Source organism: Rhodamnia argentea, chromosome 5 (genome assembly GCF_020921035.1).
Source record: "Rhodamnia argentea isolate NSW1041297 chromosome 5, ASM2092103v1, whole genome shotgun sequence".
NCBI lineage: Eukaryota > Viridiplantae > Streptophyta > Magnoliopsida > Myrtales > Myrtaceae > Rhodamnia > Rhodamnia argentea.
In genome coordinates, this window is record NC_063154.1 from 28330211 (window position 1) to 28449468 (window position 119258).

The 119258-nt window shown below is 39.6% G+C and overlaps 9 protein-coding genes, 1 long non-coding RNA gene and 2 pseudogenes across 12 annotated transcripts; 4 read left to right on the forward strand and 8 right to left on the reverse strand.

Moving 5' to 3' along the window:
• Positions 1–17596: 17596 nt before the first annotated feature.
• On the reverse strand, positions 17597–18391 carry LOC115729327 (acetyl-CoA-benzylalcohol acetyltransferase-like). Its single transcript, XM_030659852.2, has one exon. It carries the CDS (start codon positions 18389–18391, stop codon positions 17597–17599), a length of 795 nt encoding a protein of 264 aa, XP_030515712.2.
• A 7823-nt stretch (positions 18392–26214) lies between these two features.
• Positions 26215–30766, reverse strand: LOC115729326 (annotated as a pseudogene).
• A 575-nt stretch (positions 30767–31341) lies between these two features.
• Positions 31342–35412, reverse strand: LOC125312576 (serine carboxypeptidase-like 20). The gene is made up of 14 exons (XM_048279323.1): positions 35258–35412; positions 35024–35172; positions 34858–34934; positions 34609–34731; positions 34388–34490; positions 34273–34310; positions 34059–34160; positions 33881–33961; positions 33514–33741; positions 33107–33172; positions 32888–33015; positions 32581–32694; positions 32274–32319; positions 31342–31747 (listed from the first exon to the last, which is right to left on the reverse strand). Exons 1-14 carry the CDS (start codon positions 35395–35397, stop codon positions 31664–31666), a joined length of 1479 nt encoding a protein of 492 aa, XP_048135280.1. The 5' UTR covers positions 35398–35412; the 3' UTR covers positions 31342–31663.
• Positions 35413–53639: 18227 nt separating this feature from the next.
• Positions 53640–56135, forward strand: LOC125315134 (protein FAR-RED ELONGATED HYPOCOTYL 3-like). 3 transcript variants are annotated; one of them, XR_007198494.1, is made up of 3 exons: positions 53640–53711; positions 55516–55572; positions 55659–55809. XR_007198494.1 is itself a non-coding variant. In XM_048279311.1 (3 exons), exons 1-3 carry the CDS (start codon positions 54377–54379, stop codon positions 56118–56120), a joined length of 531 nt encoding a protein of 176 aa, XP_048135268.1. In that variant the 5' UTR covers positions 54362–54376; the 3' UTR covers positions 56121–56135. The 3 variants fall into 3 exon arrangements, 2 of the variants coding, with proteins under 2 accessions (XP_048135268.1, XP_048135267.1); XM_048279311.1 differs by lacking the exon at positions 53640–53711 and adding an exon at positions 54362–54388 and having other exon boundaries at positions 55659–56135; XM_048279310.1 differs by lacking the exon at positions 53640–53711 and having other exon boundaries at positions 55166–55572; positions 55659–56135.
• A 1463-nt stretch (positions 56136–57598) lies between these two features.
• On the reverse strand, positions 57599–57790 carry LOC125315151. The gene is made up of 2 exons (XR_007198505.1): positions 57711–57790; positions 57599–57654 (listed from the first exon to the last, which is right to left on the reverse strand). It is a non-coding gene; the product is annotated as an uncharacterized LOC125315151 (long non-coding RNA).
• Positions 57791–60240: 2450 nt separating this feature from the next.
• On the reverse strand, positions 60241–61204 carry LOC115733475. The gene is made up of 4 exons (XM_030664131.2): positions 60907–61204; positions 60701–60812; positions 60573–60658; positions 60241–60252 (listed from the first exon to the last, which is right to left on the reverse strand). The coding sequence occupies exons 1-4, from the start codon at positions 61132–61134 to the stop codon at positions 60241–60243; spliced, it is 438 nt and encodes a 145-aa protein (XP_030519991.1). The 5' UTR covers positions 61135–61204.
• Positions 61205–67391: 6187 nt separating this feature from the next.
• Positions 67392–71462, reverse strand: LOC125315141 (serine carboxypeptidase-like 20). The gene is made up of 14 exons (XM_048279320.1): positions 71166–71462; positions 70931–71079; positions 70765–70841; positions 70516–70638; positions 70295–70397; positions 70180–70217; positions 69966–70067; positions 69785–69865; positions 69416–69643; positions 69008–69073; positions 68789–68916; positions 68481–68594; positions 68175–68220; positions 67392–67650 (listed from the first exon to the last, which is right to left on the reverse strand). Exons 1-14 carry the CDS (start codon positions 71303–71305, stop codon positions 67567–67569), a joined length of 1479 nt encoding a protein of 492 aa, XP_048135277.1. The 5' UTR covers positions 71306–71462; the 3' UTR covers positions 67392–67566.
• A 3425-nt stretch (positions 71463–74887) lies between these two features.
• On the reverse strand, positions 74888–76717 carry LOC115729404 (E3 ubiquitin-protein ligase RING1-like). Its single transcript, XM_030659975.2, has one exon. It carries the CDS (start codon positions 76415–76417, stop codon positions 75200–75202), a length of 1218 nt encoding a protein of 405 aa, XP_030515835.1. The 5' UTR covers positions 76418–76717; the 3' UTR covers positions 74888–75199.
• Positions 76718–85418: 8701 nt separating this feature from the next.
• On the forward strand, positions 85419–91589 carry LOC115729402 (kinetochore protein SPC24 homolog). The gene is made up of 5 exons (XM_030659974.2): positions 85419–85728; positions 87508–87649; positions 87769–87870; positions 91073–91146; positions 91252–91589. The coding sequence occupies exons 1-5, from the start codon at positions 85551–85553 to the stop codon at positions 91359–91361; spliced, it is 606 nt and encodes a 201-aa protein (XP_030515834.2). The 5' UTR covers positions 85419–85550; the 3' UTR covers positions 91362–91589.
• Positions 91590–92711: 1122 nt separating this feature from the next.
• LOC125315137 (classical arabinogalactan protein 1-like) lies at positions 92712–93441 on the reverse strand. The gene is made up of 2 exons (XM_048279316.1): positions 93206–93441; positions 92712–93148 (listed from the first exon to the last, which is right to left on the reverse strand). The coding sequence occupies exons 1-2, from the start codon at positions 93318–93320 to the stop codon at positions 92922–92924; spliced, it is 342 nt and encodes a 113-aa protein (XP_048135273.1). The 5' UTR covers positions 93321–93441; the 3' UTR covers positions 92712–92921.
• Positions 93442–103027: 9586 nt separating this feature from the next.
• On the forward strand, positions 103028–110490 carry LOC125315301 (putative B3 domain-containing protein REM15). The gene is made up of 10 exons (XM_048279752.1): positions 103028–103177; positions 103417–103819; positions 104174–104274; positions 104702–104945; positions 105496–105665; positions 107746–107989; positions 108569–108738; positions 109156–109399; positions 109944–110116; positions 110221–110490. The coding sequence occupies exons 1-10, from the start codon at positions 103028–103030 to the stop codon at positions 110488–110490; spliced, it is 2169 nt and encodes a 722-aa protein (XP_048135709.1).
• Positions 110491–111571: 1081 nt separating this feature from the next.
• Positions 111572–114582, forward strand: LOC115731310 (annotated as a pseudogene).
• The last annotated feature ends 4676 nt before the right edge of the window (positions 114583–119258 follow it).

Sequence of the window (119258 nt, forward strand, 5' to 3'; positions counted from 1 at the left end):
TTACTGTTATTCCTGTTTTAGAATTATGTTACTATCAGAATAGAATATGCATGTGAGCCATTTATGTGTTATCTTGAATGTTCAAAGTGTTAATAACCAAAATTGACCTAAATTTTATTAGATAAGAAATTGAAAATAATGCATAGTAGTACATAGTACTCTGTAACCTGTGGAGCTGACAAGTTCCAGATTCCAGGGTGATTCCAAAAGCCTACAGGCTTAGGTTCTAGATTTCAAGAATTGGAACCACTAACTATCGAAACTCCAAATACCCTACCCATACTGGATCTTCCTTTTTCTATATCTATTTTGAAATATATGAAAGACTGAGGCAGAAAAAAACTTCAAAGCCACATGTAAAGAATCATCATTTGTTCAAATTTGATAAGATCAATCTTTTACACGAGAAGCCAAAGCAACACTTTTTTGAGCTACAAAATTCTGTCTAAGTTAGATAAAAATAAATATCTTGAGTAGAAGAGTGGGGGTTTACCTAGTTGGATTTGAAACAAAATTTTATAGTCAAGTAAAGCAATATGAACCGAGAAAGAGAAGAAAGAGTCACCAAAATACGAAGGAGAAGGAAGATTGTATAGTTCACTAGTGAAAAAAGAGACCTTGGTGAGAGGATCATTGTTAGAAATTAAAGTAAATTCACTTTGAGGAAGCTGCCGATTGTGTTGAGCAAATTGTCAATTCAAGGTTTAAGTTGTCAATGTCAATAATTGACATCGATTGTCTATTCGGCTTCCAAGACTATACAATAATTAAGAGTATTTATTGTAATGTCATTTTCAAGAGTCTATTCGTATTTCTATATCTAGTTAATGCTTTTGTAAATGCATCATGACTGTTCATGTTTCTAAGAATCTATCTCCTTAGAATGTTATATAGATTTATAAATCGCTCAAGAGTAAAATCAATAGTCATGTAACAAGCCTTTATAGAGGCAATTGGTGAATCATTTAAAGTAAGGCAAAAAGAGCCTCAGGCCAAAAGTGTGTCAAGCCAGAGAAGGCCTCAAGCGACCATAGTAAAGGGGAGGTTCAAGGAAGCCACATGCAACTAGAGAGGCTAATAGCAAAGGTGTGAGCTTCAAAAAGTGTCACACCCCAATTCCTACGAGAATAGGGTAATGACACGGCCATCCTTTACCTCAAAGGATGCAGCCTCAAAATGTAACCTGTTTACCCTGATATATATATATACACACGTACGTTCGGATATATATAAAAAGGTCATTCGGTTATAGTAACAGAGCCTTCTATGAACCAACAAAAAGATACGCGTAGCCAACAAAGATTTTAGAAGCTCATCAGCTATACATACAACTTATACAAAAAAAAAATTCCCTATCAAAAATCCCCCCTACTAACAAAGCGCTCTCCTACTTGTGCAACACTGAAGAACCTGAAAAACAAGTAAGATGAAAGGAGTAAGCTAACACGGCTCGATGAGTAATACATTTCTTCTAAGCGGATCGAACAATCACTATGCACCTTTATAAGAATAATATACTTCCAGCAAATCATTTTACATATAACGTTAACAACACTAATAACTTACAATCATATATCAACAATCAATGGTCAATCCATTGAGTAATCCCAAATCAAGTATCAATGGTCTATCCACCGATTAATCTCAATCAAAACAAAAGACAATGATCCACTCCATCGACTACTAGAATGCTCTATATCAGACTATGGTCACATTTAGCGCCGTGACAAAGGCGGCCAAGTTTACCCCTCTTGGCTAGGTCTACCACCTATATCAGCCGGTGGTGCGGCCCGGAAGGACGTCCCGATAGTATGCATACCTCTCCCACTCAATGGGTTCTTAACATAGTGATATGAGCATGGCACATAAAGCACAACCTCCAATAATCCAACTAAAATCAAAACCATCTCATAACAGCTCAGACAAACTCCACAATAGCATTTATCGACAAAATGCATTTCATAAACCGTATATAGCTTTCAGATATTCCCTTCGCAAAACATTTATTCAGGGCATTTCGAATGATTTTCTTTCCAAAACTACTACAAACAATACCTTTCAAAGCTTTGTCGATCAACGACAAAAGGTAGTAAAGGTTCGATCCAATTATGCAAGAAATATGCTCTTTTCTTATTTCATAACATATCTAGTATTCTTTTCTTTTCTTTTTCAGTCTCGAAACATGAGTTTACAAACTCAAAGAAGAAAAGTACTACTCACCCGATAAAGCCAAAATCCAACTACGTTGGTCACTCGAACCGACTCATTCGAATCCTATCCAATATATAGAAAAACGGATCAAATTGAGTAACAAGTCATCCTAATGCACAACTTAGCTAAACTACACTTATTAGCGACAAAACAACGACTACGCGTCAACGGAAACATATCCCTAACAGAAAATCAATGCTGTCTGCTACAGTCAGCTCGCGCACCAAAACCGTTAAGGCCATAACTTCCTCCATCGAACTCCGTTTCAAGCCATCTTACTGTCCACGCGAAGCTTATTCAACGTACTACAAAAGTCTCAACATAGCCAACCTCAGCCGATAACTGGAAACTAACGAAATCATGCCTCGAAGTTTACTGTTCGCGCTGTACTGTAGCACATCAGAATTGAAAACCTTGTTCCGGGCAAACCGTAGTGTCAAATTAAGATCCGTCGAATCCTACGGGTCCCTAACATCCTAAAGTTTCTTTTTCAAGCAAAAACGCAGTCAATCGCCCATGAGATCATACACAGCAGCTCAGTTTCCCCAAAAATCCGAATTTTGCCCTAAATCCGAAAAATCACTTCAATAAGAGGGAAGAGAGGTGCGAGCCCTTACCTAGAGCTGCGACACGTAGTGGAATGAATTCGGCGAGAAGTTCGTGGCGGGTGGCGCGCGCACGTGACTTCTTTTCTTTCTTTTTCCCTTTCTCCTCTCTCCTTTCCCTTTCTCTTCTTTTCTTCCTTTCCTTTTTTTTTCTATTCTGCTCGTGTAGCTTAAAAGGGTGGCTGACTGCCCTCTTTAACCTTTTCTTTTTCTCTCTTTTTTTTTTTTAATGGTGGGTCTACCACCTTGGTTGACCTGGTCAAAAAGGGCCAAATATTACATTCTACCTTCCTTAAAAAAAAATTTCGTCCTCGAAATTTGGATAACTGAACTTACCTCAATTTTCGAATAAATGAGGATACTTGCGTCTTGTCTCCTCCTCGAGCTCCCAAGTGGCCTCCCTCTCCGTGTGATTTTGCCATTGAATTTTTACATAAGGGATCGTACGACGCCGTAACACTTGATCCTTCCCGTCCACGATGCGTAAAGGCTGCTCTTCATATGTTAAATCTTCCCTTAACCTCAAAGGAGTATAATCCAATATATGATCGGGACTTGGCACATATTTGCGCAATAGAGATACATGAAACACGTCATGCACTCCAGATAGTGCCGGCGGCAATGCCAATCTATAAGCAAGCTCACCAATCTTCTCCAATATCAAGAACGGTCCCACATATCTAGGACTCAGCTTGCCGCGCGTGCCAAATCTCATAACGCCCCGCATAGGAGAGACCTTCAGAAATACATGATCGCCCACATCGAATTCTAACTTACGCCGTTTGAGGTCTGCATAACTTTTCTCGCGGCTTTGTGCTATCCTCAAACGCTCTCGAACAAGTCCGACTTTCTCTTCTGATTGCTGTATAAACTCGGGACCGGTTAGTCTTTTCTCACCAACATCGTCCCAACAAACCGGTGTCCTGCACTTTCGACCATATAAAGCTTCAAAAGGGGCCATTTTGATGCTGGAATGGTAGCTGTTATTATAAGAGAATTCCGCCAAATGGGGGTGCTCGTCCCAAGATCCGCCAAAATCAATAGCACATGCTCTCAGCATATCCTCTAAAGTCTGAATGGTTCTCTCTGATCGACCGTCCGTCTGCGGATGAAATGCTGTACTGAAGTTGAGTCTAGTACCTAAAGCTCTTTGAAGACTTTTCCAAAAGTTGGATACAAACCTAGGATCTCTGTCGGAAACAATGCTTATCGGAACCCCATGCAGCTTGACTATTTCATTCATGTACCGCTTCGCCATGTCTTCCATTGAAAGGCCCAATCGATATGACAAGAAGTGGGCCGACTTAGTCAATCGATCGACAATTACCCATATAGCATTCTTACCACTAGGCGTCCTCGGTAAACCAACAATGAAGTCCATGGTGATATGCTCCCATTTCCATTTAGGTATCTCGAGTGGCTGTAGTTGACCACCTGGTTTCTGATGTTCAATCTTTACCTGGCGGCAAACAAGACACTGGTCGACAAATTTGACAATATCTTTCTTCATATTGACCCACCAATAATTTTCTCTCAAATCTCTATACATCTTAGTGCTTCCTGGATGAATCGAGTATTTAGTAGTGTGAGCCTCCCGCAACATCTCTTTTTTTAATCCCGCATCATCGGGAACACATAGCCGACCACGGAATCTCAATGATCCATCCACATGAATACTAAAATCTGGTTGTCCCCCAGCTTCTACGCCTTCTCTGATTTTCCCCAACCGAGGATCATCATTCTGTTTAGCCTTGATTATATCAATCAACGTTGACTGCACTTGAAGATTAGCCAACCGAGCACCAAGTTGATGCACCAACACCTCCAATTCTAGTTTCCTCATATCCTCGAGAATAGGCTATTGCGAAGTGAGTAATACTGCCATGTTCCCCGAAGGTTTACGACTCAAAGCATCAGCTACTACATTAGCCTTACCCGGATGGTAATTGATGGACAGGTCATAATCTTTCAAAAGCTCTAACCACCTCCTCTGCCTCATATTCAACTCTTTTTGAGTAAAGATATACTTCAAGCTTTTGTGATCTGTAAAAACTTCGCATTTTTCACCATATAAATAGTGACGTCATATTTTCAAGGCAAACACAACAGCCGCTAACTCCAAATCATGAGTGGGATAGTTCTTCTCATGTGCTTTTAACTGTCTAGAGGCATAAGCGATAACTTTACCATCTTGCATAAGAACGCAACCTAAACGTTCTTTAGACGCATCACAATAGATGGTGAAGCCATCAATTCTCGAAGGCAAGGTCAATATAGGAGCTGTCACTAACCGCCTCTTCAATTCTTGGAAACTACTCTCACACCGATCTGACCATACGAACTTGACGCCCTTCCGAGTTAGGCGAGTAAGTGGACTAGCCATTTTGGAAAACCCCTCCACAAATCGTCCGTAATAACCAGCTAACCCAAGAAAACTTCTCACTTCGATAACACTTGTAGGACGACTCCACCGAACAACCGCTTCAACTTTCTTTGGATCGACGGAGATACCTTCTTTCGAGATCACATGGCCTAAGAACTCTATATGATCAAGCCAAAAGTCGCATTTACTGAATTTAGCATATAACTTTTTCTCACGCAAGGTCTGCAGAACAATCCTCAAGTGTTGCTCGTGTTCCTCCAAATTCCTCGAATACACCAGAATATCATCAATGAATACTACAATAAATATGTCAAGGTATTGCCCGAACACCCTGTTCATCAAATCCATGAAAGCAGCTGGTGCATTTGTCAATCCAAAAGGCATAACAAAAAACTCATAGTGGCCATACCTTGTTCTCAAAGCCGTTTTAGGCACATCATCTGCTTTTATTTTTAGCCGATGATACCCGTAACGAAGATCAATCTTAGAAAACACCCGAGCTCCTTGAAGCTGATCAAATAGATCGTCAATCCGAGGCAAAGGATATTTATTCTTGACCGTTACCTTATTAAGTTCTCGGTAGTCTATGCAAAGCCGCATACTACCATCCTTCTTCTTCACAAATAGAACAGGAGCTCCCCAAGGTGAGGTACTGGGTCTAATGAAACCCTTATCCAAAAGCTCCTGTAGCTGCGTCTTCAACTCTTTTAGTTCAGCGGGTGCCATCCGATAAGGAGCCTTAGAGATAGGTGTAGTACCAGGCAGCAATTCAATGCAAAATTCAATCTCTCTATCAAGAGGTAAACCGGTTAAATCATCAGGGAACACATCTGAAAATTCTCTAACAATTGGAACATCTTCTAGCTTCACAACTTCCTTACTAGTGTCTTTTACATATGCCAGGTAGCCACAACAACCCTTCCTCAATAATTTCCTCGCTTGCAAGGTTGAAATCAACCTTGAAAAAGAACTTTTACAACTTCCCGAAAAAGAGAATTCTGGCTGATTTGGAAGTCGAAAGACAACTCTCTTGGAGTAGCAATCAACAGTAGCATGATAAGTCGACAACCGGTCCATCCCAAGAATAACATCGAAATCTCTTATATTTAACACCACCAGATCCACAGGCATTTCAACATTATCAATTTGGAGCATACATCTCTTGAACATACGATCCGCAATCAAGAAATCTCCAGTAGGAGTATCAACACGCAATTCACAAACAAGAGGCTCGGGCGGGATATCAATTTTATTTGCAAATTCAGCCGAAATAAAAGAATGAGTAGCACCAGGATCAAATAATGCATAAGCATATCGAGAGGCAATAGAAATATTACCAGCAACTACTTTGTTAGATGCCGCAGCATCATCTTTAGTCATAGCAAAAACTTTCCCAATCGTCCTTTGCCTTTGCTGATTATCCTGGGGCCTACCAATCGAGGGCGTATCCTTACGTATAGGACAAGCACGAGCCAAATGTCCAGGTTGTCCACATATGAAACACGATCGGCTATCCACTAAAGTATCCCTTTGCATAGGACAATTTTGCCGCAAATGTCCCATCTTGCCACATAGGAAGCAAACTCCTGTCTTCCAATAGCACTGACCACTATGATGCTTTCCGCATGTAGTGCAAGGGCCTTGAATAGTGATGTTTTTACCCTTTCCTGGTCGATGAATACCTCTTCGCTTTATGCTGCCACTTGTATAACTTTCTTGAGAATTAGTGAATTTGGGCCTCTTAGGTTGAGAACCGCCTTGTATCCCGCATTCCAAAGCACCTTGTTCAACCCTCATTGCACGTTCCAGTACATCTTTGTAAGTTGTGAGTGCAAGAGGCATAAGTGTGAAACGAATCTCGGGTCGGAGCCCTCTCTAAAAATGGTCAGCCTTATCCTCCTCACTAGCAACAAATTGCTCCGCAAATCTGCTCAACCGATTGAAGCGGCCTGCATACTCTAATACTGTAGAATCACCTTGAGATATGTGAACGAAATCACTCCTCATCTTCGCCTGGAATGACTTCGGAAAGAATTGAGCATCAAACGCCTCAACAAAGTCCTTCCAGGAAATAGTTGCATCCTTGCCTCCAAGAGCGGTTGCGGTGCCTTCCCACCAATATTCAGCTTCGCCTTCTAGATATTGAGTGGCAAAATCAACCTTCTTCTCCTCGGGAACCTCTTCAACTCTAAAGATTCCCTCTATCTTCCCGATCCAACGTTCAGCCAATAGAGGATCTGTTTTTCCATCATACGTTGGTGGTTTCGCTTTTCTGAATTGGGCAAAGGTGTAACCTCGATCACTCCTAGGTGCAATAACTCCGGATACATCATTTTGGGTCCTTTGCTGTTGGCTTTGTTCCATTGTCTCTTGTGAAGATGCCCTTGTATCATCCTGTCGTCCCGTAGAAAGCCTGCCTCTAAAGCCTCTAGGCACACCTCTTGAATCGAAGTCCATAGCTCTCTTGCCCCTATCTCTAAGAGAGACGAGCGGTGGATCCGAGTCGGAGCTCATAATTGCCCGATCCAAGAGCAAGAGTATACCTTAGTATCTCATAGCCTAATGGAACAAAATCTATTATACTATCTCACAACGTCCCATATATACCCATAAAGATCAAAACCTATGCTCTGATACCAACAAATGTCACACCCCAATTCCTACGAGAATAGGGTAATGACACGGCCATCCTTTACCTCAAAGGATGCAGCCTCAAAATCTAACCTGTTTACCACGATATATATATATACACACGTACGTTCGGATATATATAAAAAGGTCATTCGGTTATAGTAAGTGAGCCTTCTATGAACCAACAAAAAGATACGCGTAGCCAACAAAGATTTTAGAAGCTCATCAGCTATACATACAACTTATACAAAAAAAAAATTCCCTATCAAAAATCCCCCCTACTAACAAAGCGCTCTCCTACTGGTGCAACACTGAAGAACCTGAAAAACAAGTAAGATGAAAGGAGTAAGCTAACACGGCTCGATGAGTAATACATTTCTTCTAAGCGGATCGAACAATCACTATGCACCTTTATAAGAATAATATACTTCCAGCAAATCATTTTACATATAACGTTAACAACACTAATAACTTACAATCATATATCAACAATCAATGGTCAATCCATTGAGTAATCCCAAATCAAGTATCAATGGTCTATCCACCGATTAATCTCAATCAAAACAAAAGACAATGATCCACTCCATCGACTACTAGAATGCTCTATATCGGACTATGGTCACATTTAGCGCCGTGACAAAGGCGGCCAAGTTTACCCCTCTTGGCTAGGTCTACCACCTATATCAGCCGGTGGTGCGGCCCGGAAGGACGTCCCGATAGTATGCATACCTCTCCCACTCAATGGGTTCTTAACATAGTGATATGAGCATGGCACATAAAGCACAACCTCCAATAATCCAACTAAAATCAAAACCATCTCATAACAGCTCAGACAAACTCCACAATAGCATTTATCGACAAAATGCATTTCATAAACCGTATATAGCTTTCAGATATTCCCTTCGCAAAACATTTATTCAGGGCATTTCGAATGATTTTCTTTCCAAAACTACTACAAACAATACCTTTCAAAGCTTTGTCAGTCAACGACAAAAGGTAGTAAAGGTTCGATCCAATTATGCAAGAAATATGCTCTTTTCTTATTTCATAACATATCTAGTATTCTTTTCTTTTCTTTTTCAGTCTCGAAACATGAGTTTACAAACTCAAAGAAGAAAAGTACTACTCACCTGATAAAGCCAAAATCCAACTACGTTGGTCACTCGAACCGACTCATTCGAATCCTATCCAATATATAGAAAAACGGATCAAATTGAGTAACAAGTCATCCTAATGCACAACTTAGCTAAACTACACTTATTAGCGACAAAACAACGACTACGCGTCAACGGAAACATATCCCTAACAGAAAATCAATGCTGTCTGCTACAGTCAGCTCGCGCACCAAAACCGTTAAGGCCATAACTTCCTCCATCGAACTCCGTTTCAAGCCATCTTACTGTCCACGCGAAGCTTATTCAACGTACTACAAAAGTCTCAACATAGCCAACCTCAGCCGATAACTGGAAACTAACGAAATCATGCCTCGAAGTTTACTGTTCGCACTGTACTGTAGCACATCAGAATTGAAAACCTTGTTCCGGGCAAACCGTAGTGTCAAATTAAGATCCGTCGAATCCTACGGGTCCCTAACATCCTAAAGTTTCTTTTTCAAGCAAAAACGCAGCCAATCGCCCATGAGATCATACACAGCAGCTCAGTTTCCCCAAAAATCCGAATTTTGCCCTAAATCCGAAAAATCACTTCAATAAGAGGGAAGAGAGGTGCGAGCCCTTACCTAGAGTTGCGACACGTAGTGGAATGAATTCGGCGAGAAGTTCGTGGCGGGTGGCGCGCGCACGTGACTTCTTTTCTTTCTTTTTCCCTTTCTCCTCTCTCCTTTCCCTTTATCTTCTTTTCTTCCTTTCCTTTTTTTTTCTATTCTGCTCGTGTAGCTTAAAAGGGTGGCTGACTGCCCTCTTTAACCTTTTCTTTTTCTCTTTTTTTTTTTTTTAATGGTGGGTCTACCACCTTGGTTGACCTGGTCAAAAAGGGCCAAATATTACAAAAAGGATCCAATAGTGAGAGCTTCAGAATTGAGGAAGCCTTAAAAAGTGAGGAAATTCAGCCAAAGTAGACATGTAACAAAGATTATGTCTCTGTATAAGCAAGTATCGCTTTGAATGTTTTTTAGCTAGAGAAAAAATATTTTAATATATATGTCTCCTTCTTTTCTCTTAAGTTGCGTGAATTATGATTTTTCACCTTCAAATTGGTAGAGCAACTCCAAAGATTGTCAATCAAAGTTTCCTACAATAATTTGGCATCATAGCCAGGTTGCGCACTCTACAGGCTTTGTAAATTCTCATGTAAAGATAAAAGTTCAAAAGTCTGCTTGGAATGATTGATGAAAAAAAAAATTGTTTAAGGAAAGTGCTAGAAATTAAACCAAATCCACTTCGAGGAAGTTGTCGATTGTGCGGACAAGTTATCAATTCAAGGTTGAAGTTGTTGATGGCGATAATTGATATTGATTGTCTATTCAGCATCGAAGAATGGTGCAATAATTAAGAGTCTTTATTATAGTGTTGTTTTCAAGAGTCTGTTTGTAATTCTATATCTAGTTAATGCTTTGTAAACCCATCGTGACTATTCGTGTTTCTAGGAATCTATCTTCTTGGAATGCTAGATACATTTATAATTCATTTAAGAGTAAAATCAACAATCATGTAACAAGCCTAAATAAAGTCAATTAGTGAATCATTTGAAGTCAGGAAAATAAAACCTTAGGCCAAAAGTGCCTCAAAATAGAGAAGGCATCAAGCCACCATAGCAAGGGTGAACTTCAAGGAAAGCCACACGTAGCTAGAGACGCTGAGAGCAAAGGTGTGAGCTCAAGAAAGCCTCCAATAGTGAGAGCCTTAGAATAGATCAAGCCACAAAAGATGAGCTTCAAGGAGTGAGGCAATTCAGCGAAAGTAGACATAGCATAGAGAGTATGTTTCTGTATAAGTGTGAGAGAAAAAAATAATGTAATAGATGTGTCTCCTTCTCTTCTCTAGATTCATGTGAATTCTTAGTTTTCACCTTCAAAATTATCCCCATCAAATTGGAATTAGAGCAACTCCAAAAATTGCTGATCAAATTTCCTCCCAACGGATTGGCATCAGAGCCAAGTTGTGCTCTCTACTTTGTAAAGTTTCTCATGAGAAGACAAAAGTTCAAAAGCCTACTTGGAATGATTGGTGAAAGAGAATTTAGTTTAAGGAGGAGTGTTAGAAATTAAACTAAATAAACTTCGAGGAAGCTACCAATTATGTGGACAAGTTGTTGATTCAAGGTTGAAGTTGTTGATGTTGATAACTGATGTCGATTGTCTATTTGGCTGCCAAGAGTGATGCAATAATTAACAGTCTTTATTCTAGTGCTATTTCCAGGAGTCTGTTCGTACTTCTATGTCTTGATAATGCTTTGTAAATGCATTATGACTATTCGTGTTTCTAGAAGTCTATCTCCTTGAAATATAAGATACATTTATAATCCATTTAAGAGCAAGGTCAAGAGTCATGTAACAAGCTTATATAAAGGCAATTGGTGAATCATTTGAAGTCAGGCAAAAAGAACCTTGAGCCAAAAGTGCCTTGGACTAGAGAAGGCCTCAAGCTACCATAGCAAAGGTGAACTTCAAGGAAAGTCACACACAACTAGAGAGGCTGAGAGCAAAGCTGTGATCTTAGGAAAGCCTCCAACAATGAGAGCTTCAGAATAGAGGAAGCAACAAAAGGTGAGCTTCAAGAAGTGAGGTAATTCAGCCAAAGTAGACATAGAACATAGATAATGTCTCTGTATAAGCAAGTATTTCTTTGAATGTTTTTGAGTGTGAAACAAAAAAAAAATGTTGTAATAGAAGTGTTTCCTTCTCTTCTCTTGAGTAGTGGCAATTCTGAGTTTTCACATTCAAAATTAGCCCACATCAAATTGGTATTAGAGCAACTCCAAAGATTGTCGATCAAAGTTTCCCCTCAACAAATTGGCATCTGAGCTAGGTTGCGCACTATAAGGCTTTGTAAAGTTTCTCATGTGAAGATGGAAGTTCAAAAACCTACTTGAAATGATTGATAAAAGAGAACTTGGTTTAAGAGGAAGTATTAGAAATTAAACCAAATCCACTATGCGGAAGCCGTTGATTGTGCAGACAAGTTGTTTATTCAAGGTTGAAGTTGTCAATGTTGATAATTGATGTTGATTGTCTATTTGGCTTCCAAGACTAGTGCAATAATTAAGAGTCTTTTCGTTTTCAAGAGTCTGTTCGTATTTCTATGTCTAACTAATGCTTTGTAAATGCATCATGTCTGTTTATGTTTCTAGGAATCTATCTCTTTGGAATGCTAGATACATCTATAAGTCATTTAAGAGTAAGGTCAAGAGTCGTGTAACAATCCTATATAAAGGCAAATGCTGAAGCATTTGAAATCAGGCCAAAAGTGTCTCAAAGAAGGCCTCAAACCACCATAGCAAGGTGAGCTTCAAGGAAAGCCACATGCAACCAGAGAGGCCGAGAACAAAGGTGTGAGCTTGAGGAAATCGTCCAATAGGGAGAGCTTCGGAATAGAGGAAGCTACAAAAGGTGAGCTTTAGGGAGTGAGGCAATTCAGCCAAAGTAGACATATAACATAGAAAATGTTTCTGTATAAGCAAGTATTGCTTTGAATTTTTTGAATGTGAGAGAAAAAATATTATAATAGATGTGTCTCCTCGTCTCTTCGATCGTGTAAATTTTGAGTTTCACCTTCACAATTATCCCCGTCAAATTGATATCATAGCAACAACAAAGATTGTTGATCAAAGTTTCCCCCAACAAACATCATATGGTGATTTGCAGAACATTGCAACTCATTGTCGTGATCCATTTATGCTATGAACCTCTTAATCAATTGTCACGAACTAAAATTTCTTAGGATAATGTATTAGTAAGTTATTAACTTTGCTTGAGCTCTCACAAGCTCATACCAAATTGCAACTTAGGCTTTAATTCTTAACATGCAAATAATATAAATTTGGAGTATGGTAGGTTGATTAGACATCGAGAGAAATACTTTAGTTCTATGAACTAGAGATTAATGAGTTAGGGGACTTGATACGCTAATATTTCTATTAACACACTTTTGGTGCCTTTTTCATTTTAAAAAAAACATTTAATCAGGAAGCTTGATTAATTTTAATCTAAAGTCTCAACATGTGAGGTGACCATACAGGTGCACAAACATTATTAAAACATCGAATAATGAAAGCATTAGATAAATTGCGAGATTAGGAAGAAATGGAATGTATTTGGACGTTGTAGCCTAAACCCTAGCATTTTTCTTCCGAAACGCAAGACATAGTCTAATGCAATGTTTTTTTTAGGGTTTTAACTTATTTAAGTGATGAATGCAAATGCATGAAATGCAACTATGCACTTACACAAAAATGACATGGCATGTAAGACATTTATTTAAATGACCTAACTCTAATGACATGCAAAATAATTTAACTAGAATGACATGCAATTATTTGCATGCAAAATGATATGGATTTAACCTAAATGACACGCAACTTTAGGCTGAATGAGTTAAACCTGTAAACTAGATAAATTAACCTAAACATGCATATGAAATGAATGAACCTTGACATGATTATAGATGGCAAACTATATGTCATGGAAAGCATGCAATCTAAACTATGTGACATGCATATGAAGTGAAATGACTATATGCATGACATAAAATAACTTAGGCTATATGATATGCACATAGACAACATATGTTTGCTGTTTTCAATGAATTTCAAAATTACTAATTAATGTAATTGAAAATGCCCTAAATGAAGATTATCCTAAATCGTTTAGGAAATAATTTGAATTAAATCCTAATATTATTTAGAAAATCTTATCCCTAAATCAAAATGTTTCAAGAATGCAAATCCGATCAATATGCGGATGCAATCCTATTTTATATGCAAATTATTAAAAATGAAATCTTAATATATTTGGCAAGATTTCCTAGAAATCTTATTTTACTAATGCAATCTCATCTAGATGATCTTTTTGAGATTTTTAAGTTGAGGAAACAAATCAAGATAATATGCAATTAGAATATGCAAAAGATAATGCATGACTTTTGAGAAAATATCTAATCCAAATTGTCGGACTGTTCCATTTCCCATGCTATCGATAACCTTATCTCATGGTCGAGATCCGGCCTCCGACTTGTGCATGGTGTCGATACGGAAACACCCTAACCTGGATCAGTTTTCTAAATCTATGAAAATATGCCTAAGATTTTAAATATGTTCAAAATAGATAACATTATCTAGAAAATCGATCGGATAACCAAAATTACCTATTCCAAATATTGCACAAATATTCTGTTCCCGTTTGATCATAATGGATTGGGATCGGACCAACTGGCAGCGGCCATTCAGGAACGGTAGGAGACTCGCGGCTGGTCTTGGTCGACGGTGGCGACTGTCCGCAGCGGTTCGCTTGGTGGTTCGATCAGTTACAGGGCTCACGATTCGGTGGTGCTCTCGGTTCGTCAAGCAAGGCTCGCGGGAGGGCTCTCGTTAGGAATAGGATGCCACAACTCGGTGGTGATGATGAGGACCTCACGGCTGTATGGCTTGGAATGGACTTGCTGCAGTGAAGTCGTTGGCCGAGGAACTCTGCGGCAGATCTTTTTGGCGTTGGAGTGGACTCCCCTTTGTCTTCACTTGATTATTTTAATCACAGCGACTACTTCCCTTCTTTGCTTCGTGTGATAATGCAGAGAAGAAAGCAAGCCGGGTCTTTGTGAACGCCCAACGATGAATATCTCCCGTGCGTCTCGGTTGGAGCAGGATGGTGGATGTGTAGAGGCTGGCTTGTCGAGGCAAGGCAGCGGCAGATTCCGGTCGATAGGCAGTCAACCGCGCGAGTGCGGGGAGCCGCGGAGGGGAGTCGTACCCTCGAGTTTGGCCTGCGGTTTCTCAACTTGTATTCTAAATGATAATCGCCGACCTTAAATTATGAGGCTTAATTGAGCTTAAATAGACTTTCCTAGGTTTCGCGCTATTTTTAGTTGTTTACGAAATAGCTTCACAAGTTTGTGATATTTGCAATTTGGTCCATAAAGAAAAGATTTCTTTTCAATTTAGTTTCTATGTGGCCGTCCAGCCCATTGAATGGGCTCGGCTGGCCTATGGCGTCCTTTGTGAGCTTGTCTGCTCTTTCTGGTCTTAATTCTGTGCATTTTCCTATTAATAAAGCTTTAAGTAAAAGCCCTTTTAATTAATTAACTTTGATGGGCTGAATTAAGTCCAAAATTAGGCCTAAAGACCTTCTCATTTTTGGCACATGCTCCCCATGCCTTGCCGTATTTGCTGTTGTTGCTAACGTTATCAACTAGAGGGGGGTGAATAGGTGATCATAAAAACTTGTTAAAAAATATCGCAGAATTAAAACAAACAAGCTACAGAGTTCAGTTATGAATCTTGATCAAGGACAAGTTTTGAGATGACTTTGGAGTCTATCTGTGCACAATTCCACTATCACAAGTAAACAAACAAGCCTACATTTATTTATTTCACGTTGACAACCAATCAGCTGGATTTCACTAGTGAACAGCTCAAAAATTACAATTCAGTGATAATTCTCGAATCAATGGACCTACCATCTAACACTCACTCACTTAGATGAGAACCTCTAAGTATTACAGTGTTTGAATGAAGAATATATGAAAGACGTTGAAGCTTTATTGAACTTTGGAATTATAGGTTCTGGACTCTCGTTTTCTCTTTAGTCTTGAGGCCTCCTTTTATACTCGTCCACCTTTAAACTAGCTATTGCAAGGTCTTCCAAGGACCACTCTCCAAACTTACCATTTGGACGAGAATTTTATAACCGTTGAGATTACCAAAATTAGAATCTCTCATTTAATCAGATTGTCCATACAATCGTGATCGTGGTTTCCAAAGATAGAGTACTCTACTTGGTAAGTCATTCCCTTCTTCCTTAATCTAAGTCTTTGATAGATATTCAATAATCTACGTGATTGATGATCCTCAAGAACAAATCCAGCTTGATTTGATTGCCTTTGCGACAATATAATATGTCATATATATTATCCCGAAAATATCTTATAATGATCCGATCGTTGCATCCGAGAATACTCCCTTAGAGCTTGTGCTTTACGGCTGCGTCCGAGCTTCTTAAGATAGTGTCTGAGCCTCATCTACCAAATTTAATCATGTGAAACTATTCCTTAACAATTGAATGTACATAAGGACAATCTACAAAACAAGTATTTAAATGTATTAAATCAGATATTGGAGAATATATATCGTTTAGTCAACTTCAAAATCAATTATGGTTTTTCTCAACATTTGTATGATTTATTTTTATATGGATTGTTCAAACTAGGGGTGCACATCGGTTATGGTCCAACCCGAATACCGGACCAAACCGGTCGGTTTGGGTGATTCCCGAGGGGCTAGTTGAATATCTAGTTCCACATAAGGAACCAGATCGACAAACTAGCCAAGATTTCGTAGTTTCCATTTAGTTTTTATGCCGAAGCAAATCCAAATTAGTAAATTACTTTTTTTTCCTTTTAAGTCGGGAAACTCCCACTTGTAGGAAATAGAAGAAATAAAATGAAAAACAGTTCCAAGCAATTCTATAAATTGGGAAACGACCCTGCCCAATCCGATTCTATGTTTCAAAGTGGGAATCAACCCACCCTGTCACCTCTAGGCTCAGACTTCTAAGTGCGTGCATTTTCGGCCAGCAAAGCAATAATCACACCACACCACTGGGAGCCAAAGTAAAACGCGTTGATGTAATGTCCCAACTTATGTCCTTTTTTTTTTTTTCAGATGGGTAGTTATTTGTTAATATTGAGTCGCTATCTATAATGTTTTGTATCTGTTTGGTAAACCAAGTTAGGCATTTCATTTTTGAAAATAAATCCTGATCATTGGCACAATTCTTTTATCTAAAATTAAAGTGTTATCAATTCAATAACCAGTAAGTAGAAATTTCTTTTTCCTTTTTCCTATTTTGTAATTTTTAATTGGCTTTTTATTAAGTAGTATGTTTCGTCGGAAATTCTCCGCGACAAAATATCTTTTATTGAAATTCCTTTTCCGGCTTTTAATAGTGATAAAGGGTCCTATAGTGATTCCAAACGGGAGAAATCCAAATAGTCAGAAAATCCATGCACAAATAATGTGAAGATACTAATATAATTATATAACGTAAATCCAACCGGAGTTTCACTCAACGGGAAGGCTTAGCAAGTACAATTTCAGATAAATTGATACATAAAAACTTGAGAGAAACTACAAAAACATAGACCAAACTGGAGTTTGACTGGATAGAATGGCTTAAAGAGTACAATTTATTTTGCTACGATGATGCAAGGTGCCCCGTGTGCTATGCGCACCCGGTGCACTAGGCTGCCTCAAGAATGAAGGCGCTGATAACAAGTGAAAGCTAAGAATTGGAGAAAGTCCATATATTTCGATATATGATAATGAAGATTACATAAGCCTATTTATAAGCCTTATGAGATCACTATTTAAGAAAATAAAATAAACAGAAACATCAAATATAATCAATCAAGATCAATCAATGGTATGCAATATGAAAGGAGATATATGCATAATCCTGAGTAACAAGTGGAATCAAATGAAATATCCAAAATATCTCTAGAGTATATCTAGACATCCTTAACATGGACAACTATGCGATAATATCGTGCATTTCAATGCCTTCGAGATTTATGCAGTCAATTCGTATTCAAGCTTTCTACTTATGGCAAGCATCTTGTAAAATGTCATGTTGTTTACAGAAAAGATCCATGTCGTCTTCAGTCAAGCTCACCTGGGCCACAACTCCGCCATCATCATCGCCTTCCCTGTGATCCATCAATGTGACCGAGTCAAACGGACTGCATAAGCTACTCACAAACTCAGGCTCACCCCAACCCAAATCAACTCGGTGCAGCGGAAACCGACACCAGCTGGTGAACAGGAGTACGTCGGCGTCGCCTTGCCGCAGTTCCTCCTGAAACTCTCTCCCCGCGTTCATCACCATCTCGCCCAAATCCTCCTCGCCTATCACTTTCGCTAACTTGGCAAGCAAGGTTGTCATCACGTCTCGCATCAAACCCACCAAGCCATGTAACCCGGGCTTTTCCACCTCGACCGCGGACTTCCAGTGCACCGCCGTGTAGAGATTGCCACAGGGATTCTTGTGTGACAGGAGATCTGTCCTTCCACGCAGGTTCACCATGTGCGCAATTAGGAGCGGCTTGGATTGCCCATTTTTGAGCTTGGCACCGTCCAAGATAGCAATCGACACGAGCGCTGTGACTAGTTCCACGCGTGAGGGTTCCCTTTTGGAATCGAACCCTCCCCATTTCGCCACGGCTTTGAGCTTCATGATGGATTGGCTGTCGAACACGAATATCTTAATGACGTATTTTGCACCTATCATTAGTCCGACGGGAAGCTCGAGCTTAGGCAAGTCTCTTGGCGGGAAAATAGCTGATAGGTCGAAGCATGGATGGATCGCCTTGTGAATGCTTGCGCGACATGCCATCGCCCACGTGCTCATGAAGGACGATATAGTGTGCATGTCGGAAATCCGGTGCGAGACACACAAGGCCGACCGCCATGCCGCCACAAGTGAAAGTGGTCATTTGGACAACCACTAGAGGCGGCATCTGGTCCATCTGATGAGGTTGAGTGGCCAAATGACTGAGGACAGCATCGCTAAAAGGCACGAATGAAGGGTCATGTACATCATTTTTAGATGAGTAAAAGAAAACTACACCAACATAAACTGGAGGCTGAAGCTGATCAATAAGAGAGATTTTAAGCTTGCGAAGGTGTTCGACTGTTGGAGCTGAGGGTTTGATCAACTTCTTGCTCTTTATTTCAATCTTCATTTTTTCTCCTAAGTTGGCTTCACTATTGTGCTTTTCTACTCGTGATTATCACCCTATGTATAGAGTTCGATGTCTCAAACCCTTTCTAATAGAGTAAATTAACAATAAAGAAACTTACCAAGAAATGTTGGAGCTTTGAACTCACCTATGGTCGATTGCCAACCATTGCACAGCCGGCGATCGGCCGAAGAAGAAGAAAAATATATAATAAAACATTAAAAATCTGACTTTTACTGAAATAAGAAAATAAAAATGAAAAAAAAATATAAAGCAAAAATAAAAGTAGTTAAAAAGAGTGTGCGGAGGAGAACGTGATTGGTGTGTAGAAAGAGGATGGAAAATGATTTCCTCTTTTTGAGAAGAAATCATTTTTTCCACTTTTGAACGTATTTTTGTTATTGGTGTAAAATATTTTTCTTGAATAGTTTATTTTTCATGAATCGAATGCTAAAATATTCGAAAAATATTTCTCTAAAAATTATTTTTGGCAAAATAAACCAAGCCTAAATTTACAAAAATTGATGTACACTTGTAGAATTTCAAGACTGTTCTTCATCGATGGACATGACTAGAACGAAGACTAACGATAATGTCATGTCTAGATGTGACAATGTGCACTGACGGAAGCAAAAACTTTTTTAACGTTCTCTTGAATAATATAAATGATTGTCGAAGGGCACCGTCCCTCTCAGAGACGGTGCCTTCCGTGCGTTTCAACTTGCCAAAGAAATCGGTTAAATTATTTAGTTCAGGTCTTTTCTTTTTTTTAAAGCTGATATCTTAACAGTCTTGTCGGTTATTTCTGGCCACACGATCTCTCAATCAATGAGTGCTTTATACAAAACATTCAGTAATGGTGTGTGGATTTATGGTTGAAATTATACTGTCCTTAACAGTACTGTTAAGAATTTTTTTTTTTTTTTTGGAAATTGGAAGGAAGATATACCTTATTAGGATGCCGGTGAAATTCCTCATATGATAAAAAAAATAAAGAAAGTGATTAACGTGAAGAAAACCAACAAAATATTCACAACAATACAAAACTTATGATTCCGTAACTACTCACAAAATTACCAGTTGAGCCACCATGATTGAGAACTGAGATGAAGCAACCATGGCCTCGAGCTTCGTGGCATGAATCTCAAGTTGCCATGGCCAGTCCTTGAGCTTCATGGCTAGAAAAGATCTAATGGACATGACCATTGCGAGCTTTGCGACTCGAAAAATCTTGCGACCATGGGTGTCGTGAGCTCAAATTAAGTGGCCATGGCTGCGAGCTCGAGTTGTTATGGTATCCACGAACCTGAGCTTGATTATCCATGGTTGCTGGAAGCTAGAACTCGAGTCTGCGCTGTTGCTAGATGCTAGAACTTGAGCTGGAGCTACGGCAACTACAGTGGACCCCATCTCTCTCTCTCTCGTAATTCTATTTTCATTTATATTGTCTAATAGGTACTTGTTTGGCGTCATATAACATTAGTGAATAAATTGTAGCAAATACTTGTATTCTAGTATCCATGTCAGCAATTTTGCTAATTAGCAAAAAAAAAAAGTACAAGAAGACATTTTCTTAATTGTTGAAAGAGGCCTTTTAACATCAATAAATATAGAAGGAACTTCTAATTTTTGGACAAAGATAGAGGAACAAATTGTGTCATTATTCCTTTGATAAAATAAAAACACCAAAACCTTCAACATGCAAGAATTCAGCATGACCTTACCAAAAATTATGACTGCCCTCTATATTTATTTATGCTAAAAACCCTCTTTCAACCTTTAGGAAAATGCCTCGCTTTATTTATCTGTTTATTTATGTGCCTGCAAGATGGACAATCACTGTCAAATTATCATTATCATCACTATTATCAAAACCTGGCTGTTGGCATGAATATAACTAATTTGAAGGCGCCCTGCTTTGTCCCATTCAGAATACTGATGGGGTTGATTTGAGGATCTAGAGAGGTCCTGTCATGCCAACAAACTTTGCCACGACCCCATTCTTCATATAACACGATCCTACGAGTCCAACACCACTTGGAGTTCTCCGAAGGCACATTATGTTTCCTGGGGTGGCAACAAGTAATTGGCCGAAAATTTCCACAATACGTCATGTTATAAAATTATCATATTTGGACCCAAAAAAAAAAATTATCATATTTGATACAAGACATGTCATAAAGTCATGAGGTATTCTGGATGTACCTTAAAAGTGCCCAATGTCACATACCTTTAATGACCCTTTTTTATCGAGCATTTTGGGCGATAATAGAAGTATCTAAACGGATCATGATCCTATCCTTCTATTCGTATTTGTAAGTTTTATGTTTTTCATATGGGTTGTTTAAATGAGGGGTGTGCAAGGGTTCCAGTTCAACCCGAGCACCGGACCATATCAGCTAGTTTGGGTGGTTCTCGAGGTGACCAGTTCAATTCCTTGTTCCACATAAGGAACCGGACCAACAAACTTGCCAAGATTTAGTAATTTCCTTTTTAGTTTGTATCTTGAAGCAAACCCTAATTAGTAAATTACGTTTTCCTTTTAAATTTTGGAAACTCCCACTAGTAGAAAATAGAAAAAATCAAAAGAAAAAAAAGTGCCAAGCAGTTCTATAAATTGGGAGCCGAACCCACCCGATCCAATTTCATGTTTCAAGGTAGAAATCGATCCACCTTGAAACGAATCACCTCTAGGCTCAGAAGTCAAAATGCACGCATTTTCGACCGGCAAGGAAGTAATCACTCCACATCACGTGGAGCGAGAGAAGAAAGCTTTGATGTAATGTCCCAACCGATGTCCATTTTTTCGGACGGGTAGTTGTCGTGACCTGAAAATTAATTTAGGTTAATGGATTATTAGGTTAATTAAGTGAATTAACTAATCTAATACAAACTCTCCCAAGTCTTACCAATTCGCAACTTAGGTTTGATTTTTTTTTTTTAGGAGCCGCCACTAGTCTTTTTTTATTTTGTAGGTAGATTAGATACCTAAATAAAGTACGGGAGAATACTTTATTTTATGCTAAACAGAGATTTAAGGCTCGGGGATTTGATTATTTTTTTAATTAACATCCTTTCGGTACCCAATTCCATGAAACATGTCTTTTTGATTGACTTTCATGATTTAAATTTTTTTAAAAATTTTATTTAAATGTAAATTTGAACAAAATTAAATAAAAATACCCATAATATACCTTTATTTTTCGAATTTTCCGATGAATCTTCTCATTCCCGAAGATCCGGGCCAGAGCGAGATTCTATATGCTACATTCTCGGAGATTCGAGCTAATATGTGGATAATTGTATAAGATATCATCATCCCTTCTCGCCAAAGGGCAGAATACGAAATCTTATACTAAATTGTTGTCCCATCCTATAAGATCATGGTTAAAGCTGCAATTTAATATTCCGAGAGGTCAAGCACAAGGAAGCATATATTATGGGCTGTTTTATTTAAAAATGTTCAAACATTTATTGAATTTTCGAAAAAAAATCTCTAAAAGATTTCAAAATTTTCAAGGAGATAAGCTCCTATTCACCAAGGATTGACATCTTTTATAAATTGGAAAGATTATCGCTTAGGATTTTCAAGATAATTGAGATAACTTCCAAATCTTAAAGATTTCTTCTATATTTTCGAAAATTTTGATTAGGCCATGAGATATTGTTCTAATATTTCGAAAATATGTCGATATCTAACAAGATGTGATTGAAATTCAGATTACCTATAAAATCCATTCCCAGGAGATATGTAAAGGATCCAAAAAGATAAACATCATATCTCAATATTCACTCGGACATTTCGAACATGCAAGATTAGGCAACAAAATTGTTCAAGGATATGCTCATAGTGATCCGAAAATATATATTCTCAATTCGAGATTTCAAATTGAGTGACTATAATCTATCTGGAAAGCATGCAATATTCATCAAATATTCAATCACATAAATACCATTTAGAATATCACAAGATGGAAGAATTACCTAATTTGAACTTCGAATCAAAAAGAGGGATGAACGAGCAAGGTTACTTGGACAGCTAGTGGGATTTAGCACGCCCCGAAGAGTTTGGTGAAAAAAACAATTTTTGTAGCTCATCAAGGCTTAATTTGCAGCAATAATTCGAGCACCAATTGTTTGAAAAAATCAGCACCAAATAGAAAAGGAATCGCCCACAAAATAATAGGAAAATCGCCCTAAAAGTTGCTGCAAAAACTTGATTCGTAGCACAAAAATTTGACTGATTCGATGCGAAAACTCCTCTGCGTAGCGGCTCAACTACCTTCCGAACAGCGGCGAATTCTGTATTGAGTAATTTGCACACGAACAAAGCTGGAAACAGCTTGGACAGTAGCTCCAAACACGCTTGATTGGTAGCTTAGTTGGGATGCTCGATTAGTGACGGAAGAGAAAGGCGGCCGGTGACACAAATGGAGAAACCGTTCGATTTTGACGCCTTCGGTAACCTAGAAGACACCTCTGAATTTTCTGCTCTCAAAGCTCTGTCTTGACGCCAAAAATTTCCCTCTCTCGCTCTCTATTTCCTCACGAATATTTCTGTGTATAAGCAGAAAAAATTTTGCCGATCCTTTAACCCTAGGCATAAAGATGTATTTATAGAGAAAAGTGTTCCAAATCAAGTGCCTAAAGTTTCTTAATTTTTGTAAAATACACCCGGGCTCAAAATATAACTTGAATTAAGTCCCAAAGGGTGTAATTGCACAAATTGATCCTTGAATGAGCTGAAAATTTTGGCCTAGCCATATAGATGGGCTAGTCGAATTTTTCATGTCAATTGTGAGCTTAATTAGGCTTTTTCCAAATAATTGGCATTTTAGATAAAGCCTTTTTTCTAAAATAAAAGCTCCAAAATAGTTTTAAATTTTCGACACATATGTCCATGAATTGCTACAAAATTTGCCCATCGGTTTAAGTCCAAATCGCCCGACAAATTAAGCTCAATCTTGCACCGCCGATCCGGATAATTGGTAATGCAATGCATGAATGAAAAATGACTTAATTATTTTTGTCTAGAACTAAAAGATTAGCTCTAATTTTCTATGCAAAAATGATCGAAAAGGTTAGTCAAAATTTAGGTGTCAACAGTAGTTAGTTGTTAATATTGAGTTACATTCTACAATATTTAGTAACTGTTGGTAAAATAAATTAGGCATTTCATTTTTGACAATAAATCCTGATTATTGGCGCAATTCTTATATCTAAATTAAAACGCTCTCAATTCAATACCATGTAAATAGAAATTTCTCTTTTCTTAGTTACTATTTTGTCATTTTTAATTAGCTTTTTATTAAATGGCTCTTTTTATTCTATTTTCTGTATTTAAGGAGAAATTGCTAAGAATTGGACCATGGTTTGGATTGGGTTGGGTTGGGTATGGATTGATCAAGATCAAGTCGAGTATGGGTCGCTAAAATTGTATTACATGAAATTGAGTCCAAACAAATTAAATTGATCAATTTGGGTCGGACTACTTTCAATCTGATCCGACCTACTAGTTTGATGGGTTTAGGCAATAGTTTATTCAATTGAAAAGTAATGGACTTGGTTGAACTCCTAAAGATTGAATACAATATAGCGGTCCACAAGTCCACATTTACTCCTGTAATTTTGGTAATTTGAGCTGTTGGAACCTTATTTAATTATCCACACTCACGTTCTCTACCTCTTGATTTGTTGAATCAATTTTCTCCGCCATGGACCATCAGTAATACCATCAAATTCCCGTGATTGTGATAATTGTCGTAAAAAATAAACAGATTTCTTTCGGGGATAATGGAATAGTTGAACAAATTCTTCTTTCCCCCTTTCCCCTCTATTGCCACATGCCTGCAAATTTTGAACTTGAAATTCTCTTAAGCTCCGTTTGTTTGGCGGAAAATAAATAATTTGGAAAACATTTTTCAAAAATTGGTTACGTACATTGCTTACAAAAATAAATGAACGAAAAATATTTTCATCGCACATGAAATACTTATCCATAAATTGTTGTTGATAAGGGTAACATTTTTCATTGATTAATTATTTTAAGCAATAACATCAATTGTTATTAGGAAAATGTTTTCCAATTCATCCATTTTGTGCGAAACAAACGGAGCGAGTCAATTAACCTAGCCTGTGGTTGAAATAACGGTTTTAGTATCATCCGAAAACACACCTACAAATTTCGAACAAATTCTTCCATGTCATAATTACAAGCCATGTCATTAGCGAATCTCCGGCCCGCTTGTGCATCGGGCATTTCCTAAGCTCTTGGAAAGAGGTTCCGAACTTTCGATATTGCACGCTCGAGATTTTTTTCATCCTATCGGCCTTTGCACAGAAGCAAAAGCACTGAGTTATAAAATGTAAACCATATTGTTAATTGTTAGTGATAATTAATCATCTCTAACATTAACTATGGACAAAAAGATGGGCCAGAGTCCAAGATAGGCCCAAAAGATCTCAAGAAATATATGATCACCAAATGGATTTTAGGAAAGGCTTGAAATGTAAATTAGATAGACAAGGTTTGTGACTCTTCAAGCTTTGCTGATGAAGATGGTGGAGCAACAATTGTAACATGACCCTTCTCTAATGGAAGTGGTGGCAACTAAATATGTCTCTTATTGGATTTCTCAGGAGACATTATGTGTTTTGTAGTTACGATCATAAGCTAGTCAAGGAAATGAGCCTCCGATGAGATAGCAAGCTTTTTCCTTGAGCATCGTCAATTCTGAAACTCGATTTATTCAGGGCAAGTCGTGCACATGCCTCGCTGGAGGTTGCGGTGGATGCGATGAGCACTTGCAGTTTAATACTTTCAGAAAAAGTGCAATGTTTGGCGTTTAAGAACAACTGATCCTGACCAACCTGATGTTGCACAAGATGGGCTCACCGTTAGTGGTCTTTGGATGACTCTGAGTGTACAAGGAGCACAAGGAGTGTGCCATTAGTACCCCCAATTAAGTCGTATCCAGTCAATTATGTATGAAACCGGGGCATGCCGGGATCAAAATTTGGCAGGCATGAGCTCAAGTCGTAGTCGGCAGAAGCATTCATCATGATGAGATTTTGGTGTAGGGATTGATTGTAGATGTTTACTCGTTTTCGGCTATGATATAGTAGGAGCAAGAAAAATTGATTGGTTTAGCAGAAGCGCTAAATCTCAGATATCATGAAGGATAAAGTTTTTTGGGTTCTAAGGGATCTTCATCGTATCGCATTACAGGAATTGAGGCGTGATTTTCAAGTATGACGATACCAATCAGCCTAACACGGAGATCAGTAACAAGTACACAAAGTCACAGTATAGCTAGAATTAGTGATCGATTAATCGTTGTCAATGAGGATTACATCATTCGAGCTTTACCGGATGCAATACCAGAACTCATTTATTCTAGTCTCGTTGGAGACATTGAACGAAAGTTGGAATAGTGATCTCTCTCCATGTTGGAATGAAGAGTGGAGAAATCAAGATACCGGAAAGCCAAGATCTTATTGAAAACTTGATGAACTTTTGGAGTACGTAAGTTCTACTTGTCCTGCTCTTAGCCTAAATGGTAGAAGGATTCCGATTCCGTGAACCAGAGGCAATGCAGTAATGTCAGATTGGTTTTCCAGCTAACCAACGAGTATAGAAATCCAACGATTCCTGCGGCTTGTATTGAGGGACCGTAAGCCCCACTCACTGCACCGATGACTAGAAAGTCATTATTAGCATCAGACGAGGAGATGACTAGTACAACGAGCGGCGCATGTGCAACTTAAAAGCAAAACAAAGGTTATTATCTACGGTATCAACTATCAAAAGGTCAGGATTTGTGAATATGAACTTCAAACATCTCATTTCCAAGCATCGTACAAAATTAGGTCTTTAAGGATAAATAGAGCTTTTCTCTAGGATTCAGACACAGACAATTTTGTTTTTTGTCCTAGACATTGAGGTAGAACTTTTGACATTGCTGTGTATCCTGTCACATCTTTTATCCATGGAGATTAAGTAAATATTATCAGCATTACTCTATCACGTTGTGCAACATTCATGTTTGTTTTGATGGAGAAACCAAATTATGCAGAAAACGGCACACTCGTCGTGATCTTGTTCTATCATTGGTTCCTGACCTTGATAGTAAGTAATGTGAGGTTGTGGTCGTACCCTTGCAGATACCTGAAACTAGTTGGAAAAAGCTTGTATGCTTAGAGCGGCATAGCTTAATCACCAACAATGGCATTGTATTGTAATTTGAATTTGTGGATGCACTGAAGAAGCGACTGAAAATGGAAAAAGCAGAGGATTTATACATCACTCTGCCAATGAGAGAGCGATCTAGACATCTCTACTCTTTCGCCCTGAGTACTAGTTAGTAAGATCATACCTTGCAGGCGCGAAGTATTGCTGCAAAACATGAGATGAAGCAAGAACTCACCCGGCAACTTGCTCGTTGGAGATCCACAACCTCCATTCATCGACAATTTTGTATCCAAGTGACCTGGTCCACTCTTGACTGCCGGTGTAAGGTACGACTGAATCATGATCTCCACTGAGAGCAGACACGGAACGTCAATTAACGACGATTAAACAAAAAAGACGTGACCATTATCTAAAGAATGTGGTAAGGAATTTGTTGGACATCACCACACAACCGGTTATGCATCTAAACAGCATCAGATAGGTCAATTGACAAGTTAAAGTTGCATCAACCTTAAGATCTTAAGAAAGTTTAGGATGGCAAGAAAAAAGATGTCTCAGCAATGCAGAGGGCATGAATATCACATATCTCACCTGTACACGAGTGCCCCGTATCCCTCAGAAATCCAACTTTTGGGATACAGGATCATACTTCCGGTATTAATGTCATATTTTCTCCTCACTCTAGAGGCGCATATTGCCGAAGGACCCGCCATACTTGCCTATTACATATCAAATAACCAAATGCCGGATCGAATAACTAGAAGCTCGACATTTCAGTGGCAAACAAGAGCAAATAATTCTGAATATTACCGGTGCTGTGTGGATTGCTTCCCAAACTGCTTCGTCATTCAACCATAGTTGCGAAATCATCATTCTGCAAACTCACAAGTGAGAACATTATGGTATGTAATAGAATACTAATGCTTGACTAATCTCAATGAGAGAATGAGAAGTCCGAATGCCGCACAATGCGTGGGATGTGAAATGTGTTTCCTGCTTGCAGACTCGATGTGACTGTCTTCTCTTTTTCTGATAGCCAAAGAGGTGAATCGTAACCGAACATTCTTTTTCTAGTGGCAAGAGGCTTTTCAGTCACCCCCAACTGATGGAGGCCGAAAGGCAGACTCCTGACCTTGTCATCTGGGTAACGGTAGCACGGCTCGAGAATGTTGTGCCTATTTAAACCTGTCAGAACCTAGAAAGTGGTGGGAAAAAATTGTCAATTTACCGACCGAATCCCACTTGCAAATCTATTGGTGGGTAGTATCAGTTCTATTGCTTTTAAAGCTAATAACCATGATTAAAATTACTGGGAAAGGGACACTATCGCACCGCCAAGGCCTTGAGAATACTCTTGAGGCATCGATCATTTGGGGGGTCATAAAACTTCCCTTTACGTGTTGCCTGCCAATCCTGCAGAACCAAGTGCAAGCTCCTGCTAAATATAATTAGTGCTAGCTTCCTGGTTTAACCGACATCAAAGATGTCGCTTGAGATCAGGGCCATGCTGAAGAAGAAAGGCATAAGGCCGTTGCCATCGTGGTCATCATCTGCAATAGCATTTCCAATGAGGTAACCATGCAGCAAGGTACGTATAAAAAGTTCAGTTAGTCAGAGCCATCATCATGGAATTGGGTATTGCCCAAGTCTCGCAGCAGAGGATGAGAAGAGGAGATCCATATCTGAAATTGATAAGAGGCTTTTCGCCTTTTTTAATTCCTGAAAGAGAAGTTCATTGGCAATTACTGACAGAATTCGACAGATGAACCTGGAATTTTGTTGAGTCCACCACACCTTTTACTTCTTTGGAGGCAAGAGTTGGCACATAAACTCTGGCACACGATTCTCCTGATATATAGAATGGATTTGAGAGGTACTCTGGATAGAGCTCGAACCACTGAATCCAAGAAACAAATAATTCAGCGGCTTGATATTATGAGATTAAGATGGGTGCTTCTGTACAGTGGCTTATTAGCAGCTGCTCTACCACAATTCCACTTATTCCATTCCTGTTAAGGAGGGCCTTGGATGGTTACCTTGAGAAGAGAGACATGCGTATTGGAGGCAGTTTGAAGGTCTCCCGTCACATAATTCTGTGGATCGTCAGAGTAGATAAAACCACTCCACATGGAGAATCCAAACAGATGATGTTGGAGACCTGAAAAATGAGCAAGAGCACTTCATTGTAAACCTCACAAAACACTGAGTCATAAATTGTACTAGGCCAACATGCAATCCAGTAAATAAACAGAAAAGTTCACAGAACAGAACTGATTTTACAGACCTTTGACCAGCTGAAGGGATTTAGCTGAAGTATAGGCAAAGCTTCCTTTTGACTTTCCTGTTTGAAAATTGAATGGTCCTGCAAGTAGGTAATGGACATGAAAAATGGGACCTTACAACGCGTGTGCGTGTGAAAGTTCGGTGCTTAATTCTAATACCATGTTCATAAACAAAACCGTCAAAGCTCGAGCAACTGGGCCCTCCGTTAAGCCCCAGTACTACAGGGTCCTTGCTAGGATTCCTTTCTGATGCACCTGAAAATGCCGGACTTAGAAATCTCTTAGTCAATTAAGCGAGCCTGAGATCAAAATGACGGTTAGGACAATGGTGGATTATGTACCCTACATAGTGATTAGAGGTAGAGTGCCATCAAACCCCGGTACGTGAGTAATGAGGAATTCATCAGGAGCTGCTCCGACAGCTAAAACAGTCAAAGCCAGGCCTAGCATTACACCATAAGTGAACCTGAAGACCGTTATCATTCAGGAGAGATAATAGTTCTGTGACTTCAACCGTACCATATGTTGTTACTGATTAATGTAGATGAGACAGGGTGTCAAGGAGGTGATAAGATATATAATGTCGTTTGCGCTAGGAGGCAAGTGGAAGAGAATGACCGAAACACCGGGACATCCATTACGGTTCATAAGACATGTAGACAGGAAAATGGAAGGTGAAAGAGACAAACCGAAGAGACATATAAATGCTTTACGCCATCATTGACTAAAGGAATCCAATGATGTGGACGAGATAAACTGGTGAAAACAATGCGAGAAGAGACAGATATAAGAGTGGTTGGAGATGCTCCGCGCAATCATTGGCCTTAGTCCTAGAGAAAAGCTCAATTTATCCGCCCAATCATCTTGCTTGGTCGGTACCGGCAGATTGACTCTCCCACACAAGCTCATTGACTGGCAAACCACAAAGGACCTTAGCGGCTGTGTTTCGCTCGAATGGTTACAAACAGCTTACACAAGTGCGCATACAACCTCCACTCTCGATATCCGTGCATTTTTTTGCCTCAGCTAGTTTTAGCCGCGAGAGGGCCGCACCACTGAACACGAACCAATTCAGTGTGAAATTTACTCCATGATGGAGTGGAGGCCAATCAGTTAGCACCGGCCCCTTCACTGGGAATAGAGACGACAACTCGAAATATGGCAAGCCTACTTCACGGATTCTGCTCCAACATGCGGTAGACCACGAGGTCGTGAATGTCGCCATGGTGCACATGTCGCCTAACTTGTGAGTAAAGCGCAGGCCGATCACAAGTCCCCTGCACTTGAACATGTTCGCTTGAATCACCACTAGCGGATTGCCGGCCAGTCCCAGCGGGAACTCAAACAGACGGCCGAGCAGGTCCACATCCAACTCTCCCTGGAGGAGCTGGTCAAGATGACCATTCACTTCGGTGCGCACAAGTTCTACTCCTTGTCGTTACAGTCGATAAAGAGCCCTTCTTTGACGAACCAACCAGCTAGAGGGTAGAAGATTGCTAGGGCATCAGGAGGTGACCCTCAGATGAGATAGCAAGCTTTTCCTTGGGCATCGTCATTCCAGCACTGGATTTATTCGGGTAAAGTCGCGCACATGCCTCACTGGAGGTTACGCCAGATGTGATGAGCACTAGCAGTAAACTTCTTTCAGAAATAGAGCAATGTTGACGTTTAATGACAACTGATCCTGACCAATCTGACGTTGCACGAACTAGGGTCACTGCTCGTGGTATTTCCTTTGGATGACTGTGATTGTACAAGGAGCACAAAGGGAGTGTGCCATTAGCATACCCAATTAAGTGTCATATCCTATCGGCTAAGTATGAAACCGGGCATGCCAGGATTAGAATTCAGCAGGCATAAGCTCAAGTGTTAATTGAGCAGAAGCATTCAGCATGATCAGATTTTGGTGTAAGGCTTGATTATGGATGTTTACTTGTTTTCAGCCATGGTAGGAAGAAGAATTGATCGGTGTCGCGGAAGTACTACGCCTCAGATGCATAAAGGATAAAGGGTTTTGGATTCTAAGAGATCCTCATCGTATTGCGTTACAAGAATTGAGGCTTGATTTTGAACTATGACGATACCAATCAGCCTAACATGGAGATCAGAACAAGTGCAAGAAGTCACAGTATAGCTAGAAATCATGATTGGTTAGTCGTTGTTGATGAGGATTACATCAGTCGAACTTTACCGGATGCAATACCAGAACTCATTTCTTCTAGTCTCTTCGGAGACATTGACCAAAAGTTGGATTACTGATCTCTCCCCATGTTAGAATGTAGACCAAATTCAAGTTGGTTGTGTTAAGAACAGTGGAGAAATAAAGAAACCGTAAGGCCAGGATCTTATTGAAACTTGATGGACTTTTGGAGTACATAAGTTCTACTTGTCCTGCACTTAGCCTAAATGGTAGAAGGATTCCAATTCCGTGAACCAGAGGCAATGCAGTAATGTCAGATTGGTTTTTCATCTAACCAACGAGTATAGAAGTCCAACGATTCCTGCGGCTTGTATTGAGGGACCATATGCCCGGCTCCCTGCACCCATTGACAAGATGGTTATCGTTAGCATCAGACAAGGAGATGACTTGTGCAACGAGCAGCGCATGTGCAAGTAGAAATAGATCAGCTTGAGTGCATTCCAGTAAAACAAAGAGCAGAAATTGTTTCTGAGCGTTAAAAGAGAAAGGAACGTTATTATCTTCGGTATCAACTGTCAAAAGGTCAGGATTTGTGAATTCGAACTTCAAACATCTCATTTCCAAACATCAAATCAAATTAGTTCATTAAGGATAAATTGAGCTTTTCTCTAGGATTCAGACACAGACAACATTTTATTTTTTTTGTCCTAGACACTGGTGAAGTCACATCTTTTACCCATAGAGATTAAGTACATATTATTAGCATTACTCTATCGCGTTGTTCAACATTCCAGTTTGTTTTCAACGGAGCAACCAAAGTATGCAGAAAACAGCACACTTGCCATGACCTTGTTCCAGTCTTTTCGTGCAACGAATTGTCAATCTTAGCATATGATTGGTAAGAAAGTTTATTGGTTCCTGACCTTGATAGTTAGAAAGGTGAGGTTGTGGTCATACCCTTGCAGATACCTGAAACAAGTTGGCGCAGAATGTATGCTTAGAGCAGTATAGCGTAATGACCCGCAATGGCATTGCACAGCAATTTGAATTTGTCGATGCACTTAAAAGCGACTGAAAATGGAAAAAAAAAACAAAGGATTTGTATGTCACTCTGTCGATGAGAGAGCAATTTAGACATCTCTACTCTTTCACCATGAGTACTAGTCAGTAAGATCATACCTTGCAGGCGCTAAGTATTGCTGCAAAACATGAGATGAAGTAAGAACTCACCCGGCGACTTGCTCGTTGGAGATCCACGATCTCCATTCATCGACAATTTTGTATCCAAGTGACCTGGTCCACGCTTGAGTGCCGGTGTAAGGTACGACTGAATCATGATCTCCACTGAGAGCAGACAAAGAACATCAATTAACAACAATCAAACAAAAAAGACGGGACCATCATCTAAAGAATGTGGTAAGGAATTGTTGGACATCACTACACGACCTATTATGCATCTAAACAGCATCAGAATGTTTAGGATGGCAAGAAGAGATGTCTCAGGGATGCAGAGCCGCATGAATATCACATATCTCACCTGAATATGAGCGCCCTGTATCCCTCAGAAATCAAACTTTTATGATACGGGATCATACTTCCTGTATCAATGGTATAATTTAACCTCACTCTAGTGGCGCATATCTCCCAAGGACCCGCCACGCTCGCCTATCGCATATAAAATAAGCAAATGCCCGATTAAATAACTAGAAGCTCAACATTTCTGTGGCAGACAAGAGCAAATGATTCAACATATTACCGGTGCTGCGTGGATTGCTTCCCGAACTGCTTCGTCATTTAACCATGCGGTTGCAAAATCATCATTCTGCAAACACAACTGAGAACATTATGGAAGGAAGTATAATACTAATGTTTGACTTATGTCGAGAGGAGAATGAGGATGGCTTGGGTCTCCGCTGACGGGCATTCGGACTCGCACTATCAGTCTTGCTAACTTAATGTTTAATCCAAGCCTCCATTTTTCATCTTAAATATAACCAACAAGCATAGCGACTGAGATTGAAGATTCTAGCTTTCTCAGAAAGTACTAAAATAGTCACCCTGCTTACTTTTATGTTGTCCTGGAATTTTATTTGTCACCACAATGTGAGAATGGAAAGGCGATAGAAATCCGATCATGCACACTAAAAAGTCTGAATCACTCACAATGCATGGGATGTGAAATGCTTTCGCCTGTTGGAGACTCGATGTGACCGTGTTCTCTTGTTCTGATAGCCAAAGTTGTGAACCATAACCAAACATTCTTTTTCTTGTGTAGAGAGGCTTCTCAGTCACCCCCAACTGATGGAGGCCAAAAGGCAGACTCATTGCCTTGCCATCCGGGTAACGGTAGCACGGCTCGAGAATGTCGTACATATTTAAACCTGTCAGAGCCTGGAAAGTAGCGGGAAAAAAAACGTCAATTTACCCATGCGAATCCCACTTGCAAATCTATTTGCGGTTGGTATCAGTTCTATTGGTTTGAAAGCTGATAAACATGTTCCAAATTACTGAGAAAGGGACACCGTCGCACTGCGTACGCCTTGAGAATGTTCTTGCAGCATCGGTCATTTGGGGGGTCATAGAACTTCCCTTTACATGTAGCCTGACAATCCTGCAGAATCAATTGTAAGCTCCTGCTAAACATACTTGTGGGACTTTTATGATAGCACATGTCCCCTAGTTAGTGCTAGCTTTCCTGTTTAACTGACCTCAAAGATGTCCATCGAGATCAGCGCCATACCGAAGATGAAAGGCACGTAGCCATTTCCATCATATTCGTCATCTGCAATCCCATTACCAATGAGGTAACCCTGCAGTAAGGTACATTTTTTCCACAGTCAAAAAGTTCAGACAGTCAAAGCTATCACCATGGAATTGGGTATACCCCAAGTCTTTCAGCAGAGATGAGAAGAAGAGAGATACCTTGAAATTGATATGAGGCTTTTCACCTTGTTTAATTCCTGAAAGAAAATTTCATTTGCAATTACCAACAAAACATCGACAGATGAACCTGGAATTTTGTTTGAGTTCACCATACCTTTTACTACTTTGGAGGCAAGAGTCGGAATGTAAACTCCAGCATACGACTCTCCTGATATATAGAATGGATTCGAAAGGAATTCTGGATAGAGCTCGAACCACTGAATCCAAAAAACGAATAATTAGCAGCTGCTCTACCGCTATCCTGTTTATTCAGTTCCTGTAAATTAACCTGCTGGGTTAAGCCTAACATATTCATATTCGTGCAGGACCTGTTACCTCGAGAAGAAAGGCGTGCGTATCGGAGGCAGTTTGAAGGTCTCCCGTCACATAATTCTGTGGATCTTCAGAGTATGATAAACCCACTCCACATGGAGAATCCAAATAGATAGTGTTGGAGACCTGCAAAATGAGCAAGAGCACTTCATTGTAGTCCTCACAAAACAAGGAGTTAGAAATTATCCTACACCGACATTCAATCCAGCAAGTGAATGGAAAAGTTCACAGAACAGAAATGATTTTACAGACCTTAGACCAGCTGAAGGGATTGAGCTGAAGTATAGGCAAGCTTCCATTTGACTCTCCCGCTTGAAAATTAAATGGTCCTGCATATAGGCATGGGCATGAAAATGGGACCTCACAACATGTGACCATGAAAACATCATCATCTCGGTTCAGTGCTTAATTCGAATACCATGTTCATAAACAAAACCGTCGAAGCTGGAGCAACCGGGTCCTCCGTTAAGCCACAGTACTACAGGGTCCTTGCTAGGATTCCTTTCAGACACAATGAAATAGTAGAACAAATTCTTCTTTCCAGGATTCCCCTCTATGGCCACATACCTGCAGATACCGAACCAGAATTGTCTTAGTCAACTAAACAAGCCTGAGATCGAAACGACGGTTAGGAAAATGGTGGAATATGTACCCTGCATGATGATTAGAGGGTAAAGTGCCATCAAAGCCCGGTACATGAGTAATGAGGGATTCATCAGGAGCCGCTCCGACAGCTAAAACAGTCAAAACGAAGCCTAGTATTACACCAGAAGTGAAACCGAAGACCGTCATAATTCCGAACAGATCATCAAAAGTTCTCCGATTACGATCGTACCCTGTATTGTTACAAATCTTATATAGACGAGAAAGGGTGGCGAGGACGTGATATGGCATATAATGACGTTTGTGCTCCGAGGCGAGCGGACGAGAATGACAGAAACACAAGGACGTCCATTACAGCAACATAAGACATGCAGAAAGGAAAAATTGGAGGGGAAAGAGACAAACCAGAAGGGACATTCAAATGCCTTTATGCAATCATTGACTAAAGAAATCCAATGCTGTGGACGAGATGAAATGGTGAGAACAATGAGAGAAGATACCAGACACAAGCAGTAAGGAGAAGAGACAAATGTAAAGAGTGGTTGAAGATTCTCTGTGCAATCATTGGCATTCCTCCTAGAGGATTAATTCAAAGTGGCCATGCCTGAGTTTGCATTCTAATCCTATGACCCTTAGACATTTTAGTCAGGTCTGTTCCATCCAGCACTACCAGAGAAAGATTGATGTGAGACCTCAACTTACAAGCCGAGCTACTCGAGCTTAAGCCGCTAAACACTTGTAATGTGTATTGGAATATATAATTATTAAATCACGCCTTCTTTTATAAGCTTAAGCTTTTAGAACAGTTAGTTGTGATCCCATCAAATCTTTCATGGTATCAGAGCAAGAGATTCTGAGTTCAAATCTTTTCAGGCCTCTATTCGCCCCAATGAATATTTCCACGCTTAGTACTAGGCAAAAGACCGGACTAAGCGTGAGGGAGAGTATTGGAATATATAAATATTAAACCACGCCTTCTTTTATAAGCTTAAGCTTTTAGAGCAGTTGACTGTGGTCCCATAAAATCTTTCAATGTGATCGATTCAAATCTTAACGAGCTCGTGCGGACGTGAACATAACACCCATATGGCTCGATCTTCGCAACACTTCGCCTAATGCGAGAAACCCATAAATCCAATCGTTATAGGCTCACTTTCTATGTACATTCGAGATCAAATCGTCCTAAACGATATGTATAAAGAGTACTCTAACACGACATCGTTTCGCATGATATACCGACACCCCATATGTGTAACATCTGATGCGATTTGGAAACTGGATTTGCTGACAACCTGTGCCCCTAACGTAGGATAATCGAGCCGAATTGAGTTGAGCTATATCCAATCGGGCATATCGCGCAGTAAGGCTAGCTTGGAAGAATCCAAGCTCATCCGAGTTTGAGCATTAGACCGAGCAAAGCCTAACTGAGCTCGATGACACCAGTAGAGGATGATAAGGATTTCTAGACTTGGACCTTTCCACTCCAGAAAAGTCTTGTTTTTGAGTTTCCGCATGGAGACAGATGATTAGTTTCTTTACGGTCAATACGTGAATTTGAAAAGGAGGAGATCTAGAAGAATATGGTCCAGTTCCCCGTTTATGGTGAACCCACCCATCCGGACCGGATCGGATATCTTTTTTTTTATTTCATGTTTTTTTTTAAATTTCCAAATACTAATTCCAGTTCTTTTCTCGCTCAGACTCAATCATACTCGTCACTCACGCCTCTTGCTCTCGCTTCTACGGTTTCAGTCATGCAACGTTCATGTCCTTCACGCGGCTCGACGCCTCTCGCTCATTGTAGCTTTGTTCGTGGAGATGATCATCATGTTTAGCTTATCATGAGCTAGCTTGTTCTACTCGTGTAGTAATTTAGATCATATAATAGCACTTGCAGTTTTGCAGGGAAGACTTGGCATGATCATGAACCCACTTGGGAATCGGATCGGACCGGTTGGATTGGTTCCTGTGTAGGTCCAAGACTAGGTAAACTGGCTCACGACATGTTGCTTTTTATTTATTAAACAGATAAATAAAATCAAAAATTTTAACATCAAAGGAAAATGCTTTTCCGCCGAGAGAATGAAAGGCAAAGTAGACCTTCGGTCTACGATCAATCGCCCCTCTCCGATTCCATCTCCACCACGCATGCCCACCTTCGCAGTCTTCGCCGAGCTTAGTTCTAAAATCAGCAAACTGTCGCCGCCCCGAATCTGTTCCAAATAATCACCGGGCGACCTCAGGTCCAAGCCAGATTAGGTCTCATGGCCACGCACACGCATACTATTCAACGACTGGGCCTGAAAGTTGGGTTTTTTTCCAATTTAATTTTCAAAAAAAAATTACGAAATTATTTTTAAAAAAAATATTTACAAATTTCAACGACTCGACCCCCGATCCTCCTGAAAAATGTCAACGGAAAGGGAGTGAGAAAACTCAGCAAGTCAGAGTTCTAAGTCACCGACTAAATTATGTAATAAAGTGAATAGATAATGGTGAACAACCAAATAAATTACTTGGCGTATCCATCTCATTCATCTCGAGTAGCGTTCATGTACTCATATGTGGGTGATGTTAATGCATGTCATGTATTCGTACACTCATATTGATGTCTCGTTCCACCACAGAGATGGGTCCAGATCACACAGCAAGACCGCCCGGATCACACAGCAGAACCGCCCAAATCACACACCGGGGTCTTCTCATACACTCCATAGGATATCACCGGGCACAAGGCCCATTCATTTGAACCTCACTCAATTTACTCTCATGAAATGCATGCTCATATGATGCAAAGTTTGATTTCTCAAAAACAAGTTATGTAACAACAATCGATTCACATGTTCAATTCTGGTATCTTTCTAGTTTGACTCCACTAGCACAATTTACTGTTAACTGGACTACTTACAAGATGTTAATCCAAGGTTGTTCCAACATTTCAATTGTAAGGTTTCTACCTGCTAAACCTTACTAGAAGCTTCAATTCTTGTCATCCATCTACCGCTAGCTACACAAGTCCTATTGAAGTTTCCCTTTATTCATTCTCCGGCTTCACTGAAAGCTTAAGGAAACAAACTACCTGGAGTTACTCTCATTGATCATACGGTCGTCCCTTAGTCCAAAGCCCCCAACTCGGCTCCTCGGCAACACCTCAACCTCCCCTGCACACGGAGGCTGGGCCCGACATACACGCAACAACTCCACGACATTTCCCACAACCGTTGACATCTCAGCCCGACCAGCCTATCATCTATGCACCTCTACTTTATGGCAAAACAAAGTCAGTAACAACGATAGGACCCGATACGGAGTAATACCTCGTGCGACTCTACTGGAAGTTTCACCGAAATTACCCAACCTGCACACATCCACTCATCTTTCGGATGAGACCCGTAGGTCACCTCACCCACATTCAATTCACACATCCATTCAATCGTTTATTCCAGTTTCACTCCCCCTGATCTAGCACCGAAATCAGCTCAGATTTGGCCATCGTTCAATCTCGAAATCCAACACCCATTACACAATTTAGTAAATGGGTTAGGACTTGACTTGCCTTGGGTAAAACCAAACTGTTGCACTTGAACCGCTAGTGGCCGGAAAGCCGACGACACTGGGTCGGCGACACAAGCTACGGCAGAGAGAGGGACGTTGTTGCGGATTCGCCACAAGCTGGGGCTCACCCTCCTCAAGTTTCACTTCCTTGTTTGAAGCTCGATGAAGATGGAATCAAGATTGTCAATGAAGTGAGCCCCAGCCGCCTTCCATCACTCTTCGTGTTGCGGCCACCGAAAGCGCAAGAGGGCTAGTCAAGATTGAGGAAGCGAGAAGCCACAATCGAGGGCAGGCCTTGTGAATTCGCCGTCATCATATGGCGGTGTCGCCGATTCAAGAATGAGCGAAGGGACTGCTGGTTCAAGAACGAGCAGTTCCATGAGGTGTTGTCAAAGGAAGGGGATGAATTAGAGGAAAAGAAGTTAGTGAGAAATAGTCTCTGGAGTGTGGTGTGTCGTAAGAAGAAAATAAAAAGAGAAGAAGGTGGCAAAGGTATGGGAAATTGACAACACGTGGAGGACACGTAGGAGAAAAACGGAGTAGCGTGGGGGCTTAAATAAAAAGCCTTCACAATTCGGTTGCGAACCGAATTCGCACTAGGACCAGTTTGATAACTAAGTTCATAAAATAAACCAACACCACCAATCACGAACATTGCGTCCACTATTCTCATAGTCTCAAGATAATCCATCATGTCAAATATATAACCATTTTCCCAAAACTCATCCGTTTAATAATAATTGGAATCCAATAAATACCATTTCGCTTAATAAACCGGCCGCCAAAAATTCGGGACGTTACAGCTGGGCCCCGCCCCAACCGCCGAGCAAAGCGGGGCGGGGCCCGATCCACTCGCTCGGCGGTTCGGCAGTCGAGAGAGCTGGGCCATTTTAAAATATATATATATTTTTAAGTGTTTAATTATTTATACTTATAATATTTAGTTTATTTCGTATTTTTTTAACACATTTATATTTATTTTATTTATAATTTTTTTTGTGAAGCTTATCTTTATAACATAATTAGCAATAATTAATATAAAAATTTATTAAGATTTATAATTAATAAATAATGTTGTAATGATGTAATTAATTAAAAATATTCATAAAATAAAATTGGTAAGATATATGAAAAAAATGAGATTTTCATAATATATAACAATTGTCAACCGCAGTTACATCTACCGATGATGTCGTCCTCCTATATGACCTCATGTTCTGCAAGCATGTCGTCTCCGTTGTTCGGCAGGTCTAGTATTGTACCGAGGAGAAAGACGAGAATCCGAATGAGTAGGACGTGTATATGACGAAGGCATATCTTGTGAAAATATGCTGCGTCTAGACGCTACATATCCTACTGCAGGAGGGCATTGAAAAAAAGAAGAGAAATCAGATCAATATATATTAGCAGAATCGGTTGGAGTTTGCGGTAGTGGATTGTCGGGAAATTCAAAAGCGGATCTCCCGTGAGATGGACCGACAAACTATGCGAACCCCACATTGAAATCGGATCGGCCAAACCCTAGAGTGAACCCCGGGGTGAAATCTGTCGTATGATACTCCAAGGGGTAGGGGACGACATCACCATCCGAATGAGCTCGAGTAGTCCTCCGGGTCTATTGAACAGTCTCGGGTAGGTCATCATCATGCATCCCAACAGGTGCTACTATAGTTGCTAGTTGAGGCGGTGGCATCATTGTTAGTCGGCTCTCCTCATTCTAGGCGTATAGCATTGCCCTAGCTATATTCCTTACAACTGCCTAGAACTAATGAGATGGATTGAAGTTATCTATGACATATAAAATTTGTTCGACGCCATCACCCTAGTAATGATATCAAAATTAACACAAGTTATAAAATGACAATAAGTTATGTTACTATAAAATAATTAATGAATTAAATTGAAAGTGTTTGCATGAACCGTTACACTCATTGCGGCCCTCGGAATAGAAATTCACCTCCGAGTATATCTACGATACCACTCTATATATCTTGAATGATAGTAAAGTGCCTCCATTGCAGGATCATCATTGACTATATAATCGATACGACGGTCCCATATATCAATCCACCATCTATGCTTACCTACCCATTCCTTCCCAACCGACCTTAATTCAATATCATGCAAGGCCGTATGATCACACGGACAAATAGGTATTGGCTGCTGCACACCGAAATAACAAAGTACTCGGTCTGGATAATGTTACTCAACTATCCAAGAACAGATGAGTGGGACACGAGCCCTCCAACTGCCTTGTCTCTGCCGGCAGTAATATGGTAGAGCCTCCAGAATATCATCGAGGTAAGGCTCTCAAATAATCTGGTATCGTAATAAAGCATATCAAATTAAATCAAGAATTAATTTATAAACTAACATTATATTAAATTCGTTGGTTGCTATCATTACTTACATCTTTTGATCCAATTCTATCGAGTTGGTAGCCCAAATATGGCAACGTATATGTGGGGACCTCCGTTGTCGATGGGCCTTGACTCCAGCTGCATAAACAAAAAAAAATGAGATTTTCATATATTATACGCATTGGGAAGAATTAATGACTCACGAACTAAAAAAGAAATATATCACATACCGACTACCGAGAGGTACATCTTATAAAGGAAGACGGTCTACCGGGGATTGGGAGACACATCCCAAGCGCTCGCACGCTCAAATCTACAATACTTGTAGGGCACCCCTGATTTGATGCTTTGATGAATCGGTTGCACTGCATAGCTCCCGATACAACCACGCAAGCGCCTTTGAACCCCAACTCTACTGCGTAGGGTTGTTGAGATTCGCCGGCAATGGAAGAAACAGCAAACTAACCCGTGCCCCCGATTTGTTAGCAAAAAAACTTCCTCCAATCAGACGGAGAATGAATGCCCTAACATGTTGTACTATAGTAACATCATCGGCATCTAGAGGAAGATCATCAAAATGTTCTCTCAGCAACCCTAAGTTTATCTGCGTGCCATGCAAATTGGGTGGGCGAGCACCAAGTAAATCATCACAGAGAGTATCCCAATTGAAATTAGTAGGGCCAATAACTGCACGTCCATCAATAGGAAGCTCTGTTAGCACCGCTATATTCTCAAACGTGATCGTGCATTCACCTTCCAGCATATGGAATGTGTGAGTCTCGGGCCTCCAACACTCGACCAACGTAATAATCAAATGTCAATCTAGCTGGAAATATCTCATCATATAAACTCCGTAAAATCCCAAAGCTTAAAGATATGGGAGTATGTGTGGATCAAGCTCATCTTCGTGCAGCATCGATCGTTGACATCTAAAGAGTACATTCTGATCCGATTGTGAAATGTGATATGAGCTGTTAGTAGCAATTTTGATATTGCTATTACGAATGACAAATGAACTGCTAAATTTCTCAATTACCTCAGCATTCCATACGGTCTCTGATCTATGTCGGGCCTGCCGTGTAAGTAATGAATCATCCTAAGGTCCTGGCTGAATGTGAGTCCTCTGTGCCATATCTACAATTGTAATATTATCTCCGTCATTAAATTGACATATCTAATGTAGATATGGAACAGATGAGCGGAATAAATATCACGCAACCGTGATATTATAACATCACAACAAATTAATATATAAACGGTACACATTATTCGGAGGAACTGAATAAATATTGTACAAATTTGCATAATTAATAAAAAAAAATCAGTATAGGTAATTTACATAATTCACACAAGTTTGCCGATCTGTGATCTATTCTTGGGTTGATTTGTGTGTACAAGTACTCCTGTTGTGCCCCGATTTTCCACATATCGCGCAATGGATATGGGAAGTGCTCTTGCTCAGCATCCTCCAGTCCATCTCATTACATATCCGTAATGCACGAGACCTTCCTTTATGTCTAATGCGGCTCGGGTCCGGCATTAATGTCGGCGCGTCAAGTTCGAACTAGTACTCAACACGCCCCAACGGATAAAACATATACCGATAGCAATCAAGGGTTTTATCCAGTGTGTACCACTCATCTACGTACGCCTCATAATCAATTCTATATGCTTGACATGCTGCAATTACGTGGGAACATGAAATTTTAATGTCTTGAAATTTTTCACATGTGCACGCTCGCAGGTTTAGACGCACTATCTGTTTATGGCCCCTTGATCCTCCGTATTTGTCATGTCCAATTTTAACTTCGAACATCCCTCTATCAAAGTCGAAACATGTCACCTCAAACCTATTTGCACGTTGCCTGTTTTCCTTGAGCGTCCGACCCGCAAAATGTGTAAATACATGTTCTTGGTCCTTCTGCATCTTGTACATCGTTCTTCTCGTGTCAAAATAGTAGACCAACCGATAGAATATCTTATCCGCCATAATCGTTATTGGCATACCACGGTAATCCTTCAGCATGCCATTGATTGATTCAACTAAATTTATTGTCATCGATCCATATCTCATCGCTCCATCATAAGCATTCATCCATTTGTCCCTTAAAATCTGGTCACACCATGCAACCGTGCATGCATCCATACAACTAATTTCGTTCATGATGCGATCAAACTTTCGCAATTGATTCCCATAAGCTGTACATTACAAAAATAATCAATACTTCGTTCTCAAATTTATGAACACGTATTTTCCTCAAATTTTAAAATTTCAAAATTTACTTGCTGCCTCAATAAGGTCTTTACCTTCGGCATTTTTGAATTATTTATTATAGTTGCTTACAAGTGTCGCAACCTAAAATTTAGGCTAACGGATTATCGGGTTAATTAAATCAACTAACCTAATTCGGACTCTTCCAAGCCCTATTGAATCGCAACTTAGGTTTATTCATGAGAAAATATTTAATCGGAACCACCATTAATCGTTTATGGTAGGTTCATTAGAAACCTAGATTATTTCTACGAACCGGAGAAAATGAGTCCGATGACTTGGTTACACTAATTGAAAAATTAACACCCTTTCGGTACCAATTTCATGAAAAAACAATTCCGATTGATTGATGTGAATTTGATGACTAATTGAAAAAATGTGACATGAGGACCATATATTATGCACCCAAGAGGATGATTTTTTTGGTATTTTCGATAATAAAAGAAAACATTCAAAAGCAATCAAAAATCTAAACAAAAATGCCCATAATATACCTTTTAATTTTTGATTTTTTCGAAAATCCTCTCATTCCCAAATATCTGAGCTAGAGCGAGATTTTATCCGCTACATCCTCGAGGATTCGAGCCAAGATGCGGATATGTATATAGAAAAACAGCATCCCTTTCACCAAAGGGCGGAACACGAATTTCTATACTAAATCATCATTCCATTTCATAAGATCATGGACAAGGCGTGTGATTTATTTTTCCGACGGGTCTAAGTACATAGGGGAGCATATATTAGGGGCATGTTTGTTTAAAAATGTGCAAATTTTATAACAAATCAAAACAAGCAAGCAAAACAAAAATAAAATAAAGATGAGTCAATTGAATTTTGAAATTTCGAAAATCCAAGAGTGGTGGCCGAAAATCTGAGATTGGGAATCGACCGTTCCTCATCCAAAATTTGATTTTAAATTTTTGAGAAAATTATCCTTGATAATTTGTAAAATATTTCAGATAATTCTCAAAATTTTGGATAATCATCCAATTCGAATCGGACATTATCTATAAATCAAATATTAACGAGAAATCCACAAGATAAGTCCATTCAACCGGATAAAGAAATCCAACCAATTCAATGATCATGAGATAGCAGTTCAAATCAAAAATTATCCAAGATAAAATCGGTCCTTATCCAACGTAGCCAACCACAAAGATTAGATAAAATCCAGTTCAACAATCTTTATCCATAACATGAGATGGTCATTAGATAATCGAAAATGAGGGGACTTCAACCAACCAGCATAAAATCAAAGCAATGACCATCCATCCATAGAGCAATTCGGCCAAGAGAAACATGTGAGCCAAAAATTCAAATTTAATTCCCCCAAAAAATTTCATCTTTTCATTTAATTCGATTTGAACTTAGAAAATGGTCGAACAAATTTAATTTTTGAGGAAAGATATCATTCCAATTAAATTTCATCAACTTCTCAGGAGTATCACAAAACTCGACCGATTTCATGAACAAATTAAGGTTGATCAGAATTTTTTTCATCTCAATAATCCGATCCTTGGCTCTAGCACAAGAATTGGCAACAAAAAAAAAAGGTTTAACTTTCCATTTTTAATTGCGCATCAAATACGTTCATCAAATCATTAGAACGAATGTGCAAGTCTTCCAAGTAAAACAAGCACGAATCGCAATCAAAAGTAAAGGAATTTTACCTTTTCAATACCAAATTTCCAGCGCACACGCACTTGGTGAAAACTGCCCAAAAACGGTCCCGCTTTGAGCCGATTCATCACCAAAACAGCCCAAATGATCTAACACAAGTGATAGAAAGATTAGAGCTTTAAATAATTGCAAAACAAGGGTCAATTAACCTCAAACCAGGGCTGAACAGGAGCTCCAAATCGGTCGGATAGTAGCTGGATTCCTCGGGCTGATTGAGCAACGCCGGGGGAGGACAACCGTGTCGAGGCTAAGATGGATCACGTGGCTGAATGGCGGAAGTGGACGGTGTCGTGACGATTCAATAAGCTCGATAAAAGGGAATTCGTAGCAGCAAAATCGAACTTCAATCGGAACGAAACGACAAGTAATTCGTGCAGAAAAGTGTAGTAATCGACCCTCAAACGACAAACAAAAGCCTGCACTTGATAGTCCATAAAAACGAGCTGAATAGCTACCGTTTTAGACACCGAACAGCAGAGTTTTAATCCCCAAATAGCAGAATTTCTCAACGCCCAAACAGTGGCGAAAACAGCCCCGAGCAGTGAACAAAATCTGCACTGGATTGTTAGCAGAACAGTCCAAAAAATAATGTTGTTTTGGATTCAATCCGTGAAGAATTAATCCTCTTGAACAGCCCGAAACTTCAGCACAAAATTGCAGCAAGAACAGCCTGTAAATAGCTGCAAAAGAGCCTTGAACAACAGCTTCTAATTTGCCGTATGTTACTCTGACCATTGGCTATTCTATCTCTTATCTTTTATCTTTCAGGTGCTCACGTAGGTGTGATGGATGTCACCTGTGCATGAGGACAAAGAAAGACAAAGAAGCAAACTTTTTGTAAGGGATCAAAAGAAAACTCTGTGATGATTTATCTTCATCCACGCTTGATGATGGTCTCCCCTTCAATGTGTTGGACGTGTCTGAGTGCAGTGGAAGCAACGAACTCAAGTTGCAGGATTGGGAGCGAGTTCCCCAACGAAAACCACCATTATTTCTCTTCAAGTCCTCTCTCAAAAAATCTGTCGTGTATTATTTTTAATGCGGCCTCCTCAACCCTAAGCCACAACGAGGTATTTATAAACTAATATGACTCGTTAATGACTGTAGGATTAAATTTATGATCTTCAAGAGTCCGATCCCATTAAAATTTCTCACAAACCGGACTATCATGGGTTATCCGAATTTCATCCTCTTGCAAGCTTGATCATCTTTAACATTTAAATGAGCACAAATGGGCTGAATTAAATATGAAAATAAGTTCAAGCCCTCTTAGAATTTTTCGGTAATCTCCCCATGCTTTGCCGAATTTTCCATGTGATGCCTAATCTGTCCGCTTGTCAATTTAAGCTCAATTACTTTCTCCGGCCTGAATACAATGATACGCACGATTGACGAAAAGTAAATATGTAATGCATGAGAAATTTATTTTTGGTGAGAATTATGACTAGTTCTCATTTTATGCTTGAAATGAATGATTTTAGAAAAATCAAAATTTAGATATCAACAACAAGATGTCGAACGCAATATCTGTGGTGGCCATGTAGAGGACGCCACCCCGCTGTCTCCATTGTTTTTTTAATCCCGATATGCCTGTCCGATATTACACAAATATTATCCCTACTAATGATATATCTCCGCAACAGAGTCATAAACCAAGTCCAATTATCAATATCTTCCCGATCAATCACAGCAAATGCCAACGGGAATATATGATTGTTGTCATCAAGTGAGGCCACTACAAGGAGCGTACCTTGTTGTTTCCCGTACAAATGAGTACCATCAACAAATATCACAGGCCGACAACTTACGAAACCTTCAATCGTCCGCTTGAAAGTCCAAAACATCCAGTTGAAAATGGTGCAGCTCTAATCTAGGTTCATGTGATCATCAATCACAAAATGAGAACCTGGATTCCTTACCGTCATTTGTTCATGAACTTTCTCAACATACCGTACGACTCATCCCATCCACCAAAAGGTTCGGCAATCATCATTTGTCTAGCTGCCCAGGTTTTACGATAAATAGGTTTGAAGTGCAATTTATCATGAATCTCCGCTATCATTGCCTTGATTATAATATCTGGTTTGGCGGTAACCATTGCTTTTATTTGGCTGCATATAAATCTCTAATAAAGTTGCCGATGATCCCGTGACATTTGAGGATTACTACATGTGTGTGGCCTATTGTACTTAATTATTTTCCAAAATAGGGTACCTGCTTTATTAGACGCGCAAAGCCTCCAATCACACAGTCCATTTCGATTACCACACATTATCACATATTGTGACTTATTTGTGACATAACTGCGAAAGTGACGGTTTCTTATCAGAAAGTACTCTTTCGCACCCAACTACGCCCGAGCTTGGCTCTTGTATTGACTTACATCATATTAAAGTCGATTTTTGAATAGGGCGGCGGATGTACCAACGGCAAGATGGGATTTCTGCAATAGATCTTGTAGTAAACCTCCATTTTGTCACCTCCGACATCTTCCTCATCACTGTCATCAGCGTTCATCTAAGCATCATCTCCATCATTATCATCATTATGATAGGGGTCCATATACTAATTATGCACACCAACGTCATCTTCACCAACATTATAACCTTCTCCAGTTGAACGATTTATCACTTGGTGTTCAGCTACGGTTACAAAAAACTGTAAAAATCCCGTAGCACTAGTCCGAAGTGTAAATTGCTGGATCATCCTAACGGTACCATCATCATGCACCACCGTAATGTCATATATGACACAATCCCGTGTTAAAACCGAGAATCTATATATCAACTTATGAATATACTGGTTGGGTGTCACATTCAACGTGCTCTCTATCCTAGCACGTAACTAATTAAATGTCAATATGTTTGCAAACTCCAACATGGTAGATTGTCGACCTTTGTAATCATGTCCATATTCTTTTTGCATTATTCTACCTCCTCAGTATACAATCGCAAACAATGTAGATGACATTCTGCTAAACAAAGAAATTACAAATTATTTCGCACATACAATTTAGTAAACATTGTCCCGAACACATTAAAAAATTAATATTATAACAATTAATATATCAAATGAAATAAATGTATGGTATAGCCCTAAGGACTTAGAAAATATGTGATCAAAGTGCATGGACAAATCAGAAAAATTTGTGAGCCAATTTGTCGGAAGGGGAAAAATTATCATTTTCGAAAATATGGAAAGTCAAATTACCCAAATTAGGATTTAGCCAATTAACTGTGGCCATTTCCTATTTTTCAAGATTTTTCGAAATTTTTTCAATTTTTTTGGGAGAGATTTTGCCATAAGGGAAAATTTGTTATTTTTTTTTTTAAATCGGGGGCCAAATACCCACAATAATCCATGGCTAGTTGATTATGGTCATTTACTACTTTTTCAAATTTTGAATGAATTTTTTCGATTTTTTCTAATTTTCTATGATTTTAAAATATTTTTTAATCAGTTTTCTATTATTTGATTTTTTATTATTTGAATTTTGAAATTATTTTAAAAGACTATTTTTCGGACCGGGTCAAATTCAGCTTGCGATTCTCGGACCATCCGATCACCTAGAAATGAATATGGACATAATTGCGAAAATAAGTCCCAAAAAAATTTTAACGAGATTAGGGCGAATTTTTTTATTTACCATGTCTCCAAGTACGCCATCATGTTCTCCTTCATGGCTTTCTCTAGCGGTTCCAGTTGCTAACTTTTTTTTTTAAAATAGAGCCGCTAGAAAAATCCATGAAGGAGAACACGGTAGCGTACTTGGAGATAGGGTAAATAAAAAAATTTGCCATAATCTCATTAATTTTTTTAATCAAGTCAAATCTGGCCCACGCTTCTCATGCCGTGCCATCCGATAACCTTTTTTTTTTATTTTCCCAAAAAATCATTTTAAACTCCTAAAATGTAAACATTTTTAAATAATATCTAAATTCGTAAACATTGTAACAATTATCGAAACATTTGCAAAAATTTAAAACAAATTACTAACAACCTATAGGTAACATAGATTATTCAGATATAAATAATAACCACATAAATAAATCTACCCTTACGAAATGGCAAAAAATAATTACAACGAAATTTACCTCAAATTATTGAGGGAGCACACGCACCGAATCGGGAGCTCAAACTGTCAAGAGAAAGTATCGAATTAATTTAAATATTATGAAAACATTAACATAAAAACGTAGTACTAACAACATATAAATCATGTAAAAAAATTCATACTTAATTATAAAGAAATAGCATCTAAGGGAGAGTGTTTGAAGAGCAGCAAGAGCGTCTAAAGGAAAGCGTTTGAAGTATAGTAAGAGCGTCTAAGGGAGAGGGAGACCATCCGAAAGACAGAATAAGTGATAGAATGTTTTGAGGTGAAGGAAGAACGTCCGAAGGAGATGAAGAGCAAGAAAGCGTTCGGAAAAGAGAGAAAAATGAGGATGAAAGAATGAGAGAGATGAAATTTCAAAGAAGGAAAAGGGGGAAGAGGGGGGAAAAGACGCAGAGGCTACAGAGCCCATGAACCCGCAAATACTACAATGCGTGAGTTGAGCGAGGGGGGGCCCGCCCCAAAAATTAGGCTACCGAATCGTGGAGGGGGGGCCCCCTCGCTCGGCGCTTGGGTCGCCAAGCGAGAGCCGCTCGGTAGCCCAACCGCCGAGTGAGACCCAAATTTGTAGATAATTTTTTTTAAATAGTTTCATATTTTTTAAAAAATTAAATTGGAAAAAAAACCCCTGAAAGTTTCGGTAAGTTTCAGTCATTATCAATTTCTTTTTATTTATTCATTTCACGTTTTTGCAAATGTTTCGTCCATCAAATCTAGATTTGCTTCTTTTTTTTTTTTTTTTTTGTTGAACTAAATAATCATGGTTGATTGACCCCTCAATTTGGTCGACAAATCTCAGCCTGCAAAACGTTCGAATTGGGCGGGAATGCATTTGGGGAAAATGCACTATTCATCCGGGTCCGTGGGCCGGATGCGTTTCTCACCGATAGACTCGATCATCTTAATTTCTCGAAATTGACTTGCAATTCTTTGAAATTGATCAAATTAAATCACAAAATTGAAATTAAGAGCACCAATTCTATTAGGAAATGCCATTTTCCCCAAATTTTTGCAAGGGATTGTATAAAAACCCCAAATTGGTTATTGGATCCAAATATGAAAATCTGCAAATTGAAGCCATAAATGGCTAAATCAGACCAAAATAACCATGCCAATTGATTCAGGAGGGTGAAAAACATAGGTCAATGGTCTTATTTTTGCATGGCAATCCATAGATTTCAAGTAATTTCATTTTTACCAAGATCTAGGGACTAAGTTGAAAGGAAAGTATGCAATTTCGCCCAATCTATGCAATTGTGCAATTTTAGTGATCAATTGGATCAAATTGCAATACAGAGCAATTAAGTTGAATGTTAAGACTCTAAAATGAAAAGATTACAAATTAAAAGACTCAAATGCCATTTTTTAGGCAAATTCAACTCTAAGTGTAATGAAGGAACACATAAAATTGAACTTGATTTTTGAATTTTCAAAAGGTCAAAAAGATAAGTCAAAAAGATAAGGGGATTAAAATAAATATATATACTATTTTTATTTATTTTTACGACCTTGAATGCTATTTTTCGTATTTTTTCAAATATTTTCTTATTTTCGAAAAATATTAAAAAATACAAAAAATATGAACATTTATTTTTTGGTAAAAAAATGGTTCCTTAAGCTTGGCCAAGGCTACCAAAGTTGATTTTGCAATTTTTCAACTTTTTAAGAATTTTTTATGAATTTTCCAAAAATAAGTCGAAAAAAGACCGATCAAAAAAATCAGGTGTCAACAAGAATAAACACCATAAAAATCAGATGTCAACAAGAATAAACACCATATTCTTTGACATATTCACACTCGCAACCATTTTATTGTTCTGACCTCTAAACCCAAGGCTAAGATTTTTCATGTGGACAGTGTAGTCTTCTTTGGTTATGGTTTCAATTAACGTTGTGAACAACATCTCCTCTGCTTCGTCCAAGACCTCTTCCTTGAAAATGGCCTCGGTCTTGGCCTCGATCTTCATTTGCACCTCGAACTTGCGCAAGGACTCTACATTGGTCCGTCTTATCTCAAATAGTCAACCGAGTTTGGAGTACCGTGATAGCCTATTTGTCATCAATCGATTTAACGATTTATGTAATGAAGTTTATGCTGTGAATGTGAGATTATAAGAAGCTAAATGAAGTGCAGTTTGATATTCAGTGCAATGTTTTGAATTAGTGGTGTCGGTATAAAGTTTTGATCTGGTTGAGTTAGTCCCAGAATTTGAGCACGAAAGGAACAACCATCATCCCATGACCGACCCCCCTATGTAAACCCCACCTTTCTCTCTCTTCCTCTCATTTCCGGATTTGGATCCCCTGCCATAGAGGGTTAATGGCAGGGGTGACATAAAATAAAATCCAGCCGTTCGTTTGAATCCGAAGGCTGAGATTCAGCCACGTCATCCGAAGAGGGGGAGCTCAAATTTGAGCGCGCGAAACCAGCACTTCTAAATAAAAAATTAAAAAATCTAATTTCCTCTCTCCTCAAATCTTACATATCGACGCCGGCATCCTCTCTCGTTCCCTTTTACCTCTCTCAAACTTCCTCCATCGTCCTCCTCCTCCTTTTGCTCCGGTGACGCTTCTCTTCGACGCCGGCGTCCGCGGAACTCTCAAATTTGCTCCATCGTCCTCCTCCGTTTGCGCCGGTGGCGCTCCTCTTCGACGCCATCATCCGCGGAACCGCCGTCGACTTTCCCGACACCAAATCCAGGGGCGCGGCAGTGGCTTCGAAGCCGCGCACATATCCATCTCTCTAAAAAAGATTACGACTCCGTGCGCATCGGTGGCTTCGAACCCGAGCACATATCCATCTCTCTCTCCGCCGATTATGACTCCGTGTGGATCTCCTCGATTACGGGTTGGTGCTCGATCGATCTCCTCTTCTTTTCTTCGGATTTGGTTTCTATGATTCGGCATTCTTGAGAAGTTTTTAGGATTTTTTGGTTTAACTCATGTTGGTGAGTGTGGGACTTTGCTCTGCATCTAAATGTCCGCCGAACTCAAGGGTGGATTTTCGAGGATTGGCGCGGATGAGCTGTAGAAGCACCCGATTGGTGTGGCCTTTGTTGTTTTCCTTGGTGAAGAACAGAGAGGAGGAAAAAAATTATCTTAATCTTGTTTTGAGTCTTTAGTTGAATTATCGGGCCCCTTTTTTTTAGAGCCCTTTTATCATCGTTCTTATGAGGCGATTTTCGTTGTTGTGCTTATTTTGATTCATTCGAGAAGAAAGAAAAAAAAAAGATACTTCTATGGCGGTGTATTATAAATTTAAGAGTGCAAGAGATTTCGATTCAATTCCTATGGACGATCCATTTATATCAGTTGGTGTTTTGAAAGAAAAATTTATCTGACCGTAGCTCATTGCCTTTTGCCACATCGAAACTGCATAATCCCCCGCCATCACCTTCAGCTCCAGCAAGTTACGGTTGATGACCTTCTCATGGATGGCCAAGTATGGCCGAAAGAAGTAGCTGTAGATGTACTGTGTGCCCTGGAAATTTCAAACATGATTGAAGGGGGGCAAAAAGATCATGAACTCGAAAAGAAGTTCTCAAATTCTGCGTTGGATGAGACATGAAGTAGACATAAATCCTCAATGCATACCTTTGTCTGGGGATGCCATAAATAGACGAAGAGCTCTATGGAGAAGCTGAATCATAGAAACCAAATGCTAAATCAGCGGCTTAGAAACCAAATGCGGTGTATTTGAGATGTCTTTAAGGCAATGTATTTTTGGATGTTCAATATACATGTGAGTTATTTACTTGGAATTGTAGGTCTACATCATCATTGTAGGCCATGTCCTCATAGTTTTCTTGTTTTTTCCTGATGCGGTACTCTCTGCTATTGGTGGGTTAAAAGTTGGGGTGACTGCAATTGGGGCGGGTAATATAATGTTTAGTGATTAGTATTTGTTACTTATATGCTCCTCTTAAAACAAATTTTCTTTTGGTGAAAAGAAGACGTTTCATCTTTTTCTTTGTTTTGTTTTTATGTTAGTTTGTTTGAGAGAAGCATTTTAAGAATCCTCTCAGTAGTTGTTCGTTAAAATGTAAAAAATGTAAAAAATTATAACACCCTACCTCGGACAATGAACTGGTAGAATGTACCTTAAGGGTAGGCCTTCATTTCTTTTGATATATATAAATGACAATTGTAAAGGGAAGTTTAGCATGATAATGAATAATATTTTTTTTTCCCCTTGATAAGCATTACAGCTTTTTCCCGATATTAGATCAGCATACCTATAGCAGTGATGCTTTTAATAAGAAATGATGCTTTTCTCGGATAGCTTATTGGTTGGAATTTGTCTCTTGTGCTTTTCTCTCTCATTCTAGTAGCTTTGATAAATTAACTTCTAATGATAAGTGACGTTTTTCTTAGTTTGAAGATAAACTACCTTCATACACTGGCATTGAGAGACTCCCTCTCAAATGAATATGGAGGGAGTAGTAACTACCATGCTTAGTACTAGCAGCGAAATTATCCCTCAAATGGAGACTCCCTCTCAAATGGATGATGATGGCACAAGGTAAGTAATGTCTTCATGAAAGTATGTTAGTTTTTCTTCTGTTTTATTGTTTGTTATTCAAGTTTATCGTCTAATGACGTCACTTTGTCCACTATGTTTTTGTGTGATTTTATCAGCAGTAATGTTTGGACTCCACAAATGGGTATGGAATTTAATGATGTAGATGAGGCATGGGAGTTTTGGAAGATCTATGCATTAAAAATTGGTTTTGGTGTACGTAGGAGAGTTACTAACAAAGGGAAGGATGGTTCCATAACTTCTACACGTTTTTGTTGTGCAAAAGAGGGACATCGACAAAAGATAAACGGCTGGAATTAGTAAAAAAAGCCTAGGCCTGAAACGAGGATGGACTGTCATGCCCGAATGGGAATCAAATTAGTTCGAGAGAGCGGTAAATATTTTGTGTATGATTTTGAGCCAATGCATTCCCATCCACTCCACTTTGCAGAGTGTACTCACTTGATACGGTCACATAGGCAAATAAGCGACGTCCAAGCTCAGCCAAATTGTGTTGGGCGACAATGCGGGCCTCACCACGAGAGACAGCAGCATGACTTGTCTAGTGTACAATCTGGGGGAAGAGAAAACGTAGGTTACACGAGGGTTGATGTGAAAAACTATCTTCGCACTAAACGAGGGAGAGACATGGAGTTTGGGGACGCAGGATGTTTGTTAAAGTATTTCGAAAAACGCCAAATCTTAGACACATCTTTCTTTTATCTTTGTTCGAGCTTGATAGTAATGAGCAAATAACAAACATATTTTGGGCGAGACTCTAGAATGGTTATTGATTATGCCCTTTTTGGTGATGTTGTGACCTTTGACACAACATTTTCCACCAACAAAGAGTATAGGCCACTCGGTGTATTTATTGGATTCAATCACCATAGAGAGCTTGTGATTTTTGGGGCTGCACTTTTATATGATGAAACCGCAGATTCATTCAAATGGCTTTTCGAGACATTCTTGGGGGCACACAAATATAGGAGGCCTGCAACAATTTTTACTGATCAAGATGCAGCAATGTCGAAGGCATTAGAAGAGGTGATTCCTGAGACAAGACATGGATTGTGTACATGGCATCTAATGCAAAATGCTATGAAAAATGTTGGTCACTTAATGAGGAATGGATCTAATTTTTTGACTGATTTAAAGAAGCTTGTCTATGAATATGTAGAAGTGAAAAAAATTTGAGGAGGCTTGGGATTCATTACTTTCAACATATGAAGCTACCGATAATTCTTGGCTTCAAAATCTGTATAGGTTGAAAGAGAAGTGGGCTAGATGTTATATGAAATCTACAAGTGACTTTGGGGATACGTAGTACACAATTGAGTGAGAGTTTGAATGGAGATTTGAAGGATTATCTTGCGTGTAATGTAAATCTAAATGGATTTTTCAAGAGATTTGATAAGGTTGTGAGTGATAAGCGGTACAAAGAGTTACAAAGGCTGAGTTTAATGCTAGAGAGAAATTGCCCACAATTTTGTGTCGGACATCACCTATGTTGCAGCAAGCAAGCAAGGTCTATACACCTTCAATGTTTGAAAATTTTCAGACAGAATGGATGAAAACTTTATCCCTGGTTATCAAGGAACGTAATGAGATGGGTATCTTGCGGGAATATGTTGTTGGTTCATTTGGTACAAATGATGCAGAGTATAAGGTCACGGGCGGCCCAAGCAATGAAGTGGTAACTTGTGCTTGTAATCATTTTGAGACCGTTGGGATATTATGTTGCCATGCGTTGAAGGTGCTTGATAACTTGGACATAAAGTTAATTCCTAGTGCTTACCTTTTGAAGAGATGGACACGTGAAGCAAGAGATGGAATACTCGAGAAGCATGGTTTAGATACTCGGGTATAAATTATCGTTATATTCTTTTGTACTCAATTTAGTATTCTAATTTATTGGTAACTTCTAATAGATTCTATATATTTGTTTAGGGGAATGGTGACATGGATGTTACTGATAGATATAGAGAGGTGTGTCCCGAGTTTGTGAAGATAGCAGTCAAGGGCTCACAAACTATTCAGAGATATGAATTTATCAAGAAGATGATCTTGACCATTAACAAATCTCTCGATGAAATGCCACTTGGAGGCGAGTCTCGGAGAAATCTCGCAGGCTTAAGTGAAGATACGAGTCTCGTTGCAAAATGTACGGGCCTCAAGAAGAAAGATGGACGCAAAGGAGGAAAGCGACATAAGAGCTGTCTAGAGAAAAATAAAAGAAAAAGAAAGAAGCAAGGAGACGCACCTCAAGCTTCTTCGCAAGCTTCTTGTGCACCTCAAGTTCTTGGAAGTTACAATAACTCTCCGGGTTTTTATAGTAATCTACTCAGTACGTTTGAGGCACCACGAGACTTCAATATGACTTCCATGATAACATCGCTTGGTAACGGGTAATGCACTATTCTATTTGCAATAAGTTATGTTCATCTTATTATGTTCATTTTATCATGCATGCTAATTTCTGATTTGTTATGTCTATTTGCGAAAGTTTTGGATTTGTTGTCTGCATTAATGGTTTTCACTTTGTAAGGGTCAGATTTTTTCATATTTATTAACACTCGGGACATTTCATTGTGGATGTTTAGGCTTACGAGCTTGGTTATGCAACCCCACCAGCTCCCCCCGAACTTAGAACATACAGCCCCATCCGAAGTTCATCTATTTCAAAAAGATGCTGTGATTTCGGGTATTGTTGTTTGTCCTGTAGAGAGTTCATGTACTTCATAGATTCTAAGGAATGTTTGATGTCATATTATCATACCTTGCTAGAGAGGTTTCTTCCTAAAGTTTTGAGGGAAACGAAACTAAAAAATCTTCATCAGTTCAAAGTAACTTGGCTATTACTGCATAATGTTTTATTGGAGAAGGTGGCTGTAGCGATACTATTGGCATTGGCTTGCAAATAAATTGTTAATGCTTGAAAACGAAGTTTTCTATGTAGAGAAGTGAGATCAGATCCTTATCCGGCTACGCTATGTCGATATAGTTCAAGAATATATTGTCCTTCCTCTGTGAATACCATCAAAGCTCCTGTGTGAGCTTACTTGTATATCTTACAATATACGTGATCTAACCACTGCACGTAGAGATTGGCCATTACTTATAAATTGGATCTTGCATAATATTGTACATTTAGCTTTTTGAAAATTATTCGCTGCCTTAAGTAAACAACTTCTTGGAAAAAAAAAAAAGTAAACAACTTCGTGATTTTCTTGGTGGTTGAACTGCCAAAGAGAAACCAATATCAGGTCCCTATGATAGTTTAGGTCCATTTATCAACATAGATATTTAAGGTGTTCACTTTTTGCTGGACGAAGGCCTCTAAGTGAATTCACTTAGAGCTTATCTCGTTTTGAGTTAAATGACTTGATCGATTTGTGTTGAGCAAGCACTTGCTAGCCGAAAGCCCGTGAGTTACGGGGTTCTGAAAGAAACAAGTACATTCTGAGTCCTGTTTTCATGGACTTACATGCGGGCGGGATCTAAGGAAATTTACAATGGAGACGTTTCATCTTTATCTAAGGAAACAAGTACATTCTGAGTCCCGAAAGAAGCGAAAGGCTTCTTTCTCTTCATTGTCTTTGTTGATCATTATTTGGGTTATTAACAGAATCTTTGTTGTTACTTGATATCACTCAATCTGGTGCTTGCTGGAAAATGATTTAAAAAACAGATACTCTTTCGAAAATCTTTTTACAAAAATGTGATTTTCTTTTCCATATTAGTAGAAGGTGGGAAGTATGTTCATCATGTTGCTTCTCTGATTATGTAGGTGATGAAATTTGGAAATGAGAATCAAATAAATTTTATTGCTTCGGAGGATCGTGGATCATTTGCTGCAGCTTTGGTTGAAGCATAGATTGAGCTTTTCAACTCTTTGATTGATGGATGTAGAGAGGCTGTCAAAATGGGAAACGTTGATCCGAAGCTTGGTTTTGTGGTAGTCTTCCCCCAACCACATCCTTCCCTCCTGTTGATCCGAACCTTTTCAACTCTTCTAATGTTTTAAGTTGTGTATTGTTACTTCCTAATGTTTCATGCTTGACAAAATACTCGATGTTTTATTGTTAGTCAATGTTTTTTTTATGGGGGACCTGGTTGCGTTTTTTGTTTTCCATTCACTACCATTTGATCCCTTATTCTTTTTATGTTTTTGTTTCTCTTCTGCTTTTGTTGCTCATATGTTTCTTGTGTTTTGGATTTAAAGATGACTTTTTGTTCCGACTTTGTGTGAACCCATGTGGTTTATATAATTTGTATCGACCTCGGTTTTCATTCATGTTTCGCACTTTTCTAATGCGAAGCCCTTTTTTTCGTAGAATGGAAAACCTTTTTTTTTTTCATAAAAGAATAGAAAAAAAAATGGAAAGGGGGACATGAAAAGAAAAAGAAAAAAAAAGGTAACCCGCTTTGTGCGAACTCATGTGGTTTATATAATTTGTGTCTGACCTCGGTTTTCATTCATGTTTCGCACTTTTCTAATGCAAAGTCCTTTTTTTCGTAGAATGGCAAACCTTTTTTTTTTCATAAAAGAAAAGAAAAGAAAATGGAAAGGGGGACATGAAAAAGAAAAGTAAAAAAAAAAGGTAACCCGCTTTGTGCGAACTCATGTGATTTATATAATTTGTATCTGACCTCGGTTTTCATTCATGTTTTGCACTTTTCTAATGCGAAGCCCTTTTTAGTGTAGAATGGGCAACTTTTTTTTTTCATAAAAGATAAGTAAAAAAAAAAAATGGAAACGGGAACATGAAAAAGAAAAGAAAAAAAAAAATGTAACCCGCTTTGTGTGAACTCATATGATTTATATAATTTGTATCTGACCTCGGTTTTCATTCATGTTTTGCACTTTTCTAATGCGAAGCCCTTTTTAGTGTAGAATGGGAAACTTTTTTTTTCATAAAAGATAAGTAAAAAAAAAATGGAAACGGGAACATGAAAAAGAAAAGTAAAAAAAAAAGGTAATCCGCTTTGTGCAAACTTGCGTTGTTTATATAATTTGTGTCTGACCTCGGTTTTCATTCATGTTTCGCACTTTTCTAATGCAAAGTCCTTTTTAGTGTAGAATGGGAAACTTTTTTTTTTCATAAAAGATAAGTAAAAAAAAAAATGGAAACGGGAACATGAAAAAGAAAAGTAAAAAAAAAGGTAATCCGCTTTGTGCAAACTTGCGTTGTTTATATAATTTGTGTCTGACCTCGGTTTTCATTCATGTTTCGCACTTTTCTAATGCAAAGTCCTTTTTTTCGTAGAATGGCAAACCTTTTTTTTTCATAAAAGAAAAGAAAAGAAAATGGAAAGGGGGACATGAAAAAGAAAAGTAAAAAAAAAAGGTAACCCGCTTTGTGCGAACTCATGTGATTTATATAATTTGTATCTGACCTCGGTTTTCATTCATGTTTTGCACTTTTCTAATGCGAAGCCCTTTTTAGTGTAGAATGGGCAATTTTTTTTTTTTCATAAAAGATAAGTAAAAAAAAAATGGAAATGGAAACATGAAAAGAAAAGTAAAAAAAAAAGGTAATCCGCTTTGTGCAAACTTGCGTCGTTTATATAATTTGTGTCCGACCTCGGTTTTCATTCATGTTTCGCACTTTTCTAATGCGAAGGCCTTTTTTTCGTAGAATGGAAAACCTTTTTTTTTTCATAAAAGAAAAGAAAAAAAAAATGGAAAGGGGGACATGAAAAGAAAAGTAAAAAATAAAGGTAACCCGCTTTGTGCGAACTCATGTGGTTTATATAATTTGTATCCGACCTTGGTTTTTCATTCATGTTTCGCACTTTTCTAATGCGAAGCCCTTTTTAGTGTAGAATGGGAAACTTTTTTTTTTCATAAGAGAAAAGTAAAAAAAAAAAAGGAAACGGGAACATGAAAAGAAAAGTAAAAAAAAAAAGGTAATTCGCTTTGTGCAAACTCACGTCATTTATATAATTTGTGTCCGACCTTGGTTTTCATTCATGTTTCGCACTTTTCTAATGCGAAGCCCTTTTTTCGTAGAATCGAAAACCTTTTTTTTTTTTTTTAAAAGAGAAAGAAAAAAAAAGGAAAGGGGGACATGAAAAAGAAAAGTAAAAATAAAAGGTAACCCGCTTTGTGCAAACTCATGTGGTTTATATAATTTGTATCCGACCTCGGTTTTCATTCATGTTTCGCACTTTTCTAATGCGAAGCCCTTTTTTTCGTAGAATCGGAAACTTTTTTTTTTCATAAAAGATAAGTAAAAAAAAATGGAAAGGGGGACATGAAAAAGAAAAGTAAAAAAAAAAGGTAATCCGCTTTGTGCAAACTTGCGTCGTTTATATAATTTGTATCTGACCTCGGTTTTCATTCATGTTTCGCACTTTTCTAATGCGAAGCCCTTTTTTTCGTAGAATCGAAAACATTTTTTTTTTTTCACAAAAGAAAAGTAAAAAAAAAATAGAATGGGGGACATGAAAAAGAAAAACCTGTCTGCGACTTAGAGGGAAAAACTTCAACAAGGTAGGTTGTATTAAGAAAAAAAAAAACACTAACTCATTCTTTGCCCTGCAAAGAAAAACACAAACAATTCTCAGCAGCAAAAACATGAAAACCTATCTGCCACATTACCAGTCATCCTTCTTTATGAGCGTATAAGCCCTATGCAAAGAATCTTTACAGGAGAGAGGACCAAATATAAAAGGTAGTCACATTTACTTAGTAACATTCATTAAGAAGCTCTAAATCTCCGGAAACAAGGTAGCATGTACTTTTGAGTGATTACAAAGGCATAAATGCAAATACTAACATCTTTTTCACGTCCTACAAGTTCAAGCTACATCTTCCACAAAACAATAATGCAAGAAGCATTTCTAATCGATGTTAACGTTCCTGAAGCCACTAATCAATTCTCTGAAGTTGTCATTCACCTCCCTTGCATTCTGTAGCTCCCGTACAGTCAATTGAAGCGAACCTTGAGTATGTTCCAATTCTTGTATAGTCAATCGATGCGAACATTGGCTATGTTCCAGCTCCCTTCGAGTTTGTTCCAGCTCAAATCGGGTTTGTTCCAACTCCATTTCCAGATCTCTAATTATACGGCTACAACCACTGGGACAATCATCGTCCCGATTAGACATAACAAGAAACCATATAATTATTATATCCCTAAACCATTGGAAAATTAAAGTGTCTTATTACAAAAGTAAGGAACTAACATACCTGCTTCACATGTTCATTAGTGGGAGGAAATCGTGTAGGTAAATGAATTGTCGTTGGCAACTCCTTCATATTGAAAAATTTCAAGTACGCCTGTTTTGCGGCTTCCCAATTGTTATATCCTTTGTAATTAGCCTTACTAAAACCACTTACTTGAACTTCAGTTTGAGGCCAATTATTGTATATGCCGATATTACGGCCATTGAAAACAACATAGTATTCCTTCGGCATTTCAACAAACCTAAAATAGCATAGAGAAGTGACATACAACACCAAGGGGCATTAGCATTCAATTTACAAAGCATTCTTGTGAACATCAAAGTAATCACCTTGATGACAAACCTAAAAAATTATCCACTGAACAAAATCAAGTGAGATTAGCAAGTTCGTTGAACCATTTGAGAGGTTACAGAACCAATAAAATGCGACAACCAATAGATGAAGCAACAAATTTTCTAATGATTGGCAATCAACCAAGCTTTGAACTTATAAATCAGAGCATCTGCATTCCTAAAAGTATCAAAGTGCAACAGAGAGAATATATATGGATAAGTCCCTCCTCCATCATCAACTCCATTCCACACGTGTTTATATACGAGTATGTGAAGGTGATCTCGAATTCAAAAAACAACTCCTTAGGGGAATAAAATATGCGGGATGGAAAAGAAACATCAATGGAATGGAGTTGATGGTGGTATTGCTTCCCGAGGTTTGCACTTAAATTGCTTGCTAAGATAAGCATGAATGTTTCAAAAGCTTCTCCCTGGAGCTCTTTTCTGCTCAAATATCAAATTAGGTGATATTGACTGTGGAGAAAGTACCCTCCTCCTCCCTCGGCCAGCCTTAACTAATCATCGGGTCGGCCTCTAAAAGCTTCTCCAGAGAGCTCAATTTCCCCTCAAATGTCAAATTAGGTGATGTTAATCATGGAGAATGTACCCTACTCCTCCTCCCTCAACACCCCCCCCAAAAGAAAAAAAAAAAAAAAAAAAAATCACAACATGCAAATCACTTGCTAGGACTCACTACACAAACACTACCACGGTTCATTTGACAAAAAGACTCGGGATCAGCAGGTATTGCTACCTCAGGCCAAAACCCAGGCCCTAACGCTATGAATACCTCACTCACAATCATTTCAGCCTCGACAAGTTCAGCATAAACATCACCAATATTAGACTCAAAAGGCCACACATACAGCTCCCCACTAGACAGCTCTCTCCAAACTTGATAGCCTTAATTGTTAAAAATTTTTAATTGATTCATGAAGTAAGAAACCCACCTTCATTAGTTTGAGCATTAGTTACCACAAGGTCGAAATCGGTGCCCCTGCCCAAGTGCTTTGGTTCAAAAAATTTTTCTTTCAAAATACCAACCGATATAAATGGACGGTCCATAGGAATTGAATCGAAATCTCTTGCACTCTTAAATTTATAATACACCGCCATAGAAGTACCTTTTTTTTCCCTTCTTTCTGAATGAATCAAAATAAGCACAAGAACGAAAATCGCCTCGTAAGAACGATGATAAAAGGCCTCTAATTCAACTAAACATTCAAAACGGTACAGATTCTAACAACGATACGGATAATTTTTTTCCTCCTCTCTGTTCTTCACCAAGGAAAACAACAAAGACCGCACCAATCGGGTGCTTCTACAACTCATCCGCGCCAATCCTCGAAAATCCGGCCTCGACTTCGGCGGACATTTAGATGCGAGCAAAGCAAAGGCCGAGACTCACCAACATGAGCTAAACCGAAAAACCCTAAAAACTTCTCAAGAATGCCAAATCATAGAAACTAAATCCGAAGAAAAGAAGAGTCGATCGAGCACCAACCCTGTAATCGAGGAGATGCGCACGGAGTCGTAATCTTTTTTAGAGAGATGGATATGTGCGCGGCTTCGAAGCCACTTGCCGCGCCCTGGATTTGGTGTCGGGAAAGTCGACGGCGGTTCCGCGGATGATGGCGTCGAAGAGGAGCGCCACCGGCGCAAACGGAGGAGGACGATGGAGCAAATTTGAGAGTTCCGCGGACGCCGGCGTCGAAGAGAAGCGTCACCGGAGCAAAAGGAGGAGGAGGACGATGGAGGAAGTTTGAGAGAGGTAAAAGGGAACGAGAGAGGATGCCGGCGTCGATATGTAAGATTTGAGGAGAGAGGAAATTAGATTTTTTAATTTTTTATTTAGAAGTGCTGGTTTCGCGCGCTCAAATTTGAGCTCCCCCTCTTCAGATGACGTGGCTGAATCTCAGCCTTCGGATTCAAACGAACGGCTGGATTTTATTTTATGTCACCCCTGCCATTAACCCTCTATGGCAGGGGATCCAAATCCCTCATTTCCTCCCGACTCTCTTCTGCAACACCCCTCTTCCTCGTTCGGTCCACCCCGACCCATGCCGTGATGCCCTCCCGCTCACTCGAGCTTGCCTTGACGACGGCAGCGATGACCATCGCTCCTCAACCTCGGCCTCACTCTCGTCCCTCTCACTCGAAGCTCGTCGCTTCTCATCTCGGCCTCAGTGACCCGCACGACTCAAGGAAGGAGGAGAGGAACCCGAGCTCGTTTGACAGGAATTGACTCTTGTTTTCTTCGTACGTCGACTCTAAGGCAATTGAAGCCCTTAACTCTCTTGCTTGATTGTGATTCGTCGCCTGATTGGGTACGGCGCAATGTTTCGAAAATGGGTATTTAAAAACCGCGATTTGCCTTGCATGTAGGAGAAAATTTGATTTCATGAACGATCTATTGCTTTAATTACAGTCTGTGGATCTTGGGTAAGTCGTTTCTATGGGCCGATCGTGTTAATTTTCTTTAAAATGACGTGAATTGATGTCGCTTTACTTGTGGGTGTTCGGCATTGGATGGGCGTAAGAAGTGTGGTGTATTCGTGTCTCGTCTGCTCAATTTGATGGAGATTATGGGGTCTTGAGGTCTCGAAGCGTCCTATTGAGGTGTCGTATTGCATTGCATCTAAGTATTCAAGCACGAGTTGTGTCGGGATTGAGAAAGTGAATGGTCTGGTACGTATGACCAAATAGTCTTGTCTGACGCATGTGGGATTGAAAGTCGTATGAGTGGTGTCTCGTTTGCATCTGAGATTGAGAAAAAGGTAATGAACTGAGCATCCTGTTGGCCTGTGTCCTGACGAGGATGTTGGAAATTCGCCTGTGTCCAAATGATACCTCGTGGAAGCCGAAGGGAAATCGGGACATCCACGGCCTATGTCTCATTGGAATACTTGAGGCTTGTGTCCCTCGGATTCCCTTGAATAAGGGAGTTACCCATGGCCGATGTCCCATGGACGAAAAGCTGAGGTATTTATCCCTCAGAATTAAGGCATGTGTCCCTAGTAGACGAAATTGAGGCATGTGTCCCTAAAAAACCATTGCTTGTGTCCCATGGAAAATTGGTAATGAAGTGAAAATCGAAAAGTAAACATTGAGTTGATGCATGTTCATGTATGTGTGGTTCTTAACTTAATTAAGGGTCGCCTTACATGAATTGTGGAGTCGTCAATGGGTCTTCTACCTGCATGCCTGTGATGTCGAGTCCTGCTAGATTGAGTGATGAAGTGTCCCATGGAAAATTGGTAATGAAGTGAAAATCGAAAAGTAAACATTGAGTTGATGCATGTTCATGTATGTGTGGTTCTTAACTTAATTAAGGGTCGCATTACATGAATTGTGGAGTCGTCAATGGGTCTTGTACCTGCATGCCTGTGATGTCAAGTCTTGCTAGATTGAGTGATGAATTGGTAGTTAGCTGTTGAGTTAGTTGTTTTACAGCTGAGCTATTAGCTAACTCTTGTGGTTAAATTTTTTCAGACTAACTAGGTATGTCGATTCCTCCCGCCTTTCCTACCCTGTTATGGTGCTCTAGTCAAATTTATTCATTCGTGGGAGGATTATTTTGATCCTAAATTTCCTTCGAAGCAGTTTTGCTTATTGGTCTCAATCTTCTGGGTAGATGTAGGAATGCTGGAGATGTTGATTCCGCTATGTTTTGTGTCCTTGTTTTTGAGGGATTTGTCGAGCCACCTGACAGGTTCATTGCCTTATATGCCCTCTATTGACGACAACGATAACGACAATGGAGTGGAGTAGCGGTAGAGTACGTACACGGCAAATGGCTAGTATGTACAGGCAGGTTTTTTACAGTGATGACACAACAGACACTTTTTGGTTTGAGCCGTGGTGTGGTTACAACTCGGATGGGGGTGATGGCGAGGAGGATGTTGTTGCATGGTGGTTATGTTGAAGCCAAATACCAAAATTTTCTTTGGTAAGATGAGGATATTGAAAAGGAAACTAAGTGTTTGTTGAAGCCATGGTAACAAACAGTATGTTCTTATACCAATTTGATAGGATAAATCGAAGGTGGGGTTCTCAACAAATACTCACGAACGAGGAGAAGACGAAGATAGCTTCACAATATTTCTGTATTAACCTCTGATTCACCCATATTAGAATGGTTAAAAGACACGCCTATGTATAGGCTTATTACACAACTCTTGATCTACCTCTAGAAATATGAAAAGACGCGATGTACATACATAGTATTAACTAAACATCGGAATATGAACCGACTCTTGAAAGACTCAACTAACAATGACTCTTGAAAATTACAAAATAATAAAGACAAGTCTTGGGCATCGAACGGTCATGGGTCATGTATCGATGGTATTTATGAATTTGATTTAATTTTTAACAGTATTGTTACTGATTAATGTAGACGAGACAGGGTGGCAAGGAGGTGACAAGATATATAATGTCGTCTGTGCTAAGAGGCGAGAGGAAGAGAATGACCGAAACATAATGATATCCATTACGGTACATAAGACATGTAGATAGGAAAATGGAAGGCGAAAGAGACAAAAGAGACATATAAATGCTTTACGCCATCATTGACTAAAGGAATCCAACGATGTGGACGAGATAAACTGGTGAAAACAATGCTATAAGAGACAGATATAAGAGCGGTTGGAGATGCTCTGCGCAGTCATCAGCCTTAGCAAGGTGGCAATGCCTGAGTTGCATTCTAATTCTTTAACCCTTAGACATTTTAGTCTGGTCTGTTTCATCCATCACTAACACAGAAAGATTGCTGTGAGACCTTAAGTTTCACCAACTCCATCGATGTATACAAGCCGGCAGATTGACTCTCCCGCACAAGTTCATCAACTGGCAAACCACAAAGACCTCCACTCTCGATATCCGCACATTTTTGGCCGCACCTAGTTTTAGCCTCAAGAGGGCCGCACCGCTGAACACGAACCGATTCAGTGTGAATTTTACTCCGTGATGGAGTGGAGGCCAATGAGTTAGCACCGGCCCATTCACTGGGAACAGAGAGGACAACTCGAAATGTGGCGAGCCTACTTCATGGATTCTGCTCCAACATGTGGTCGACCATGAGGTCATGAATGTTGCCATAGTGCACATGTCGCCTAACTTGTGAGTAAAGCCCAGGCCGATCACGAGTCCCCCGCACTCGAACATGTTCACTTGAATCACCACTTGGGGATTGCCTGCCAGTACCAGCGGGAACTCAGACAAGCGGCCGAGCAGGTCCACATCGAACTCTCCCTGGAGGAGCTGGTCAATCTGACCAGTCACTTTGGCGCGCACAAGTTCTACTCCTTGGTCGTTACAGTCGATAAAGAGACCTTCCTTGACGTACCAACCAGCTAGAGGGTAGAAGATTGCTAGGGCATCGGGAAGTGACCCTCAGATGAGATAGCAAGCTTTTCCTTGAGCATCGTCATTCCAGCACTGGATTTATTCGGGTAAAGTCGCGCACATGCCTCACTGGAGGTTGCACCAGATGCGATGAGCACTAGCAGTAAAATACTTTCAGAAATAGAGCAATGTTGGCGTTTAATGACAACTGATCCCGACCAATCTGATGTTGCACGAGCTAGGCTCACTGCTCGTGGTATTTCCTTTTGATGACTGTGACTGTACAAGGAGCACAAAGGGAGTGTGCCATTAGCATGCCCAATTAAGTGTCATATCCAATCGACTAAGTATGAAACCGGGCATGCCGGGATTAGAATTCAGTAGGCATAAGCTCAAGTGTTAATTGAGATGAAGCATTCAGCATTGATCGGATTCTGGTGCAAGGCATGATTATGGATGTTTACCTGTTTTCAGCCATGGCAGGAACAAGAATTGATTGGTGTAGCGGAAGTACTACGCCTCAGATACATAAAGGATAAAGGGTTTTGGAGTCTAAGAGATCCTCATCGTATTGCATTACAAGAATTGAGGCTTGATTTTGAACTATGACAATACCGATCAGCCTAACATGGAGATCAGAACAAGTGCAAAAAGTCACAGTATAGCTAGAAATCATGATTGGTTAATCGTTGTCGAAGAGGATTACATCAGTCGAACTTTACAGGATGCAATACCAGAACTCATTTCTTCTCGTCTCGTCGGAGACGTTGACCGAAAGTTGGATTACTGGTCTCTCCCCATGTTAGAATATAGACCAAATTCAAGTTGGTTGTGTTAAGAACAGTGGAGAAATAAAGAAACCGCAAGGCCAGGATCTTATTGAAAACTTGATGGACTTTTGGAGTACATAAGTTCTATTTGTCCTGCACTTTGCCTAAATGGTAGAAGGATTCCGATTCCATGAACCAGAGGCAATGCAGTAATTTCAGATTGTTTTTTCATCTAACCAACGAGTATAGAAGTCCAACGATTCCTGCGGCTTGTATTGAGGGACCGTATGCCCTGCTCCCTGCACCCGTTGACAAGACGGTTATCATTAGCATCCGACAAGGAGATGACTTGTGCAACGAGAGGCGCATGTGCAAGTGGAAATAGATCAGCTTAAGTGCATTCCAGTAAAACAAAGAACAGAATTGTTTCTGAGCCTTAAAAGCGGAAGGAAGATTATTATCTTCGGTATCAACTGTCAAAACGTCAGGATTTGTGAATTCGAACTTCAAACATCTCATTTCCAAACATCAAACCAAATTAGTTCATTAAGGATAAATTGAGCTTTTCTCTAGGATTCAGACACAGACAACATTTTTTTTTTTTGTCCTAGACACTGATGAAGTCACATCTTTTATCCATAGAGATTAAGTACATATTATCAGCATTACTCTATCGCGTTGTTCAGCATTCCAGTTTGTTTTCGACAGAGCAACCAAAGTAAGCAGAAAACAGCACACTCGCCATGACCTTGTTCCAGTCTTTTCGTGCAACGAATTGTCAATCTTAGCATATGATTGGTAAGAAAGTTTATTGGTTCCTGACCTTGACTGTTAGAAAGGTGAGGTTGTGGTCATACCCTTGCAGATACCTGAAACAAGTTGGCGCAGAATGTATGCTTAGAGCAGTATAGCGTAATGACCCGCAATGGCATTGCCCAGCAATTTGAATTTGTCGATGCACTTAAAAGCGACTGAAAATGGACAAAAAAACAGAGGATTTGGACATCACTCTGCTGATGGGAGAGCGATTTAGACATCTCTACTCTTTCACCATGAGTACTGGTCAGTAAGATCATACCTTGCAGGCGCTAAGTATTGCTGCAAAACATGAGATGAAGTAAGAACTCACCCGGCGACTTGCTCGTTGGAGATCCACGACCTCCATTCATCGACAATTTTGTATCCAAGTGACCTGGTCCATGCTTGAGTGCCGGTGTAAGGTACGACTGAATCATGATCTCCACTGAGAGCAGACACAGAACATCAATTAACAACAATTAAATGAAAAAGACGCAACCATTATATAAAGAATGTGGTAAGGAACTTGTTGGACATCACTACACAACCTATTATGCATCTAAACAGCATCAGAATGTTTAGGATGGCAAGAAGGGATGTCTCAGTGATGCAGAGCCGCACAAATATCACATATCTCACCTGAATATGAGTGCCCTGTATCCCTCAGAAAGCAAACTTTTGTGATACGGGATCATACTTCCTGTATCGATGGTATAATTTAACCTCACTCTAGTGGCGCATATCTCCCAAGGACCCGCCACGCTCGCCTATCGCATATAAAATAAGCAAATGCCCGATTAAATAACTAGAAGCTCGACATTTCTGTGGCAAACAAGAGCAAATGATTCAGCATATCACCGGTGCTGCGTGGATTGCTTCCCGAACTGCTTCGTCGTTTAACCATGCGGTTGCAAAATCATCATTCTGCAAACACAACTGAGAACATTATGGAAGGAAATATAATACTAATGCTTGACTTATGTCGAGAGGAGGATGAGGATGGCTTGGGTCTCCGCCGACGGGCATTCGGACTCGCGCTATCAGTCTTGCTAACTTAATGTTTAATCCAAACCTCCATTTTTCATCTTAAATATAACCAATCAAGCATAGCGACCGAGATTGAAGATTCTAGCTTTCTCAGAAAGCACTAAAATAGTCGCCCTGCTTACTTTTATGTTGTCCTGGAATTTTATTTGTCACCACCGTGTGAGAATGGAAAGGCGATAGAAATCCGATCATGCATACTAAAAAGTCCGAATCACTCACAATGCATGGGATGTGAAATGCATTCGCCTGTTGGAGACTCGATGTGACTTTGTTCTCTTGTTCTGATAGCCAAAGAGGTGAACCATAACCAAACATTCTTTTTCTTGTGTAGAGAGGCTTCTCGTTCACCCCCAACTGATGGAGGCCAAAAGGCAGACTCATCGCCTTGCCGTCTGGGTAACGGTAGCACGGCTCGAGAATGTCGTACCTATTTAAACCTGTCAGAGCCTGGAAAGTAGCGGGAAAAAAAAAACGTCAATTTACCCAACCGAATCCCACTTGCAAATCTATTTGTGGTTGGTATCAGTTCTATTGGTTTGAAAGCTGATAAACATGTTCCAAATTACTGAGAAAGGGACACCGTCGTACCGCGTACGCCTTGAGAATGTTCTTGCGGCATTGGTCATTTGGGGGGTCATAGAACTTCCCTTCACATGTAGCCTGACAATCCTGCAGCAGAATCAATTGTAAGCTCCTGCTAAACATACTTGTGGGACATTTATGATAGCACAAGTCCCCTAATTAGTGCTAGCTTTCCTGTTTGACTGACCTCAAAGATGTCGATCGAGATCAGCGCCATACCGAAGAAGAAAGGCACGTGGCCGTTGCCATCGTATTCGTCATCTGCAATCCCATTACCAATGAGGTAACCCTGCAGTAAGGTACATTTTTTCCATAGTTAAAAAGCTCAAACAGTCAAAGCTATCACCATGGAATTGGGTATACCCCAAGTCTTTCAGCAGAGATGAGATGAGGAGAGATACCTTGAAATTGATATGAGGCTTTTCACCTTTTTTAATTCCTGAAAGAAAAGTTCATTTGCAATTACCAACAAAACCTCGACAGATGAACCTGGAATTTTGTTTGAGTTCACCATACCTTGTACTACTTGGGAGGCAAGAGTCAGCACGTAAACTCCAGCATACGACTCTCCTGATATATAGAATGGATTCGAAAGGAATTCTGGATAGAGCTCGAACCACTGAATCCGAAAAACGAATAATTAGCAGCTGCTCTACCGCTATCCTGTTTATTCAGTTCCTGTAAATTAACCTGCTGGGTTAAGCCTAACATATTCAGATTCGTGCAGGACCTGTTACCTCGAGAAGAAAGGCATGCGTATCGGAGGCAGTTTGAAGGTCTCCCGTCACATAATTCCGTGGATCTTCGGAGTATGATAAACCCACTCCACATGGAGAATCCAAATAGATAATGTTGGAGACCTGCAAAATGAGCAAGAGCACTTCATTTTAATCCTCACAAAACAAGGAGTTATAAATTACACTACTCCGACATTCAATCCAGCAAGTGAATGGAAAGGTTCACAGAACAGAAATGATTTTTCAGACCTTAGACCAGCTGAAGGGATTGAGCTGAAGTATAGGCAAGCTTCCGTTTGACTTTCCCGCTTGAAAGTTAAATGGTCCTGCATATAGGTATGGGCATGAAAATGGGACCTCACAACATGTGACCGTGGAAACATCAGCATCTCGGTTCGGTGCTTAATTCGAATACCATGTTCATAAACAAAACCGTCCAAGCTGGAGCAACCAGGTCCTCCGTTAAGCCACAGTACCACAGGATCCTTGCTAGGATTCCTTTCAGACACAATGAAATAGTAGAACAAATTCTTCTTTCCGGGATTCCCCTCTATGGCCACATACCTGCAGATACCGAACCCAGAATTCTCTTAGTCAACTAAACGAGCCTGAGATCAAAACGACGGTTAGGAAAATGGCGGAATATGTACCCTGCATGATGATTGGAGGGCAAAGTGCCATCAAAGCCTGGTACGTGAGTAATGAGGGATTCATCAGGAGCCGCTCCGACAGCTAAAACAGTCAAAACCAAGCCTAGTATTACACCAGAAGTGAAACTGAAGACCGTCATAATTCCGAACAGATCATCAAAAGTTCTCCAACTACGATCGTGCCCTGTATTACTACGAATTATATAAAGACAAGACAGGGTGGCGAGGAGGTGATAAGGTATATAATTGACGTTTGTGCTCGGAGGCGAGTGGAAGAGAATGACGGAAAAACAAGGACGTCCATTACAGCAACTAAGACATGCAGAAAGGAAAAATTGAAGGGGAAAGAGACAAACCAGAAAGGACATTCAAATGCCTTTATGCATGCCTTTATGCAATCATTGACTAAAGAAATCCAATGTTGTGGACGAGATGAACTGGTGAGAACATTGAGAGAAGATACCAGACACAAGCAGCAAGGAGAAGAGACAAATGTAAATAGTGGTTGAAGATTCTCTGTGCAATCATTGGCATTCCTCCTAGAGGTTCAATTCAAGGTGGCCATGCCTGAGTTTGCATTCTAATCCTATGACCCTTGACATTTTAGTCTTGGTCTGTTCCATCCAGCACTACCAGAGAAAGATTGATGTGAACATCAAACCCATAAGGCTCGATCATCGTGACACTTCGCCCACATAAATCCAATCGTTAGAGGCTCTCGCTTTCTATGTACATTTGACATCAAATCTTCCTGAACGATATGTACAACAATTTCTCTAACACAACATCGTTTGGCACGATACACTAACACCCTATATCCGTAACATCTGATGCGATTTGGAAACTGGATTTGCCGAGAACCTAAGCTCTTAACGTGGGATAATCAAGCCGAATCGAGTTGAGCTATATCCAACCAGGCATATCGCGCAGTAAGGCTAGCTTGGAAGAATTCAAGCTCATCCGAGTTCGAGCATGAGACCAAACAAAGCCTAACTCAGCTCGATGACACCAGTAGATGATGACAAGGATTTCTACACTCCACCTTCCCACTCCAGAAAAGTCTTGCTTTTCGAGTTTCCGCATGGAGACAGATGATTAGTTTCATTACGGTCAATACGTGAATTTGAAAAAGAGGAGATCTAGAAGAATAAGGTGGTCGTGCTCTAATATTTATGATTATGCAGTCCAACTTATTTGTGAAGTGACATTGAGCATCCAACTTTGGAAGGCTTGACCCGGCCCGCCCACTCGGGTCCACCCCCACAAACCCGTCGCAAGAAATGAGAACCGTTAGATCATCTTCTTCTAATCTTGGCCGCACACTCCATTCTCAAGCTTTGACCGTTTCAACGGGGTCACCAAAGAAGTGATATCTATCTGCACGTGGTCCTCCAAAGTGATAGCCCCTCAGCCGTGGAGTCCTTATCAAGCCCCATGTACGAAGCCCATGAACTTCTCGCCTTCTAGTTAATGAATGTGTGGGCCTCTTGGCCCATCTTAAAGGATTTGTTGTGGAATTTTGTGATTGGATTCCAAAAGCTCATAGATTAGGATTGAAGTGGGAACCGGACTGAATCGGCCGGTTCTCGACGATTCCTGATTTCTACATTTTGAAATCAGTGAATATCGGTCTAGTTCCCCGTTTAAGGGTGAACCCACCCATCTGGACCATCCAAACCGGATCGGATTTTTTTTATTTATTTCATATTTTTTTCGAATTTTCGAATACTAATTCCAATTTTTTTCTCGCTCGGACTCAATCATGCTCGTCACTCACGCCTCTTGCTCTCACTTCTCCGGTCTCGGTCACGTAGCGTTCACGCCCTTCTCGCGACTCGACCCCTCTCGCTCATTATAGCTTCGTTCGTGGAGATGATCATCATGCTTAGCTTATCACGAGCCTATTACGTTAACATCACTCGTGTAGTAATTTAGATCATACAACGACACTTGTAGTTTTGCGGGGAAGAGGGAGAAAAATAAGAGAAGGCTCGGCACGTTCATGAACCCACCTGGGAATCAGATCGGACCGGTTGGACTGGTTCCCATGTAAGTCCAAGACTAGGTAAATCAGTTCACGACATGTTACTTTTTATTTATTAAATAGATAAATAAAATCAAAATTTTTAACATCAAAGGAAAATGCTTTTCTGCCGAGAGGATGAAAGGCAAAGTAGACCTTCGGTCTACCATCGCCCCTCTCCGATTCCATCTCCTCCACACGCACCCGCCTTCGCGATCATCGCCGAGCTCAGTTCTGAAATCAGCAAACCGTCGCCGCCCCGGATCTGTTCCAAAAAATCGCCGGTCGACCTCAGGTCCACGCCAGATCAGGTCCCCTGGCCACGCACGTGGGTACTATTCAACGACTGGGCCTGAAAGTTTTGGTAAGGTTTCAGTCATTATCAATTTCTTTTTAATTCATTTCACGTTTTTGCAAATGTTTCCTCCATCAAATCTAGATTTATTTATTTTTTTTGGAGGGGGGGTTGAACTAGATTTGCTTATTGCGGGCATTTCGTGGAATGGAGTAGACACTCCGACTGCGTTTATTTCACGAAAAATTCGAGATTTAGAAAATATTTTTTAAAGAATAATCGTTTGTCTCCCTTATAAGAGGCATAAATTTCTATCGGTAATGGAAACATTTCTCGTTATGCCAAGGCAAGCATCTCGATCCGAGTTTAAGTTTCACACGTTTGCAACAATTCACACTAACTTACATATCGAAAAATTCTTAGTAAAAGAATTTACCCAATAGACTTTTATTATGTCCACTGCCATGTACATATTTTATGATTGAATTGAAATTCAATGGAATTCGGCTACAAAATCAACCCTAGATACACATGTCAGTCGTCCAACGGTGAATGTGAGTATATTTTTGCGCTGGAAATGGACCGAATGATTATCTCACTTTATCTTCTAATCATCATTGGTATGAATCTATATATAACTCATCTAGGATTCAATTCTTTAAACCTACTTGGGAGGATCATATCTCTATGCATTAAGATTTAGAGGCTGCATTTAGTAGTCCGGATTAGAGTTCATATAGGATAACAAATTATCTTATCCAGTGCTTGGCGATGTCCTAGAGAACGCACCAATACCTGTGCTCAGAGAATTTGAGATACAATGTTCCTAAGGATGTCATATGATCCAAAAATCGAATGTATGTTCAGAAGATAATAGCACCCAGGGACAATGAGCTAAAAACTACACCTTACGTTCGCTGCGCAGATTGAAGAAAGAATCACATCTCAATTCAAGGATATGACTAAGAAACAAGCAAAACCCAACAAAGAGAAAACGAAACAACATGCCCAGAACAGCAGAGAAGGAGACTGAGGCTTGTTCTTTTCCCCACAGAATGACTGATTCCCGAGAGTCGATCCGTTAACCCCCTCTTCAGGTTTAACTGAGAATCCGATACTGAAGCACGCTGCTGCCGGCGTTACAGCAATGAGATTGCGTATCGAAAGCAGATGAATTTTCGAAGTAATTACGATTTTGAAGCGCATCGACGAAAGAGAATGTACGCAATCGCAATGCGAATGCAACATCACCTCTTTTTCGTGCCACAGCATTTCAAGATAGGAATAGTTCTGCAACCAGCAGGCAAGGCAGGCTTATGTTCCTTAGGATAAAAACAATGGAGGATCAAAATTAGTACTCGACAGCAATTTTTCTGTGACCATAATGCTTTCATCCTCCTACTGTAGAGAACTCAATTTAGCAGTAGCAAGTGTGTAAGATGGTATATAGCCTTCACTCCTTAGGATCAAAAGCTTTCCTTACATTTGATTCGAGCTCTTATGGAAAACAGAAGGAAAAAAAAAAACGAACCGTATGATACATTCCTTTCATCGGTGAGTCGGATTCCTTTGAATCAGGCTCATCTATGAACTTGCCGAACTTCCCGGCGCCGTCCTCTATCGGCTTCCCAGACATCGCACCGGGCAAAAAAGTTGAGAAGAGCGAGGCCAACTTGTTTCCCTTCTTCTCTTGCTGAGGCCAGATTAAACAGCCTTTCATAGAGGAAGAACCGAGCTCCTGCTTCCGCTGTACTTCGAGAACAAGAACCTCCCGCTCGACGAAAGCGACCTTGTTATCGAGCTGGATCCACTCACTAGTGATCTGCCGATCGACGAACTCGAACTGCCCAACAATCTCATCGGTAGCTTATCTTGACTAGCATTCCTCTTTGGGACGATAGCTCCGGCGATTCGCTGATTTTCCCCGGCTGATTCAGGATCGGACTTCCTCAAGGATCCTGATTCTCCTCGAAGAGCATTTGCGACCGCAAGACTGATCTTCAGAGCTGACAGAGAGTCTAGCGAAACGGATCTCCTCATCGGTTGCACCTCGTTGGAGTCCTCGATTCTCTTCCTTCCATCCTCCAAATCCAATTCAGCATCTGCCTCGCTCTCTCCCCTCGGTTCTGCAACTCTCTCCTCTTCCCTCCCCAAACCATCATCGATCTCCAGAATTCCCATCTCCCCTGCAGAATCGGAACTCTCCGCATTCGGCTGCTCCGGCGGCAGAGCCTCTGCGACGTTAGTGACAATCGGCGCGCGGCACATGGGGCAGTTGGTGTGAGATCGAAGCCAAGTATCAATACACGGCACATGGAAAGCGTGGCTGCACTTCGGCAACAACCTGAGAGTCTCATCTTCTTCGAACTCGCTCAAGCAAACAGAGCACTCTGTCCCGTCGATCAGTCCCTCGCCCTTCTTGTACTTACACACCGTGATCGAGCTTATGACCGACGGCTGAAGGCCGACGGTGCGGATGTACCAGATCGGGTGGTCAAGGACCGGCCCTAGATCATGATCAAGAAACTCATCATGGATGACACTCGTCTCCGGCTCCTGCAGTCCCCTGCCTCTCCGCCGGGACGACCGATTCACATAATACCTCACGTACAGCCCGTAGAACACAACTAGGACGAAAAACGCGGCGAGGACGGCGAATAGGATGACAAGATACGGCGAGAAATGGTGGGATTTCCTCACATGTTCTTCCAAGGAGGATTCATGCTGCGGCGGCGGCGGCAGCGGCAGCGGAGGAGGGAAGAGCGGGATCACGGAAGAGCGGCAGACTCTAGGACAAACGGCTAAGCAGGGTGTTATGCAGAACCCTGAGTCGTTCAGCAGAGGGTCGCAGGAGGTTTGGCAGATCGCGGAGACGGTCACGTTGATCGGGTCCGAGTACAGCAAGCGCCGGAGATGGTGCAACGCGCCCATCATCACGGAGGAAGGAGGGAAGGGCTATGGAGGGTTCATGCAGGGGGTCTGAAGAGAGAGAAAGGGCATGAACTCGAGAGAGCAAGAGAGAGAGGGTTTGGATTAGGTTGAAGCTTGAAGTGGTCCTGGTTTGATGAAGGAGGAGGAGACTGGGAAGGAGATGGGCAGCCCAACCACCACGGAAGGAATAAAGGATGCGTTTTGCTAAAGCTTTGAACGTTGAACATGAAGATGGACATGAAGTGGAGGAGAACGATAACAAAGTCTTCTTTACTCAGCCCCTCGGTGTTGACTTGGTGGTGGTGTGATTTTTTGGGGACAATGGCGGCTGACGGAAGAATAGGGGAATTAGCCCGGCTGGGATTAGTCCCTTTCCCTTTTCTAAATCGCCGAACTCGGCGGCCCGGTCGCGAAGGCGCCGTACCGTGTTTCCGTGGGATCACGAGTTCGAAACACGACGAGCTATTGAATCGGACCCCTTGTGGGAAGATCCACTCTCTTCGTCGGCGGGACGTCGGTGGCACTGCGGTCACAAGCCCATCCTTATCGAGATATCGTCTTCGGAAATCCCTCTAGAATCTAGACTTTGCGAAACCAAGGGTGAGGCCACATTTGAATTGTAAACTACATGCTAGCGACTATATGGTAAATAACTTTAAGTAATCTTGGAGAAATAATAATTCCATAAAATATCCCTTGGCGAGGGCAAGTTCAAGTGGAATCGCTCATGCATTATAATACATTAGCTTCGCTTTATTATTATTATTTCAGATAATATCAATTAATTCGAAACACCTCGATAATACTAGATCGAATAATCGCTATATGTAATACAGCAAAAGGCCACATATTTTTACATGAAAGAAACTCAATAAACATCTCGTACTTCGGGCACTCCGAACTTTGCTTTGTCTAATTTTTCACTCGACACCGGAAAAAGAGAAGTGTAAGATAGTTTTATGAAATGCCTGAACAATTAAATTGATTTCAAACTTAGAATGTAAGTTATTCATTTAATAATTTCGAAGAGTTTAGCAGCAATTTTTAGATGCGGGAACAGATTTGAAATTGTAGTGAAAATTTACACTTTTTTTTAGATATAAAAAGTTTGGGATAGAATCGATGTTTCAGTTGAAATCGAGGATTGTTTTGTTACGGAATTAAGTCACGAAAAAGACATGTACAGTCAAGTTTTTTTTTTTTGGTACGACAGGTGTCTACATTTTGTACTTAAGTGGGACACTTGCCACACTTTTTTCATGAAAATAAGAAAACGAAGAGTAATAAATGACAGAGTTCTTTCGGGTGACCGGATGTGCACGATCACATTCACGATTGTTCACCCCACTCAAATTGAAGACGACAAGTCGCGCCAGCCACCAAGCTCAACCACCCCAATTTATGATCAAATTGATGGCAAGGCCTAGAGAGGAACTGAGAAAAATTGTCGATACATGGAAAATCTTGGCAACTTGAGTTTAGTAGGGCCACGATGTGATAGGAGATACTGGCACAAAAAAAATTTAAATTTCATGTCGTTTTCTTCACCGGGGGAAGTTTTCGCCGACTAATTCGGTTAGCGGGTTATAAATATTTTCTTGAAATCAATCACTTGCATCTCTTTGAAATAATTAGTCGATAAATGATGCTTTCATTACCGACGACAATTTATGGCTAAACGTTTCATGAGCGGTGAAAGAATTTTCCGCCCATTCGATTTTGTGAGCGATATATGCGATACTTTCTGAAAATATTTTTCGAATCATTTGTTCTTCACAAAAATACGGAGTGTTATTAGCGATTGTTAGCCCTGCAATGCACACCCAAACGTTCATATGGATGAAGAAATAAGATGAGTTCGGAGGTGGTGGGTTCTCTTAATCGCCATTGCCTAGGACTTGATATAACAGCCAAGTATCTACGTGCTCCCACAGAGGTGATGTGTATATAGAAACCCAAGACACGCCAAGTATCTACAAACAATTTTAGATGAAACGGAAAATTTGTGAAACCTCGGAACCTTCCCTCTCTCTTTCTCCCCCTCGTCCGGCGAGCGGCGGGGTTGCCAATAGCGACATCCTAATGTCGACTCCTAGCCAAGATCCCCCCCAATCAAAAGACGACGCCCACTCGAGTCTATCACCTCTACTAACTCATCGTTTGTGAAACCCCGACAGGCGACAGCGAGCACATCGTCCCTCGCTCACGACCTGTAGCTATTGGCCCCGTGCTCGGAGGGAGAATAGAGAGTGTTAAACCATACAAAAGGCTAGTTAATTCACTTAGGAAACTAAACTAATGAACAATTATTCTCGCTCTATTCTATTTGTGGCCGAACACTAATTACCCACCAGTAGAGAAACGGAAAAGAGAATAGCTAAGGTTGAGACCAGAAATATTGGTAAAGCTCTACGACTTTGTCAAAAAAATGGACAAAAAACTGTCAAATTTTGTTTCCTCACGCATTCCATTTGCTTACATAAAGGAAGCATATTATATTGCCTTGCTGGTATGAAAAGGAACTCTTTGTCAACCACAACCCATTAGATTCCTTAGAATTTTTGTATCTGCAATTTCTGCATGGCACCAAATGTTACTATTATATCACCGAAGAGAGGATCAAAGCTCGTGGCTTTGAAGTTTTAGGAATAAGTTGAAAGTCCTAAAAATTGTTACGAAGGTGTAATTGAATCCTAAAATCTTTCAAAAACTTACAATTGAATCCTAAAACTTTTTCAGAAAGTGCAATCGAGTCCTAAAACTTTTAAAAAGTACAATCAAATCTTAAAACTTATCATGAACATGTATGAGTTCTAAAGTTTTCAAAAGGTACAATCAAGTTTTAAAACTTGCCACGAAAGTGTAATTGAGTCCTAAAACGTTCAAAAAATTGCAATTAATGAAAGGACTTGATTTTTTCAATTTGACAAGTTTTAGAATTTGATTGCACTTTTTTAAAGTTTTATTATTCAATTGCACTTTCGTGACAAATTTTAGGACTTTCGATGCACATATCCTTATGCGGATCGAGAAAACCCTAATTGATCAACTAAAGGACCAAGAACTTAAAAAGGTTTGTAGAGTGGCATTTAAATCCTTCTCATGTTGGGTATGAACAACAAGGAATTGATTATATGAATGGATTTAAGAACATATGTTGAAATTTCAAAGGATAAATCCATTCAGTCAAAGGTCAATATTTGTGACATTTCATAACTATCCGGATGCCGCAAACAGAAAAAAATTAAAAAGAAATAGAAAAGGAAAAATTAGACGTATGTCCACACGATGTGCACAATTATAATATTGTATTTGCGCGGGACTATTTCTACATTTAGTCGGTCGCCTAAAAAGTATTGATGTAGTCTTTGACTCTTTGTTACATAGTATGGACACCTTGATTTTCAGTTGAGCCTGATGAGGTCCTCCATTTGGACAAGACATTCAACCAATTGTTCATACTTCATGACAGCCACTACATGAACTAGTGGGGTCAATTGACCCCACTATAAGGTTAGAATTAAATGTATAAGTGTCTCAATCTCGTGTTAAATTCAAGTTGAAAGCTTAAGTAACGACAGGAGAATTCAATGCTCTATATGACTTTCATTGAATATATGTGGAGGAGGTTTTCTGAGCCTTGAAGAAGTGTCGGCATTGTGCAGCGGCAAAGGCGATATGAAGTAGAGACGGCGTGAAAGGACGAGCGGACGATTCTAGTAGACTCAGGATGTCAAGTGACCGGGGAAGAATTTCGAGTTGGAGTCACTAGAAATCAAAAGGAAAGGACAATGATCAACTGTGGAAAATCATCTTGATTGTTGTAGATTACAATTTTGTCCACCTATCTTTACGTGTGGTGGTATTTTGAATAGGAAAATGATTCTTTGATAGTACTATTAGAGATGGTACAATCTCAACCATAGATTTGTTGGGACTTTGAACTCTAAGTCCTATAAGAAGTGAATGAGAGTGAAGGATAGAGAGTCCCACGTAGAAAAAATAGAAGTAGGGAGATGGGTTTAAGTATTGGAGGAAAGGCGATTCGTTCTATCCTGGAAGACAATTGTCCAAGACCCTTGAATACCGATTGAGGGAATAAATTTGTCTTAAAGATACAACGTCATTTCGTTGGGCTCGGATCATTCATTTACATTCGGACTACTCATTGCGTAGCAGCTTCTTTTTGAATATACGCATGAGTTTTTTTATGGAAATTTTTTTGTAACATACGATGTTGGAATGGCCGTTGGATTTGCCTAATGAATAACAATATAGATAGATCAATTTATTGAAATATTGCGCATAGCATAGAGGAAAATATTATACACGAATAAGGAAACAAAAATATAATCAAGTGCTTACTTTGGTGTGACACGTGTCAACTTCTTGTATTTAGTGGGAGAAAGACATATACTTGTTTCGATTGGAACACTTAGGCTACATTTGATCCTTTATATTTCTAGTCATGATAGGATTTGATAGGATATGATATGAATTCAAGAAATTTGCTATATCCTATCCACTATTTGGTAAATCGTAGTAATAGAATGAATATTTTCACATCCTATTATGCTCATTATTTGGTCTAAACAATACCAGTGTAAATAAACCTAAAATTGCAGAAATAGAGATTGTCTACTTCATTTTTCTATGCTTATTTTTTATTATAAGATAGAAAAAAAAATCGAATATTAGAATTCATATATTATTTTGATTTTTTTAATTTAAGAATTTTGTTATTCGAGAAAAATAACTTTTATATTATAGATATATAAATCCTATCCATCTTTATCCCACCTCCCCATGAAATAAATTTATTGAGACTATATCTCTTTTATATCTGAATTTATCATGTCTTGAGCATACATAAAGCACGGAATATGATAAATTTTACCCTACTTTGAATTTTATCCTAACTATCAGGTCGGGAAAGTAAAACCAAAGACTGGAGGATAAGCTTTTTCGTTGACCGGATCTGTGCCAAATCTGAATGGATTGGATTCACTTAACCATTGTTAAACCCCCTCAAACTAAAACGAGTTTGGCTAGCTGCCAAGCTCAACCACCCCAATTTATGATAAAATTGCTCGAATAGTGTAAAGAGGACCGAGAAAGTAGTCCGATTGCCTTTATTTAGCCTTCGGATGGAAAATCTTGGCAACTAAGTTTATGGCCCGCAATGTGATCGGAGATGTTGGCATAAGGGCAGCAATCAACCCGATGGCGAAACAGGTGGCACCATGACTATAGTCGGTGGTTATGGGCGATTGATTTAGGGATTCTTAGGCAGGTTATGCAGATCCAACCCTTCAATAGATGAAAGAATAAGATGAGTTCGAAGGTGGTTGGTAGTCTTAATCAACGGGGCAGAGGGAGTCTACCTATAGAATTATTACATAGGCAAGTCACGAATAAGCGCTATAAGATTGACGTCCTATGAAATTAAATTGCCCGCTAATCGTATGCGAAAACTAGAGAAACTTGCGATACAAGGGTTTTGCTTACTTGTAGGAAAGGGTTTAGAGTTTCTATAACGCCCTTTCGGTGCCACGTTTTGTCAATAAGTCCTTTGAGTGCATTCGCCAGATAATTTCTTAAAGTTATTGAGGTAATTTTGAATTTCCTCCAAAGGCGCAATCAAGGTAGATCATTCTTTCTTTCATGTCCTGACATGACTCCCTATGTCATGTGTGTTTTCGTTTCGAAAGTACGCAATGAATCTTTATAAATAAATAAAAAAAAATGGATTGAGTCCTAAGTGTGATGTGAGTGCATATGCGATTGGTGACTACTGCAATGTAGTGACACATGCTTAGTTTTGAAAAAATTGAGCAAAGCCATGTTACTACTTGGCCTACTTAGACATGGGTTCCGGCCTTAATATACAAGGCAATTTTCATCCTTTACGTTTTCGAATTTTTCCTTTTTTTCTTTTTTCTGTTTTTTTCCTTTCCTTTACGCCTATGGCCGACCATTGATGATGGCTAGAGAGGGTGGTTGAGGGCCAGCCTCGCCAATCATAAGCGAGGCCACCTAGGCTAGAGCCGAGGCTTTTGCTAACTGTTGAAGCCCTCACCAGCCTCGTTGGCCGTAGCACAGAAAATCAAAAAGAGAAATGAGAAAAAATAATTTAATTGTCTTTGGATAAAAATACCCTTGGTTGCCGACCGCCGAGGTCAGACCCTTTTTGAAGCTGTCATGGCCAATTTACGCCCTTATTTGAGGCTGACATGACTACTTCAAGTTCTTATTTGAAATTTTTCCTAAATTTTTTCGGCACAAAGCCCAAAGATCTTAGTGAGATTAAGTTCACAAACTTGAGTAATAGAGTTAATAGCCTAATAGGTATATAGAGACTAAAGGCATGCCAGATATCTCCATGCCATTTCATATGAAATAGGACGTTTGCAAAACACTCGAATCTTCCCTCTTTGTTTCACCCTCTCGCCTGGCAAGTGGCGAGGTTGCCAATGGCGACACCCTAATGCCCGACTTCTGGCCAAGATCTACCATCAGCAGTTACACCCCTAATCACCACGATCGACCCCCCGTGCGGACCACCGGGGGCACCATGTCAAAGGGAACGGTAAGGCAATTTGGCATTCTATGCCTATCTCATAATTTCAGTGTCAAACCCTACAAAAGAAGAGTCGATTCACTTTGCTAAACTAAGCTAACTAACGATCATTCTCGCTCTATTGTACTGTAGCCGAACCCTAACTGCATCGTAATTTCATCTTGTCGCTGTAAACAACGATGCGCATATGGACCAATGCGAGCTGCATCGGCCGCCAGCAGAGAAACAGAAAAGAAGACAGATGAGGGATGAGACGAGACAACCGGTTAGTATGACTTTGCTAAAAAGATGGACAAAAAGCTGTCGAATCTTATTTCCTCACGCATTCATCTGCTTACGTAAAGGAAGCATGTCTTATCATCGCCTTACTAGTCTGAAAAGGTTTTGTTTAGTCAACCATTGTCCATTTTTTTTTTTTCAATTCTTGATTTCTGCATAATATCGAATATTACTATGATATCGCTGAAGTGATGAACGGAGTCGTAGCTTTGAAGTTTTATAAGCACGTCAAGAAAAACCCTAGATGATGAACTAGAAGGCCAAGAACTTAAAAAAGTCTGCAAAGTGATATTGAAACCGTTCTCACACATGGTATGAACACCATAAGATTTGACTATTATGAATGGATTTAGGGGCAAGGTTCGAAATTTTAAAGAATAAATGCGATCGGTCCAATATTAACATATGCGACATTTTTTAACAAGGTGGATGCACGTAATCGGGAAAAAAAACTAAAAAGAAACAACACCAAAGAATTAGACGGATGTCCATATGATGTGCGCAAAATTAGATTTGATGGACATCAACGCCATTTCCTTTTCTCTCTCCCTCTCCCTCTCCCCCAAGTTTTAGGGTTTCCGCCGCCGGTGCAAATTCTCCCTCTTCCCCTCCCTCTCTCCCACCCTTTCCATTTTTCTACGGCTGATCTTGGGTTCAAGACTTTTTTTTCTTTGCTTTTCTCTCCCACTATGTTTTGGAAGTTTGCAAGTGTAAATAATTTTTTACAGCTGAACTTGGTGAATGTGGATACCGGTTTGGTCATTTGTCCGATCGATAACCATCGAGGATGTTCGTGACGTGCCACCATATACTCTCTCTGACTATGCCGCTCTCCTCTCATGATTTAGATTTAGGTCTAAATCTAGGGATTTTACTCTTCCAAACTAGATCTAAATATAGATATGAGGGTTCTTTATAGATATTTGATCTGTACACTTTCAACATATTGATGTTAGTATCATTGCTCGGCGATGGTAGTGGGGATGTCGAACTTAAACACGCACCGCAAGCCATTGCAATTGGTATGGAGTTCTTGGTGTGTGCTTATCACTGAATTTGATTATCAGTCATCGAAATTTTATGGTGCCGGAATAGAGTATGCTTCGAGTTGCAGAATATGTTTTGATATTTCCTTTCTGATGTTTGCTTTTTTCTGCAGTTATATGGAAGATTGAAAGCATTTTATGTACCTTTCAAATATTATCTTGATTAATGGATGGAACTTTTTTTCAATAAAATAAATAAATTCGATGTGTTTTTGTTTATCTAATCTAGACACTTTGATTCTTAATTGAGCCTCATGAGGAGGCAGGCGCCTTACATTAGTAATTTCCCACTGGAACGGCTCAAAGACTCGCAAATCTAATACTTAATTTTAATTAGTATTAACTGGAGCCGGTATTAACCTTGCTGGCGTGCAAAGGACTTTATGGTCAAGAAAACACTAAATGATAGACAAGGACTTAGGAAGTTTGAAAAGTTGCATTCAAATCGTTCCCAAATTGGGCATGAACCCCATGAAATTGACTATTATGAACGGATTTGAGACCAAGCTTTGGAATTTTTCAAAGGATAAAATGCATTCGGCCAAACATCAACGTTCGGGACATTTTCATAGCAAGGTCGATGCCCGCGAGCAGGAAAAAGCTAGAAAAAGGAAACGAAAAGGAAAAACTAGATGGGATGCCCATACGACGTTCGTAATTATCATATTCTATGCGCGCGAAATTATTTCGACGCGTGGTTGGTTGCCTAATTAGTTTTGATGTAGTTTGTAGTTTGGATTATTCAGCACCTTACATTTAAGTAGCAGGGTCAATTGACCAAAATATAAAGATGAGAATTACGTGTATAAGTTTAGTAATTTCGTGTCAAATTGACCCGATCACTTTATCTATCTCGATTTTTTTTTTTTTACGGCATATCTGTCATTTAAGAAATACACTTCAAAAAAATAATAATTACATTATTAAAAAACAATTTCATTAATAACAATAATTACATTTAAAAAAAAATTCATTTCGTAATGAAAGTGATTTTCGTTAGTATAGATTTTCGTAAAAATCCAGACGTTTGATTTTCTTTACAAAAGTTTAAATAATTATTTTTGTCGTGAAATAATTCACTTCTCGTCGTCCTAGATTTTGAACGTGCTTTTGGAGGCGCACTTCTCTTCCAGTTTTCCCTCTCCAGTCCGTCGTCTTCTTCGATCTTCTCCTCTCCCGGCGCGAACCAAAATTCGAAAGCTTTTACCCATCGAGAGAAGCAGGGGAAAAGATGGGGGATTTCTCTAGGAACATCGATCTGGAGAAGCTCGTTTCCTACAGCGACGACCTCGCCCAGGTCCTCAGGGACGATAAGGACATCGCTAACCTCACTCAGTGTCTCCGCCAATCCGACGCTCTCCGCTCCTCCTGCGACGCCGACCTCGCCGACCTCCAGTCCTCGCTTCTGGGTCAAAACTCTTTTCCTTTTTGCCCACCCTTTTGTTCCCACGTTGCAATTTGATGGTGATTTCGATCGGAGATGCGCAATTTGACGTTTCTGGGAGTCTCGGAGTCCGTTGAGCACTGCCGCTTGTGATTGTGTTTGATGGGTGCCACTGTTTCTTGTCATTTCGCAGTAACAGTTCCTAAATGGAATGATTTGAGCTGAAAATGATTCAACTGAAAGTTATTGATAAGTTCAAGTTGATGGCTGAATTTGTATGACATGGTGACATTTGAATTGTGGCTGCTGTTCCGTAGTGGCATTTCCGAGTTTCTTTCAAAAATTTCTTCTTTTGTCGATAGGGATGATGGGATCGAAGTGCAGGTAGTTCGGGGGGATGGGCTTTTGGAATGCTATCTGGTGTGCGATTGATATAATTGGCCAAGTTTGTTTGTTGGTTATTTGAAAATGAAACGAAGACGCAGGCAATTTGTTTTGGCATATCCTCTTTTACTCCATGTTAGCTGTAGTACTATGCTTCCCTGCTAATTCTGCAGAATCTTCTATGACTGAGGACAACGAGTAATGCAGTGTGTACAGTTCTGCTATAGTTTTCGTGACTCATATTTTTGGAGTCCCCCATTTTAAGTATGCACGTCCTAATACTAGGATGTTATCCATCCAATTTGTGCGACCCATGAGTTAAGTCATATATATATAAGTTATGAGTTTGATTTTGTATAACACAAGTAAATTGCAGACCAGACACCAAACTGATTAGAGATTGGTATCTACGTTAAATCACTTAATGGAGGCTTTGTCCTTTCTGTTATAAGGCTAAAGGCATTTCTTATTTCGTGAGGTCATGAGATCTGATTTAGAGACTCCTCAAAAACATGAGCCATTTTGCAGATGTGCTTGAGTGATCTGTTTATTATGATGTTAGTTGAACAAATATTTGGAAGCCCTCTTATGATGCCTGCATGTTGTTCAAGTAAACTATATACTAAAAGTGTGGTTTATAACCCATTGAATCACATAGAGGATGATAAAGGAATATACTGGCTGTTAGACTATTTGATTCTTTTCTCTTGCTTTTTCCCCACTTAATTATGCAAATCTTTCATCTTAAACAGAATTTCTTGTTTGATTCTCTCTTGCTGTCTTTGATTTGGTAGCTTACTCTGTTATATAGATCGGAATATGGGTTTTGCCTTTCTTTGCTTTTGCATTTTTACAATTTCTCAAAGTAGGTTCTTCATTCAGTGGTAATTATAATTACTTCTTTGTGTGACAATTCATCTCCTATCAACCTTGTTGATTGATTGGCTATTGGGATCAGGGGTATGCTCTGAGAGTTGTTGAACATTGTGACTTGTGATTGTCTGTAGTGGACACAACTATTTCCCTGTGACAGACAGGCTAATATTGGAGACATTTCCTGAATAACGATACTTGTGAAGACATCCATGAAAACCCCAAGTTCATTTTCTGTCATTTTAACTAAAAATATCAGGACCTTGTATGTCAAAAATAAATCTTGCCAGTTTGCTTATTGGTTATTTGGCAATGAAATAAGAACATGGGCTATTTCTTCTGGAACACTTTGTCCCCGTTTATCTATAGCACAGAGCTTTGCCACTAATTCGGTAGAATTCGATACGACTGAGGATGATATGCAAAGTTATCTCTATTCACAATCACAATGACTTAACAGTCTTGACCAACTTCATTAGACGATGGTTTGATTTTATCATATACCTCTTTCATGGTCTCTTTACTTTAAGTGTTTTTGGTTTAGCAGAGTATGGGGAAAAGATTGATGCTTGCAAGAAGAAAACTGAAGCAGTGAGATCTGAAGTTGCTGCAGATGTGGATATCGACCAACTCCAGAAAGAACTGCAAGAGGAAATTGAGAAGGAACGACTGCTTATGGAGGATTTGAGATAAGCATCTATATATATATATATATATATATATATATTTTTTATAGCATTGATGATTCTTTTACATGTTCCTTGACAACAAATTGATTTTCAATTTTGTCTTTCATATGTACCAACACAACTGTCACCAACGAAATTAATGAGCTAGATCTTCAAAGGATTTCGATTGGGGAGAGGAAGCAAGTTTTGAAGAAACTAGAGCAAAATGAGCGGAGAGAACAGTAAGTTCATACACAGAAGCTTTTTATTTCTTCAAATTTGTACTGACTCTACAAATTGGCAAAAGAATGGGACTGAAGATTACAAAATCTTAACTTGTGTCTGGCATTATATGTTTGCATCTGCATTTCCGGATATTCTTGCTATTGTGAAAAAAGCGAGGCTCTATATGCCTTTGACAGCCTGTTGCTAGCTAATTCCGAAGAACCATTAGTTTGCATCATCAGGTTATTGGATGACTTGTGTAGTTGATTAGACATACATTGGAATGGCAAAGTAACCTTTTCTCCATCTATACAATTAGTGATATTACATTTCATGTGATTCACACAAGAAGTTTAAAATGCTAGACCGCTGAATCATGTTTGTCTACTTAAGCTGATCTCTATTATATGACAGGTTAGGATGAGGTTAATGGCACTGGATAAGTTCTACACATTTATGCCTTACTAGGGTGTAGTTGGCAGCTTCTGTGGATTCTCCTTGCTCATAGTCCAATATTTGTGCTAACCGGGATTTTGTCTCCTGTGTCCTTTTGCTATAACTCTATCACCATTGAAGATGGGTGTAAGGGGCTGCACAGTCTTATACAATCATCAATCAGAAGTGTAAATTGCCTGGTCTTCAGCATTTATTCGCACACAGAGAATTCTAATTAAAATTCCACTCTTATACTAAATCTTCTATTCCTACCCCTCCGTATAATCCCAATTTATATTGCCCCTCCATATAAGCTGATCTCTGTTAAATGACGGGTTAGGATGAGGTTAGTGGCATTGGCTGAGTTCTACGCATTTGTACCTTATTAGGAAGTAGTTGGCAGCTTCTGTGGATTCTCCTTGCTCATAGCCCAATATTTGTGCTAACTGGGATTTTGTCTCCTGTGTCCTTTTGCTATAACTCTATCACCATTGAAGATGGGTGTAAGGGGCTGCACAGTCTTATACAATCATCAATCAGAAGTGTGAATTGCCTGGTCTTCAGCATTTATTCGCACATAGAGAATTCTAATTAAAATTCCACTCTTATACTAATCTTCTATTCCTACCCCTCCATATAATCCCAATTTATATTCCCCCTATCTCACTCTCTTGTGATTGACACAAGAACTTTAAAATGCTAGACCACTGAATCATGTTTGTCTGCTGAAGCTGATCTCTGTTAAATGACGGGTTAGGATGAGGTTAGTGGCATTGGCTGAGTGCTACGCATTTGTGCCTTATTAGGAAGTAGTTGGCAGCTTGTGTTCATTCTCCTTGTTCATAGTCTAATATTTGTGATAACAGGGAAGTTGTCTCCTCTATTCTTTTGCTACAACTCTATTGCCATTGAAGAAGGGTGTAAAGGGCTGCAGATCCTTATACAATCATCAATCAGAAGTGTGGATCTCCTATTCGTGGATCTCCTATTCATACCCCTCCATATAGAGCATTTCCAGTTATTCTTGCTATTGTGAAAAAAGCGAGGCTCTATATGCCTTTGACAGCCTGTTGCTAGCTAATTCCGAAGAACCATTAGTTTGCATCATCAGGTTATTGGATGACTTGTGTAGTCGATTAGACATCCATTGGAATGGCAAAGTAACCTTTTCACCATCTATACAATTAGTGATATTACATTTCATGTGATTAACACAAGAAGTTTAAAATGCTAGACTGCTGAATCATGTTTGTCTACTTAAGCTGATCTCTATTATATGACAGGTTAGGATGAGGTTAGTGGCATTGGATAAGTTCTACGCATTTGTGCCTTAGTAGGATGTAGTTGGCAGCTTCTGTGGATTCTCCTTGCTCATAGTCCAATATTTGTGCTATCCGGGAAGTTGTCTCCTGTGTCCTTTTGCTATAACTCTATCACCATTGAAGATGGGTGTAAGGGACTCCAGAGTCTTATACAATCATCAATCAGAAGTGTGAATTACCTGGTCTTCAGCATTTATTCACACAGAGAATTCTAATTAAAACTCCACTCTTATACTAAATCTTCTATTCCTACCCCTCCATATAATCCCAATTTATATTCTCTCTATCTCACTCTCTCTTGTGATTAACACAAGAATTTTAAAATGCTAGACTGCTGAACCATGTTTGTCTGCTGAAGCTGATCTCTGTTAAATGACGGGTTAGAATGAGGTTAGTGGAATTGGCATTGGCTGAGTTCTATGCATTTGTGCCCTATTAGGAAGTAGTTGGCAGCTTGTGTTCATTCTCCTTGTTCATAATCTAATATTTGTGCTAACCGGGAAGTTGTCTTCTCTGTTCTTTTGCTATAACTCTATTGCCATTGAAGGGGGAGTAAAGGGCTGCAGATCCTTGTACAATCATCAATCAGAAGTGTGAATCTCCTATTCCTACCCCTCTATATAATCCCAATTTTCATTCCTTCACCCCCCTCTCTCTCTTCTTTTTTCCGCTTGCCTACAATATTTATCTACTGGTGCTTTTAAGCGTCAAATCATCTGCTGGTACCTACTGCTTACCCAAATCAACAAACTAGCTGCCATTGATCTTCCAATCTTATGGTCATCTCCAGTTGGTAGTAGTCAAACTGGAGGGTAGTTTCTTGCAGAGTAAAATTGCTTGTTTTGATGTTGCGGCCTGTCTTCTTATTTCGTAACAGCCTGCTCCTTTGCTTTAGGAGTTGTGTACGTCTGGTCCTTCAAGCACTGAACCCTAAATACTATACTTTCAATGACTCAAAAGGGAAAGCGCAATGAATAGTTGCTAAGAAGTAAGAACATGCTGTCAAAGCCATGTAGGTCCAGAAAATTATATCTTTTTAAGCTGCTACCTTATCATTTCAACGACATTGTGAAAGTTTTGCAATTGTTAGCCCAAATGTTTGGGGCCAATGCATTAAGTTTACTTGTTTACTTGCTTCTAGTACATATGTTTTGTCCAACCATGTCCTTAAATCCTTTGTTCTTATGCACTCCACGGATGCGTGCACCATGTGCATGAGTGCTTATGTTGATTTGAGCTTGTCTTTGTGCATTCTTGTGCAGGAATAGGCAATGAAATTTGAAAGATGTGAGGCTCAAAGTTATTTTGCTTTCTTTTAAATTGAGCTTACAGCATGACTCATTCAACGTAGCCTTCTTCTCCTTTGTGCTCTTTTGCGGTCTGATGCACGATGTACGCGCTCAATAAGATTCTCTCGTGTTAATCCAAAGTTAATATGCTCTCCTTTTACCTGAATTCACAGGATGAGTCTTTCGATGTATGCCTCTGTGACGAATATCATCCCCAACTTGGATGACGGCCCCAAAATTTCAGGATGTATCCTTTCAGTTTATTCTTGTTCATGTACTCCAATGCAGTGGCACTGACCAGAGTTCACCGTCTTCCCCAAATCAGTTGGTCCTTGAATCTGAATAACCACAGATATTGTTGACAGGGAGAAGAGGGTGGTGGATAAGTTTGAGTTTGACTCGACAAAGATGACTGCCTTTGACACCTGCACGAATATCTGGAGGATGATTAGTAACTCATAGATATGGTATATCATGCTCGTCTACCTTCACATTTATCTGGCTGCCAAATGTTCTGCTCAAGCTCCTCTTCGCGCATTGTCTCTCTCTTTTCACGTTACAGGTAGAGGTTGGGTGAATGATCTCCTTCGGGAAGAAGCCGAATGGAACGTCCTACAAATCTCGGTGGATCGGTCGATTCCTCTCTTTATCAGTGAAAGTAGTGACAAGAACGAGCACATTTTTTCCGGCATGATGTCTGTGTGTTTTCGAGAAACTGGCATGGACCCCCGAATGCTGTCAAGGTGGTTCTGGGGACGGAATTGAGCGCCTAGCCGCATTTCCGGGTGTTCCCTTACTTGTACGTGCAACATGATGAGCTTTAGAATTTGTAGGCTTGTAGAAATTTCGAATTGGATTTTTTTTTTTTTTCTGAAACTTCGAATTGGATTCAAATGCAGGTTTTAGTGCTTGTTCTTGTAAATTATACCCTGCAGCCGTCTTTTGAGATGACATACATGAGTAGTTTAACCCAGTTTATCTCTCTTTTTTACTGACGAGGTCGTTCTAATTTGTTTTTAAAAAAAAGACATTATGGCTTCTAGATTTTCTTGATAATTCTAACTCACTAAAGTAAATAAATTATGTTGCAAGAATCTTTGTAGCATGTACTAGTCCAGTACCGCAAAAAATAAATTCAAACACGATTTTCACACTTTAGGAGTTCATTCATCTATGTTTTCGTTTTTTTCGACCAAAAAAATAAAATCGTGTTTTCGTTTTACGAAAAATTTCATACATTGTGGCCATATCTAATTTTCGGAATTTTGGCCTCGATTAGCAAAGAAGTGCTAGAGAAATTCTCAAGTTATGTGAATCGGTTCCATTTGGAATCTGCATGATATGTAATATATGCATCATTGATTAAATGAGAACTTTCAATAGTAAAAACTTCGGACTCTATAAAAAGGTCAAAAATCCTAATTCTGACTATGGTGCACGGACTAAAAAAGTTGTGATAAGAAAACATCACTTAAAAGAAAAATCCAACGGGAAGCGGAATTTTTTCCACAATGGAATGAATTTCTTCCTCTTTCATTTTTCAGTGAAAGTAAAATTAAAAAGATGGGATTGTATCAAAAGTCGCACATACTTTGGTCTCAATGCTTTCGATTTCGAGCCATTCGATCATTGCTCTTTATTTATTCCTACGAATATATAACTAATCGACTTATTTTTCGTTACGAATTACATAGATCGGTAATTAAATCGCAACATCCAGACAATATTATTTTCCGATCAGGCGGAATAATATTAATTCGGTTCCCTCGGTACACAATGTAATTGTTTAGGCTGAATCAAAAATCGCAAATGATATATAAATAGACGAATATTATTAGCAATAATAAATAATAATCTCCGCATAAACAATGTAATCAATCCTCTGTAATGATCTGTCCAATGTGCATATCTCTACGGCTAAAATGTCGAAAAAATAATTTAAACATTATGGAAATTCCAAAAGGAGAATAAAAAAATACATTAGGCTAGCGAGCGAGAAGCGGCAAGAATCCGGCGATCTGCTTATATGACCAAACCAGCGACGAGAGCGACGATCGCCACCGATCCAGCGAAGCCAACTCTGTTGCTGAAGGCGCTATTTTTCCCAGGCGTGGGCGCCTCGGTCGGCGGAGACGTGATCGTCGGCGAAGTAGAGCCCGGCGCGGGAGCCCCGGGGGCGGGAGACGACGGCAGGGGCGACGGGGGAGAGGTGGCGGTGCCGGAGGGAGACGGGGCGGAAGCAGCCGGCGGCGGCGTCGTCGGAGAAGGCGACGGGGAGGTGCCGGGCGACGACTTGGGCGAGACGGAGGGCGACTTGGACGGGGTGTGGGCCGGCGACGGGGCGGGGCTCTGCGCCACCGCCAGGCCGACGAGCAGGACCGCCATTGCGGCCAGAGAGAGCAACGCGCTCGAGCGAGCCATGGAAGAAGAGCGAGAGGTAAGAAAGAGCTTCTTAGAGACAGAGAGAACTGAAACTTAGTGAGAGAATCAGCGACGGAGCGAGGGTTTTTGGTGCGATGGACGACGGAGAGAGCGACGGTATTTATAGAGGTTGTGCTCCGAGTGCTGCTCGGCGTTCGAAGTCCGTACTTCGGATTCGACCGTTGGATTCATATTATAATCGGGAAACCCTCGGGTTCGATCCGACGGTGGCGATCCATTTGTGCTTTGCTGACCGAGTGGCGCCCGATCGATCACGCGGTTCAGGGGCTCTCGGGTTTCGTATTATAATCGGGGAAACCCCTCGGGGTCGATCCGACGGTGGTGATCCACTCTGTTTTTGCTGACCGAGTGGGGCCCAACCGATCACGCGGTTTGGAACGGGCTCTTCCCCAGTTCCGTCCTACGAGTGATGCCAGCCTTAGCTGGGGTTTAGCGGCGACAGTTGTGACCCCGTCCCCGTCGTACACGTGGCTCCGGGAGGGGCAATCGGAGCCGTTGGATACGTGCTGCCTTTTGCAACGGTCGAGAATCGCGCGGATCTGACGAGTTCGGGTTGGGTGGGTGGGCTGGATTGGGTCAACGCCCGTTTGGGGAAGTCGTGCTTCTTTGGGTAACGTTAAAGCGCGTGGGTCGCGGCCCTTTTAAAGGGAGGTTAATTAATGAAATTAATTATTATCCTAATTTTGAAGGAAGTGGATCTGACCTGATCATATATGGTAATAAGTTCAATGCAATAATTGGAAAGTCTAGTCGCGTGAAAAAACATCATCCTCGTATTTGCAGACATGGGTCTCGTCAATAGTTTCACACGCCAACTTCACAAAACTAGTAAATTTTTTTAGCATTTGAGAATCAAAATCACATTTTATACTAGCACTATCAAGAAAATAAAAATTGTAATTTGAATTTGATAAATCTCGTACAAATTTGAATATGATAGCAAATTTTAGGATGCATGTGAAGCAATTTGCATAAAATAATTATCATTTTGAACGGCCGCTCTTTCTAAGCGAATCTCATTAAAAAAAAAAACAGCATGAACTTTACCTGTTTTTATGAAGAGTAAGGCGAGATCTAAAATATACCACACATACACACAATCTTAAGTTTGAAAATTTCATGGTACCCCATGAGTCATTCATTCTAAATTGATATTCGTCTCACAGAAAAAAAAAATCACAAACTAGTACTTGCTCGACACATTAGCCTTCAAATAATTTTTGTTTCACGAAAAATTCTAAATTGGTACTCCTTACACAAATCTACCATCCGTTAGCATTACGTGCAATATATTATTAGAACTCTTGTCACATAATGACGTCGTCCGACGGCCATACTCTCGTTGCCTAGTTGGATTTGGTCTAGGAGGGACTTGATTAGAAAATTCTTAAAGTAAAAGTACTTGATTGGACAAATTAAAAACATCGAGACTGAATTAGAAAAAAGCGTGAAACTATAAGAATTTTTTTTTTTACTACTAGTACTAATATGAGGATGAAAAGTATAAAAATTCATTTCTCCCCTTTCTCTAGTTGCGCAAACGAGCACAATGTTTCCAATCCATAGCAGTAGAGAGGATCTTGTAAAAAGTAAAAACAACATTTCTTTTGGTTTCCAAGAAAAAAATTTATTAGAAAGGTTAAAGGTAAAGCACAGATGAAATGAAAGTAACGATATGTCTTCTCTTTTTTGTTCCTCTTCCCTTTTTGTTTTTTTTTTTTTTGGGGGGAATTTCAAATAAAGGTTCTGAAGTGATCTTATTTTCTCAAATAAAGACCTGAAGTGACCATAGAATCTCAAAAAATGGCTTGACCTAAGAGTGATTTTTTTGTCATTTCTCCTTTTTTATTTTTTGACTTTTTTCTTTATTTTTCATTTTTATTTTTTTAAAATTGAAAATTTAAAAAAAGGAACACATAGCCTCCTATCACGTGTTGAGGTTTTGCTAGTGCAACCGATCAATCATATGGTCGAAAAGAAGCGCAAGACTTCATGTCTCTTGAACATCAAAAGAATTGGGGGAACGATCGTCTAAACCTCCCTACCAACATCGGGGAAAACAGCCCCAGAGCAACTGCATTGGCAATGGAGACAAGTTCAAGCACCCTCCGTCGTCTCCTTGCTTCGTCTACAAAGGTCCTCATGGGACCCAACTCTGTCCAAACAAGAATAGGATTAACGCACTCGTCGCCAAGGAAGGTGACGGGAGCCACAAGAAGAAACAAGAGAAGTGCGACTCGGAGGCATAAAGACTCTCAACTCCGTGAAAACTCGATCACTGCCAAAGAAATCCTCGAATGCAACAACTCTATATTCCGTGAGAGTCAAGATACGTGACAAGCCGCCGCTCTATGCCTTGGTCGACACGAGAGCAACAAACATATTTGTCGGTAAGAGGAATCGGAGCCATCGGATGCGTGCTGCCCTTTTGCAATGTTCGAGAACCATGCGGGTCTGACTATTCGAGCTAGGTGGGGGGGTTCAACGTCCGTTTGGGGAAGTCGTGCTTCTTTGGCTAACGTTAAAGCGAGTGCTTCGCAGGGCTTTTAAAGGGAGATTAATTAATGAAATTTGATTATTATCCTAATTTTGGAGGGATTGAATCTAATCTAATCATATAAGGTAATAAGTTTAATTCAATAATTGGAAAGTCATGGAAAAAACATCAATTCTATTATTTGCATAGATGGGTCTCATCAATATTAGGCAGGCCAACTTCATAAAATTACTAAATTTTTAGAATATGAGAATCAAAATCACATTTAATATTAGCACTACCAAGGAAAAAAAATTGTAATTTGAATTTGGTAAATCTCGTACAAATTTGAATATGATAACAAATTTTAGAATGCATGTGAAGCAATTTGCATATAGTAACTATCATTTTGAGACTCGAGATCGGCTGCTCTTTCTAAGCTAATTCCATTATTTAGAAAGAAAAAAAAAAGCATGAACTTTTCCTATTTTATGAAGAATAACACGAAATCTAAAATATACCACACAAACACACAAACTTAAGTTAAAAATTTCATGGTACCCCATGAGTCATTCATTCTAGATTAATATTCGTCTCACAAAAAAAAAAATTCATGAACTAGTACTCTCTCGACACATTTACCCTAAAATAATGTTGGTCTCTCCAAAAATTCCAAACTGGCACTCCTGACACAAATCTACCATCCGTTAGCATTACATGCAATATATTGTTAGAACTCTAGTCACGTAATGCGTCGTCCAACAGCCATACTAGTTGTCTCGTTGGATTTGGTGTAGGAGGGACTTGATTAGAAAAATTTTAAAGCAAAAGCACTTGATTGGACAGATTAAAAAAACTGAGTCTGAATTAGAAAAAAGCGTGAAATCATAAGGATGAAAAATATATATTTTTTAATTGAAGTTTGATCAAATATTGATGGAGGACAAATAGTATGATTCGTGTCCAATGAAGTTAATTTTCATGCTCACCAAAAAGGTAGCAACTCAAAGATTTCATAAATGCAGTTCGATTTCTAAATGTGTTAAAAGGGTTGAGAGACTAGTAAACATAGCATAATATATTTGTAAACTAAAACCTTAATCAAGATCCATGTGTATATTGAAATAAATAGATGTTCAAGACGTACATTTTGCGGATCGAAGATAAATTGACAGTCGGTTGTGTTTGGATTAGCGCCACAATTGTTGCGCCTCTAACGGTATCCATACACACGAACTGAATTCTCTAACGATCCAAGTACTAACTTACGGATCTTGGAGCTTCTCTAGCTTGATTGCCTTTGCTCTTTAAGACTATCTCAAAGATCTAAGAACAGATAATGATTCTTTGTCTTTTTTTTTTCTCCTTCGAAATAAGACTTTCTTGATTCTACGTCCGACATCTCTAGGGTTTTTCCATGTCTATATATAACCTCAATATTTACACGTAACAAAAGAAGTGGGAGCGGGTGATTCGGGCTCGCCAAACCGTCTATCTCTAATCGTGCGTTTAATTGTTATTTCATAACATGCACAATCACGTATATATTTAGAATATGAGAATAAATTAAAATCTACTTCTTAAGTGGATTGAGGCGCAAAGAAAATATGAATTCAATTCGCTATTGTGTGCGACCCTGTAAGTTCGTTAAATATTAGTAATGTGCTCAAAACATTTTTTGGCCCACAAGTCATAAGCGGACTCTAGCAACACATTATGACTACTTAAGTATAGTGAAGGTCATTTTTCGACACAACCTAATCCACAATTAATGTTAGAATATCAACTTGATTAGTTCTAAGAACAGACCGCTAACATATGTATCGAGAGTGTAGGTTTTTGTCAATCGAGTTGCACAAATCAACCGTATGAAATATCACAATAACTCACTCGAGAAAGCTCCAATTAATGCAATTCTCAAGAAATTGGAAAGCTTATGAATCACGTCGGTCCATCAAAATCGTAATTTGTCTTGCTTCGTTTATTTTGAAATGGTTAAAAGTCGCAATATCTAGAGATTTGGTCGTCTAATTTGGTAAATTCAGTGCAATTGGAGAGCTCTTGCAGTGTGCAACTAAATTGTGCCGCTCAATCATACTTTTTTTCAAGGTTGACTTTTTCGATCGAAAAGTTATTCAAAGTATGATGTATAATCATATGTTCATAGTGACTACCGTGAATGTTCATCCAACCTTTGGGCAACCTTAGAGAGCATATTGAGCTTGAGGCCGGTGGCACTGGTGAACACATATACACACATGCACACAGAGAGAGAGAGAGGACGAGCGATGCCAGGTAGACATGGCCAAATGGGCCTGGAACAGCTGGTTCCGACCCGTTTTTTTTTTTTTAAGGGGAAGGCACAGAGGAAAGAGTCGTTGGGCTGGGGAACCGGCGGTTCCGAACTGGAACCTACCCGAAACCGCCGGTTCCACCTTTTCGTGGAACCGGAACCGACGGTTTGGCCGAACCGGCCATGTCTATTGCTAGGGGTGGAATTGTACAGCCGGAGTGGCAGGTGTAAGTGGTCCGGTGAGAAAGGAAATTTGCCTGAAAAATAAGGAGAAAATTGAAAGCTTTGTGAGATCTAAGAGAACGTGAGATTTCACAGTTTCTCCAAAAATTTCATTTCTGCCCTTTCTCTAGCTGCGCAAACGAGCGCAATGATTCCGGTCCTTAGCAGTAGAGAGGATCTTGTAGAAAGCAAAAACGACATTTCTTTCGGTCTCCAGAGAAAGAATGAATAAGAAAAGCTTAAAAGGTAAAGCAGAGATGAAAGCGACGATATGTCTTCTCTTTTTTGTTCCTCTTCGTCCTTTTTTATTTCTTCAAGCCACTGTCTCGTCACAAATTACACTGCCCGAGGGAGGTTGTAGGAAAAGGCAGTATTGGATGCTCTTTTGTCGAATTTATCGAGGTGAGGTAAGAAATCCTAAAAGTTCACTGGAAAAGAACAATCAAATTTTAAAATATAAAATTTGAGAAAGTAAAATTAGGTTTATTGAAAAAGGTAGTCTTAAAAGTTTATTTGAAAAAGTACAATTAAATTTTTTAAGATGTTCGAAAAGTACAATCAAATTTTAAAATGTAAAAACTTAGTATAAATAAATTGCTGGATTAATTCAATGTAATTCGATTAACGAAATATATTGATGTGATTTTTTACTAATTTCTTAAAACACGTGGCAGCAATGTCGCCCCCTCCAGCATCACTTCAGAAAAACAAAACTTGGAAAGTTGAAATAATGAAAAAAGGACAAAAAACTACATAACAAACAAAATACAAAAAATAACTAGTTCATAAAAATCCAAGAAGTTTTACTTGCTCATCTTCCTTCATTAACTAAATAAAGTTGTATCGTTAATAATGATTGTTCATCAGTTAGACCTTCACGAAACAATTACTGTTCATCTTCTTTAGTTCAACGTTAAAAATAAAACTATTTCTTTTCAAAAGTTCATCTTCTTCTTACGTTAAATCAAACTAATTTCTTGGGTCGCAATTTTTGGTGTGTAAGGGAAACCAATTTAGTGTTCATCTTCTTCTTTCATTCTCCGTTTATGTTTTTTTTTTTTTGGTAATACATTATTTATTTGATTCATTTGCTACAAAGCTATGTTGCCGAGAGCATTGACTCCATGGAAACATATGATTGAAGAGAAGAGAAATGCTTACCATGGTTGCGATAAAGAGGAGACAGACAACAATTTAGAGGCGGCCATGTCTGTGAGCTTGAAGAAGTTTGGAAGCTGGAGTTGTTGGGGTATGGTTCATACACCTCGGGAAAGTACGTGGGTCCCGCTCTACGCTGAGCGAGCGGGGATTTGGAAAAGCTGCCCCAACGGGGGTCTCAAGAGGGTAGCGCCTCTAGTTTTTCATTAGTAGTTTGGGCTTGATTTCATGAATAACTACTGATATATATATATATATATATATATATATTCTTTTTCATTTGTAATTGAGTGATATAACGAAACGTATGATGTACTAATTATAGTGGAATCCTTTGGTGGATGTAGTCATAGTTTAAGAATGAACCAGGATAAAACCTCATATCTTAATTTCTCTTTCCCACTACGTTTTACTTCATTGTGATTGTGCATCGATCCTAATAGGAGTGACTATGGTCGAGCTCAATGATGTTGGAGTGGCTAGGGATGTAAGTCGACGAAACTCCAATGGCTATTGCTGTAGCTTGACGAAGCTTAGAAGTTTGGGTGGCCATGTCTGTGCTTGACGAAACTCAAGCGGCCATGGTTGGGAGCACGAAGCAACTTGAGTGGTTGTGGCCTAAAGTCAATGAATCTTGAGTGTCATGGTCAAGCTCCATGTAGCTGGAGCAGCCATGGCCCTGAGCACCTTTCTATTCAATGTGCACCTCCTTTCGGTCTTTCTTTTAGCCATGGTCTTGAGCACCTTCTTTCAGTTTTCCTTAATTACTTTTTTTTTTTTGAAAAAATTTCAAATGAGGGCCCAAAGTGCTTTCATTTTCTCGAATAAGAGCCTGAAGTGGATTGCATTTCAAATAAAGGCACGAAGTGCGCTCATTAATTCAAATAAGGGCCTAAAGTGGCCATGTACGTTTTAGATGAGGGCCTGACCTTGCCAGCCGTGTATATATTCCAATTAATTAAGGGCATTTTCATAAAAATACAATTTAAACTTAATGTTTAGTAAATTAAATAAAAAAACTAAAAAACCTAAAGAAGAAGAAGGAGAAGGAGGAGGAGGAGGAGAACATGTAGGTAGGAGGGCGGAAGAACACACGGGTGTCTGTGGTCGCCCCTGGGGCGTTAGGCATTGTTGGCGGGGTCGCTAGCGCCTTAGTGAGGGCCGGTAATCCCGCCGACCGGAGGCAAGGGTCGCCCATCTTCGCCTGGTTCTGGTTTTGGTGAAGGCACGCTAGCCCTCGCCGAGGCAGCGGGCTTGATGCCCCACTAGTGAGAGGCAGCCCTCTCACTTGTCTATTCTTCCTTTTTTTTTTTTTTTTTACTTTCACTTTTTTAAAAAAAAAAAGAAAAATTAAAAAATAAAATGAAAAAAGTGTCCTTAATCAGTTGGTGAGTTAGGCCATTTTTTAAGATTGATATTGATACTTTGACTTTTATTTGAAATAATATTCACTTTAAACCTTTATTTAAAACAAAGAGGGCACTTCAAGCCTTTATTTAAAATAAGATGCACTTTAAGCCTTTATATTTAGAAAATGAAGGTAATTTAGACCCTTATTTTAAATTTTTCCCTCTAAAATGGTTGACATAGTTGACACATTAGCACACCTCCTTTCAAAAGTTTAAAAAAAAAAGCCATTTAATAACTTTTTCAATTAGTCAAATTAGACGAGTCACGAGAGAGACTTAATTGCGTTAATTCGATAAGTTTTAAGAATTGACCATATCCTTTGAAAAGTTTTAGGACTTGATTGCACTTTCGCGATTAGGACTTTTGCTGCGGTTATTCCTTAAATAAGGGATAAGTCATTTTATTTGGAATGATCGTGATACTAATTAATTGTATTTTCAGAGTTAAAAACAAGTCAATACGTAATAACAAACGTGTCTCGGCGGTTATTTAACGGATAAATACATGTCATTTAATAATAAAAAAAAATAATGTACCTGTCGGAAATGGGCGCATCCTTCAATCTTCAAAATTGAGATTTTTCACCATTAAGTCTAATTTGATTTGTATGATAAAATTGTTTATTTTTCAGAGGATTAGTTATCCACGTGTATTAAAAAAATGCAACCCGAAATTACACATAAGTCCTCCGAACTTTGGAGATTGTACGCAATACCGTCGTGAACTTTCGTTAGCTCTCTGTTATTTTTCCGTTAGTATGAGCGATGCATGTGATTTTCAAGAGGTAAAAAATATATTTTTTTTCATATCGTTTCGTGTAGGAAATCTTTCTATTCCCCTTAATTACAGTGAAATTGAAAAAAAATATAGAAAATTGAGAGAAAACAAAATTAAAAGGAAATAATAAATCAACTACAATTAGTGTATTTAATCTAAAATTATTTATAAGTTTTACATATTCCGATAAAGAAATTGGTCACTTTTACATTGGTTCTCGCGGCTATCTCCGGAGATCTTCTTTTAACACTGCGGATAATTTTGTGTAACAGTAAAAAATTCAGGAGCGAAAACAAGCGTCATCTCAAAAGTTTTGATAGTTCGGTGTAATTTCTTCTAGCGCGTTCAAGACAAGCCGTCGTCATTCGCGGTCGTCCAGCTCGTTGTCTGTCCGGATCCGGCCTGCCCATTGCCACGAGCATTGTTGGTCCATGGCTCCACCGGTGTGGCCGTTGGTCCAAACGTGGAGCGGCGTCTCCACATCTAGCTTGCGAACTTCCATATCCGGAGCCGACGGTGGCGGTTCCTCCGTCGCTGCGAGTGACGATGAAGAGGATGGAGTGATTCGGCTTGGACAATCGATGCCAACGATGACCATGGATGAACAAATCTCACTAGGCAACGAAGCTATCTCTATAAGCATCTATGCAAGCTTCAGTGGCTGAATATATTTCGAAACAAAAAATCATTTTTTAAATTTAATTCTACATTAGTGGACACATGTCAATTTTTAAGTGGGCGTGAGTAAAGAATACCTAGCACAAAATATTTTCTCGCTAAAATGACTTCCGACATGTTAAGTTTGAACAAGATAACAATAGAAAAATTTATACTTTGATTATCAAAATTTAATTATCCATCTTAAATCAGCATATAATAATCCACGTCACCAAACAATATTAGTAAGATGCCCTAATTTTTTTTCCTTTTCTAAAATAGATGGATATAAAGATTGACATACTGATTCATTTTTTTTTTAACTCAACTCAGTTTGTAAAACTAGCATTATCAGATAAAATTTGATTTGTCATTTGAGAAATAAAAAGATTGCATTAAATTTTTATTAATATTTTTTTTGTTGAAAAATATTTACTAAGAGTTTAGAATTCAACAAATTAAAAATTTGAAGATGAGATTGCCAAAAATTCATACGAGTCATTTCTGTAATTTTACTTAAAGTTTTCGTAAACTTGGTCAGAAAATCTTAAAAGAGAGAAATATGAAATCTGTTGACAAGATGGGGATAGGAAAGCTGACGGTACATCATTTCTGTAATTTTTGCTTCCACTCGACGCGCCAACTCTCTTCCTTCTTCGGAAGTCAGACCGTCACCGTCACCGGAGATTGATCATGGCTCGACTTCGCCGTCATCATCGTCGTTGCCATCGTCGCCGGAGAGAGGACGAAGGCGCCGAGCGGGAGATGACTCCCGCCACTCGACCAAGCCGCCCTCATTTCTTCAAGATCATACTCTCCCACACCCTCGAATCTGGAAAGCTTGTAAGTTTGTCCACCCTTCACAGCTCGTTCCATATCCATCAGCTATCTTCATCAAGTTTTCGATTTTTCCTCCACCCTCGTGCGTCTCTTTCGTCGTGCTCAGCGTCTTGTTGAGATCTCACGACTCATGCTGTTCGTCGAGAACGTCCCCTGTTTTTTCCCTGCCTTGCTTTTCTTTTGGCGTCTTGAAATTTAGCTTCGTACAAGTGCAATGCATTCACCATGAGTTTTCATCACAGGGAATCCCAAAGAGCTTCTTAAGCAGACATGGAAAAGATCTCTCGGGTCTGGTGCTTCTCAAGGTTGCAGGAGGTTCAACCTGGCCTGTGGAGCTAGAACAGAGTGACAATGACGTGGTTTGGTTGTGGAGAGGGTGGCGAGAGTTCATGGAGCATTATTCCATAGGTCATGGTCATTTCATAGTCTTCAAATATGAAGGGGACTCTACTTTCCATGTGATAATATTCGATAAGAGCGCTTCAGAGATCGATTATCCCTTGAGCATCCAAAGTCACGCAGCAGCAAGCCCCGAGGGCGAATTCGTCTCTCGGAAAGAGGAAAATGTTGTGGAAATCGAAGATTCGGAGGGGTTCGTGCCTCGTCCTTGGCCAAGTTCAAACGGCTCGTCACGAGAATTTGGAGGTGTGACTTGTGGTTCTCCAACATTTTCTTTTTCTTGGCATAACTCTCTTTCCCTCAGTTTTCAAGTTCAATTTCTTTGAAGATTTTTAAGAAGCTTTCTTTATGTGTTGATTTAATAAACTATGGAGACAATGTAGTTAGTTTAGTTATGTCTAAGATGAAGGTGGTGACAAATTTACTGCATTGAGTTATCTTTACTTTGAAAATGGATTACATTACTTTTCGATCAATCCGAATGTCATAATCAGTAAACTGATAAAATCTAGTGCAGTTCTCAATTTTTAAGTGCAGACGAAATCAAACAGATTGGATGCAGAGAAAGTCATCTTGAGCTGGTTTTCTGTGGTTCTACAGGTCCAAGTTCTCTCCCTGCTCTTGAATTAGCCAGCAAATTTGAATCAGACCATCCATTTTTTAAAGTGGTGATGCGACCTGCGTATGTTCGGAATTATTTGGTAAGATACCGTGCTCTATTCATCGGTAGCAGACATCGAGTTCAAACTTTGATCACTGTTTGTATTTTGTCTTATGTTCTAGTGTTTTCAAAGTTAATTTAGCTTGTATAGGAAGCCACATGACATGTTATTCTCCTTGAAGAGTTCATGGTTTAAGTAAAAGATATGAATCATATCCATATCTAGTCGCAAAATATAGGGTTCAGTTTTTGTCCTGTAGCATATATTTTGACATTTAGACGCAAAATTGCAGGTTAAGTGGTTATGATTGATAACTTCCGTTGACAAGTAAAGCGGTTAATTAAAACTCCTGAAACTAGCAATTTTTATCGTAAATCTACATCTGGTTCGTGTTTCTCTCATCAGTGTGTCCTTATTCTGTCAGCTTTCTTAATCATATACTGGTTGTTAAAAACCTACTGGGCAGGGCATTCCTCGGGAATTTTTCAGGAAACATGTTCAGAAGAACAAGCAAGTTGCGACTCTTAGGTACTCAGACAGATTGTGGCAAGTGAAGCTGAGGAGCTATGAACACCGAAAAATGACATTTCTCTCTACCGGTTGGTCCTCATTCGTGAGAGAAACTGGTCTTTGTGCAAGAGATGTCTGCGTGTTCGAGCTCATTGATAGGGATGACATTGCGTTTAGAGTCTCCATTTTCACTAGTGATGGTAAGGACCTGATTTATGTTTATCGAGATGAACACTAGAAGTGTCACTTTGAGCTGTCTAAATCACCTAGGAATACAGTATTCCTAATTACAACTCCTTTGTTCAGCTCAGTACCGCTAAATCCATAGAAAGTGCACTTTGTTTTCTGTTTTTCTTTTTAGTTATGAGCCTTCCAAGATGATGAATTTTTCTGTATGTTTTGTGAAGTTGTCAGTAATTCAAATGCACAGTCACTGTCGTTGATAGCGCCATATTCAAATCTAAATTTGGAGGTGTCAGTCACTTGTTGCTTTATAAGTTATGTTTCTGCAGACATTCTTTCTATTCTTAATCTGTTTTCAAATCCTAAAAAGATCTTTTAAGAAGCATTCTCTTTGTTGATTTATAAGATAATGATTTGGGAGATGTGAAATCCACTTGGTTACATCTTCTGGGAAGAGCATGAAACTGAGAGCACATATTGATATGCGATCCATGTTAAATCCTTCCATCATCAATTCGTGAAAAGTTCATATGGGAGCTTATGAGAATTCTCCTCTTTGTAATGCAGGTCGGATCGAAATCGAACAGTCTCAATGCCGAGAGAGCTCTTCGGAGCCAGCTTTTCACCGTACTCGATGTCTGAGCCCAGTCTCTGCTCCTGAAAAAGTTAGGGGATTTGAATCGGACCATCCATTTTTCAAAGTGGTGATGCGGCCTTCTTATGTTTGGAATAAATTGGTAAGATCCCGTGCTCTATTTATCGGTGGCATACATCGAGTCATACTTGATCGCTGTTTGTATTTTGTCTTATGTTCTAGTGTTTACCAAGTTGATTAGTTTGTGTAAGAAACCATATGACATGTTATTCTTCTTGATGTGTTCATGGTACGAGTCAAATTCAAATATGAATCATATCCATATCTAGTCGCAAAAAATGATGGCTTCAGTTTTTGTCCAGGAGCATGTGCTTTGACATTTTTAGACGCAAAATTGCAGGTTAAGTGGTTATGATTGATAACTTTCATTGACAAGTAAAAACGGTTGATTAAAACTCCTGAAACAAGCAATTTTTTCCATAAATCCACATCTGGTGCATGTTTCTTTCATGAGTGTGTCCTCATTCAATCACCTTTCTTGATCATATTTCGATTGTTCAAACACCTACTTGGCAGGCGGTTCCTCGTGAATTCTTCAGGAAGCATGTTCAAACGAACAAGCAAGTTGCGACTCTTAGGTACTTAGACAGATTGTGGCAAGTGAAGCTGAGGAGCTATGAACATCGAGGAATGGCATTTCTCTCTGCCGGTTGGCCCTCATTCGTGAGGGAAACTGGTCTTCGTGTAAGAGATGTATGCGTGTTCGAGCTCATTCATAGGGATGACATTGTGTTCAGAGTCTCCATTTTCACTAGTGATGGTAAGGACCTGATTTATGTTGATTGAGATGAATACTAGAAATGTCACTTTGAGCCGTCTAAATCACCTAGAAATTCAGTATTCCTAATTACGACTCCTTTGTCCAATTCAGTACCGCTAAATCTATAAAAAGTGCGCTTTGTTTTTGTTGAAGTATTATCCCACATTGCTTGATAATGGGTCATAAATACTCTTTATATTCATGTAGTCTGTCTCTCCTTATTAATTTAAGCTTTTGGGTTGCACTTTCTAATATGGTATCAGAGTAAGCTTATCCCTTTTGCAAATGTGCGTGGTCAAAATTTCACGTGCCGCTTGTAAAATATTATCCCACGTTGCTTGACAACGGGTCCTAAATGCTCTTTATATTCGGTTTAAGCTTTTGGGTTGGACTTTCTAATAGTTTTCGGTTTTGTCTTTTTAGTTATGAGCCTTCCAAGGTGATGAGTTTTTCTGTATGTTTTGTGAAGTTCTTAGTAATTTAAATGCACAACCACTGCCATTAATAGCACGATATTCAGATCTAATATGGAGGTTTCAGTCAGTTGTTGTTTTATAAGTTATGTTTCTGCTGACATTCTTTCTATTCTTAATCTGTTTCCAAATCCAAAAAGAATCATTTAAGAAGCTGTCTCTTTGCTGACTGATGAGATAAAAATTTGGGAGGTGCGAAATCTACTTGGTTGTATCTTCTGGGAGGAGCATGAAAATGATCATGCATATTGATTTGTGATCCATGTTAAATCCTTCCATTGTGAATTCGTGAAAAGTTCATACTGGTGCTTATGAGAATTTTCCTCTTTGGAGAGCAGGTCTGATCGAAATCGAACAGTCTCAACTCCGAGAGAGCTCTTCTGAGCCTGCTTTTCACTTTTCTCCATGTCTGAGCCCAGTCTCTGCTCTTGAATCAGCCAGCGAATTTGGATCCGACTATCCATTTTTCAAAGCAGTGATATGGCCTTCTTATGTTCGGGAATAAATTGGTAAGATCCCGTGGTCTATTCATCGGTGGCAGACATCGAGTTCAAACTTGATCGCTGTTTATATTTTGTCTTATATTCTAGTGTTTACCAAGTTGATTTAGCTTGTATAGGAAACCGCACATGTAATTATCCTTGAAGTGTTCATGTTATGAGTCAAAAATATGATTCATATCTATATGTAGTTGCAAAATTGACGACTTCAGTTTTTGTCCAGTAGCATATATTTCGACATTTAGACGCAGAATTGCAGTTTAAGTGGTCGTGATTTATAACTTCCCTTGACAAGTAAAACTGGTTGATTAAAACTCCTGAAACAAGCAATTTTTATCATAAATCACGTGCGTGTTTCTCTCGTGAGAGTATCCCTATTTTATCACCTGTCTTGATCACATTTTGATCGTTCAAAAACCTATTTGGCAGGGCATTCCTTGTGAATTCTTCAGGAAACATGTTCAAAAGAACAAGCAAGTTGCGACTCTTAGGTACTCTGACAGATTGTGGCAAGTGAAGCTGAGGAGCTATGAACACCGAGGAATGGCGTTTCTCTATACCGGTTGGTCTTCATTCGTGAGAGAAACTGGTCTTCGTGTAAGAGATGTCTGCGTGTTCGAGCTCATTGATAGGGATGACATTGTGTTCAGAGTCTCCATTTTCACTAGTGATGGTAAGGACCTGGTTTATGTTGATCGAGATGAACACTAGAAGTGTCACTTTGAGCCGTCTAAATCACCTAGGAATTCAGTATTCCTAATTACAACTCCTTTGTTCAGTTCAGTACTGCTGAATCCATCAAAAGTGCACTTTGTTTTTGTTGATTGTGTAATCCCACGTTGCTTGAAAATGGGTCCTAAATACTCTTTACATTCATGTAGTCTCCCTCCATTTATTAGTTTAAGCTTTTGGATTTGACTTTCTAACATGGTATTAGAGCAAAGTTATCGCTTTCGCAAATGTGCGTGGTCAAAATTTTACGTATCCCACATTGCTTGACAATGGGTCCTAAATGCTGTTTTCTATTCTTAATCTGTTTTCAAATCCCAAAAGAACGATTTAAGAAGCTGCCTCTTTTGTTGATTGATGAGATAATGATTTGGGAGGCGCGAAATCTACTTGGTTATATCTTCTCGGAAGAGCATGAAAATGATTATGCATATTGATTTGCGATCCATGTTAAATCCTTCCATTGTGAATTCGTGAAAAGTTCATACTTGTGCTTAAGAGAATTCTCCTCTTTGGAATGCAGGTCGAATCGGAATCAAACAGTCTCAATGCCGAGAGAGCTCTTCCGAGCCAGCTTTTCACTTTTCTCCATGTCTGACCACAGTCTCTGCTCATGAAAAAGCCAGGGGGTTTGAATCGGACCACCCCTTTTTCAAAGTGGCAATGCGTCCTTCTTATGTTAGCAAATATTTGGTAAGATCCCTAATTCTATTCTTCGGTGGCAGACATTGAACTCAAACGTGATCTCAGTATGCATTTTATCTTATATTCCAGTGTTCACCAAGTCGATTTAGTTTGTGTGGGAAACCACATGACTTGTTATTCTCCTTGAAGTGTTCATGGTATGAGTCAAATTCAAATATGAATCGTATCTATACTTGTCTAAAAATTTGTGGCATCAATTACGTCCAGGAGCATATGTTCTGACATTTAGATGCGAAATTGTAGGTTAAGTGGTTATGATTGGTAACTTCCATTGGCAAGTAAAAACCTCCTCAAACTGGCATAATGTATCGTAAATCACATCTCGTGCACGTTTCTCTCATGAGTGTGTCCTTATTCTGTCTCCTTTCTTAATCATATACTGGTCGTTAAAAACCTACTCGGCAGGCCATTCCTTGGGAATTCTTCAGTAAACATGTTCAAAGGAACAAGCAAGTTGCGACTCTTAGGTACTCAGACAGATCGTGGCAAGTGAAGCTGAGGAGCTACTATCACAGACGAACGGCATTTTTCTCCACCGGTTGGCCCTCATTCGCAAGAGAAACCGGTCTTCGATTAAGCAATGTCGGCGTGTTTGAGCTCACCGATAGGGATGATATCGTGTTCCGAGTCTCCATTTTCAGAAGTGATGGTAAGGGACCTGATTTATGTGGATTGAGATGAACACTACAAGTGTTGCTTTGACAGGTCTCTGTCACCTAGGAATCCAGTATTCATGATTATGAGTCTTTTGTTCAGTTCAGTACTGATGAATCCATTAAAAAGGTGCACTTTTTTTCTACCTTTTTATTTCTCAGTTACGAGCCTTCGAAGATGATGAATTTTCTGTATGGTTTGTAAGTTCATGGTAATTTGGATGCACGGTCGCCGTCGCTGATGGCGCCACATTCCAATCTAAATTTGGAGCTGTCCGTCACTTGTTGCTTTATAAGTTATGTTTCTGCAGACATTCTTCCTATTCTTAGTCAGTATTCAAATCCCAGAGAAACCTATTCAGAATCTGTTTGTTCTTTGATTGATGAGATAATCATTTGGGAGGTGCGAATTCTACTTGGTTATATCTTCTGGGAAGAGCTTGAAAGCGACCACGTTGCAATCCATGTCGAATTCTTTCAGTGTCCATTCGTGAAAATTTCATACCGGTGCTTACGAGAATTCTCCTCTTTGTAATGCAGGTCGGATCGAAATCGAAAAGCCTCAATGCCGGGGGAGCTCTTCGGAACCAGCTTTTCATAGTTCTCTTCCGTGTCTGACTCCTGTCACTGCTCATGAAAAAGCTAGCAAATTTGAATCGGAGCACCCGTTTTTTCATGCTGTGATGTTGCCAAATCATATGAACCGAAAATTGGTAAGCCAGAGCTATATTCTATGCTTGGCTCATGAATTTGCATGCTTATCTTATACTCGTTTTCTACCATACATTGGTTGGTCATCAAACTACTATGTGAGCAGAACATTCCTTGGGAGTTCATAAAGACATACGTTCGGGAAGTCCCGCGAATGGCGACTCTTGTTAGTTCCGGCAGATCATGGGAGGTGAAGCTCTATGGCTATCGGCGCTTCCACATTGCATGCTTGGCAGCCGGTTGGCCCGTGTTCGCAAGAGAAGCTCGCTTGCGCGGAGGAGATGTCTGCGTGTTCGAGCTCATCGATAGGGACAATATCGTGTTCAGAGTCTCCGTCTTCAGGAATGCAAATAAAGGAGTGATTTGCATTGATTGAGACGAACCACGGAAGTGTCGTGCTATGGGCTGTTTACGTTGCCGAGAGGAACTCGAGAAACTAATTAGCTAACACTAGTTCATGCCTCCTTTGATCTAGTAAGAAGTTATTTGCGTCTTGTCACTGTTGAAGTTTCTGGCAGCGTTGGTTGGTTAAACAGCATCATATGCACCAAATTAGTGAAAGATCTTTGCTCCTATGACTGTTTGTGGAGCATTACTGAATGATCTCGCTCATCATCTTATGCACCAAATTAAGTCTGCGTGATTCAGGTATCCTTGTGCACCAAATACAAAGGTAGGGTCCAAAGAATGCCATGCCCGTCATCTCGAGGTCATGTTTTCTTCCGTTTCTAGTTGGAGGAAGTCCTTAAACCACCACATCTTATGATCGGAGAGCTACAAATATGAAAATCACTTCAAATAAAAGTTTGAAGTGCCATCATTTTATCAAATAAAGATGTGATGTGGTTTCAAATAAGGACCTGAAGTGAATCTTATTTCAAATAAGAGCCTGAAGTGATCATATAATCTAAAAAATGATCGACCTCAAAGGCGTTTTTATCATTTACTTTTTTTTTTTTTTCATTTTATATTATTTTAATTAAGAAAGATAAAGTAAACAGAACTAGGACAAAGTCGCAAGTGGGTCGTCAGCCCTCGCCTAGGTTTGACCAAGGGCCACGGCCCTCTCAGCTCCCCGTTCCGGAGAACACCTACTTTGGTTGGCGAGGTTGCTGACCTTTATCGGGGCACTAGTGACCTCATTGACCGTAGCCGACACCCCATTGATGGTGGGGCGGTCTCTCTTGCCTGTATTATTATTCTTTTTCTTAACTTTTTATTATTTTTCATATTTTAGAAAATAGATAAAGAAAATGCCGTTGGTGCTAGACCCTTTTGTTTAGATTCTATGACCATTTCAAATTCTTATTTAAAATTCTTATGTCATTTTAAATTCTTATTTAAACTAAAGATCAACTCGGCTTTTTATTTGGAAAAGCGAGAGGAGTTTCGGGCAGTTATTTAGAATTTTTTTATAGCTAGCGTTAGAAAGTTTTATGAGAAGGTTGCCCCAAGAACACGAGACAAGGCAAATCGCACGGATCCCCTGCTCCTTCTCCTCCTCCTCCTTCAGCGACCACTGTGACACAACTGGACATGGCTTGCGGTCGTCGTCGCCCGAGAGAAAATGAAGGTGTCGACCCAGATGTCGCGACTGGACGTCGTCTTGAGAGTCCTCACTTCTTCAAGATCATTCTCTCCGACACCCTTGAATCTGGGAAGCTCGCAAGTACCGCATTTCCGAACAGTCTGTTTCATATGGTTCAGCTCTGGTGTCTTGGTTTAGAACTGTAGCCCTCGTACGTAAAGAAAGAAAGAGCAAAAACCCTGAAGAAAAAGGGTTTTATTTTGAATCATTCTAGATAAAATTCAGTTCTTTAACTTGGAACTGAGGATTGGTTGGCTAAGGATAGTGGGGGCAAAGCTGCTGGGTCTCTCTAGCTTATTTCTCGTCAAATGAAGCAACTATAACTAGAACTCAATCCTTACTTGCCGGGTTACACGCTGCTTGTGTGCAAACCAATCTTTCATCGCCCTGTTGCCGAACTTAAAATTTGCTCAGTGCTCTACCTTTCCTTACCTGCATTTTCGATCTAATTTTGATGAGTTCGAGTCCTGGACCTATGACTTTTGAGTTTTCCTTAATAGGGAATTCCGAAAGAATTCTTAGCAAGATATGGAAAGGATCTCTCAAGCTTGGTGCTACTCAAGGTTCCGGGCAGTTCGACTTGGACTATAGGAATAGAAAAGCATAATGACGACGTGGTTTGGTTGTGGAAATGGTGGCGAGAATTTATGCAGCATTACTCCATTGGTGAAGGTCATCTCACAGTTTTCAATTATAAAGGGAACTCCACTTTTTGCGTGATGATGTTTGATAAGAGCGCTTCGGAGATCAATTACTTCTTGAGCAGCATATCGAACCTTGGGAGTGGATTTATATTGCCAAATAGGGAGGATGTGGTAGAAGTTGAAGATTCGGTGGATTCCGCTCCTCGTCAAAAAATGAGTGTCGAACCTCATTCATCATCTTCTCAGCCGTGTCCAAGCTGCTCATCGCGTGATCTCAAAGGCATGACTTGTCATTTTATGAGCCGTGTTTCTTCTTACAGCGCTCTCTGCTTTGTTAGTTCTATTTCATGTACTTGAGAACCTTTTGATAAGCTTGTTCATGTTGACTGATAACATAGTGATCTCGGTCATGCTTATTGTGGTTAAAGTAGTTACAACTTCTAAAGTGAAGAGAAGCGAATTTTTCGTTTGGTCAACTTATTAAGAGTTTGATTTCCATGATGGTTTTTTCTTCCTTTCTGCGCTAAATATGTTCAGTAAATCAACTGATGAAAGTTCAAATTGGCGTAATCTAAATACTTTCGTTTTTTTTAAAGAGCAGATGGGGTCAGACAGTCTAGAAGCAGAGATAGCAGTTCGAAGCTGGTTTTTGGTGGTTCTATGAATCAGTGGCCTCTCTCTAGTTTCGAATTGGCTAGCGAATTTGCCTCAAGAGTATCCTTTTTTCGAGGTGGTGATGCGGCCATCTTATATTAAGCATAACGTGGTAAGATCGAGAGCTTAATTCATCACTATTCTGGCTTTTTTCCTAAGCTGATTGGATTTCTGTAGGAAACTACATAGCATTTTCCTTGGATATGTTCTTCGCTGTTTGTATAAAAGGGCAAAGATCCTCAACCCATCATGATAGTTCTGTGAACAGAGACTTTGACTTTTTTACTTTTGTCCTGTTAAGACTGTTGATTAGAGGTATTAAAACTACCGTATCAATTTACATTTTGCTTGCTGGGTTCTTTCTTTGCCAAGCATGGGTTGCTCAAACGTGTGCGTGGGCAGTCTGTCCCTCGTAGGTTCATCATGCAGCACATTCTGGAAATCAAGGAATTCGCGACTCTCAGGCATTCAGACAGATCGTGGCCGGTGAAGCTTTGGAGCAATCCACATTCAGTCCATGGGGCGATTTTCTCTTCTGGTTGGAAGCATTTGCGAGAGGAACTCGCTTGCGTGTAGGAAATGTCTGCGTGTTCGAGCTAATTGATAGGGATGATGTTGTGTTCAAAGTCCACATTTTCAGTAGTGCAGGTAGGCACTTGATTTACGCTGTCTGAAGTGAAACCTTAGGCTAGTTATGGCATGACATGAATTCTATGCTAAAGATCTTCATAGTCAATTAAAATAACATTCACTCCAATAATGTCTCTTAAATTTCTCATTTTAACTTCAGGAAGGTACGAACGGCCTAGATGCAATGTGGACCATCTTGAACCGGTATTTCGTGATCCTACTCCTCCGGGGCCTCTCACTACTCCTGAATTAGCCAGAGAATTTGATTCGGAGCATCCTTTCTTCAAAATGGTGATACGCAGTGTCATTTGAATAAATTGATACTATCTTTGAGCCTAATCCATCATTGCCACATATCAAGTTCGATTATGATTGCTATCTGAATCTTGCAAATATGGCCTCGTGTGCTTTTTTCCCGAAAGTGTTTGCTTACATCATTGTCCTTCTTTCGGCATAGATTGGTTGTTCAAACACGTGCGCATTTGCAGACTTTTCCCAATCAATTCGTCAGGCAACATGTTCAAGAAAACACGGGAACGGCTACTCTTAGGTATTCAGGCAGACCGTGGCTGGTGAAGCTCTTAACATGGAAGAAAGAGCGAGCGGCGTTCTCTGCTGGTTGGTCTGCATTTGCAACAGAAACTCACTTGTGTGAAGGAAATGCCTGCCTGTTTGAGCTCATCGATACGGAAGATAACGTGTTCAAAGTCTCCATATTCAGCAACGGTGGTAGGGGCCAGATTCACATCGATCGAGGTGATCGACGTATTACTATAGGCGGTCCACAGCGTCGATATGAATGCGGGATTCCTAATTATACGTCCTTCATCCATCAATGGCGAATCGGTGAAAGGGAGACTCTTTTTTGTTCATGTTCTCTTGTTTTTTGTTGGTAGTTTCGGTTCTGTGGTTCCATTTTAGGAAGAATGCCTCAGGTTTGGCGCTTCTTTAAGGTTTCTCGTAGCCTCGAGGGTTCATATGTACTTTCTTAACATCTTAATGTTTGGTGTTAGAACGAAGAGTCCATGCGTTAACATTTTGCATTCCTCGCCTTTTAACAGTATATTTATAAGTCAATTTCTAGCTTAATTGAAATTTTAAGTCAAAACATACCAGAGTTATCTAACGAGCTTAATAGCATTAATTGCGGAAAAAAATTCAATACAAAATGCCACTATTTAGGTATGTGGTTAGGTACTATTTTACAGCTTTCGTCTAGTAGTGGCAAATGGGATGGTCCGGCCTGAGCACGGCATGGCTAGGACCTCACATCTTTTATTGTTGGTGGCTAATAGCGATTGTTCAGTAGCCACCAAACTAATTTGTTGATCATCTGTGATAAATTTACCATCTATTAATTTTTTGACCACCAAAATTATTTTGAGGTAAATTTATCATAAGCACCTCAGTTTGGAGTATTTTGCGATCAAAAAACCAATTTGGACTAAAATTTTCACGGGTGCATCAGTTTGTGGTTTTTTGTAGTATTAACCAAAAAGAAAAATAAAGCTACATACTTTTCATGTGCTTAGCTCATTCAGGAGAATCCATGATGCGTGCGTGGGTGACCGTGGTAGTGAGCTTCTATCCAATCCCAATCAACCACGCACGCATCGGGAGCATTGTGTTACTTTATTTTTGCGAGCATTGTGTTTTCGGGAAGCCTGCGCAAAGTTAGTTTCAATATTGGGGTGCACTCGACGAAAGGGCATTATTGACTATAGTCACTCTGATTTGTGAGGACCTGCACAAACTACATCTAAGGGTGGTATAGTTTATCTTCCGACATTTGTTGATAAATTTTTTAGGAAAGTCTGGGTTTATTTCTTGAAGCATAAGAGTGGTGCTTTTTTATACATTCATGAAGTGGAAGTTGTTGATTGAAAATCAATCCGGCAAGTGGATAAACGTCTCAGAACATACAATGCTCTTGAGTTTTGCTGAGGTGATTTCAACAAGTACTGTGTGTTGGATTTGATGGGATCCACTTGAATGTGTGACCTATTAGATTTATTATTTAATTGAATATATTACGGATATATATTTGTTATAGATTTGTTACATCCAATTAGGCTTTTAGAACCTTTATCTTTAAACCTTAATGGATGGTTGAGATTTTGCAGCTTTAGGGTTGGTTTCATCACCCCCTCTATATAGATCTCTTTTTGTGGAGAACGGCTACCGTTTTCTTACACTTCCGCTTCTTTCATAAAATCACAAAAGAGAAAAAAAATACACAATCTATCATAATTTTTATAGAGGAGAGTGGTGAAGATCCATACCCATAAGAAGACATCTGATCTCTCATCGGATCAATAATGGCCTTTTTGGATTTGGGTATATTTATTTATCAATTTATGTTCATGTGATTGAAAGATCCAATAAACTAATATGCGCTATCAGAGCAATGGTTTATTCAACGCACGTACATAGTTATAGTGTTTATTATGATATTTCATATTCTTTTATGATTGATTCATGGCATTTTGTTGATGACGGAACAAACATACGACGATAATCGATTTTTCGTGAATCTTATGCAATCGTGTATTTTATTTGGTTTGTATAGATAAAAAATACAACATTTGGCCAAGTGGGAGAATGTCGGATTTAACGAGATCCACCCAAATGTGTGGCCTATCAAGTTTATTATTTTGTTAAATATATTACGACATATATTTGTTATAGATTTGTTACATCCATTGGGGCTTCTAGAACCCTTATCTTTAAATCTTGATGGATTGTTGAGATTTGACAGCTCTAGAGTTGGCTTCATCACTCCTGCTATATAACATTTCTTTTTGTGGAGAACAGCTACCGTTTTCTTACGCTTTCACTTTTTCCACAAAATCACAATAGAGAAAAAAAATACACACTCCATTATAATTCTTATAGAGGAGAGTATCCATACCCATAACAAGATATTTTCTCTCTCATCGAATCAACAATGACATTTTTTTTTTATTTGGGTATGTTTGTTTATCAATCTATGTTCATGTGATTGAAAGATCCAATAAACTAACACTGTGAAGATTCATGATTGTTTGACGTCAAACGTTGAGGCACACACCCCAACGGAATGGGGTGGCGGAGCGCATGAATTGAACATTTTTAGAGAGAGCTAGATCTATGCTCTCTAATGCCAGACTTGGGAAGTTTATGGGCTAAAGTTGTGAATACAACATATTATTTGGTGGATCGTTCTCCTGCAATCGCAATTGAATGTATGACTCCAAATGAGGTATGGTCGAGTAAACCTTCCGATTATTCCGGTTTGAAAGTATTTGGATATCCTACTTATTATCATGTAAAAGATGATAAGCTTGAACCTAGGGCCAAGAAATGTATTTTCGTTTGTTATGCAAACATGGTTAAGGGATATAGGTTGTGATGTTCTAACCCTCAGTAAATTGGATTATATATATGCTAATCACATGACATCCATCTTATTAGGGAACTACAAAACTAGAAAAGCGTAGCAATGACATGATTAATTGTCCAAAGGATGGTAGGAATCCACAGAGCGTTATTCCATCACTGGTCGTCATCTTAGTAGTTTTCAAATGAAAGTCATTAGCCTGAAAGTGCTGTCATTGTTTCTGACCACATTATTTTTCAATTAATGAGTGTTTTATGCAAAACATGCGGTGATGGTATGTAAATCTATGGTCAGAAATAATCGACAATACTGTCGGACCATCTGAAAAGCATTTCTCTTTTCAAATATAAAGGGAACTCCACTTTTCGCATAATAATATTTAATAGGAGTGTTACAGAGAAAAGTTATTTGTCGAGCAACGGTAAAGTATTAAACCTTGGAAACGAACTTCTCCTTTCAAACACTGAAGATGTTGTGGAAGCAGAAGATGTGGAGTTAAAAACAAACCAATTTCTCGAGCACCAGATCGATTCAAATTTCAAGAGCAAGAGGCAAGCAATGTATGCTTCATTTGAAAGATCATGCAATTGCATTTTGCAGCTCCTTGAAGCTCACTGTCTGTTGCTCTTCTCATAATTCCTTCAACATCATAGCTCGTCTCCAAGGGAAGAAAAAAAAAAAGCTTAAACTTATTGCGATTTACTTGAAATAAATGTTTGCGATATTCATATTAATAACTTACAAATTTCAAAAACCCGGTTAAATGAAGTTTCCACCAATTAAAGGACTCTACCCAACCCGCGTGCAAGGAGCAAAGCACCTTAGAAAATCTCCGGTTCATGGAAGGGGGTTCTATGACTTTGTGGAGCAATGGAAATGATCTTTTGCTTATGTCATCTATAGTTTGAAGAACAAAAGAAGGCCCCCCAAAAATGCCTTGCTCCTCCACCCACATCTTTTGATTATCCTGAGTTGAGTAAGTCCTTAAACTATTTCTTCTGAATTCTGAGACGAGAAATTCCGAAGTATTCCATTGAGATAAAGGGAATAAAAATATACTCTTTGAACCAAGTGGGTGGCGATAGGGAAGGTAAACTCCATGGTATTTTGGGATAACTTCAGCCGGATAGATTCGTATAGTAACGACCCGTGCCTGGGATGAGTCATCGGAATTTTTGCTCTTGCTTGTCTGTGCTTTGCACAATGCTTGTTAACCACCTTGCGGGCAACGTATCCTCGATGAATTACTAATATAGATATCACTCGAATGTAGAGATACCAAACGGGTGGGTAGGATCGGGTTTAGGCTAGGTCCGATATGGTTCAACCCATATTAACCCATTTAATTTATTTTGACCCATTTTCATGCAGTACAAATCTAACGACCAACTCGTATTACTTAAACATTTATATATTTAATCAAATCATTAAATTTCTTAGAATTTGTTAAGAAAAATGATATTACTAAGTGAAAATAAATGTGCATGACATTCGTGTCTATAACTTACAAATTTCAAAAAATCCGGTTAAAAGAAGTTTCCACCAACTAAAGATGAAGTATGTGGCCTGTAATATGATAACAAGACTCTACCCAACACGTGCGCAAAAAACGTTTCATCGTAGAGAATTTTCGGTTCATGGAAATAAAGTAATGGAGGCTATATTTGATTAAATAATAACTTCACATGCCTCTTTACTATGGATTGGATTGATGTTTGGTCTTTTTTTTTTTTTTTTGTAGTAAAGAAGTGGGAAATTTTTAAAAAGGGTCCCGAAGTGCCTTCATTTTCTTAAATAAAGACCTGAAGTTGATATTGTTTCAAAAAATGGCATGAAATGCTCTTATTATTTCAAATAAGGATCTAAAGTAGATATTGTTTCGGATAAGGGTATAAAGTGGCCGTATATTCTCAAAAAAGGGGCTTGAGCTCGCTTATTGGTAAGGGCATTTTTGTAATTTAATTATTTTTATTTATTTTTTCCCTTTTTTGTGTTAAAAAAAAGTAAAAGTAAAAAAAATCTATTGACAAAAGCCCAAGTGGGAGGGCAGCCCTCCCGCCCGTGGCCGCCGCTCCAAGGCGACCTCGCCGATCGGAGGTGAGGGCCGGCTTGCCAAAGCATGGAGAAGGCCGCGACCCTCTCCCAGATCCGGGCGGCAGAGGGCCCCAGCCCTCGCCAAGGTTCGAGGGAGGGCTGTGGCCCTCTGCCGCCTAGATTTGGGAGAGGGTCGAGGCCCTCTCCCCGCTCTA

Coding starts and splice junctions, on each gene's coding strand:
- LOC115729327 (XM_030659852.2), bottom strand. CDS start 18,391: ATGGCATGTCGCGCAAGCATTCACAAGGCGATCCATCCATGCTTCGAC.
- LOC125312576 (XM_048279323.1), bottom strand. CDS start 35,397: ATGACGGTCTTCGGTTTCACTTCTGGTGTAATACTAGGCTTCGTTTTG. Junction 33,962..34,058: donor TCTCGATGGACATCTTTGAG/GTCAGTTAAACA, acceptor TTGATTCTGCAG/GATTGTCAGGCTACATGTAA. Junction 33,742..33,880: donor ACATTCTCAAGGCGTACGCA/GTGCGACGGTGT, acceptor GCTACTTTCCAG/GCTCTGACAGGTTTAAATAT.
- LOC125315134 (XM_048279310.1), top strand. CDS start 55,216: ATGTTGCAGCAAGCAAGCAAGGTCTATACACCTTCAATGTTTGAAAAT. Junction 55,573..55,658: donor AGCATGGTTTAGATACTCGG/GTATAAATTATC, acceptor ATATTTGTTTAG/GGGAATGGTGACATGGATGT.
- LOC115733475 (XM_030664131.2), bottom strand. CDS start 61,134: ATGCCGAAGGAATACTATGTTGTTTTCAATGGCCGTAATATCGGCATA. Junction 60,813..60,906: donor CTAATGAACATGTGAAGCAG/GTATGTTAGTTC, acceptor ATGTCTAATCGG/GACGATGATTGTCCCAGTGG. Junction 60,659..60,700: donor GGAGCTGGAACATAGCCAAT/GTTCGCATCGAT, acceptor AACATACTCAAG/GTTCGCTTCAATTGACTGTA.
- LOC125315141 (XM_048279320.1), bottom strand. CDS start 71,305: ATGACGGTCTTCAGTTTCACTTCTGGTGTAATACTAGGCTTGGTTTTG. Junction 68,221..68,480: donor TCCAACGAGCAAGTCGCCGG/GTGAGTTCTTAC, acceptor AACTTGTTTCAG/GTATCTGCAAGGGTATGACC. Junction 67,651..68,174: donor TCACCTTTCTAACAGTCAAG/GTCAGGAACCAA, acceptor CAACGGGTGCAG/GGAGCAGGGCATACGGTCCC.
- LOC115729404 (XM_030659975.2), bottom strand. CDS start 76,417: ATGATGGGCGCGTTGCACCATCTCCGGCGCTTGCTGTACTCGGACCCG.
- LOC115729402 (XM_030659974.2), top strand. CDS start 85,551: ATGGGGGATTTCTCTAGGAACATCGATCTGGAGAAGCTCGTTTCCTAC. Junction 85,729..87,507: donor CCTCCAGTCCTCGCTTCTGG/GTCAAAACTCTT, acceptor TTGGTTTAGCAG/AGTATGGGGAAAAGATTGAT. Junction 87,871..91,072: donor CAAAATGAGCGGAGAGAACA/GTAAGTTCATAC, acceptor CTGAATTCACAG/GATGAGTCTTTCGATGTATG.
- LOC125315137 (XM_048279316.1), bottom strand. CDS start 93,320: ATGGCTCGCTCGAGCGCGTTGCTCTCTCTGGCCGCAATGGCGGTCCTG. Junction 93,149..93,205: donor CACCCCGTCCAAGTCGCCCT/CCGTCTCGCCCA, acceptor CGACGACGCCGC/CGCCGGCTGCTTCCGCCCCG.
- LOC125315301 (XM_048279752.1), top strand. CDS start 103,028: ATGGCTCGACTTCGCCGTCATCATCGTCGTTGCCATCGTCGCCGGAGA. Junction 103,178..103,416: donor CCCTCGAATCTGGAAAGCTT/GTAAGTTTGTCC, acceptor TTTTCATCACAG/GGAATCCCAAAGAGCTTCTT. Junction 109,400..109,943: donor CTCCATTTTCAGAAGTGATG/GTAAGGGACCTG, acceptor TTTGTAATGCAG/GTCGGATCGAAATCGAAAAG.